This window comes from Muntiacus reevesi, chromosome 16 (genome assembly GCF_963930625.1).
Source record: "Muntiacus reevesi chromosome 16, mMunRee1.1, whole genome shotgun sequence".
Classification (NCBI taxonomy): domain Eukaryota; kingdom Metazoa; phylum Chordata; class Mammalia; order Artiodactyla; family Cervidae; genus Muntiacus; species Muntiacus reevesi.
The window spans coordinates 42,850,711-42,992,003 of NC_089264.1; the positions used below are offsets into that span (position 1 = coordinate 42,850,711).

General features: G+C 44.9%; 2 protein-coding genes and 3 non-coding genes across 7 annotated transcripts; 4 read left to right on the forward strand and 1 right to left on the reverse strand.

Moving 5' to 3' along the window:
* Window positions 1-10,100: 10,100 nt before the first annotated feature.
* Window positions 10,101-10,178, reverse strand: TRNAR-UCU (transfer RNA arginine (anticodon UCU)). Its single transcript has one exon. It is a non-coding gene; the product is annotated as a tRNA-Arg (tRNA).
* A 38,681-nt stretch (window positions 10,179-48,859) lies between these two features.
* Window positions 48,860-48,966, forward strand: LOC136148194 (U6 spliceosomal RNA). The gene has a single exon (XR_010659478.1). It is a non-coding gene; the product is annotated as a U6 spliceosomal RNA (small nuclear RNA).
* A 3,502-nt stretch (window positions 48,967-52,468) lies between these two features.
* Window positions 52,469-81,366, forward strand: LOC136147844 (sodium-dependent phosphate transport protein 2B-like). Of its 3 annotated transcripts, none has more exons than XM_065907181.1 (14): window positions 52,469-52,499; window positions 52,591-52,652; window positions 67,099-67,213; window positions 67,316-67,450; window positions 68,368-68,496; window positions 69,917-70,060; window positions 70,912-71,023; window positions 72,779-72,974; window positions 73,876-73,971; window positions 74,382-74,502; window positions 75,694-75,861; window positions 77,226-77,342; window positions 77,438-77,562; window positions 79,175-81,366. In XM_065907181.1, exons 3-14 carry the CDS (start codon window positions 67,102-67,104, stop codon window positions 79,799-79,801), a joined length of 2,082 nt encoding a protein of 693 aa, XP_065763253.1. In that variant the 5' UTR covers window positions 52,469-52,499; window positions 52,591-52,652; window positions 67,099-67,101; the 3' UTR covers window positions 79,802-81,366. The 3 variants fall into 3 exon arrangements, with proteins under 3 accessions (XP_065763253.1, XP_065763255.1, XP_065763254.1); XM_065907182.1 differs by having other exon boundaries at window positions 52,492-52,499; window positions 52,591-52,663; XM_065907183.1 differs by lacking the exon at window positions 52,591-52,652 and having other exon boundaries at window positions 52,475-52,499.
* A 2,283-nt stretch (window positions 81,367-83,649) lies between these two features.
* LOC136148196 (U6 spliceosomal RNA) lies at window positions 83,650-83,756 on the forward strand. Its single transcript, XR_010659480.1, has one exon. It is a non-coding gene; the product is annotated as a U6 spliceosomal RNA (small nuclear RNA).
* Window positions 83,757-97,720: 13,964 nt separating this feature from the next.
* Window positions 97,721-111,251, forward strand: LOC136147917 (sodium-dependent phosphate transport protein 2B). The gene is made up of 12 exons (XM_065907266.1): window positions 97,721-97,832; window positions 97,935-98,069; window positions 98,951-99,079; window positions 100,532-100,675; window positions 101,859-101,970; window positions 104,015-104,210; window positions 105,097-105,192; window positions 105,603-105,723; window positions 106,913-107,080; window positions 108,443-108,559; window positions 108,655-108,779; window positions 110,388-111,251. Exons 1-12 carry the CDS (start codon window positions 97,721-97,723, stop codon window positions 111,012-111,014), a joined length of 2,082 nt encoding a protein of 693 aa, XP_065763338.1. The 3' UTR covers window positions 111,015-111,251.
* The last annotated feature ends 30,042 nt before the right edge of the window (window positions 111,252-141,293 follow it).

Genomic DNA, 141,293 nt, shown 5'->3' on the forward strand with positions numbered 1-141,293 from the left:
TTCCCTTTTCTTTTCACAGAACATCCCAAAGGACTTGTGTTCCATGGAACACACTTTGGGAAATACTGATCTAGGTGTGAATGGTGAAATAGGCTACTGGAGAGCTGGAAAGACTGAAGAGAAACAAGAAATTAAAGCCTATAGTTTGCAGGGAAGGCCAGTTTGAGTACCAGTTCATAGAGAATGGGACCTCTAAATTAGAGGTCACATACAAGGGCAAACTGAAACAAGGATTGTGTTTGGCCTTCACTATTAAAAAAAAAAGTGGGGGAAATTTTATATAAAGATCCAGTATCAGAGCACTTGATACCATCGGGCTCACATTCCTACATGACAATAATCGTTTGCCCTGTTTTAATTAGGCAAGTATTCTCCCATTTGCCACAGTCCTCACCACTCCCTATTTTTCTAATTGGCCCACTTCCATTATTTATGTTACGTAAAAGTTTTTGAGTTTGTGATCCCTGACCCCACTGCATCTTGTAAACCTCAAGGAAGCTGAAATAAGGGTTTATGCTCGATAAATATCACTCAGGCATTCATTTTTATAACTAGCTCTTTTTTCTCATTATGAAGATACTCATGCCCATTGCAGAAAACTTGGAAATAAAGGAAAGTATGAAAATGAAACAATGGTGTGTATAATAACCACAATTCAGAGATAGCTACGGCTAACTTTCTGTTATATTCCTTCATTTTTGCTTGTGCCTACATATCTAGTCCAACTTTTCATCATATTTTGCTTGGATCATATCATACATGTGATTTTGTATCTTCCTTTATTCAGAGAATATTCTATTACTTACTAAGCATGGTTTATTCTGCTAAATTGTCATAGTTGAGTTTCTAAGAAAACTCACTTAAAAAAAAATCGCTTACAGTAGGAACAGAGAGGTTAGGGGCTGAAAAATGTTAGACTTGCAATTAAAAAGGTATTTTTTTTCTGCCAGAATGCTTATCTTAGAGTTGTTTTTTATAGTCATAAAGGCACAGCTCTAAAAGTTAAACATTATTGAACAAATCCAACATTATATGGTTGAAAAGTGACTCTAATAAAAAAGAAAGTAATGCCAAAGTACATGTGAAGGGCTTGAATGTTATTTCACTAAATGTGAGAATGGATAAAGTGACTTTTCTAAATTCACATGTGATAATTTTATATAATATATCAATGCAAAGCTTTATGTAGCTGATATCATAAATTAAAGATAGGAATGCATATTTAACTATTCCTCTGCCTCGTATAAGTTTGTATCCTCAAATTACTCAAAATTCCTTTTTAATGGAAAAATCAGAGATACTCTTATATTGAAGGCAGAAATAATAGTTATATTTGGCACTTTATTTAGAATCCTAAGTGAGGGTGCTTAGTGGTCAGCCTGTAACTGTGCCCTTGAAGTAGAAATCTGCACTACTGGAGTAAGAGGCTGTCCATTCTCAACATGAGTATCTCCTGTGATGAAAGCCCTCACCCTCAGAGATGCAATCCAGAGCTTGTTACTAGACAGTATGTCCTCACGTGGAAGCCATGCATCCTCTGACTTTCGCCCAGTCACCCAATTCTGCTCTTCAGGTTGACATCTATTTCTTTTTCCTGTGACAGCCTCAAGTATGTTAAGAAAGCTATTATTTTACCAAACAATCTTTTCTAAGCCAAAGCGCCTTCTGCACTGTAATTTTTGTTTTTTTGGAGGTGCAGTTGATTTACAATATTATGTTAGTTTCAGGCCTATAGCAAAGTGATTTGGTCATAAATATATCTATAGTACATGGATAATAATCTGATATACACGTCTATATATAATATAAATGGGCTTCCAAGGTGGCACTAGTGGTAAAGAACCTGCCTGCCAATGCAAGAGACATAAAAGAAGCAGGTTCGATCCCTGGGTCAGGAAGATTCCCTGGAGGAGGGCATGGCAACCCACTCCAGTATTCTTGCTTGGAGAATCCCATGGACAGAGCAGCCTGGAGGGCTAAAGTTCATAGGTCTGTATGAGTCACAAAGAGTCAAACACAACTGAAGCAATTTAGTACACGCACATAAAATATAATAATACTTATTATATAAACACATATATACTTCAGATTATTTTCCATTAAAAGCTATTATTTGATATTGAATGTAGTTCCCTGTGCTGTACAGTATATCCTTGTTGCTTGTCTATTTTAAGCATAGCAGTTTTATCTGCTAGTCCATAATCCTAATTTATCCCTCACCCCTGACTTTCCCCTTTGGTATCCATAGGCTTCTTTTCTATGACTGTGAATCTGTTTCTGTTTTGTATATAGTGTCATCTGCATAATCTTCTGATTCCACAATGAGTGATATCATACAATATTTATCTTTCTCTACCTGACTTACCTCACTTAGTATGATATTCTCTAGGTCTACCCACATTGCTGCAAATAGCAGTATTTCAGTCTTTTTCACAGCTGAATAGTAAATGTATTTACATACTACATCTTAAACCACTCATCTGTTGATGGGCATTTGAGTTGTTTACACATCTTAGCTATTGTAAATAGTGCTTCTGTGAACACTGGGATGTATGTATTTTTTCAGAGAAGGGTTTTCATCTTTTCTGGATATTTGCCCAGGAGTAAAATTGCTAGATCATATGGTTAAGGTAAGCTTTTTAATTTTTTCAAGCTTCTAATATATCATAGTTTTGAGACATTTACAGAAACCCAGAATGATTTTGGAACTATGTAAAATTTTTAAAGGGGTTAAATGAAGGAAATTCCCTGGTGTCTCATTGGTTAGGGTTCTTTGTTCTCACTGCCAAGAGCCCGGGTTCAACGTTTGGTCAGGGAACTAAGACCCCCTTCAAGCAATGTAGTGCAGCCAAAAAAAGAAAAACGAGTTAAATTAAGATCGATTTGGCTTCCCTGGTGGCTCAGATGGTAAAGAATCTGCCTGCAATGTGGGAGACCTGGGTTTGATCCCTGTCTCGGGAAGATCCCCTGGAGAAGGGAACGGCTCCAGTGTTCTGTCTGGTCTGGAGAATTCCACGGACAGAAGAGCCTGGCAGGCTACAGTCCATGGGATGGCAAAGAGTCGGACACGACTGAGCGACTTTCACTTTCAAGAACAAGGCAGGGAAAGGAAATCTGATCCTTAGTAGGTTCATGTAGTTCCATCTTGATTAATCCTCACAACTTCCTAATGAGACAATACGGGTCAAGGCTTACTATCCTACAAGTGACAGAAAACCCAACTCAAACTGGCTCAAGCAAAACCAACAGATTAAACTATAAATCCCAAGAGTTGGGGTTTTGGCTTTCAGTATAACTTGATCTAAGCACTCAGAGAATGCTACTAGGAATTTTTTTTCCCCCCGCCTCTAAGCAATATAAGCTGCTTTACTGCCTTCATTCTTGTCAAAAACTTGGTGACTCCCTGCGATTCCTAGAAAAGGAACTGGCAACCCACTCCAGTATTCTTGCCTGGGAAGTCCTATGGACAGAGGAGCCTGGCAGGCTACAGTCCATGGGGTCCCAAAGAGCTGGACACAACTGAGGGACTAACACTCCACTCTCAGCTCACTTTTAGAGACAAGGCGACTAAAAGTCAGAGGCAGAAAGCTGTCTGTCCAGGTTCACACACACAGAAAGTGACAGGAAGGGGGGTTTGTGCGCGCTCCACTACAAAGGCCTGCTCTTTCCCCTTTTCCCCACAACAGGGTCCAGTTCTGCTGACTGGAGCTGAATCATAGCAAATGTATGCCTACTTTTTATGATTCAGTAACTTTGGGTGGCAGAATAATTAACTAATTATAAGCCCTGGGGATAAAAGCTCCTGAATCCTTTCATCCAGAATTTCTGGCAAAGGTGCTAGAATTTCTTCATGATTGGTCTGTGAACTCATCAGTATCTTCCCAAAACCTGGGGGACACGGCTTTGGGGACTGCACAAGCCAGTTACTCACTTTGATCCCGATTTTCATTTCCTGGTAGCAAGTCTGGTTCTGTCTGCCATGGGGCTTTGATGGTCATGGATAGCCTCTGTGGCATGTCTTGGGGACACAGGAGTAGAACCCCATGACGATCCTGCTCCCCGGCCAGATTAGCTCAGCCAGGGCACTGCTTTAAGATGTAAATGCAAACATCTCAGTCTTCATGGACACTAGTCTGCCTATTATCCCTAGAGCGTTTCGTGTGTTTCTCTAACGCATTTGCTCTGAAGACATTTGAAATTCCACCCCCATAGACCTTAGAAAGTTAAACTACATTCCTTATCAATAGCAGAGTAAACTGTGCTGAAATCACACATGAAATACTTTCATGTATGAATTATCATCTAGCCATTAAAATAATAAAATAAGGCAATTGAGTATCAGTACTGGCAAATCTCATAAACTTAATGTTGAAAAACAAAAACAAAAATGTTGTGGAAGGATACATGCAAAATCATGCTATATTTGGCACAGAGCTACTTAAGGAGTAAAAAGGTAAAGACATGTATAGGCATTTCATGCTGTTAAGTCCTTGGGGTAGGAGAAGGGGCTCCAAATGATAAAGGGGAAAGAGGGTGTCATCAGTTTTATCTGTAATTTTTTTCTTAATCTGGGTAGTGGATACAGATGTTTGTCATATTTTTTCCTATACTTTTTTTTTAAATACAATATTTGATAATGAGACATGTCACCCATCAGTCATGGTCAATTTTCCACTTCTCAGATGCTGTATCGGGCAGAATTCAATGGCAGAGACATAATCCACTCTAGCTCCCTAGTGAGTTTAGGCTGAAGGAGATTTAATACTGTTCTGGAGAAGGAAATGGCAACCCACTCCAGTATTCTTGCCTAGAGAATCCCATGGACAGAGGAGCCTGGCAGTCTACAGCCCATGGGGTCGCAAAAGTTGGACACGACTTAATGACTGAACCACCACCACCGCAGAATTTCTCAAGAGGCTGGAGGGACCACGCTGAGCTTTCAGGAATAGTTCTGAGGACCGTGCTGCAGCTCGAGGGGACACGAAGGGCACTGCTGTCTTTTACAATTGGACACTACCAGCTGGATGGGGAAGAACATCGTGGAAATTCCAGACTCCGAATCTATGGTACTTGCCAGCAGAAGCATTGCAAGCAGCCCAAGTGTGGTCTCTCCCTCCCTGCTTCCTTCTGGTTGCCGGAACCCCAAGTGCATCTGGGAATTACAGACCTTGACTTTCAGCCTCTGCAGTGGAGGAAGCCCCATGAGAAGGCTGGAAGTATTGATCCACCACATTTCTCCCAGGAGCTGTACTATTCCCTCACATCATCTCTTACTGCCCCTACACCACCAGGCCCAGCCCTTTACTCCCACCTTCGTCCCATTCTGAGCTCCTTCCCCAGCCTCCATATCACATTGGGGATTGGTGGTCAGAGGACTCGGTGAAAAACAAAGGTAATTCTCTAGGCCCTGTTATCAGCTGGCAGGTTTATGCATATAGGATCCAGGCATAGGATTGCAAAGAAGGCATTAGACCTGGAGAAATTGCAAAGAATGCATTAGACCTGGAGAAATATCTGGGGTCACAGTGGTCTACAGTCAGCTAGGTGTCCCCCTGGGGGAGGTAGTGGTTTTTAGTGGTGAGAGAGCTTGGCTCCAGACTGAGACCATCTCAGGTCATTTTTGATGGCCTCACCACTTACTCAAGGGTCACTCTGGGCAAGTTGCTTGATTTCTCTGCCCTTCAGTTTTCTTATCTACAATATGGGAATGATAATGATACTAAGAAAACCTCCCTCATTGGGCTGCTGCGGGGGTTCAATGATGCAGGATTAACAATATAGCAAGCAGTGCTCACCAGGCACTGGGCTAAGTGTAGCATATACTTCGGCTCATTTAACTTCACACTGGTGCTGGAGATGGGTACTTTTTGTTGTTTATATCTCACATATATGGTTCTAATCCAACAGCCTGGAGTCAGACTCTGAGCTCACAATTGCTCCATGATACTCTCAGGATACACAGAGGGTTCAGGGCCGACTGAGTACCTGGTCAGACTAAATAATCCTTAGATGTTATTACTCAGAAGAGCAGAGGGAGGAAGAGAGGTGAATGTGAAACCAACAATACCGAATTCCATCAAATGGCAAAGTGCCCCACCTGTGGGCCTGGGGATAGGGCCGAGGATCTGGAAAGAGGTGTGCTGTCTGTCATCAAACGTTCCTATGTCTGATGTTGGGAGTGTGAGTGGGTGAAAAGAAAAAGAGGCTCTAGCAAAAGTGGTTGAATGTTTATGGTTCTTTAGGAAGAAGTCTCCCCGTTTGAACTAGTAGCAACCCAACCTCACTGCCTCAATAAAAAGAGAATCTATTGGAGTCGGTAGGGACTCTCACAATTAGTGAGTGCCTGAAGGTGCAGGCTGGGAAAACAGGTAGGAGCTGAAGGGGAGGCTGGGAGGGATGTGCTGTATCCTTTATTTCTTTTACTGAAATCGACCATCATGGCCATCCCACAAGAGAATCTCATCACCTCTTCATCTCCTGGTGGGAGCTGAGGTGTTCCTGGGCTCCTGGCTCCCAGGGGTGGGAAGTACCAAGGTGTTCAAATCTAAGCATAAACCTCTATTAATACTTGAGGAAGAGTCTGAGCCTGCAGGCACTTTTCTATCCTAGACAAAGGAACATGGTGAGTGTTATAAAAGTAAAGATATGCTGGAACCCAACTGTGACCTTCTCCTATACAAACTACATCTAATGCTAAAATGCCATTTTAAATTAAGGAACTCTTTCAAGTAAACCTGTATTTTATTAAACTCATTCATGACTACATGACTTTAAAAAATAGAGGTAGATAGATATGCAGAAAGACTAGAAAATGATAATGAATGCTTGGTGAGTCTGTACATCAGACGACAGGGACTTGGTCTTTGTTTACCAGGGGATGAAGAGTAGGAGGATCTGAGCCCCCAGCCCCTTCTCCCCGACTTCCATACTCACCAGGCAGGACCAACTATATAATTTGCAAAGCCCAGTGCAAAAGGAAAACGTAGGGATCATTGTTAAAAATGTATTAAGAATTTCAGCATGGTGACAATAGACCATCAAAGCAATTTCAGGGACCCTCTCAGTATGGAGTGCTGGACAACTGCCCAGGTCATGTCCACAAAAAGTTGACCATGCTGCCCAGGGGTTCTCCCCAAATGGAAGCGGAGTGTTGATGCCAGACAATGGCCTCTCCTCTGGCATGTCCTTGTTTATTCTAAGCAATTAGCTGAGCAGGGTGACAAGCCATTTCTTGGGGTATCACAACACACACAGCTCAAAGTTTCCCATTGCCCCCCTTCCCTTCCTTTTCTTACACGCATCTATGGAGCATTTTCTGTGTGGGGCCCTGGGAAAAATCACAGTTCCAACTTTGGACTGCTCACAATCTAGTGAGGGAGATCGTTTTACAGGCAAAATTAATTTCCAGTGTGATCCCTTACAAGGGAGGAGTGCTAGTTTCTCAGTTGTGTCAACTCTTTGCAAGCCCATGGGCTTCATAGCTCGCCAGGCTCCTCTGTCCATGGGATTCTCCAGGCAAGAATACTGGAACGGGTTGCCAAATCCTCTAGGGGATCTTCCCCATCCAGGGATCAAACCCGTGTCTCCTGCATTACAGGTGGATTCTTTACCTTGATGGTCTGAACCACCAAGAAAGTCTTTACAAGGGGGGAGGGTGAGGTGCATTTTGAAGAAGGGCCCTTAGTTGGCCTGGGAGAGGCAAGAAGGGTCATGGATGGCTTCTTCTGAGGAGGGGCTTTGTAGTTGTGGGAAGTTGGGCTCTTAGGGCATCACATTGGCACAGTTGGAGGCTGGGTGTGTGGAAGGCCCGACTAGTACTAGGGAGCCTGGTTATGGGACTGCACGCTGCCCTGGGAGACAATACTGGGTCCTGAATGAGAGCAGGGTACCTGGCTCTTCTCCTGGAGAGTTCAGAAGTGGAATCACCTAGCTTTGGTAATTGGTTGGAGGTTCGTGGGTACTAAAATTGAAAGAAAATCCTAAAATGACTAATTGGCTTCTGACTTTGGGCAGATACACAGACACACACACACACACAAAAAAAAAGCCAGTTTTGGGGGAAAGATTACACATATTATTAGTAATTTTGCAAATCAGTAAAGCTATAGGGAGAGCTCTGTATCACTAATGCTATTCCAATTTTTACACCACACTTTTCCTTCCTCCCCATCAGGATCTCATCCCCCAAATCACCACATAAACAAAAACACAAAAGAATTGCCAACATCTTTCACAGAAATACACAGAATTGAAAAGCAAGGTTGCACAATGAAGTAAATTAGCTATTCCACTCCAGAAGCAATGAAAACAACACAATTTGAGAAAAGGAAGTTTCAGGTCTATAATTGCTTCTAGTTGTGTAATCAAGGGCAGTGATCCTAATACAAATATGTTTTTTAAAAATAGAAGTAATTTCCCTGGCTTTTATCACCAGGTTATTTAGTAACTTGTTTATTTACACCTTTAACAAACTATACTGCAGCGGTCACTGAAACTTTTTGACACGCGGGACTGTTATGCCCGATGTCCGAATCCCCGAGCGGGAAGAGAGAAGGCTTCCAAGACAATGCAACTTGCAAAAAGGGAAGTTTATTGCTGACTGGAGTCAGGGCTCCTGCCGCATCCAACGCAGTGGTGCGGGGTCAGAGAGCCCCAAGCCCAAGCTCTTACACAAATTTATAGGGTGAGCACACGCCATTCGTAGTTGGTTTAAGTGGATTGGTTACAAGTTTGCAAAGCAATTTCATTGGTCAAAACTTTCACACGTGCAGGACTTTCCCGGGGGTTTCCACCCCGTTCCTAATTTCCTAATTGGCAAAAGCGGTCAGTGTTTAAGCGAAAGCTGATTGGTTGTATCCAGGTGGCCTGATAATCTTACCACCCAGAAGTAGGAAGGCCTGCTCCTAATCTAAGCTGCCTGTCATGGCATTACTTCTGCTTGCCTCACCGGGACCAGTTTCATGTAAGATAATTTTTCCATGGGTTCCTTGGGGAGGGGTGGTTTGGGGATGATTCAAGTACATTACACATATTGTGCACTTTATCTCTATTATTGCATCAGCTCCACCTCAGATCATCAGGCATTAGATCCCTGAGGTTGGGGACCCCTGCTGTAATAGATGAATTCAGATCCTTAGTTAAAAGGAATAGAGATGGGGAGGGGAAAGGAAGATCATCCTCAAGTTCAGCTAAATCTTGAAATTAAAAAAAAAAAATACCCTAAAGGGTTAATTGCTTCATAGTCATCTTGTGTGCACAATGTGCATCCTTGAAATGATTAACAGGAGGGAAAGATTGATGGCAGCCCGTAACACTGCCTTTATTTAGAAAGCATTTGGGGCAGACTGTATATTCAGTCTTAAAAGAGTTACTAATCAGATTCTGGTTCTGGGAGCTGTAAGGACGTGGAAGCCCAGCCCCATCACCTGAGTGGTCATTAGCATTAAGTTGCACCACGTCCCTTTCTCATTTCACAGTTTATAGACCCTTTAGTTCCAGCTCAGCAGTCTTGGAGGGAAACTATTCAGGTATTCATATATGCCAAATCACACCAGGTACTCTCAGAGGAAAAACAGTTCTTTGATAGAACTTGGCAAGTGAATTCTTGCCTGTTGAAATACACACCAGTGTTCACGTTAACCCAGATGTGGTCTTAAAGCAGGTCCTCTGCTTTCCTTCCACGTTGTGATGAGGACTCTGACCCTTGGGTGGCTACCTTGAAGCCATGCGCTTTCCTTGGGTTGTTTGGGAAATGGCATGGGCTCTGCAATGGTTGAGACCACTCACCTTGGTAGCTTCTCCGCTTTCTTCATAACTTCTGTAGATGGGTGCTGCTGTTGCACTTGGAGGGAGAGATCAAGAGGGAGACTTTCCTACTGACTTGATCCATGATGTGAGAGCATACTTTTCATATAAGTAATTGTTCAGTGCATTTGCTTCTCTTTTTTATTTATCATTAGAATTATTTTTTAAAATATTTATTTACTTATTCGGCTGCCCTGGGTCTTAGTTGTGGCACTTGAGTTCTTCAATTTTTATTACAGCATGTGGGATCTTTAGTTGCAGCATGCAGACTCTTAGTTTCAGCGTATGGGGTCCAGAGGCCTGACCAGGGATCGAACCTGGGCCCCCTGCATTAGAAGTGCAGAGTCCTAGCCACTGGACCACCAGGAAAGTCCCATATTTGATTATTAAATTCTTCCACCTGCACGGCTGGGCAGCTGGGGAGGATGCATTGCAAAATGAGGTCTGATGATACAGCTCCTACTCTCTGGATTCTGTCAGAGGCCAAGTCTGTCTAGCAGTACATGCGCCCTCTTTGGTTGAAGGATCTGAGTTGGCTTAGAAGAATTCATATGTGGGAACGGCTGCTCTTTCTGACAGGAACTCATCTCTCTATGCTTCGAACCAGACAAAGCAGACTTCTCTCCAGGACAATGTTTGATTAGGAATGTTTCCATCTCATGACAGGCTGTGCTCTTGGGACTGAAAAGTCCCCAACTTGATTTGGGTTCTAAAGACTTAATCAAGCATCTTAAATGGGATTACACACATTCCTGAGGCATGTGAAGTGAAACAGGAATCTGCTCCAACATTCTCACTGGAAGCAGGTGAAAGCTTTTTGCTGCTGCTGCTGCTGCTAAGGTGCATCAATTGTGTCCGACTATGTGCGACCCCATAGATGGCAGTCCACCAGGCTCCTCCGTCCATGGGCTTCTCCAGGCAAGAGTACTGGAGTGGGTTGCCATTGCCTTCTCCAGAAAGCTTTTAAACAGCCTTTAAAAGAAGATGCCAGGTGCCCAAGGGCTTCCGAGGTGGCTCAGTGGGTAAAGAACCAGCTTGCAATGCAGGAAATGCCAGAGATATGGATTCGATTCCTGGGTCAGGAAGATCCCCTGGAGGAGGGCACAGCAACCCACTCCAGTATTCCTGCCTGGATAATCCCATGGACAGAGGAGCCTGGCGGGGTATAGTCCCCGGGGTCACGAAGAGGAGGACATGAATGAAACAGCTGAGGACAGCACAACCAGGTGCCCAGACGCAGATGAAGTGACCTTCCTGGGGGGGTTGGCAGGCAGAGGGCATGAACGGAATCACAGATTATACGTCGGAGCCAGACTGAGATGGTTGCTGGCCCTGGAGGAATTGTTGAGGGATCGCTTGTCAGTGTTAGGCTGTGTGTCCAAGTGTCAGGCCATGAAAAGCCTTGGTCCTAGGTAATTTCTGGATGAGTGAGTGCAGAACCTATCCTTCTGCTGAGTTAGTGGCAGTCACTGTTTGGTTATCAACTCCTGGGTTGAGGTGGGGAGGAGCAGAGCCTTGGCTGCTAAACAAAGGGAAATAAAACAACCCACTCCACTGAGAGCAGATGACCTGTCTCTGATGTGTACTCTGGGTCATAGTGGGACAGCCTTCAGATTAACTGCAAGATGTGTTATTTCAGGTACTGCAAAAACTTCCTTCTAGAAAGCAGGGCTTGAGTTTGCGCAAACCCCTCAAAGAATGTGGTTGGTTTGTTTTCTTCTCCCCACCTCAGGGAAGTCTGTCAGTGGCTCTGTGACACAAAGATGCTTCCAGCTGGGGAAGGGCATGTCTGGGAGCCAAGAGGGTGGGATGGGGGATGGGAATGGCTCCCAACGTCCCTCCTCGGTGAGGCCTTTCATGGTTGCCCCACCCTAGGCACGGTCTACCCCATGATCCTGACACAGTATTCTGATCTAGTTTCATATGTATTACAGCACTTAACTTCTTATCTAAACTTACCTTCTTCACTGAAGTATTTCCTAACTTAAGGTCATTTCCCCACCCAGAATGTAAACTCCAATGGAACGAGGACCCCATCTGTCTTCTCACTCCTCTGTGCTCCCTCACTGGACAGTTCCTGGTCTATGGCAGGGGCTCATAACTATTTTTTGAATGAATGTACATACACACTGAGTGTGAATATTCTACAGAGACTCATACTTAAAAAAGTTTTTAGACATCTGGATTACAAAGTTGACAAACATGAATCATTTGGTTTCGAGCTTTCCAAATATAGAAGATAACCACAAAATTCAACTTACTCTGAATGACCTGGAACATCACCATGAAGGGTAGGGGGCGGGGAGGGTGGCTGGACTGCTCCCTGAAGGTGGAGAAAGGGGTCATGGTAGACAGTTTCACTCCTCCCCAGGGCCTGGCACTTAATAGAATTCAATTAATTGCTTTGCAGATGCTGATCAAGTTCTCTTCAGAGACAGATATAGGTTTCTTGTTTTTTTCAGAGGTTCTTCATTGGATGGATGGATAATAGATGGTGGATTATGCATAGATGGGAAGAGAGGCCCATTTCAGGTTATAGGGCAGCTCACCTAATGGCTTGAGAAAGCACCATAGTCTCACAACAATAATTCTCTCAAAAGAGCTTGTAGACCGAGGGAGTAGAGAAAATCAGAAACTGGCCCTTCATTCCAACTAATTCTTAGTGGCAGGCACTTAGGGTTTGAATATTCATCCTTTAGTAGGTTGAATCTTGACTCAAAAATGCACATGTATCATTCCAAGGAAACGTTTTTAGTGCTTCTTCACTGCACTGGGTGCTGGATGTGCATCAGTGAAAAGGACAGATGTGGTTTCCGTCTTCTCTGATATTTCTGCAGTTAAATAAGATATTTTATGAGAAAGTGCTTAGTACAATGCCTGGAAGCTAGTATGTGCTCAATCAGTGTTGTTATTATTGTTCACTCTCTCAGTTGTGTCTGACTCTTGGAGAGCCCATGGACTGCAGCACGACAGGCTTCCCTGTCTTTCACCATCTCCCAGAGCTTGCTCAAACCTGGAGCTTGTCCACTGAGTCAGTGATGCCATCCAACCATCTCACCCTCTGTCGTCTCCTTCTCCTCCTGCCTTCAGTCCTTCCTAGTATCAGGGTCTTTTCTGATGAGTCATCTCTTTGCATCACGTGGCCAAAGTATCGGAGCTTCATCCTCAGCATCAGTCCCTTCCATGAATATTCAGCATTGATTTCCTTTAATATTGACTAGTTTGGTTTTCTTGCAGTCCAAATGACTCTCAAGAGTCTTCTCCAAGACCGCAGTTCAAAAGCATCAATTCTTTGGTGCTCAGCTTTATGGTCCAATTCTCACACGCATACATGACTACTGGAAAAACCATAGATTTGACTATATGGACCTTTGTCTGCAAAGTTATGTCTCTGCTTTTTAATACACTGTCTAGTGTATTAAATAGCTTTTCTTCCAAGGAGCAAGTGTCTTTTAATTTCATGGCTACAGTCACTATATGCAGTGATTTTGGTGCCCAAGAAAATAAAGTCTCTCACTGTTTCCACTGTTTCCCCATCTATTTGCCATGAAGTGATAAGTATTGATGCCATGAAAAAGTGAGAGAATGAATGATAATAACAAAGCTATCTATTTCTATGAAATCACCTCATTCAGTGTTTACCACTCTTTTGTCATTTTCATACCATATCATGAGTTTTAGATCTTCCCAAGTGGTTTAGTCAGAGGTAAAGAATCTGCCTGCCAATTCAGGAGATGCAAGAGATGAGATGCGGGTTAGATCCCTGGATCAGGAAGATCCCCTGAAGAAGGAAATGGCAACTTGCTCCAGTATTCTTGCTTGGGAAATCCAATGTATGGAGGAACCTGGGAGGCTACAGTCCATGGGACCGAAAAAAGTTGGACATGACTGAATGATTGAGCACACACATATCATGACTTTTGCCTTATATATAAGTAACATTACCATTATTTGTTGAATATTCATTCTTAAAGTATAATCACTTGATTTTTGCTGTAGAACTGTATCTGAAATGAAAACATCCTATAACTACTACAAATGGAAAGCCATTAAAACTTGCTATTAAATACATGTACCTGTGCAAATACATAGAATAGTAAAAATAAAACAGTGATGCCATTCAGTTATAGCCAGATATTCCTGCTTGGGGACAGTTCTGAGCCTGAGGGTTTTTGTATACAAGAGAGCTTAGCCAGTGTTAGGCAGGTGTTAAAGACATGCTAGTACCCAACTGAGAATTTATCTAGTACAAAATATATATAATGACAAAATGCCACTTAGAATCAAGGAACTCTTTCAATGAATGTGGATTTTATTAAATGTAACTATTGGCCATAAGGCCTTGAAAAATAGCAATAGAAAAATACCCCTAAAGTATGCATATAGCCCTTTGACAAATGAATGCTTGGTGGATATATGCATTGGAAAACAGGGACTTGGTCTCTTTTGCAGCTACAGTATTAGTCTTCTAGGGCTGCAAAAAAAGTACCACAGATTGGATGGCTTAAATAATAGACCTTTGTTTTCTTACAGGGCCTTCCCAGGTGGATCAGTGGTAAAGAATCTGCCTGCCAAGGCAGGAGACACCAGAGACGCAGTTCCATCCCTGGGTCAAGAAGATCCCCTAGAGAAGGAAATGGCAACCCATTCCAGCATTCTTTCCTGGAGAATTCCAGTGATTGAGCAGCCTGGAGGGCTACGGTCCATGAGGTTGCAAAGAGTTGACACAACAGCATGCACACACATACACATTTTCTCACAATTCTAGAGGCTGGAGGTCTGAGACCAAGGTGTCAGCATATTGGTCTCTTCTAAGACCTTTCTCCTTTGCTTACAGATGGCCATTTTCTACTTGTGTCTTTATATGGTTTCCCTCTATGTCTGTGTCCAAATTTCCTCTTCATATAAGGGCACCAGTTATATTGGATTAAGATAAGCCTAATGACTTCATTTTTATTCAGTTACCTCTTAAGAAATCCTATGTCCAAATACAGCCACACTGTAAGATGCTGAGGGTTAGGACTTCAGTATGTGAATCTGGGGTGGGAACAGTTCAGCCCCAAACAAGTTGTATCCTTCCTAGCATCTAGAACTGTGCTTAGCACACAGTATATGCTCAGTAGATGTTTGTTGAATGGGTGAATAGAGATTGAGTGGATGGTCCTGCAGCCCCTGGGGATCTATGATATCAGAAGAGTCTATCAGCTTAATACTGTTTAATCTGTTTAGGAATTTTTTTTCCTAATTGCCTGTGAATAGTTAGCAGCTTCACGTCCATAAAGAAAGCTACTCCCAGTGAGTTCACAGCAATTTGAAGGACCTAGTCTTGCCCACTCATTTCTTTCATTTCCTCGTTCACTCATTCATCAATAAGTGTGTATCTAGAAGGGATGACTAATAATTGGTCCTGAACTCTTTCTCGTGTTTTCATTCCCTTGGTTTCACCTCTGATTATGTCATAAGTCTTGGCCCACATGCAACCCCAGGAATCCCTGACAGATTATCTGTTTATCTGCAGACTAAGATCCAGCCAAATTAGATTCCAGGGGGCCCCACACTTGTCCATCCAAACTATATATTAGAATCACTTGGGAAACTTAAAAGAAATTTTTTTTCCATTGCTTAGCTTCAGCCCAGACTCATTGAATTGGAATCTCTGCAGGAGGGGCCCAGGCATCAGTATTTTGTCAACCTTCCCATGTGAACCCACCGTACAGCAAGCCCTGAGAAGCAAAGAAATCCACGTCCCTTTGGAGAACAATCAGATCATGTGATTGTAAATAAGAGGTCCCCATACTCTTCATTTACCTAAAGATGTTGCCTTCCTGCTTTTTTTTTTTTTTGCCTTCCTGCTTTGACCATCCTTTTTAACTCTCATTTTCCTGCATGAAGATACTCTTGTTCATACATTCAACCAAGACTCCTTGAGCACTAATGTAGAAGCCATCGGGAGAGAAATATAAACATGAGATGATCTGTCCTATTAGAAAAAAAAAAGCTTACAATCTTGTAGGAAAATCAGACTTATGAGTATTTGCTGAGTATAATAATGCTATTCACTCATGTATTCACTCATTCATCAACTATTTTTGAGTCTGTTGTGTACCAGGCTTGGGGATACAGAGCTGAGCAAGAGAGCCAGTTCCCATCCCTGTGGGGTTGACAGTATGGCAGGAAAGAGAGAGGTTAAACAATAGTAAGGTGTGGTGTATGTTAAACAGAGAATAAGGTAACCAGGGATACACATTAAGGGACTTGCCCTAGTTTAGGGGAGAGGGAGCATTTCCTTGAAGAACTCATATAAAAACTGATTTCAGGGAATTACCTGGGGGTCCAACGGTTAGGACGTCAAGCTTTCACTGCTTAGGGTTTAATCCCTGGGCAGGAAAGTAAGATCCCACAGGCCATGTGGCACCACCAGGGGAAGTGTGGGGAAAGCTGAGATCTCAGTGATGGAAAGAAACCAACCAGACTAGCACAAGACTCCTGGGGACAAAAATCATGTTTATCTTACTGACCTCCCAGTGCCTGGCTCATGCAAAGTTTCAGTAAATCTGTTGAATTAATAGCAAGTGAGTGAATGGTGAAAACCCTCGGGGAAAGTTTAGCATGTCTGAAGCAGGAAGTGTTGGAGGGAAAATCTCAAAGTTTACAATGGAGAGGTAGACAGGGGTTTGATCAGGAAGTCCTGTAGACCATAAAAAAAGGTTTGGACTTTATCTCGGGGTCAAGGGGAAGCCACTAAAAATTAGGCAGAGCAACAACCGACCAGATTTGTGCTTTATTTATGCTTTGTTGTTATTTTTAAGTTCTACTTATTTTTTATTCATGGCTGCCCTGGCTCTTTTTTACTGCAAGCGGGCTTTCTCTGGCTGTGGTGAACAGGGGCTACTCTCTAGTTGAGGTGTGCAGGCTCAATAGCTGTAGCACAGAGGCTCCAGTGCCCCTTGGCGTGTAGAATCTTCCTGGACCAGGGATCGAATCTGTGTCCCCTGCTTCGGCAGGCAAATTCTTAACCACTGGACCACCAGGGAGGTCCCAGATTTGTGTTCTAAAAGCATCCCTTTGGCTGTGATGTAGGATGGGTCTGGAGGGGGAGAAGGTGGTTGGCGACCAACCGTCGTGTGATGGGGCAGGAGTGAAGGTGGGCTGCTGTAGGGAGTGGAGAGATGAGGATTATCCAGGCAGGATGCACTGGGTTTCGAGGAGGATTTGGGATGTGGGAGGAAGAGAAGTGAGCCCTGGGCAGGTGGTTTAGGAAGCTTACAGATGGTGACACCATTCAGTGAAGCAGGAAGTTCTGCGGCCAGAGAAGGCTTGGGGTTCAAATGCAATGTTTGTCATTGGCTGTGCTGAGTTTGAGCCACCCATGGGCCACTGAGGCAGAAGTGTCTGACAGACAGCTGGGGGGAGGGTGGGGACGGATAGAGAGTCCAGCTGAAGCCATGGGAGAGGTGAGGTCACTGGGAGGATTGTGTGAATGGAGAGAGAGACAGACTGTTATTTCAAATTTTGCACCTGCCTTGGGTGGAGACCTGCACAACCCTCCCTCACATGTGGGGTGCTACCTAAATTATACACTGACTTTGTGGGACTTGTTAAAATCCTTTGATTAACACACAGAACTGCTACCACACAGCAACACAAGAATGATGCCATCTGGCACTTGTAAGCTGTGCAGCTTTGGGGAAATTCCTTAGCCTCTCCGATTCACAGTTTCCTAACCTTTAAAATGAGTGAAAGGGTTTACTTCATGGGGTTGTTGTGAATGAGTTACTCTATGTAGGCTCTTTGGACAGGTGATGGAACATGCTAAGCACTAGCTAAAAGTTATCCTCAATGACTTCATTATTGTTGCTATTTTATCCTTCCAGTTTGTCTGCGCAGCGGGAATCAGTGACACCATTTTCAGGAAGAAGAAACCAGCTTAGAGAGGGTAACCAACTTGTCTAGGAGCCACCCCAACGTGGAAGAACTCTTGGTCATAAGAAATGGCAATCTACACCATCTCACTGCAGGCTGATGGATGGTCTCATGGAACCCTAGCATATGCTGTAACTGTGAATGTCAACCAGGACTTCTTACTTGTGAACAAGAGAGAATGCAGCTCCTGTTTTAAAAGAAATAAAGTGTAAAGGAAGAGTGATGGGGTGCATGCATGGCTGACTGCAGATGGGGTGAGGCCCCAGGCTGCCTGGAAAGACAAAAGGAGGAGGGCTGAGCTCCAAGAGCCCGGTCAGGCAGCCACTGTTCCGTCGACCGGGGTGAGCGGTCCCTGGCCAGCCACTTGCCATTGTGTTTGTTCAGCTCCGGACTTAAAGCCTGCACGTGGAGGTCCCTGGGGTGTGCAGAAGCATCTTGTTCCCCCACTAACACGGTGAGCCTGGAATGACTTACCCCTGCAGTGACTCACAGAGGAGACAGGTCACTCCTCCAAAGGAAACAAAGACGTAATTAGGAAGGCGATGGGCGCTGGTTTGTGAAAACGTGCAACCCTACTCTTCGCCAACTCTTCAACTACCTGCAATAGTGGTTCAATTCTTTGACGTCTCCATACCCAGCTCGGGGGGAGCTGGCCTAGTCTGGGGTCACTCCCAGTACCAGTGGTCTTCACAGACCCTCGCAGCTCAGCAGGACAGATATGACAGGACACTCGTCCTGTGAGACCAGAGGCAGGAGGGAGCCCGCCTTGGCTGAGGCAGCCCTGGAGATATGGGGGGAGGAGGAGGCTGGGGGAGGGGTGTGCGCAGGATGTGGGACCTGTGAGAAGATGTACAAAGTGAATGAAGGCCCAGCTCTGCCCCAACATGCAGGCAGGTAGCTGCGACTCTGGTTCCTAGGGTCTGAGGCGGTGAATCCAGGGACGGAGGAGAGAGCTGGAGCCCAGAATGAGGGGTTAGAACTCAGGAGGGGCCCGAGGGACATCAGCCCAGCTCCCTCACCATGGACTCAGAGCCCCCGGGATGCGGAGCCTTCCTCGCTGGGTTGTGACAGAGCCTGGACCTGCTCATTGGTCTCTGTGTTCTTTGCCTGGGACACTCCTCACCTCATATACCATCTCCCGTGTTTTATTTTAGAATAATGCTTTATTCTGAGCTTCTCACCCAAGTAGAGGGAAGGGTGTGATCTTCCCTGGGAAGGCTGTGGGTTTGGTGTCACCTTGAATTCTACATGTGTGCTGGGCTTGTAACTCAGTTGCCAGGCCCCTCTGTCCATGGGATTCTCCAGGCAAGAGTGCTGGAGTGGGTTGCTATGCCCTCCTCCAGGGGATCTTCCCGACCCGGGGATCAAAGCCGCGTCTCTTATATCTATCTCCTGCATTGGTAGGTGGGTTCCTTACCCCTAACGCCACCTGGGAAGCCCCTTGGATTCCATAGTTATTTGCAAATGTGAGTCATTGACTGTGATGTTTCTTTTTCCTCTCCAGTGAACAGAGAGAGTGGTCCAGGCCCGTTACAACTCCTCTACATGCTTCAGGAGCTATCCTGTGAAGCCTATTCTTGTGTCTGGATCATTTGAGGCTCTGAGGAAAACCTTGCAGGCCCAATGTGACTCCAGGTCTATCTGAGAGAAACAGAAATTTGGACATCTGGAGAATCTAGAATGTGACCCCAAGGGTGAATTCACCCAGGAGAGACTGGCTCCCCTCCCCAGCCAGGGAAGACCATACTAGGGGATCCCCTGAGGTTTTGCTGAAACTGAACATATTTAGGGGCTAATTCACTCCAGGATTCTCCTGAAGGTAATTTGTAAGTCTCTCTTTTCTTTTTTTCTTTTTGAACTTTAATATTAGCATTTATTTTTTTTTTCATTTATTTTTATTAGTTGGAGGCTCATTACTTTATAATATTGTCGTGGTTTTTGCCATACATTGACATGAATCAGCCATGGATTTACATGTATTCCCCATCCCGATCCCCCCTCCCACCTCCCTCCCCATCCCATCCCTCTGGGTTTTCCCAGTGCACCAGCCCTGAGCACTTATCTCATGCATCCAACCTGGGGTGGTGGTCTGTTTCACCCTTGATAGTAGCCAGAAAGATAAAGACCAATACAATATACTAACACATATATATGGAATTTCAAAAGATGGTAACGATAACTCAATAGCATTTATTTTAAAATAGGCAATAATTATATTCAGATGGCTCAAAGTTCAAAAGTGCAGAGTACACAGCACAATGTTTTGGTTCCCCCCACCCCTCCCCAGGCAGCCAGCTTCATCATGTAAAAGCAGTCAGTAGTAATGGGTAATTTGCTTTCTCGAGGGGAGAAGCTGCCTGATGAGCACGGGTTACCGTTGGTGTCAGGAATTTTTTGTAAGACAGTGTTAGCTGGCATTCATTCCTCCTGAGCCCTAGCTGCTCCAGACACCTCCCAGGGCTGCCAGGAGGCAGTGGGCGGAAGATCAGCTCTGAGGGCAGGTGTGGAATCCCTGGTCTGTCTCTCGCTCCTTGTGGGATCTCAGCCAAGTCCTGTTCTCGCACTGACTGGCCCGGCCTTCAAGATCTGGGAGCAGTGAGAGAACCTCCTTTACAAGCAGGTGGAGAGGGTTGCACAACATCCCATGCATCCTCAGTACATTCTCAGGTGTGTGTATTACACAAATAATTCTTGCTTTAATATGTGTATATAGAGAGAGAGAGTTGAAGTATAATTGCCTTACAGTGCTATGTTAGTTTCTCTGCACAATGAAGTGAATCAGCCATCCATATGTATACACTTATCCCCTCCGTCTTGGACCCTCCTCCCACCCCCAACCCCTATCCCACTCATCTAGGTCATCAGAGAACCCTCGCTGAGTTCCCTGCGCTACATAGCAGGTTCCCACTAGCTGTTTACTTTACACATAGACTATATATATGTCAGTCCTAATCTTCCCGTGCATTCTGCCCTCTCCTTTCCCCTCTGTGTCCATGCATCTGCTTTCTACATCTGCGTCTCTATTCCTTCCCTGCAAGTAGTTCATCTGTACCATTTTTCTAGATTCCACATATACGTGTTAATATACGATATCTGTTTTCCCCCTTTTTGCTTACCTCACCCTGTACAAAACTACCATATGAACCAGAAACCCCACTCTTGGGACATACCCTGAGAAAACCATAATTCAAAAATGTACCCCACATGTACCCCAACATTCACTGCAGCACTATTTACAATAACCAGGACATGGAAGCAACCTAAGTGTCCATCAACAGAGGAAGAGATGAAGAATATGTGGCACATACATAAAATGGAAAATTATTCAGCCATAAAAGGGAACGAAATTGGGTCATTTGTAGAGTTGTAAGTGGAACTAGTGTCTGTCATACACAAATAACCCTTGATATCACCTGTGAACAGTCTGACCCTCTCACTAGAGCATGGACCCCTGGAGGGCAACGATGTGTCTGTCACCAGCACCACGGGATGCCCTGTCCCTGGCACAGAGATTGGCAGGTGGCAGACACTCAATAAATGACCATCACTGCTAATGTTCTGAAGCACTTGCTCTGGGCCAGGCACTGTACCAAGCTCACTGCAGACAAACTCACAATAGCCGCTCTCTGAGGTGGTTGCTGTTGCATTCCCGCTGTGTAGATGAGGACATGCGGGCGCAGAGAGGTTGTCCCAAACCACAGAGCAGCCACACCAGGATTTGATATCTGGCAGTCCAGGGGTGACCAACTCTAACTGATTTGCCCGGGACGACCCTAGTTTTAAAATGGAAAGATCCACCTCCCAGAAAAGGGCAAAGGAGAAGGTCCAGATCAGGATGAAATGAATAAGGTAATTGCCTAGGGCCCAAAATTTAAGTGGATGCCCAAATACTCAGTAATCAAGAGAAATTACATTTTAATGCGATATTTTAAAAATAGTCAAAATTCATGTAAAAAATTCATGATGAACAACATAACAAAGTTTAAAGAGTCAATTCCTGTGTGGGTCACCACTCCTCTCCCCCTGCCATGAGAACGTGTCACAATGAGAGAAAACCATGAAGTGCCTCAGGCTGGTCAGTGGAGACAGGGTCCCTCCTCCCACCAGTTGGGACCCAGGGATCTATCCTTCTGGTTTGCCTTAGCTTTAAGCAAGCGGGCGGGGAATCTCTGGGAGAAGTAGGAATAGCTGCTGCAAAACAGAAGGAATGGCTGAGCTTAGAGGAATTCCAAGAAGTGGTATTCTCTCCCAGAAACCTGCATGGCTAGCAAGGGGAAGACTTTGGGAGGAAGGCCAGAAGAGGAGACAAGAGAGCGTTTTCTCTTAACATCAGTGGGAGAGAGGACATCTCTGTTGAGAAATGCTTCAAAAACTCCATTTGCCGCACAGGCTGTAGTCAGGGTTTCACTGGCAGCTGAAAGCAGAGGAAAAGGAAAGCTATTGTGTAACAGAGGAAAGAGCACTGAATTGGAGCTGGCTGGAGGATTTTGGATGCAAGAGAGGAGGCAGAGAAGGATGCTACTGCAGTAACTCCTCTTTGTGACCTTCCATCTTCATCTTAAATTACATTTCCAACCATCACAAATTGCTGGGAGTGAGGCCTGTCACAAGACTGCAGAGGCCAGGGTCTGTGTGGTCCCTGGTCCACTTCTGGATTTCATTAACATCACATCTGCAGGAAATGGATTCATCCACTCTTTCTGGGAAGGTTGGCTCCTCTGTGGCTGTTAGCAATTAAGAGGTTCCAGAGTGATTTTGCTATTGACCGAATGCCTATTTTTATATCCACTTTAGTTCTCTCTACTTTTGGGATAATGGTCATGCTCTCCCAGGTTATTATAGTGGCTTTGCCACTTGGTAGAGATTTATGGAGCTCATTTTGGGGTGCTCAGAAATTTGAACTCTTGGTTTTATTCCTGAACTTGCTTTTCTCCCTGTTGGCTCAGATGGTAAAGAATCCACTTGCAGAGCAGGAGCCCTGGGCTCCATCCCCAGGTTGGGAAGATCCCTTGGAGAAGGGAATGGCTACCCACTCCAGTATTCTTGCCTGGAGAACCCCATGGCCAGAGGAGCCTGGTGGGCCACAGGCCATGGGGTCACAAAGAGTCATACACAACTGAGTGACTAACCCTTTAGTCCTCTGTCCTTGTAGGATAGCAGTAACACCCTCCCAAGTTATACCAAGTTATATTGTGGCTTCGCCACTTGGTAGAGATTTATGGAGCTCATTTTGGGGCACTCAGAAAGTCAAACTCTTGATTTGATCCATGAACTTGTTTCTCTCTCATCCACCAGTAAATGGCACCCACCACCTACCCAGCTGTTCAAGCTAACCCGTCATTCTCTGTAGATTGCCTTTTCTTCCTTCCCTCCCATCCATCAGCAAGTCAGATGGCCTTGCCTCCAAGCGTGGTGGCCTATGATAACCAACCACCCAGGTCAGGGGTTTTTCCATTTTAACACCAAAGGTCCCATGTCCCAGGAAACCCCTTAGTCCCAGGCCAACAGGGGCAGTCGGTCACCCTAATCTGCTACGGCCTCACTTGTCTAATACGCACCACTGCGTTTTCTCCAACTGGTCTCCCTCCTTCCCTCTGCACCCACAGCCATGCTCCACACTGCAGCCGGGTGAGCCTTCAGACAACTGACCCGAATGGCGCCCTCTACTTGAGACCCTCTGATGCACCTAAACCCACAGACCCCTCAGCACGTCCTCCGGAGGCCCCATGTGATGGGCTGTGGCCTCACTTGGCCTCTCTGGTATAGCACTTCCTCGGTCACCACACCGGGACCACCGTTTCATTAGGACAAGTCCCCTCATCCCACACACATCTGCCCTCACTAGCCCCCTCTTCCCAGGACGCTGTCCCTGGATCTCCACATGGGGCTTGCTTCTCGCCATTCGGGTCTTGGTACAAATGTCACCATCTCAGAAAGGGCTCTCCTACCACCCAGACCTCAAGTGCCCCACCCCCCACCCCCAAACTGTCACACTTTATCCCATAACTCTGTTTCATTCTCCTCATGTACGAGTCACCACTGAAACAATTGTGTGTGTGTATGTGTTTGATTGCCTTTCACCTCCTGTCTACCCCGCTAAGACATAAACTCCTTGAGAGTAGGAACTTTCTTTCCCTCATTCTCCCCAACACCTAGAACGGTGCCTGGCAAAGAGTTGGTGCTTAAGAAATGAGTGAAAACGAGGCTTCCCTTCACAGATTTCACATTGGCACAAGGCATTGTTTCCATCTTCCAGAGGCTTTGAGTACTTAGGGGCTGGAGAACACAGCAACAGAAGACGGACGTGTGATTGCTATTTGAATCATTTAAAGGAAAAGAAGGCCCCTGAGGAGGTTAAGTCCTGAAGGAAAATGGGATTTCCAGAGGCAAAATTAAGGACACTCCAAGGGCATTCCCTGCATTTGGAGGATGGAGGCAGGAACAGCTGCACTCGGATCTGTCCTTGGCGTGACTTTCAGAGTTTGCATAAAGTCACCATTGCCTGGGTGATGAGACCTGCACAGGGGTAGCCAGGAAGCGTGGAAGGCTCTAGAGCAACACACCTGAGGGCTTTTGGGGGGAACGTCATTCAAGGTGGTGGGGAGAACCATCAGTTGCTGCAGCACTGATGCTTCTGTGAGTACTGGGAGAAAGGAAAACATGGGGAATACTCAGAGGGAAGAATTACTAGGGCTTGTGGGAAACTTGGATCTTTGCGGCAAAGGGAAAGGAAACAGCCAACCAGTTGTCTAATTCTATTGATCTCCAATAGAATCAATTAGAATTGATCAATAGGTTAGGCAATTGCAGAAATCAATAGAAGAGGGAAAGCCAATAGAGAGAACAATAGAATTAGGACATTGGTTAGATTTTTTGGTAAAGAAGGGCTTTGGAAGCTGAGAGCATCTGGGTTGCAGTTTGGAGAGGCATCTCTGTGGGAGGGACTGGTTTGGGAGGGTCCTTCTCATAAAATAATGAGCTTCCCAGGTGGTGCTAGGGGTAAAGAACCTGCCTGACAATGCAGGAGACATAACAGATGTGGGTTTGATCCCTGGGTCAGGAAGATCCCCTGGAGAAGGGAATGGCAACCCACTCTGCCAGTATTCTTGCCTGGAGAATCCCATTGACAGAGGAGTCTGGTGGGCTACTGTCCATGAGGTCACACAGAGTTGGACATGACTGAAGTGACTTAGCATGCATGCACACTCATAAAGTGGTTTTGCAGACTGTTGCATGTGGGGCGCTGGTGGGAGGTCCAAGTGAAGCTCCAGGGTACCCTTAGGACCCATGGGGCTGCAGAGAGAGATGTATAAGTCAGCCCATCCACAGAAAAAGATTTTTAAACTTTTGGGATAAAGGACACTTGTGAATGTGAAAAAAGATTGGACCTACTCTCTTGAAAAATGTACAAATCCACTTACTCTGAAAAACTTCATTCAAGTTCAACCCAGCTGTCAACTGGATATTTTTTTGTTTGTTTATCTTTTGTGTGCCCTGGAGACTGGCATTTGGAAAGGATTCTTTTACAGAAAGGATTATTCTGAAAAGATAATCCTTTATGGAAAGGATTATTCTATAAAGATTTACGTTTCAATTTTTAAAACCTCTACTTCTCCCTTCATCTTTTTTTCTTAGCCATACCCTCAGCAGTGAAAGCATAGAATCCTAACCACAGGCCCATCAGGGAATTTCCCTTCTCACTTCATCTTCATTCAGTTTTAAAATATCTTTTTACTATGTATAAACCTACCAAAGTTTGAACAACTAATTTTAAAATCACTTTATTTACATTTTAAACTTCATTTGCATTTTCAATATATTTGGTCTCTTTAAGTCACTGTGATAATCTAATATAACAACTAGATACTTATCTCATTTTTATAAAACAAATTAAACCTTAAAATAATGGATTTTAAGTACTCTTAAGTGTTCTGATATGGTTTACAAACTGAATAAAATTTCAATTTAAGTTCACAAATCTGCATCAATTATGCAATCACTATTTAAAATTAAAATTTCTGGGTTCAATTCAGTCATTCAGTCATGTCCGACTCTTTGAGACCCCATGGACTGCAGCACAACAGGCCTCCCTGTCCATCACCAACTCCTGGAGTTTACTCAAACTCATGTCCATTGAGTCAGTGATGCCATCCAACCATCTCATCCTCTGTCTTCCCCTTTTCCTCCTGCCTTCGATCATTCCCAGTTTCAGGGTTTTTTCAATTGAGTCAGTTCTTCATATTACGTGGCTAAAGGATTGGAGTTTCAGCTTCAGCATCAGTCCTTCCAATGAATATTCAGGACTGATTTCCTTTAGGATGGATTTGTTGGATCTCCTTGCAGTCCAAAGGACTCTCAAGAGTTTTCTCCAACATCACAGTTCAAAAGCATCAATTCTTCAGCACTCAGCTTTCTTTATAGTCCAACTCTCACATCCATACATGACTACTGGGAAAACCATAGCCTTGGCTAGATGGACCTTTGTTGGCAAAGTAATGTCTCTGCTTTTTAATATGCTGTCTAGGTTGGTCATAATAACTTTCCTTCCAAGGAGCAAGTGTCTTTTAATTTCATGACTTCAGCCACCATCTGCAGTGATTTTGGAGCCCAAGAAAATAAAGTCTATCACTGTTTCCACTGTTTCCCCATCTATTTTCCATGAAATGATGGGACCAGATGCCATGATCTTAATTTTCTGGACATTGAGCTTTAAACCAAATTTTTCACTCTCCTCTTTCACTTTCATCAGGAGGCTCTTTAGTTCTTCTTCACTTTCTGCTTTAAGGGCGGTGTCATCTGCATATCTCAGGTTATTGATATTTCTCCCAACAATCTTGATTCCAGCTTGTGCATCATCCAGCCCAACATTTTCCATGATGTACTCTGCATATAAGTTAAATAAGCAGGGTGACAATATACAGCCTTGACGTACTCCTTTTCCTATCTGGAACCAGTCTGTTGTTCCATGTCAGTTCCAACTGTTGCTTCCTGACCTGCATACAGGTTTCTCAAGAGGCAGGTCAGGTGGTCTGGTATTCCCATCTCTTGAAGAATCTTCCACAGTTTGTGGTGATCCACACAGTCAAAGGCTTTGGCATAGTCAATAAAGCAGAAATAGATGTTTTTCTGGAACTGTCTTGCTTTTTGGATGATCCAGTGGATGTTGGCAGTTTGATCTCTGATTCCTCGTCTTTTCTAAAACCAGCTTAAACATCTGGAAGTTCACAATTCACGAATTGTTGAAGCCTGGCTTAGAGAATTTTGAGCATTACTTTACTGGTGTGTGAGATGAGTGCAATTGTGTGGTAGTTTGAGCTTTCTTTGGGATTGCCTTTCTTTGGGATTTGAATGAAAACTGACCTTTTCCAGTCCTGTGGCCACTGCTGAGTTTTCCAAATTTGCTGGCATATTGAGTGCAACACTTTCCCAGAATCAGTTTTCAGGTTTGGAAATAGCTCAACTGGAATTCCATCACCTCCACTAACTTTTTCATAGAGGTGCTTCCTAAGGCCCACCTGACTTCACATTCATTCCAGGATGTCTTCCCCTAGGTAAGTGATCACACCATCATGATTATCTGGGTCATGAAGATCTTTTTTATATAGTTCTTCTGTGTATTCTTGCTATCTCCTCTTAATATCTTCTGCTTCTGTTAGGTCCATACCATTTCTATCCTTTATTGAGACCATCTTTGCATGAAATATTCCCTTGGTATCTCTAATTTTCTTTAAGAGATCTCTAGTCTTTCCCATTCTATTGTTTTCATCTATTTCTTTGCATTAATCACTGAGGAAGGCTTTCTTATCTCTCCTTGCTATTCTTGGGAATTCTGCATTCAAATGGGTATATTTTTCCTTTTTTTCCTTTTCCTTTTCTCCTTTGCTTTTTGCTTATTTTCTTTTAACAACTATTTGTAAGGCCTCCTCACACAGCCATTTTTATTTTTTGCATTTCTTTTTCTTGGGGATGGTCTTGATCCCTGTCTCCTGTACAGTGTCACGAACCTCCATCCGTAGTTCATCAGGCACTCTGTTTATCAGATCTAATCCCTTGAATCCATTTCTCACTTCCACTGTATAATTGTAAGGGACTTGATTTAGGTCATACCTGAATGGTCTAATGGTTTTCTCTACTTTCTTCAATTTAAGTCTGAATTTTGCAATAAGGAGTTTATGATCTGAGTCACAGTCAGTTCCTGGTCTTGCTTTTGCTGACTGTATAGAACTTCTCCATCTTTGACTGCAAAGAATGTAATCAATCTGATTTCAGCATTAACCATCTGGTGATGCACATGTGTAGAGTCTTCTCTTGTGTTGTTGGAAGAGGGTGTTTGCTATGACCAGTGCGTTCTCTTGGCAAAATTCTGTTATCCTTTGCCCTGCTTCATTCTGTACTCCAAGGCCAAATTTACCTGTTACTTTAGGTGTTTCTTGACTTCCTATTTTTGCATTCCAGTCCCCTAAAATGAAAAGGATGTCTTTTTTGGTTGTTAATTCTAGAAGGTCTTGTAGGTCTTCATAGAACCGTTCAGCTTCAGCTTCTTCAGCATTACTGGTTGGGGCATAGACTTGGATTATTGTGATATTGAATGGTTTGCCTTGGAAATGAACAGTGATCATTCTGTCATTTTTGAGATTGCATCCAAGTACTGAATTTCAGACTCTTTTGTTGACTATGAGGGCTACTCCATTTCTTCTAAGGGATTCTTGCCCACAGTAGTAGATATAATGGTCATCTGAGTTAAATTCACCCATTCCAGTGCATTTTAGTTCGCTGATTCCTAAAATGTCAATGTTCTCTCTTGCCATCTCCTGTTTGACCTCTTCCAATTTGCCTTGATTCATGGACCTAACATTCCAGGTTCTTATGCAATATTATTCTTTACAGCATCAGACTTGGCTTCTATCTCCAGTCACATCCACAACTGGGTGTTGTTTTTGGTTTGGCTTCATCTCTTCATTCCTTCTGGAGTTATTTCTCCTCTGATCTCCAGTAGCATATTGGGCACCTACCAACCTGGGGAGTTCATCTTTCAGTGTCCTATCTTTTTGCCTATTCATACTGTTCATGGGCTTCTCAAGGAGGAATACTGAAGTGGTTTGCCATTCCCTTCTCCAGTGTACCACATTCTGTCAGAACTCTCCACCGTGACTCGTCCATCTTGGGTGGCCCTACATGACAAGGCTCATAGTTTCCTTGAGTTAGACAAGGCTGTGGTCCATGTGATCAGATTGGTTAGTTTTCTGTGATTGTGGTTTTCAGTCTGTCTGCCCTCTGATGAAGAAGAATAAGAGGCTTCTGGAAGCTTCCTGATGGGCGAGACTGACTGAGAGGGAAACTGGGTCTTGTTCTGATGGGCAGGACCATGCTCAGTAAATCTTTAATCCAATTTTCTGTTGATGGGTGGAACTGTGTTCCCTCCCTGCTATTTATCTGGGGCCAAACTATGGTGGAGGTGATGAAGATAATGGGGACCTCCTTCAAAAGGCCCCATGTATGCGCTGCTATAAGAGTGCCCCCAGTCCTGCAGCAGGTCGCCACCGACCCACGCCTCCGCTGGAGACTCCTGGACACTCCCGGGCAAGTCTGGGTCAGTCTCTTGTGGGGTCACTGCTCCTTTCTCCTGGGTCTTGGTGCACACAGGTTCTGTTTGTGCCCTCCAAGATTCTATTTCTCAGTCCTATGTAAGTTCTGGTAGCTCTATGGCGGGGTTAATGGTGACCTCCTCCAAGAGGGCTTATGCCGTACCCAGGTCTGCTGCACCCAGAGCTCCTGTCCCTGCAGCAGACCACGGCTGACCCGAACCTCCGCAGGAGACACGCAGACACAGGTCTGTCTGTCTCCGTGGGGTCCCTGGGTCCTGGTCCACACAAGGTTTGTTTGAGCCCTCTGAGCGTCTCTGGCAGAAATGGGGTTTGATTCTAAATGCAAATTCAGCCCTCCTACCGTCTTGCTGGGCCTTCTCCTTTGCCCTTGGGCGTGGGCTGTCCCCTTACAGCTGCTCCAGGGCCACACAGCAGTGGCTCCAGAGCCTACGGGTCTTGCTGTAGACCTTTTTGTTTGATATAGTCCAATTTGTTTATTTTTACTTTATTGCCTTTGCCTAAGGAGAAAGATCCAAAAAGATACAGCTAAGACCAATGTCAAAGAGTTTACCTACTCCTTATGTTGTCTTCTAAAGGTATTATGTTTCAAGTCTTGCATTTAAGTCTTTAGTCCATTTGAATTTATTTTTGTGTATGGTGTAACAAGGTGGTCTAATTTCATTCTTTGTATGTGGCTGTCTAGTTTTCCCAGCATCATTTATTAAAGACGCTGTTTTTCCTCATTGTATATTCTTGTCTCCTTTGTCATAGATTGACCACGAGTGGAAGTGTTAGTTGCTATGTCTGACTCTTTGCGACCCTCACGGACTGTAGCCCAGCAGTCTCCTCTGTCCTTGCAATTCTCCAGGCAAGATACTGGAGTGGGTTTCCATTCCCTGCTCCAGGGGGCCTTCCCAATCCTGGGAGCAAAGCTGGGTCTCCTGCATTGCACGCAGATTCTGGCACAAAAATAAACCAGTAGATGAATGGAACAGAATAGAGAGCCCATATAGATTGACCATATGAGTGTAGGTTTATTTCCGGGCGCTCTATTCTGCTCCATTCTGTGTGTCTGTTTTGTGCCGGCACTATACTATTTTGATTACTATAGCTCTGTAGTATAATTTGGAATCAAGAAATGTAATGGTTCCAGCTTTATTATTCTTTTTCAAGATTGCTTTGACTATTTTGGGTCTTTTGCAGTTCTATTTTAGAATTATTTTATCTAGTTTTCTAGAAAAGGTCATGGGTATTTTTTATAGGGAGTGCTTTGAATCTGTAGATAGTTTGGAGTTATTATAAGCACTTTAACATGAGTATGGAATATCTTTCCATTTAATTTTATTGTCTTCAATTTATTTCATCATTATCTTATAGTTTTCAGAGTACAGATCTTTTACCTCCTTGGTTAAATTTATTCCTAAGTATTTTATTCTTTTTTTTTTGGATGTAATTATAACTGGTGGTGTTGTTTCATTTCTCTTTCTGATTGTTTATTATCTGTGTATAGAGATGTATTGTATTTCTGTATATTAACTTTTATTTTATTCTGTATCAGTATATAATTAATGAACAAGATTGTGTTAGTTTTGGGTGTACAGCAAGCTGTATATATTAATTTTGTATCCTGCAATTTTGCTGAATTTTACTGAGCTTTTTGGTAGAGTCTTTCGAGTTTTCTATATATAGTATCATCTACCAGTAGTGATAGTTTTACTCCTTCCCTTCCAATTTGAATGTCTTTTACTTATTTTTCTCCTATGATTGCTGTAGCTAGGACTTATAATGTTATGTTGCATGAAAGTGGTGAGATGGGCATCTTTGTCTTATTCCTGTTCTTAGAGGAAAAGCTCCCAAATTTTTACCATGGAGTGTGATGTTAGCTGTGAGTTTGTCATAAGTGGCCTTTAGTATGCTGAGGTGTGTTTCCTCTGCACTCACTTTGTTGTGAGTTTTTATTGTCAGTGGATGTTGAACTTTGTCAGATGTTTTTTCTGCATATATTGAGATGGTCATATGATTTTTATCTTTCATTTTGTTAATGTGATGAATCATGTTGATTTATGAATATTTAATCATCTTACACTCTTGGCATAAATTCCATGTGATCATGGTGTATACTCCTTTTAAAGTATTATTGAATTCAGTTTGGTAATATTTTATTGAGGATTTTTTGTTCCATCTATTTTTTACCCAGGATATTGGCATTCAATTTTCTTTCTTTCTTTTTTTTTTTTTTTGGTGGTGTCTTTGTCTGATTTTGCTATCAGGGTAATGCTGGCCTCATAGAACGAGTTTGTAAGCTTTCCTTCCTCTTCAATTTTTAAAAATAATTTGGTAAGGATAGGTATTATGTCTTTCTAATGTTATGCTCTAAAGTTTTTAATGTGGACAACTGAGTAACTTATTACCAAAATCAAGAAGGCTGGGGGAGTCAGGAGTGGAATTTAGGTCATGTCAAGTTTGAAAGGCTGGTGGGATATGCCTATGACAGGAAATGTTGAGAAGCAGTTGGAATTTCATGTCTGAAACTCAGATAATTCCAGGCTGGAAATAAATATTTGGGAGTTGCCAGCAGAGAGAGGGCATTTAAAGGCATTTAATGACCTACGCCCCAGTGGTAATCCTAATCAGCATTTTTTAAAAAGTGAATAAAACAGAAATTTCAGAGTGTGTTATGCATAGTACGTGGTCACTGTTTTTTGAAATATTTTATTTCAGTTGTGTTTGTGTATACGCACAAACTGGGTCAGGAATAAAAATGTATTTCTTACTGTGAAAGTGTTAGTCGCTCAGTTGTGTCTGACTCTTTGCGACCTCATGGACTGTGTCCTACCAGGCTCCTCTGTCCATGGGATTCTCCAGGCAAGAATATTGGAGTGGGTAGCCATTTGCTTCTCTGGGGGATCTTACCAACACACAGATTGAACCTGGGTCTCCCGCGTTGCAGACAGATTCTTTACTGTCTGAGAGTCATGGTCAAAAGTTTGAAAGTCATTTAGCTAAGGATTGAGTAAAAGAGAACTGAGGACTGATCCCGGGGGCACTTTGAGGTGTAAAGTCTGGGAAAGAATTCCAACAAGCAACTCATGAGAAGGAGTGATGTAGGAGGAACATTAAGAAGCTGAGCAGTGAAAGCATTTGAATCAGCGAGAGAGATGGTGTGCCTCAAAAATGGTATCACAAGATTGAGTAAGGTGACCAAGCACAGAGAATGAGATTAGCAACATGGAAAGCAACAGGCACCTTGAGAAAGTGCTTTTGGTGGCATATGGGAGCCAAAACCTGGTTAGAATGGGTTCCAGAAAGACTGGGATGGAGGAAAGAAGTAAAGACAGGGTCTGGATGACCGAAGGAATTTTACTAACAGGTGGGAAAGAGAAATGGGACAGTAGAGGAAGATGTGAGGTCAATGAGGAGGATGACTGGGAGAGTTGTCTGGAGCAGGACAGAGGGAGGAGGGGAGAGGATCTAGTAAAGGGTTGTTTGGTGTAGGAGCCAGGAGAGCTCAGCCATGGACGAAGCGGGAATGCAGAGGACGTGGGTACGAACTCGGGAGGATGAGTCAGCTTGGTGGAGGCATGGGAAGGTGTCTGCAGCTTCCATTTTCTCAGCAAGATTAGAGATGGTATTGTTAGCTGAGGAGAAGGTAGGGGGAGTTAGAGATCCTTGCTCACTCACTCAAACCAAAATTGATGAAGCCCTCCAGTGGTCCGCAGTCTGCCGCTGGAGTGTACCTACCTGCTCTCCCTTGACTGTGGCTGAACGCTTGGACGTCCAGGTGGTGGCTTTAGCTCTGGGCTTACTTGGGGCTAAGTGTAGTACCTGCTTTCCCATCAAAATCTCTCCCAAGGCCCTGAGTCTGCAGCTTATGCTCATCCATAGTAAACAGTGAGGTCACCAAAAAGGATGATTGTGATTCCAAACGGAATGGAGCCAGGTCTGTGGAATCAGCCCAGCATGGATGGAAGTCTGTGCATCTCTAACACAGTCCCAGTCCTGCCTCCCCCTTCCATATGCATGGGGAAGAGGTGTCTTCACTGGTGGCACACAGACCCAGGCAAAAATTAAAAACCAACAAAACACCTCTGGGTGTGAGAAAATAAAACAGCTAGAGTGAAATGCATCCAAACTCGTCATAGTGACTATTCACTGACAGTAACTTCCCTCCTTTTTTGGAAATGTCACAATTTCCACAATAGCCATAGATTCCTTTTATAATAGAAATCTTCAATAAATGTATTTTTCTTCTTTTTTTCTGAATATGAGGACTGATTCAGTTTTGCAGGCCGAAACTCAGAAATCCTCCCTCCCAATCTGCACCCCTATCCCCACCCCCAGAGCCCCCACCCAGGTTATAAAGGCTGGAAGGGAGATTAGGAGGTGGAAAGAGCATGGGAAGCTGGGGGATCAGATCATTCAATTCTGCTTTTATCTGTTTTATGTTTGCACAGAAAGAAAAAATCACTGGAATGGATGATTTCTAAGGTTTGTTCCAACTTAAACATTCTGTGTTCTGTGTTACCTGTAAATTGTTGAGATGATTGCAGTACTGTAATTTTATCTGAGCAAAGGTTTCCACAGAGTTATACACAGGATGACGTCTTAGATTCCTGGCAGAGTGGAAAGTGCTTTGACAGGTTCCCTGTGTGAGGGCTCAGCGGGTACCACAGTGTCTAGATCAGAAGGGTTACTTCGGAGGTTTCTGGAAAGAATTGAAATTTGGTCAAACTTACCATTCAGGGCAAGGACTGTGTAACTTGTGCAGTGACCCCAAATCAGAAGAGGTTCTTTTCCTGAAACAAGATGAGACTAGGTTGTGTTTGCTCCACTGTGTCTACCCACTGCTTTTTTCTGAGTCACATTCAAGGGTTCCCCCCCACCACCTCCTAACCCCTACAGATCAGAAAGAATGAAATAACAGCGAACAGTAGCAGTTAAAAATGGCAAACCTCTTGCCCTTTCTCAGGAGTTACAAAACTTCTAGCAAGGGAGGGAAAGGATTTTCATTTTGTTGAGTTTCTATAAGGACAAAGAGGCTTCATTGTTCCTGGTACCTAGCAGCTGCTCCCAGGATGAAATCCTCTGGACAGTTGCCCAGTGCAAACATGGACACCTCCCAGGGACAAGGAGGCCCTCTTCACCTTCTTCATTCTGTGATGGGAGAGAGCCAAAGGGCAACCACATCACCGTTAGTGATGGCAAGGCACTGGCGTTTTAAAGAGTTGGGACAGGAATGCGATGCCTGCAATCAGGTGGTTTCTCAGGAGCCTTCTTTCCTGAGACGAGGCTGATTCTGACGAAGGGAAAACTGGCAGAGAGGCAGGCCACGATGCTGATGACATAGGCCTGTTCTCTGTGACATTCATTCACTCCACAAACGTCAGTTGAGTTCTACTCTGAGCCAGGTGCCCCTCCAAGTTTGGGGGCCAGAATCTGGAAGAGATGAGGAATGAGAAAAATGAGGAAGAGAAAAAGAGGAAGAGAAGGAATGAGGAAGAGAAATGAGGAAGAGAAAAATCCCTGCCTCCATGCAGTGTATATTCTATTGTCATCTAGAACTTAGTTCTAGAAAGAACTAAACACTGATGCCATTCAGAGGTAGTGAGCTAGCCAGCAGCTAGCATGCTGCTGAGATATATTTTGTTCGGCTCCCCAAGATGGGTTTTTGGAGGTTTTTATGATTTAAAATTTTTCAGCCAACCTCAAAAATTCTGAAATTTTATTTTTTTCGCTTATTTTTTTTGAAATCTTATTTATTTATTTGGCTGGGCTGGGTCTTAGTTGTGGCATGTGGGATCTAGTTCCCTGAACGGGGATGGAACCTAGGCCCCCTGCATTGGGTACATGGAGTCTTAGTCACTAGACCTCAGGGAAGCCCCCAAATTCTGAAAATTTCGCTAAAGGCCTTAAGTTTTTGAGCTGTGAGAGATGTTGCAACACAGGTCCTCATGCCAAATAGCAACAACCAACTGAAACTGAGGAGTGGCCTCTGCTGCTTTTTTTTTTTTTTTTTTTTTTTGGTTACTGAGCTGGCGGGATCTCAGATTCCTCACCAGGAGTGGGACCTGTGCCCCCTGCAATAGAAGCACAGAGTCCTAACCACTGGACTGTCAGGGAATTCTGGGGCCTTCTGTTACACTGGGCTTTTTCACTGAAGACTCGCCTGACTGCGGCACTGGCCCCTGGCCAGAGTTCCAGCTCAGGGAGGTGTTGCATTTCTGTGGACACTACCCTGAGCCCCGCTTTCTCATGTCTGCTTTGATTTTATTACTATTCAACAAATATTCACTGAGAACCAGATTCTGTGCTGGACGCCAGGGACACAAAGATTAAGAAGGTACAGGGTTGGCTCTTCCTTGAGAGGGCTTCCTGGGAGAGGTGGCACAGGGGAAGAAAAGAAATGAAGTTGGATGTATAGGCAGAGCCATGGAGAGACTGCCAAAGCAGACTTTGGGTTCTATCTTATCAGCTAGTGGTTCTTAAAATTAGGTGCATACCAGAATCACCTCTGTGACTGCTGGGTCACATCTCCAGGCTTCCTCATCAGAAAATCTGAGGTGGGGATAAGAAACTGCATTGCCAAAAAGGTCCCAGTGCTGCTGGTCTGGGAACCACATTTGAGGAACCAGTGTTTAGAGGATGAGGAGCAGTTGTGAGTTCTCTGGCCTCTCCTGCCAGCTGGCTGACTCTTGCTTTAATGCCTTGGAGACTATAAAGCATCCTTGGCCTTTGGAATTCTGTCGGTTCCTGCTGTTAGACTGCCACTCCGTAATTCAGATTTAAGTGAGCCCAGTGTATGGAGCAGACTTTTTCTTTAGAAACTGCTGGTTCTGAGATTTGTGCTTCTGGAAAACCAGGGATGGAGAGACCTGCTTGCTATGGTTTTAGAGCAGAAGAGAGGCCAACTCTGAGTTGGGTCAGACAAAAGAAAGGGGTGGGGGGATGGAGGGAAGAAAGAAGGAGGAAAGGAAGAAAGGAAAGAATGAAGGAAGGAGAAGGAAAAAGGAGGGGAGGAAGAGAAAGGGAGAGAAGAAGTCGACAGCCAGAGAAAGAACATGTTAATTTCACTTTGATTCAAATCACAGAGATTTGAATCTCACCAGGTGTGAGGTGATGCAAACATTAGTAAACTTTTGGGATCTTGGAGGGAATGGAAATGCCTGCACTTGAACCTGAGCGTGAGTCCGTCCTTGAGTTCTATGCTTTAAGTGCCTCTTGCCTCTCGTGATCCAGGCCCTGGGCAGACCTATAAGCTTTGGAGTTAGGCAGATGTGAGTGAATCTCAACAGGTGGGAAAGTAATGAACCTCTTGGTCTGGATTTCTCATCTTTAGCATGTAAATAATTAATAATTCAGTCACTCAATGGGCTTCCCTGGTGGCTCAGTGACCAAGAATCTGCCTCCAGTGTGAGAGACCTAGGTTTGATCCCTAGGTCAGGAAGATCCCCTGGAGAAGGGAATGACAACCCATTCCAGTATTCTTGCCTGGAGAATCCCATGGACAGAGGAGCCTGATGGGCTATAGTCCAGGGGGTTGCAAAGAGTTGGACATGTTTGAGCAACTAACACACAACAGCTGAGAATGAAATGAGATGATGCATGAGGAGCTAGATTTGGGGTTTGGAACATAGAGGCTTCCCACATAGAATTAAGACAAGAATCACAGTGGAGTCTGCTGTGTGCCAAGCTGTATATTTGGTATTGTACATGCCTCTGTTAAATCAGTCTTGATGACAACCTGCTGCTGTAAGCACTGTAAGTGCAGGAACCAGGCCTCCACATAGAGCCTGACACATAGTAGGTGCTCCATAAAGGCTTCCTGCCTAACTGCTGTGGAAGGGTCCCAGTTTCTCAGCTGGCCAGAGAGAAAGGACAGGGGAGACCTCAGATTCCAGAGGAAAATAAATGCAAGAATGATTTATCCCCATAGGAGAGATGGAGAAGAAACTGGTTATGATAAATTAAGTAGCAGTGAAACAAAAGAGGGTAACAGGGGACTTTAAGGAACCATTTACAATTAATAATAATAAGAAGATTCAAGGTAAAAAAGAAAAAAGCTCAAGGTACTGAAGCTTTCTCATTAAATTGATAATTATACATCATACCTTCTATCTGTTCAAAATGTGTGATAGGAAGGTTTTGAGAACCAGGGAGGCCAAGGTTTGCGAGCCTAACTTTGCTTCTAGTTGTTACAGACCTTTAGCAAGAAATAAATGGAATAATAGCTTTTTCCTGAGTCCCTACTGTGTACTAGGCACTATAATAATACTTGATATTCATTAATTTGCTAAACAACTTATGAAATATGCAAAGTTCAGTTCTATAAACTTTATTATTAGGACCTATTAGTTATGACTGAAACAGAACATTCATATCTCTTAGAAGTACCAACAGTCATTACTGTGGTTGTTCGCCTGTGTGTCAGACATCATGCAAGGCACTTTACCCATAAACATTTACATTCATCAGTTTCATAGGTGTGAGTTTGTTACACCTGTGATTATAACTCTCTAGGACTTGTTACTAGACACCAGCACAGTACCTGACTATAGCAAGCACTTAATAAATGGCACCATTACTGTTCTCTGCAAGGCTTGTAGATGAATTTTACATCTTATTGAACATCATCTTATCTGAATACTCAAAACCACCTTTGGAGTGAGTTGAGTAGATACTATCTTATTGAGAAATGGAGTGACACTCCTTCAAATCTGAGAACTCAGAGATGGAGGGCTCATGTCCAGCACTAATTTCTTTAAAGAGTATTTACCTTAAGAATTTCTGGTTACAAAAGGAAAATATGGTCTTGAAAAATATTTTAATAGAAGGAAAGTCTTGAGCATCTAGTTGTTTTTTTTTAATCTAATGGACACCATAGGTTTTTAACTAGTGTTATTTCCCCCTTCCAGTTGGTGACTAGAAAACAGAGCCAAAGTTGCCTGAGCTCCAGTGAGTATAGATCTGCATTTTATATTAAGTTGGGCCACATGAGATTGGGGAAGATTTTTGATCTACAAAAAATGGCAATTTCATTTGGTTCCACTTAATATATAGCACCTGCCTCTTTCCTACCTCAATCTTACTTCCCCATCTTTCTCTGTGCCTCTTGTTTCTCACTTATTTTTGAATCAGTTTCTTTTGTGTCTTTGTAGATTTCCTAAAATCCTCTTTGATGGTTTAGTTGCTAAGTCGTGTCTGACTCTTGCGACCACATGGACTATAGCCTGCCAGGCTCCTCTGTCCATGGGATTCTCTAGGCAAGAATACTGGAGTGGGTTTCCATTTCCTTCTCCAAGGGATCTTCCTGACCCAGGAATCGAACCCGAGTCTCCTGCACTGCAGGCAGATTTTTTACCGACTGAGCTACATTTCCACTACCAGACACAGCCACTGTGAACCTTCCTGTGCATTGCTTTCCAGAATTTTTCTCTGCATATGTATACACATATTTAAGCAAAGTTGAAAACAACCTATAGTTATGTCAGTCTGTCTTCCATTTCTTTAACCTTTTCCCATTTAAGCCTGATTCTTTGAAGTCTAGTGCTGTCTCACAATTATGCAGCATATTCTTTGACATTTCCTGAATTCTGGCTGCATTGAAGAGGGGGCCTGGCTGAACAGTCTAAAATTATCAACGCTGCCACAGGCCCTGAAGAAGCTCCTAATGGATGCAAAAGGCTCTAAGTGGTTTTGTTCAGGTGTTATTTTTGGAGCCACTTTTTCAGGCTTTTATGGCACAATCCACTTTATGCCTTTTTATTGCAGGGGCTGTGATCAGGACAGAACATGCTGTTTGCCCACTGCCCTCCGGAGTGGGTGCCTGAGCAGACAAGTTCTCCGGGCCCAGTTCTCACAGCTGAGACCCAAACGGGCATATTTGCCATCCCCTTCTTTTCTTGTTTCAGTCACTGGCAGCTTCCCACTGCTGAGGAATTGGGGATGAACTGGGCAAGGCCAGAGGTGGGTTCTCTTATCTGTCAGAGTGCCTCGGTTTTCTCAGGCCTGGTAACCCGGAGGGCAGGGCACTGAGCTGAGAAAGAGAAAAGAAAGAGTCTGGCTCCCAGTGCCCATCTCTCAGGGCACAGCCATCTCCCAGCAAGAGAGCCATCGTCTCCTCTTGAGAGCTTCACTCTACCACTTTAAAGAACATCAGCCCCTCCGAGGGGATTAGGAGACCAGCAGGAAGAAGCACCCAGGGGCCCAGAGGACAAGCCATGTATTAATACATAGCTGGTGCAAAGGGCCAGGGTCTGAACATCTGAGGACAGATTCTGGCATCAGGATGAACACTGAATTGGCGGTCCACAGACCTGCTTTGGGGCTTTCTCAGTGTTCCAGTGGTAAAGAATCCACCTGCAATGCAGGAGACACAGTTGACACAGGTTTGATCCCTGGGTTGGGAAGATCCCCTGGAGGAGGAAATGGCTACCCAATCCAGTATTCTTGCCTGGAGAGTCCCATGGACAGAGGAGCCTGGTGGGCTACAGGGGTCTCAGAGAGTCAGACACAACTGAGCACGCATACAGGCCTGTATTGTTTGGCCTGCCAATTTTTTTTTCTAGTGGTAAGTTTCACATGAAAAACTGACTTCTTCAGAAAAGTCCAAGTATCTGGCAGTATCCCGTCCCTGTCTGTCCTGCAACATCTGGAGCTAAGCCCTGGCCTGGGCTTAGCTCCTTGGCAAGAAAACACTGGTGAACAGGCTGACAGTACAAAGTGAACCCTGCTCCCAGATGGTTCTCTCAGTTCCTATGGGGCAGTGCTAGGCTCTCTCTGGCCTCTCCTGTTCAGATTAGCACAGAACATACCTGTCTTCTCCTGCCTAGGGCCTGCCCGTGAGGGGGTAACTCCTGCCTCGATCTGTGCTCAGGCACTTTATCTGTGTCTTTAACAGCTAAGACTGATGAGTTTAAAAATAAGATATCTGACTCTTGCCTTCTCCAAAGTCTTCCTTCTCCAAAGGCAGGAACTTTGGGGTGGGAGGAGTTTGCTCATTTGGGGAATCTCAGCCTGCTGGATTTCCCCAGATGCACTAGTGGTAAAGAACCCGCCTGCCAATTCAGGAGACAAAAGAGACATGGGTTCAATCCCCGGGTTAGGAAGATCCCCTGGAGGAGGAAATGGCAGCCCATTCCAATATTCTTGACCATGGACAGAGAAGCCTGATGGGCTTTGGTCCATAGGATCACAAAGAGTCAGACAGAAGCAACTTAGCAGCAGTAGTAGCAAAGCTTTCAAGAAGGAAACAGTGGGAAAGGACACTATTTATGAACAAAAAGTCCGAAAGCCTTCCTCTGTTGACTGGTAAAGTGTAAAGCAGATAACAGGGTGGGTGAAAGCAGGATGTGTTTCAAGAGGAAGAGATAGGACAGGAGTGTCCTGACACAGGCTGGGGTCTCCCCATCACCTAATCCTGGGTTGGGTTGTTACATGCATGAGAGTAGGTATCCCAAAGAGCTAGAGTTTGTGTTATAATTTATTATGCATTTCAGCAGCTTTTCAGGTAAAACCAAGGACAAATAAGTGATATAAATATTCTAAATGGAATTCCAATCCTTGTCAATGCACAAGTACACATTTGGTAGAGGTTATTGGGGATGCAGAAGGACCACCCTGTTTCTACCTACTGAACACAAAGCAATATTTGTGTATGTGTATATAGAGTGTGGAAACAATCCAACTGTCAGACATCTGTGTAACTCTTTAGAGTTACTCTTTCCCTGTGCTATCTTACTAAATTTCCATCATCTGTGAGATTGCTGTTCTTCAGTCACTAAATCATTTCTGACTGTTTGTGATCCCAGGGCCTGCAGTGCATCAGGCTTCCAAGTTTTTTACCATCTCCCAGAGTTTGGTCAAACTCATGTCCATGGCGTTAGTTGGTGATGCCATCCAAACATCTCATCCTCCCTGTTGCCCGCTTTTTCTGCTCTCAATCTTGCCCAGCATCAAGGTCTTTTACAATGAGTTGGCTCTTCCTGCTTGACCACCTCCAATTTGCCTCGATTCATGGACCTAACATTCCAGGTTCCTATGCAGTATTGTTCTTTACAGGACTTTACTTTCTCTACCAGATACATCCACAACTGAGCATCATTTCTGCTCGGGCCCAGACTCTTCATAATCTTTGGAACTATTTCTCTACTCTTCTCCACTAGCATATTGGACACCTTCTGACCTGGGGGGTTCATCTTCCAAATCTTTTTGCCTTTTCATACTGTTTATGGGGTTCTCAAGGAAACAGTACCGGAGTCGTTTGCCATTCCTTGCTCCAGGGCACCATGTTTTGCCAGAACTCTTCACTATGACCTGTCCATCTAGGGTGATCTTGCATAACATGGCTCATAGCTTCATTGAGTTATGCAAACCCCTTCCCCACACCAAAGCTGTGATCCATGAAGGGGATGAGTTAGGTAAAGCAGATCAAAACATTGCCTCCATATAACAAGTAAGAAAACTGAGGTTCAATTAGATGACTTGTCCATGTCAGTCAGTGACAGAATAAATCATTATTCTATTCAGATCCACTGTCCATCCTTCTTTCCAAGCTCTCTGCTCCATGAGAGCTGTATGAACTTTATCAAAGGGCTCGCATTCTGCTGGCCTCTGGGTTGGGAATTCAGGAATACTTGGTCAGTCGTATCTGACTCTTAATGACTCCGTGGACCATAACCAGCATGGACTGTAGCCCAACAGGTTCCTCTGTCCATGAAATTTTCCAGGCAAGAATACTGGAATGGGTTGCCATTGCCTCCTCCAGAGGATCTTCCCAACCCAGGGATGGAAATCGTGCCTCTTGCATCCCTTGCATTGGCAGGCAGATTCTTTACCTCTGTGCCACCTGGGCTTTTAGCAATAAATGGATGGATAATGGATAAAAATTAAATTTTTATTTCTTGGGAATTTCTTGGCAGTCCAGTAGTTAGAACTTGGTGCTTTCACTGCCAAGGACCTGAGTTTGATCGCTGGTCAGGGAACTAAGATCCCACAAGCTGTGTGACATGACCAATAAATAAATAAATAAGTTTCTGTTTCTAATTTCAAAATAAGTATATATAGATACACACACACATATACAAGAATAAATTGTTAAATCCTCAGATTATCCCTGTTAAGACTACTATATACCTTCTAATGTTTTTCTCTCTGTATCTAGTCTGTGCTTTTTCAATGATACCCCATTGGCTCAATGGTAGTCTGGATGTAAGGATTTTGTTATGTATATATGAAACAGTAAACATTGTATCTAGCCTATACTATAGCATTACCTACAATAGATGTCAATGTGGGGAAGATTGTGAGGTTTGAAGTTGTTATACACTGGTTTAAGTGATTTCCAATTGTTTGGCACCAAAGTTTTACCTTTGTTGCTGCTGCTGCTGCTGCTGCTAAGTCGCTTCAGTCGTGTCCGACTCTGTGCGACCCCATAGACGGCAGCCCACCAGGCTCCACAGTCCCTGGGATTCTCCAGGCAAGAACACTGGAGTGGGTTGCCATTTCCTTCTCCAATGCATGAAAGTGAAAAGTGAAAGTGAAGTCGCTCAGTGGTGTCCGACCCTCCACGACCCCATGGACTGCAGCCTACCAGGCTTCTCCATCCATGGGATTCTCCAGGCAAGAGTACTGAAGTGGGTTGCCATTGCCTTCTCTGAAGTCCTACCTTTAGGAACATCTAAATACATAATCCTTTGGGGGAGACAGTAGAAGCTAAAGCTGAAGCAGAATAGGTGCTAAAGCAAAGTAGACTTTTTATTTGGGGGTCGGGGTGATGGGCTGTGGGATTTTAGTTTCCTGACCAGGGATTGAACCTAGGCCCTTGGCAGTGAGAGCACTGAGTCCTAACCTCTGGATTGCCAGGGAGGTCCCAAGATCATAGGTAAGCACTGCTGTCAGCTGTCAGCCTTGCTCCTGAGATAACACACACACCCTCTTTCCCCTCCACCCCCCATAACTCCACCCACACTGGGTTCTAAAATTTCCATTGGGGGGGGTGTGATTGCACATGATAGGAATATGAGGTGCCCTACAGGGCTATTAGGAGATCTTTCTGTGTGGGCGTGGTGCTTGGGAATCACTCACTTCTCTTTCTTTGGTGTCTTCAACCAGGCCTGTTGGACCCAGAGACATCAGAGAGTAGAAGGGTGATGCAGGCCTCCTGGATGGCGTTCAGACTGAAGTTCAGAGCTGTGAGTTCCTCTTGAACTTCAAATTATTATTAAAATCTTTAGATTTTAATTAATTAAGAATTAATTTAAAATAATGTGATAAGAAATTGTATGTTCTAAACTTTAAATCCCCTTGGTTATGAAATGCTAAGTTCGTTAGAAAGCAAACTTACGGTCGCCAGGGTTAAGTCTGGGAGGGTCATGTACCCACTGCTATATTTTAAATGGATAATCAACAAGGACCCACTTAATAGCACGGGAAGCTATGCTCCCTGTGGTATGGCAACCTGGGTGAGGGGGGTGGTGTAGGGGAGAATGGCTACATGCATATGTATGGCTCAGTCCCTTCACTGTTCGCCTGAAAGTGTCATAGCATTGTTAATTAGCTATAGTAGTGTAGTAGAAGTAAAGCTGCTCAGTCGTGTCCAATATCTTTGCGACCCCATGAATTGTAGCCTACCAGGTTCCTCTGTCCATGGGATTTTCCAGGCAAGAGTACTGGAGCGGGTTGCCATTTCCTTCTCCAGGGGATCTTCCCGACTCAGGGATCGAACCTGGGTCTCCAGCATTGCAGACAGACACGTTACCGTCTGAGCCACCAGCGAAGCCCCAGTGGGGGCTACACCCTAATACAAAAAATTAGTTATACCCTAATACAAAATAAAAAGTTCAAAAAATAATCTTAAGTTGAAAGTGAAATATTTATGGAGCAATCAGAGCCTCAAACCCCAATCCCTCAGTCCAGAAATAAGTCATCTCTTTGGAGGTCTACTGTTGAAAAACACAAAACAAAAAAAAAGCCTTACAACAACCTGTGAAGGAGATAAAAATAGGGTAACCATGGTGGGCCAAGAAAATGCACAGCAAAGGTCTCTGAGATCTCAATGATAAGGAGGCATGTCCTTGTGAACACCCAAGTGAATGTTTCCCTCAGAGAATGGTAAGAGCTAAGGCCCTGGGGTGGGAATGAGTGACAGAAGGAGAAAGCAGACCAGATGGCAGGGAAGCCACCTTTTATCCACACTGGATCCCTGGCTACCACCCAGACTGTGTATCTGAGGCTCAGATACACACATATACACATATATACACATACACACATACATACCGGTCCACATTGAAGTCAGCTTGCTAGGCTTATTCCTGTTATGGTATGTCCTTTTAAAATAGGAGTTTAGTGGCAATGGCCTCAAATATTTAGAATCTAGCCCAGTAAGTAAGTAAGGAAATGTTTCCTGATTATCCTAAGTAAATGTGATTAAGTCTAGGTAGCACAAGATGCATATAAACAAATTCAGGCTGACTTACTCTTGCTTGACACACAGTTTCAATGACTGTTAATTGAACAGATAAATAAATGAAATGGGCAATTTTCTTAATCCACAACTGGTTAGAAATAGCAATATAATAATAATAATGAATGATGATGATAAAGCATATACACATGGGGGAAATTTAAAGGTGTGTTAGTAATCTGGACCTATTTAGGTTATAAAAACAGCTCTGAAGTGCTTAAGGAACTTTGGGATTGTCCTTGGATTTTGTAAAATGATCATAAGTCAATAAGCCATCAGGAGGTGGTTATATTCAGTTTACTCCCCCTAGGAAAGTCTGTGTGTTCTATTTTGGAAGTTTATCACATAATTGCTGTTGGGGGAGGTAATAGAGAGGATGTGACCACTGGCTGACCCTGGAGCTAGACCCAAGCACTTGGTTCCTCACTCCCTCCCCTGCTCTTGGAGTGTACATTCTCCCAGCGGTTTCAAGGACACAGGCTTGGGAGAGTACAGTGTTGTTGAGACCATCTGGGTGATATGTGTGACTGAGCCCAGTTAAGGCTTCCATAGACACTTTTAAAATTCTGGCAGCAGGTGCACAAATCTACTTGTTTTGCAGCTGCCCAAGACAAGCCTCACATGAGAGTTTCCCGGCTTACTAAACCTGCCACTTTCCAATCTATAGTGGTTGCCTCTTTCTATGGTCTCTGCCTGCCTTCTGTGTGTGGGGCCAATCAATGAACCAACAATTGATTAAGCATCCTAGACAGAGCAAGAAATATAGAAGGACTAGCTCTGCTACTGATGAAACATTCATGTGCCATAGCTAGTAAGTGGCTCAAACTTACTGGCTTTAAAAGAATTCCAACTCAGTGAAATAAACCCAGAACCTATCTTCTTCCCTGAATTCCTGCCTAATGCTAATGAAGTTTTAAAAAAATCTTTTAATTGTGAGACATTCCTAGAAAAAAAATACATAGGATTAGTGTAACTCAAAGATTTATCACAAATCAAACAGTCACAACCAAGAAGAAGACTACCACCACCTCAGAAATCTCCTCATGTTCCCTCAGTCTTACTCCCTCCTTCCCACCAAAGTGACCTGAACCTGACTTTTCCTTCTTTTTTGGCCACACTTCATGGCTTGTGGGACCAGAAATGGAACCCAGGCCCTCTGCAGTGGAAGCACGGAGTCCTAACACCGAACCGCCAGGAAGTCAGACTTCACTTATTTTCTTCAGTTACCACTTAACCACACATTCCTGATCACTAAAATCTCATTTTGGCTGGCTTGGGACTTTTCTACAAGTATTAGAATCAAACAGTATGAAAGTTTCAGTCTGGCTTCTTTAACTTAACATCATGCTTGTGAGATGAGACTTATCCATTTTGTTCCATGGGATAATAAATAAATTGTTCATTATCACTGATGCATACTATTTAACAAATGTTTACTACAAAAATGGCAATTGCATAACAGTATTTCATTATGGGAGTGTTTCACAGTTAATATTCCATTCTATGAATGGAAATGTACATCCAGGCCATTTTGTGGGCATTTTTGCGTGTGCTTTTTGGTGAACACATGGGTGCATTTCTCTTGGGCAGTGGCGTGGGCGTGGACAGACATACACTGGGTTTAAATCTCACTGTGGTTTAAATTGCATTCCCCTCAACTGTGATAAATAAACCTTTTAATGTGCTTATTAACTACCTCCATTTGTGAAGTCCCTTTTCTAGTCTCAACCATTTTTTCCTTTTTTTTTAACTGTGCCCCATGACATGTGGAATCCTCGTTCTCCAAGGAGGGATTGAACCATGCCACCTGCAGTGGAAGCTTAGAGTCCTAACCATCAGCCTGAAAGGGAATTACCAAACATTTTTCAATTGGATTCTTTTTTCTTTATGTACAAACATTCTTTACAAATTCTGCAATAAGCTCTTAGTCAATTATATGTGTTCCAGATCTTTCCCTTGATTCTGGTTGTCCTTTGCTCCTTGTCAAAAGCATCTTTTTCTTTATGATTAATGTATCTTGTATCCTATTGAAGAAGTCTTTCCTACCGTTCATTCATGAATATTTGTCTATTTTGTCTTCTAGAAGTCCTATTGTTTTGCCTTTTGCCTCTAGATAAATTCTTGGGGCGGGGAAGGGGGGCAGCAAGAGAATAGGTGGAGAGTGACGTTTCCTTTGGTTCCATCTGGATACCATTTACTGCAGATTTTCTGTACCTACTGCCTGCAGTGATACTGTTGTAAAGCAAGTATCCATATGTGTTTCTGGGTTGTCCATTTTATTTCATCCTCCTCATCACACAAGTCCTCTGGGCAACAAATATCCCTATAAGGAAAAGGAGGTAAGAAAGTAGCAGAAAACTTTGCTGATTATGTGACTGAAATTGGTAACTGGGTTAAGATCTTAATTCTGCCACTTACTAGTCTTTTTTTTTTTAATTTTTTTTTATTAGTTGGAGGCTAATTACTTCACAGATTTACTAGTCTTGTAACATTGGGGACATTGACTTCTCTGGGGCCCCATTTCTCCATCTTTATATTTAGCTCATTGTGTTACAAGGAGTAATGACTCTCTCTCTCTCTATATATATATATATATATAAAATGTTTACAACAGTACTTGTACACAGTAAGCACTCAATAAAGGACCTTAAAAGTCTTCATTACAAGAAAAACATTTTTGTAACTATGTATAGGGACAGTGTTAACTAGACATACTGTAGTGATCCTTTTTACTGTATATGAAAATAGTGAACATTTATGTTGTACATCTGAAACTAATATAATGTTATATGTCAATGATATCTCAATTAAAAAAGTAGAAATCACATCTGTCACAAGAGAGCACATACTATACATTTCCCTTTATATGGAGTTTGAGAACAGGAAAAGCTAAACTCTTGTGGAAAACAATTGTGTAAAAGTCATGCCCTTACACACTGAGGAATCCAGATCTGAAAGAGACACGTGCACCCCAATGTTCATCGCAGCACTGTTTATAATAGCCAGGACATGGAAGCAACCCAGATGCCCATCAACAGATGAATGGATAAGGAAGCTGTGGTACATATACACCATGGAATATTACTCAGCCGTTAAAAAGAATTCATTTGAATCAGTTCTAATGAGATGGATGAAACTGGAGCCCATTATACAGAGTGAAGTAAGCCAGAAAGATAAAGAACATTACAGTATACTAACACATATATACGGAATTTAGATAGATGGTGGCGATAACCCTATATGCAAAACAGAAGAGGAGACACAGAAGTACAGAACAGACTTTTGAACTCTGGGGGAGAACGTGAGGGTGGGATGTTTTGAAAGAACAGCATGTATACTATCTATGGTGAAACGGACCACCAGCCCAGGTGGGATGCATGAGTCAGGTGCTCTTGCCTGGTGCACTGGGAGGACCCTGAGGAGTCGGGTGGGGAGGGAGGTGGGAGGGGGGATCGGGATGGGGAATACGTGTAACTATATGGCTGATTCATGTCAATGTATGACAAAACCCACTGAAATGTTATAAAGTGATTGGCCTCCAACTAATAAAATAATATTTAAAAAAAAAAAAAAAAAAGAATTGCTTAAATTAGTACTGATTAAGCTCCCATAATAAAAAAGGCAGTATCTTTAAAACTGAAAAAAAAAAAAAAAAGTCATGCCTTTGAGGGAAGGTGAGTTTAGAGTTATTGGGAAGAGGTATGAAGGAATTTCTTAGGGTGATAGAAATATTCTGTACCTTGATAAAGAGTTTTAGTTCCACAAGCTTACGCATTTGTCAAAATGTGTCAAAAGATACATTTACAATTTGCATTCACTTTTGTAAATATTACTTCGAAAATAAACCAGAAAGAAATATTGAACTCTGGTTACTAATATGCATGCTGAAGAATTTATAGCTGATGCGAACTGATGTAAAAATTAAGCAAAATAGTGGATTAACAGGAAAATTGATAAAAGGATAGATACATAATAAAAGCAAGTAGTATAGTAAAATGTTTATTAGGAAATCTAGGTAGAATGTATACACATATGCAGTGTAAAAATATTTCCACTTTTCTGCATGTTTAAAAATGTTTATGGGGTGCTTGTTTAGGCAGCACACATACTAAAACTGGAACGATACAGAGAAGATGAACATGGTCCCTGTGCAAGAATGACATGCAAATTCATGAAGCATTTAAACAATGTTCATAGGGAATTCTGTGGTGGTTCAGTGGTTAGGACTCCGAGCTGCAGGGGGCATGGGTTTGACCCCTGGTCTCCTGACCATGCCCGGGCACACACGCCTACAAGCACGAAGAACTAAGATCTTGCACAGCCAAAAACAAACAAAAAATTAATAAAAATAAAAATGTTTATAGTAAAAGTATAGATAAATGGAAAACATGTATATATAATGAAGAATAACCTACACATGTAAAATGTTATAAATAAATATAAAATACTTGGCCGTGGCAAAAGAAAAAAGCAGTTATGATCTCTAATCTGCCATTTAAAAACTCAGTCCATGCCCTAGCCTGATGTATAAAATCAAGCTTATTCCACTTAATACCAATATGTATACATTTTTACAGTAAAAATATCAATGAGTTTGATCACAGGGTACTGCCCAAGTCCCACTGGAGTATCTGCATCTTGTTTTCTAAAAATATAAATTTTTATATTCTGAACTACATCTGGCCCCAGGGACTCAGTAAGGAATGTGGACATGTTCAGCACAGAGATTGTAACTTTGGACAAGATACTGTGTGGCCTCTAGGTAGGATCATCTAAATCAGCCAGTTCTACCTTGTAGGACAGCAGTATGCAGACAAGTTTGCTGAAGGAAAGCAGTTTAGAAGTTTATGGCTAGGGAAGCAACCATGCTGCTGCTGCTAAGTCACTTCAGTCGTGTCCGACTCTGTGTGACCCCATAGACGGCAGCCCACCAGGCTCCCCCATCCCTGGGACTCTCCAGGCAAGAACACTGGAGTGGGTTGCCATTTCCTTCTCCAGCACATGAAAGTGAAAAGTGAAAGTGAAGTCGCTCAGTCGCTCCTCCGTCCATGGGATTTTCCAGGCAAGAGAACTGGAGTGGGGTGCCATTGCCTTCTCCGAGGGAAGTAACCAGAGGCTGTGCTTTATAGTGGTGAGTGATGATAGCCTTTTGTATTAGGATTGGAATGAAGATAGGAAAGCATGTTACCCTAAGGGGACAGATTATAGACTTTATATGCACACACCCTATCCACCCTTTTGCTAGTGGTAAAAGCTTACCTGCCAATGCAAGAGACATAAGTGATTCAGGTTCATCCCTGGATCAGGAAGATCCTCTGGAGGAGGGCATGACAACACACTCCAGTATTCTTGCCTGGAGAATCCCCAAGGACAGAGGAGCCTGGTGGGCTACCATTCATGGGGTTGCAAAGAGTTGGACACAACTAAAGTGACTTAGCACACACAAAGTAATATAAAACCCTACAGTCCAAAACCAGAATCAAACAGATAGCATCTCTGACCTCTAAATGAAATCCATTTTCATTTTAAAAAAAAAGGGCCTCCTGACTGAACCAGTATTTTGCCTTTTTCATTGGACCATAAAAGGAAGACCTGAGACCTTCTCCAGGTTTTCTGAAATTTCCATTTGTCAGATCCTTGTTGGGAGTGATAGGAAGGCATTGTGAATTGAGTTAGATCCGTATCCCACACAGAGTCCATACCTCCTTGGGGAGACTCAGCAGGACCAGTGTGCAATTAAGGCCTGCCCTGGGAGTCCCCGAGATGAATCTGCCACCTGCCCAGGGCTAGAGGCAGAGCTGAGCTCAATGAACGCATGCCAGCAGATCCCTATCACTGGTGGACTCTGCTGTGGAAGTCGCTCCCTGGAGAGGTGCTGCCTGCTCACTGTCTCCAAGGGCTGCATTTGAAGACCAGCACCCACAGGCAAAATCGTTCTAATAATAAGAACAGGCCCACTGGATTTGATTTCTAGTGCCCACTCTCAAGCAATAAGTGTCAGCCCTTGGACTAAAATGACCAGCATTTGAGACTGTGGAGTGATGACCTCAGACTCCCAAGGTTCCAGGTGAGTCTAATCACATCTTCCCACCATCTCCCGACACCAGAGGCTTCCAGTGAAGGTCTAAGAGTTAACATTACTCCTCATGTGCCAGGTACTGCTCTATGTGTTATATATTCACTTTACTCTAACAGACAGAGACCATTATTCCCATTTTACACACAGCAGGCAAAGGCAGGGAAAAAGCAAGGGGCAAGACAGGACACTGGTCTCAGGCAGTTGGGCCCAGGAGTTATTGTGAGTGACCAACTAACTTTTCAGCCCCAGAGAGCCCGGCTCTGGTTTCCTGGAAACAGCACTCCTGAATTTCTCCCCCTTATGGCCAGAAAAGGAAACCACCCTAGTTCCAGTGGGATACTTCCACTATTAGTTGCTGGAAGCTGAGCAACAAATAAATTTGCTAAGTCTTTTCCTCAGCTGTAAAACCAGGACTATTGGACAGAGGGAAAGGGCCTCAGTAGTGGTATGAAACCCAAGCTTGATCCCAGCTCAGCAACTCTAAGGGATCCTATGTCTGCTAACCTCTCAACCTCCACTGGAAAGGGGGCTTGCTCTTTCCCCAAGGAAGTGAAAGTGTTACTCACTCAGTTGTGTCCAGCTGTTTGCAGCCCCAATGGACTGGAGCCTGCCAGGCTCCTCTGGCCATGGGATTTTCCAGGGAAGAATACTGGGATGGAAACTAATTAGCCTCCAACAAATAAAAATAAATGAAAAAAAAAAAAAAAGGATACTGGAATGGGTTGCCATTTCCTCCTCCAGGGGATTTTCCCCACTCAGGGATCGAACCCAGGTCTCCTGCATTGCGGTCAGACCACTTGCTCTATGGTCTGAGGCACCAGGGAAGCCCTTCTGGGGGAAATGCTTGCTCCACACTAATTGGGCTGTTACTGCGATCAGCGTCATGATGGGGTCTCCCTGGGACAGGTCTTCTCAAAGCCAGGATGGAGAAACACGTGGCCACACCGGGAATACAGGGCAGAGCAGAAGGGTCTAGTTTTGCCCAAGCCGGGACAGGCAGGTGGGAGGATCTGGTGGTGAGCAGCCCTGCGATTTTCTCAGCCTGTCGCAGAGCCAGGGCTCCAGCTGGCCAAGTGTCTGACTGTCCAAGCTACCAGGACAGAAAGCATCGCCGAGCCTGATAAGACCAAACAATCCTGGCTTTGTTTTGGAAGGATTTGTCCCTGAGTTTCCAGTTGCCTTCTAAAGTCTCAACGTCACTGACCTTTTCGGGCTCAGAGCAGCTAAACTAGAGGATTCAGGTTCTTGGGGAGGAGAAAGCTGAGGAAGACGAGGAGCCCCGCTAGGTCGCCCTGGCTGGGATCTTGGGGCCGGTGACAAGGCGGGGCTCAGGGCGCAAGGGCCGCCTGCCTACCGGGCGCGGGGGCATTTGCCGCGGAGCCGGCGCGGGGGGCGCCGTCTGAGATCTCGCCCCCAAGCCCGGCCGCCTCTTTCCTCGGCGTAGCCGGCTAGGTCACGATGGGCTCATTAAACCGGCAGGTAGGCAGTGCCCCGGCGGCGGCAGCAGGCGGTCCTGGAATGTGCGCGGGGCGTGATGACTGCAGCTGCCGCCGGCCTTTTTGCGCAACACCTTCCCTATATATACCAGGGCGCCGAGCTCCACCTGGGTGCCTGCTCCGGTCCATTACCTGCAGAGAGAGCGCCAGTGAGTACCGCCGCTGGGGTCTGGGCGCTTCTTCCTCCCTCCTGCCTCTTGAAAGAAATTAATTCGCTTTTAATTTACCTAATTCTTTTAGGTCTGCCTCGATCCTGATCTCAAGGAACTTGGCTGACTTTGGGCTACAGAGGAGAGGAAAAAGTAACTTTCAGGTTTTTCTTTTTCTTCTTAATATCATTACTGTTGCTGTTATTTCAACTCCAGTGGCATACTTGGGGATTCTAAAATTAAAGATGTGGGCGGATTCCTACCACATAAGAATCAGGACAGCTAGGCTATCTTTTTGGTCACTAACTAGCTTGTGTGATCTGAGGCAGGTCCCTGTGAGCCCCAAGGCCTCAGTTTCCCCCCCTCTTTCCCAGAAGGGAAACAGAAGGGTCTGTCCTTTCTGCTGTCTTCGCTGCGAAAATGCCAGGTTTGGGTGGCTGTCCAATGACGCAGGGCCTCCTGCACTGTGACCCCCACATGCTGCTATTCTAGTTGCAGGGTTATTTACTCAAAGTGACTGTGAGGCCCAGTCCTGGTCTGCTAGTCCCATCAGCGCAGGCGGCATCAGCAAAGGGCCCAACCTTCGGCTTGTCTTGGGAGAACGGAGCCCCCAGTTTTCCAGTGTTTTTGGAGATAGACGCAGCAGGGTCTGGGTTTAGGGAGATGTGGGCAAGGTGCAGTTGCGTTGGGGAGATCAAACATCTCCAGATCAGGAAGAGGGAGGCATGTGGAATGGAGTGAGTTCAGTCTTCAGATTCTCTGGGTAGCTGGCACTGAGGTTGAGTGTCTCTCCTATTCCTTTAGTGAAGAGGCAACTTTCTCAAACTTGGTTTCATGGAGGCAGCTTGTGGATTTCATCACTTAGAGATTTCATCTCTTCCTCCCTGTTTGGGTTCATCATGAGATCTGGATTAACTCTGCTTGCTGCAGCCCTGTTGGACTTTTTCTTCTCCACACCACTTTCCTCCTGGGTTGGATCCCTCTAATCTGTTCTGTGTTGGGTATTCTTTAAAAAAAGCTGTGCCTCGTGGCAGTGACCATCATTTCAGACTGTAGAGCATGTGTGAATCTCTAGCCCCTGCCATCCAGTTAGCTGATGATTTCTAGTTTTGTAACTTTGGGAACTGGTACCTAGAACGGCATGCTTTGTAAAGGCTCGGTGTTAAACTGCCCCCACCAAAATCTACCCTAAGTCAACTCAACTATTTCATTGAAACAAGTTCCCGGTTTTGGGAGGATAGATGTCTGGTTTATTGCTGTTAGACACTAAGTGGGCAAAAGTACTCTTAAATTCACTTTAATGAAGATAATAGCGTCTCAGGATCACTGATTTGGAATAAACTTAATTCTTAGCTCTACACAGTAGCAAAAACAAGAGTGGGATCTGACTGTCACTCAGATCATGAACTCCTTATTGCAAAATTCAGACTTAAATTGAAGAAAATAGGGAAAACCACTAGACCATTCAGGTATGACCTAAATCAAATCCCTTATGATTATGCAGTGTAAGTGAGAAATAGATTTACGGGACTAGATCTTATAGACAGAGTGCCTGATGAACTATGGACGGAGGTTCCTGACATTGTACAGGAGACAGGTATCAAGACCATCCCCAAGAAAAAGAAATGCAAAAAAGCAAAATGGCTATCTGAGGAGGCCTTACAAATAGCTGTGAAAGAAGAGAAGTGAAAAGCAATGGAGAAAAGGGAAGATATAAGCATCTGAATGCAGAGTTCCAAAGAATAGCAAGGAAAGGTAAGAAAGTCTTCCTCAGCAATCAATGTGAAGCAATAGAGGAAAACACAGAATGGGAAAGACTAGAGATTTCTTCAAGAAAATTAGAGATACCAAGGGAACATTTCATGCAAAGATGGGCTCGATAAAGGACAGAAATGGTATGGACCTAGTAGAACCAGAAGATATTAAGAAGAGGTGGCAAGAATGCACAGAATAACTGTACAAAAAAGATCTTCATGACCCAGATAATCACGATGGTATGATCACTCACCTAGAGTCAGACATCCTGGAATGTGAAGTCAAGTGGGCCTTAGGAAGCATCACTATGAACAAAGCTAGTGGAGGTGATGGAATTCCAGTTGAGCTATTTCAAATCCTGAAAGATGATGCTGTGAAAGTGCTGCACTCAATATGCCAGCAAATTTGGAAAACTCAGCAGTGGCCACAGGACTGGAAAAGGTCAGTTTCATTTCAATCCCAAAGAAAGGCAGTCCCAAAGAATGCTCAAACTACTGCACAATTGCACTCATATCACATGCTAGTAAAGTAATGCTCAAGACTCTCCAAGCCAGGCTTCCACAACACGTGAACCGTGAACTTCCAGATGTTTAAGCTGGTTTTAGAAAAGGCAGAGGAACCAGAGATGAAATTGCCAACATCCGCTGGATAGCAAGAGAGTTCCAGAAAAACTTCTATTTCTGCTTTATTGACTATGCCAAAGCCTTGACTGTGTGGATCCCAATAAACTGTGGAAAATTCTGAAAGAGATGGGCATACCAGACCACCTGACCTGCCTCTTGAGAAATCTATGTGCAGGTCAGGAAACAACAGTTAGAACTGGACATGGAACAACAGACTGGTTCCAAATAGGAAAAGGAGTATGTCAAGGCTGTATATTGTCACCCTGCTTATTTAACTTATATGCAGAGTACATCCTGAGAGACACTGGGCTGGAGGAAGCACAAGCTGGAATCAAGATTGCCGGGAGAAATATCAATAACCTCAGATACGCAGATAACACCAGCCTTACGTCAGAAAGTAAAGAGGTAAAGAGCCTGTTGATGAAAATTAAAGAGGAGAGTGAAAAAGTTGGCTTAAAGCTCAACATTCAGAAAACTAATATCATGGCATGTGGTCCCATCACTTCATGGGAAATAGATGGGGAAACAGTGTCAGACCTTACTTTTTTGGGCTCCATTTTCACTGCAGATAGTGATTGCAGCCATAAAATTAGAAGGTGCTTACTCTTTGGAAGGAAAGTTATGACCAACCTAGATAGCATATTAAAAAGCAGAGACATTACTTTGCCAACAAAAGTCCGTCTAGTCAAGGCTTTGGTTTTTCCAGTGGTCATGTATGGATCTGAGAGTTGAACTGTGAAGAAAGCTGAGTGCCAAAGAGTTGATGCTTTTGAAGTGCGGTGTTGGAGAAGACTCTTGAGAGTCCCTTGAACTGCAAGGAGATCCAACCAGTCCATCCTAAAGGAGAACAGTCCTGGGTGTTCATTGGAAGGACTGATGCTGAAGCTGAAACTCCAGTAGTTTGGCCACCTGATGCAAAGAGTTGACTCATTTGAAAAGACCCTGATGCTGGAAAAGATTGAGGGCAGCAGGAGAAGGGGACGACAGAGGATGAGATGGCTGGATGGCATCACACTTGATGGACATGAGTTTGAGTAAACTCCGGGAGTTGGTGATGGACAGGGCGGCCTGGTGTGCTGCGATTCATGGGGTCGCAAAGAGACTGGACTGAGAGACTGAACTCACTGAACTGAATTGAGCTAATTCTTAGCCACCTTCCACCCCGCCCTTGTCCTGCTCTCCCCCCAGCTACACCCTGCGAACAGAAAGGCAGTATCAGCAGGAAGTAATCAGGACATCCCAGTGGAATTAATTCTTGTGAATTTAAAGATGCATAAGTGTGCAGAAAGAAGGCGGCAAAAAGATAACAATGCATTTTAAGATGTTTATCTTTTGTAAATTAGCTCTTTTAACCCCCCAAATACAATGCAAAAATTATAGTTAATTATAGGATTTATTTTAAAGTAAATGCAAATTGAAGTGCAGATGAGGGCAGGTGTGCTTTGGTTAAAAGGGTCTTAGTTTAAAGTGGTAGTGTATATGGCTGATTCATATCAATGTATGACAAAACCCACTGAAAAATAAATAAAAATAAATAAATAAATAAAAATAAAGTGGTAGTGTAAATGTCTTTTTAAAATCCTGTTAGACCATACCTTCAAAAGTCTAAAAGCCATTCATCAGGTAAAAGAGAGCTACTTTTGTCTCTCACACCTTCACCATTTTGTCCTCCAGGGCTTATTTTTGCGATGTTTAGAGGAAGTTGAAGGAAAGTAACCGCCATTCTCTTGGGAATTTTTGAAATCTTGGTCATTCTTTCAAAGTAGAAGAAAACGTATCTCAAGTATATTGAGACCACTGGAGTTAAAATACTGAAGTTTGAATTGTCTCTACAGGCTTGGTGTGACTTAAAGTGATTTATTTCTTTGTGGCTCAGTTCCCTTTCCTGTAGAATGGGGGATCGCATTGATACTAAGGTAACAAGTGTTAGTCGCTCAGTTGTGTCCGACTCTTTGAGACCCCAAGGACTATAGTCCACCAGGCTCCTCTGTCCATGAAATTCTCCAGGCAAGAATACTGGAGTGGGTTGCCATTTCCTTTCCAGGGGATCTTCCCGACCCAGGGATCGAGCCCGGGTCTGCTACATTGCAGGCAGAGTCTTTACTGTCTGAGCCACCTCAAGCAAATTGACAGGAATACATCAAGTGCTTGTGAGACTAAACAGATTAATCTGTTAACAGGGCTTACTGCAGTGCCTGGCACAAAACCCCCTGGAAGAATTTGGCTGGCAGACACTGTCCGGCATGCTGGGGAATGGGGTCATCCCCCCTACGCTTGTGGAGGTCACAGCCCAGTGGGAAAACGCCCGTGTGCCTCGGTCTCTCAGCAGGACGATGCCCCTTGCCTCCTTCCTCCTCTCCCCACTTCTTCAGATGGCCTTGAGCTACTGCTGTTCTGAGCGGAGGTGGCCCAGAACAGGTCCTGGTTGGAGAGGCTCAGACAATGCAAGCATAGGGGTTGGGTGACTGCCAGCTGCCTTACATTTCCCCACTGCCCAGGTCTGAGAAGGGCTGAGCAGGTTATTTTTTTTTTTTCCCCTTGGCTCTCAAGAGTTCCTCTTGGCATCCTATGCACATGTGGATGCAGGAAGTTGAGCCAAAAGAGTTATCAATACATCCAGCTCAATTGTAGGGAGGAGCCTGAGGTGGGGGCAAGGGAGCAGATGTGTGGTCAGAGTCACTAATCTTGTGCCTGAGCAATAAAAACATTTTTCTGTGTATTAGCACCAAATCGCCCAAAAGGATGACTTAATCCTTCTCTGCTTGTGGCAGGTAGTAGGAGACCACAGCCTTGGGGGAAGGCGGGGAGAGGGAACAGCTGAGTCAGAGGGAGTGGGTGGGAGAAAGCCTCTGGAGGGACCACAAGCTCCAGGGACCCCTCTGCGTGCCAAAGCGCCTCCCAAGGGAATGGGGCACTGGTGTCTGCCACACCCCTGGGAGCAGTGGCCTCAGGTTCAGTCTACATCTTCTGTCAGGCTCATTCACTGCCTACTGTCCTGCTCAGCGGAGCCTCCTGAAATTTGGACATAAGCTGAATCCAGGCCCTTAGAGTATCTTGACTGGCATTTCCAGCTGTCTGAATGGGTAGGTAAGACCGACCCTACAGAGGTGTCAGTCAGCTAGCTATCCCAGATACCTCCAGAGCCCCACTGAGCCTGGACCCGAGGTAGGTGCCTCACTGTTCTGATGGGGCCTGGATGATACCTCACTCCTTCCTCCTTCTCGACACTTGGTGGGGTTCTATGGAAAGGCCATCTAGCTTTGGAACCAGCAGTCCTGGCTTCAAATTTGACTCTATCCTTGGACTTCCCAGGTGGCGCTAGTGGTAAAGTATCTGCCTGCCAATGCAGGAGACATAATGCAGGTTTGATCCCTGGGTCAGGAAGATCCCCTGGAGGAGGGCAGGGCAACCCGCTCCAGTATTCGTGCCTGGAGACTCGGAAGGACAGAAGATCCTGGCGTACTACAGTCCACAGGGTTGCAAAGAGCTGGACACGACTGAAGCAACTTCTTGGGTAGCTGTGAGACTCTTAATTTCTCTGGGCCTCAGTTTCTTTGTAAACTGGATAGAAGACCTCTTTATCCTTAGATTTAATGAAGTCACAAATCATATAGAACACATTTACTGCGATTCACTCAGCTGTGCACCTAGATGAAGAACTTATGGGTTGGGGCAAAGTGGAGTTGAGTCTATTTGTTGTTTGTGATGCAGTTCATTTCACAAAGTGCTGAGTGTTTACTTGGGGTCTCAACTACACTCATTAATCAGTTAGTCTAATAACAGCTCTTTAGGGAGGGAGACACACTGTCCATAATTTTGGAAAAGATGAAACTGAGGCTCAGAGTCTCACACAGTAAGTGGCAGGGCTCTGCAGAGGCAGCCCTCCCCTGCCGAAGGTTCTCTTTCCAGGCGGTGTGCCAGGCACTATGATGGCAGCAGACTGAACAGCTCCCTGGTCTCAGGGCTAATCGTGCTGCGTTTGCTCCAAGTCCCCCTTTACTCGGAATCTGCAGGGTCCGCCTGCTCAGAGCGCTGAGGCTTTGGTGACTGGGACGGCAGTGGGAGTAGGGATTCTGCAGCCACCCTGCCAAGGGCAGTGGTTGGGAACCCAGTGGCCTGCATTTCCCCACTTTCCATGTGCTGAGAAGAACATCTTGAGCTGCGGGCTGGGGAGGACGGGGAGGGGCTGTCCGTCACTTCAGAATGCTCTGGGCTGGGTCAGATGCCTGCTGGCTGCCTGCCCCTCCGGGGGCAGTGGACCCCTTCAGTATGTGGACCTGCACATTCTCTCCTTTCCTGCAAGGGACTAGAGCCGTGACCACCCCAGGAGTGATGGTGGAGTAGGTGAATGTACCAGACAGTGAAGTACAGTGGTCCACAGGGGTCTGCTGGGTTTGGTTCCAGGACTTAGCACAGATCCTGAGATCTGCAGGGTCTCATGTTTAAAATAGTGTAATTGTATATAGCCAATGCGATCCTCCCATATACTTTAAATCATCTCTAGGTAGATTGTTTATAATACCTAACAGTGTAAATGCTATGTAAATAGTTGTAAAGACAATGTAAATGCTAGGGAAATAGTTGCCTGTGTGCTTCAAATTCAGCTTTTGCTTTTTGGAACTTCCTGGAATAATCTTTTCCCCTGAATGTTTTCCATCCGTGGTTGGTTGAAAATGCAGATGCAGAAGCCAAGGACAAGGAGGACTCCTGAACTGGATGTAGGAAAATGCTTCATCAGGAATGTGTCTGGAAAGAGGATTTGGGCGAGGGACAGATGGCTGATCTTAGAGTAGGGGAAGCAAGATTTCTAGGAAGGAAGAGTAGAGACTTCCATTAGAAAGTTAGTTGCCTTTGCTTCTCGGTGATGCTGATTAATAGGAAATGAGGATGTAGAGAGGGATGAAGCCAGCACAGGCCTCACACAGAGGAAGGATTCAAGGCACCCTATTTTGTTGAATCCCTTGGGGTCATATGCTACTCTCCCTTCTGTCCAGTTCAGTGGAAATATGTTTCTGCCTATTCTATTGCTTGTATTATTGTGAATTACTTGTGTTTCAGACCATGGAAGTGTCTGGTTCTGATTTCACTAGATACTTTGTACACCCCTTAAAAGAAAATGATTCTGATCAGTCAGAAATCCAGTCACTGGGAATAGTTTAAATAATAACACCTTACTGCTGATGAGAATTTCCCAAGCCAGGCTGCTGTGACATCCAGATTGTAGCTTCTTGAGACAGCTGCTCCATCCAACAGATCTTGGCCCTACGGGCTGCATATGGTGATGAGGAGCAAGCACTCATCATAAGATTCAGGGATGACTTGTTTCCTAGTCATGACCAATGTGGATCTAGGGTGTTCCTACAGTAAACCCTGGATGTTGACTTCTCCATTCAAAGATGTCCAGCACCTACTATGTGTGGTCTGCTGAGTTCTGGGAGAAAATATGTAACAGGGTTCCAGCTCTCCAAATTAAATTTTAGTTGAGAAGTCAGTGTAAATGTGCATAAGAGTAGGACAGCTCTAGGGTGAATTCAGATTATAAGAGAAAGAGAGGTGATAGAATTACCAAATTTTCCCTTCAAAATGCCCCCCAAATCAGAGAGCCAGGTGTTTGAATCCTTGGAGGTTGGTGAGGAAGCTCAGAACATCTGGTTGCAGCTCAAACCAGATTTTTGTGTCCTTTTTTTAAATTAAGACAATTTATATACATTTTGCATTCTATACTATAATATGTCCATGCTTGTTTTAGTATGATCATTGATAATCACACAAGTTTACAATATGTGGCACCATTTTGAGGGCTTTTTAACCATCAAACACTTGATCATCACAATAATCTTCATAGGGTTAATCAAGTGTACATCATTTAACAGTAATAATGTAAGTAATTTAACATTTCCTTACCCCTTTATGTGTATAAAAGTAGTGCTCCATGAAATTATGTCTGTGTCCCAGCCAAGGACATGTTTGATCAGGGCCCCAACCTCCCTGACAAGTAGAGCTGTGTTTAAAATCTGGCTCCGTCACTCACCTACTGGGTGACTTTGAACAAGTTGCTTGGATGTCTTGGATTCACATGGTTTTCCGATTTGCAAATGACAGTGTTCCTGATGAAATGTGTACCTTGGCTCAGTGGTAAAGAATCCGCCTGCAAAGCAGGTGACCCAGTTGATCCCTGGATCAGGAAGATCCCCTGGAGGAGGGCATGGCAACCCACTCTGGTATTCTTGCCTGGAGAATCCCATGAACCGGAGGCTGGGGGCTACAGTCCATAGGATCGCAGCTTTGGACATGCCTGAAGCCCCTAGCACAGCGCAGTGTTCATGATTTTCTGCCTAAAGATTTGAGTGGCGTGTGTGTCAAGCACTGGCAGAGCTCCTGGCACCTGTCACTCTTTAAAATGGGAGTTGTTATTATCAGAAATCAAGTAAAGATACCACAGTGGTGTGTGGTGGAGTGCCAGATGAGTCACATGGGTAGGACACATGCTTAGAGAAGGGCAAGACTAGAGGCCTGGGGAACCCAGGCAGAGGAGGGAGAGAGAGGGCTGGGGTTGAGCGTAAAGAGGTAGAGAGACAGGTGGGGGGAGGGTCTTCTATTTGGGAGGAATACCTGGGCAGAAGCAGGGGAAAGGATTCAGGGTCCCAATTTTAGGCTCGTGTGACCAAGGCTGGTTTTAGAAAAGGCAGAGAAACCAGAGATAAAATTGCCAACATCTGTTGGATCATCAAAAAAGCAAGAGAGTTCCAGAAAAACTTCTATTTCTGCTTTATTGATTATGACAAAGCCTTGACTGTGTGGATCACAGTAAACTATGGAAAATGCTGAAAGAGATGGGAATACCAGACCACCTGACCTGCCTCTTGAGAAACCTGTATGCAGGTCAGGAAGCAACAGTTAGAACTGGACATGGAACAACAGACCGGTTCCAAATCGGAAAAGGAGTACGTCAAGGCTGTATATTGTCACCCTACTTATTCAACTTTTATGCAGAGTACATCCTGAGAAACACTGGGCTGGAAGAAGCACAAGCTGGAATCAAGATTGCCGGGAGAAATATCAATAACCTCAGATATGCAGATGACACCATCCTTATGGCAGAAAGTGAAGAGGAACTAAAAACTCTCTTGATGAAAGTGAAAGAGGAGAGTGAAAAACTTGGCTTAAAGCTCAACATTCAGAAAACTAAGATCATGGCATCTGGTCCCATCACTTCATGGGAAATAGATGGGGAAACAGTGGAAACAGTGTCAGACCTTATTTTGGAGGGCTCCAAAATCACTGCAGATGGTGATTGCAACCATGAAATTAAAAGACGCTTACTCCTTGGAAGGAAAGTTATGACCAATCTAGATAGCATATTAAAAAACAGAGACATTACTTTGCCAACAAAGGTCCGTCTAGTCAAGGCTGTGGTTTTTCCACTGGTCATGTATGGATGTGAGAGTTGGACTGTGAAAAAAGCTGAGCACCTAAAAATTGATGCTTTTGAACTGTGGTGTTGGAGAAGACTCTTGAGAGTCCCTTGGACTGGAAGGAGATCCAATCAGTCCATCCTAAAGGAGATCAGTCCTGAGTTCATTGGAAGGACTGATGCTGAAGCTGAAACTCCAGTACTTTGGCCACCTCATGCGAAGAGTTGACTCATTTGAAAACACCCTGATGCTGGGAGGGATTGGGGGCAGGAGGAGAAGGGGACGACAGAGGATGAGATGGCTGGATGGCATCACCGACTCAACGGACATGAGTTTGAGTAAACTTCGGGGGTTGGTGATGGACAGGGCGGCCTGGCATGCTGCGATTCATGGGGTCGCAAAGAGTCGGACATGACTGAGCGACTGAACTGACCAAGGCCAGGGATCATTTGGGGAGCAGTAAGCCATAAAGAGATGAGTACACACATTCACAGCTGTGTGTTGGGAAAGTTAAGCTGCAGAGAGAGGCTGGGCCCAAACCAGTTCAACAGGCTGCTGTGTCCCTCTAGGCAGGAGGTACAGAGGCTCAGCACGGGGAGGTGGCCCCAAGGAACCAGACGCCAGGAACCAAGTCGCCCCCAGGTGAAATGCACAGTCCTGGTGCTGGCTGGGTTTGGGAGCTGTCAGGGATGACTTGGAGATTCTTGGCTGATGATGGCAGGAATCACATGAACAGCAAAGTTCCACCAAGGGGAACTTTGGGAATGATGGGGAAATGAGTTGGATTTAAGTTAAGGTGACGTCTAAGTGCTGACAGATGTAAATGGTCCGTGAACAGTGTAGATAGGTAGTTTGGATGCAAGCTAAGTGCTTTTGTACAAATATCTGGGGGGGGGGGGGGGGGGGAGATGCTTGGAGACTGTGGGAGACTCCCTGGAATCTTTTTTTTTAAATTTATTTATTTTTGGCCGTGTTGGGTCTCTGTTGCTGCATGGGCTTCTCTCTGGCTGTGGCGAGCTGGCGTTACTCTCTAGGTGCGGTGTGTAGGCTTCATTGCAGTGGCTTCTCTTGTTGCAGAGCATGGGTTCTAGGTGCCCAGACTTCAGTAGTTGTGGCTCCCAGGCTTCGTAGCTCTAAGGCACGTGGGATCTTCCTGGACCAGGGATTGAACTCACAGTCTCTCGCTCTGGCAGGTGGAGAAGGCGCCCTGCCTGGATTCTGTGTGCAGAAAGTGGGATGCTGACTTCCACTGGAGCGTGGAAGCATCTTTTCCATTTGTCTAGATTTGGGCTTTTAATCAGATAGATATGACTTTTGATGCTATTAATGCATGACTCACTCCTTCTAGGAGAGTTCCAGGCCATCTAGTCATTGTGAGGCAAGCATGTGGACTCTGGAATCAGAGGAACTCTCAAATCATGTCTGTGACCTTGGGCCAAGTGACTTCATCTGTCTGGGTGCTCTGGTTTTCTCATCTATAAAATGGGAACAACACCCTTTGCAGAGTTGATGAGAGGAATTAAGAGGGTTAATTTATTGAACAGATTACTGTACAGAAATTAAGTCATTGAAGCTGCCTAGTAACCCAGTGGTTTATAAACATAAACCACATTCCTATGTATGGGAAACGGAGGCACAGAGCAATGACATGCCCAAAGTCGCAGTGTATCTGGGGGCAGAGCCGGGGTTTGGTTCTAAACCTCTGTGCTATATAATACCTAGCCTAGAGCCAGCCCTGTGTTTTCTTTGTAACCTCAGAGCCATTTCAAACCCACATTTCAGATGTGGCAGCCTTGAGCTGAGGCTGAAGTTCTCCTAGGTCAACCTTGGTCTCTCCTCCCCAGCCACCCAGCTTCACCCCACATCCCCTGCCCAGGCCCAGCCTTGTAGCTGCCTCTCAGCACACCCCGGATGGCGCCCTGTCAGCAGGCCTGGAGAGCAGTGGGCTTTGCCCCACCCAGGGCGGTCAGCTGTACTGCAGGGACCTGGACGGAACCTCACCGGGGTTCAAGGCTCTGCCATGGGGGGCCGTAGGCAAGTCACAGGTCTCCCTGTAGCTGAGTTTTTCTTTTTCTTTTTTTAATTGGGTATAGTTGCTTTGGGGGCTTCCCTGATGGCTTAATAGTAAAGAATCTGCCTGCCAATGCAGGAGATTCAGGAGATGTGAGTTCGATCCCTGGGTTGAGAAGATCCCCTGGAGGAGGAAATGGCAACTGACTCCAGTGTTCTTGCCTGGAAAACTCCATCGACAGAGGAGCCTGGCAGGCTACAATCCATGGGGTCACAAAGAGTCAGACACAACTGAGCACAAATGCACATGCACATGTTTTTCCATGTTGTGTTCGCCTCTGCTGCACCACAAGTGAATCTGCTATTTGTACACACACGTCGCCTCCGTCTTGGACCTCCTTCCCCACCCCATCCCCCCCCCCCAGGTCACCACAGAGGCTGCGCTGAGCTCCCTGTGCCATTAGGCAGGCTCTTCATCTTGGATGCCATATAATGGCAGAGTAACAACACTTCTCCGAATGGGCGGTGGTGAGGCTGAGGACAGCTATTGGCTCTTGCTGGCTAGGCAGGTCCCAGCATCCTGTTCGGAAAGCACTCGAGGCCTAGGTGCCAGGCCCGGCGCTGGGTGCTCGAGAAGCTGAAGTGAAAGAGCTGGTCTCTGCCTTCCTGGAAGCCAGTGACGGCAGGATGTTGGCTTTGATCACAGGAGTATGTGCCACGCTCTGCAGTCACACAGGGAAAGTTCCTTGGGCCAAACAAATGCATGAAATCCTCTCATGATGGGAACTCACAGAATCAGCTTCTTTTACCTCCTGGCTTTATCAGTATGAGTGACAGGAACCACACGAGTGCTCCCGAATCACCTAACTTCTGCGAGTTTGGGGATGGGGCTGCATCTCTGAAGAAAATAAAAATCGCAGACAATCCTACCACCCCTTGTGTCCCTCATGGGACATTTCTGGATCCTTCTCATGATCATGCTGTGAATGGGACATAAATATGCCTTCTATTCACAATTTATCTCAAGTATTTTCCTGAGGCTGTATTTAGTTTGTTTTGCTGGTTCTTTATAATGGCATGCTCTTTGCTGCGTGGATCAACCATAGTTAATACAATAATTTTCCTGTCTTTATTTTTGACCCTGGAAATAAGAGTGCATTTTGGTTTGCATCACATTCATCCATCAGTCAATGTTTACTGGGCCTCATCAACAACCCAGGTAGAGATGTAGACACTGAGGATGCAATTACGAGCAAGACAAAGGCCCCCTTTTTGGTAGAGCTTACATTCTGACAGGCAGAAATGATTTTGGTTGAAGAAAACTGGGATAGGAAACAGACCCAGGTTCTCGGAAACCCTCTCCAAAGAGGTGATCAGAGCAAGGCAGTACTTTTGATTTTCTAAGAAAAAAAACTGTCCCTAGATTTTTAATTCCTACAGGTAAAATTACTGGGTCGGAGATGTATGAAATATGTGTGGAGTTTAGATATTTGCCAACGTCTTTCCAGAATTTTGGCAGTGCTCATTTGACTGGATCGTCTCCAGAATGGTACATTATACTTAAATTTTTATTTTTTGCTAATGTGATAGTTGACGCTTACCGCACTGTTTTGCATATCTTGGGTCATTAATGAGGCCAAACTCTTACACTGTAATATGTGTTTGAACCACTTGTACTTCCTCTTCTGTGAATTGTTCATTCCAGTCCTTTGGGTTGCGTTGTCTGACGAGTGTGTTAGGACAAGAAGTGCAAGTAGTGGATGTCCCGGATGTAGGGAGCCAGGTTTCAGCTCCACGGAGCTGAGAAAGGCTTTGTTGAGAAAATGGGTTGTGAGGAAGTCTCTATCAGAGGCTGGGAAGAATGTGGTTCTGACAAAGGGTTGTTAATCCAGGCAGCATAGCCTAGTAATCATTGCTACTATTTACCAGGCACTTTCTAGACATAGGACTTCCCTGCTGGCTCAGATGGTAAAGTGTCTGTCTACAATGTGGGAGACCCAGGTTCAATTCCTGGGTCGGGAAGATCCCCTGGAGAAGGAAGTGGCAGCCCACTCCAGTACTATTGCCTGGAAAATCCCATGGACAAAGGAGCCCGGTAGGCTGCAGTCCATGGGGTAGCAAAGAGTTGGACACGACTGAGCAATTCCACTTTCTGGACATAACCATTAATCTCATAACCCTACAAAGCAGGAAGCACTGCCCCCATTTAATAGATGGCTCAGAGGCCTAAAGGGACTCCCCTGAACCCACACCCACTGGTAAGGGGCTCCTGTGGGCCTTGAACCAGGTCTACTATATCCTGCTTCTCATAGAGGACCCAGCGGCAGGTAAAGCAGGTAGAGTGTATACGAGCATGAACACAGACCGCAAGTCCAGTAGGTGAGGTCTGTAGCAGATCTGCAGGTGAGCTTGTCCTGTCATGAGAAGCAGATGGGGCGCCCATTGGATGATGGTCAGCGCTTAGTGGGACCACGAGTTGATGAAGATGAATGGCTTCGTGTTCCCTTTCTGACTAAAGGAGAGAGTCACGACAGACCAAGACAGACAGAGCAACCAGAGGAGGCTCAGCTGGTGTACGGATTTGAGGTTAGGATGGAAACATAGAAAACAGTGGTTTGGTTTAGTGGCCTCCTGGCTGAGTGAAGGAGGGAGGCCCCCAGAGGCATGAAATACGGTGCTTGAGAGTCCACACTTAGGACGTACAAGAATGAATCTTTGCAACCACTGTCTCTTCTTGTGGAAACTGAATGGGCTTCCTTTCAGCAGCTGCTTCTTTAAGCTGTTTTCCTATCACAGACCATGGCTCCTTGGCCTGAGTTGGAAAATGCCCAGCCTTCCTCGGAGAAATACACTGTAAAGGCCGATGGTGAGCAGTCTGCCAAGCCTGAGAAAGGCAAGGAGACTGAAAAAGGTAAGGGCCCCCCTCCAGCCCTGGGCTGGCCTCCTTGGGAAGGCCCCAGGAGACCCAGGCCTGGTTCCTCATTCTCATGGCCTTCTCTGCTTGTCCGGGCAGATGACACCGGTGCCCCTATCACCAAGACAGAACTTGTGCCGTCTCACTCCACTGCGGCACTGATCGAGGAGCCCACCGAGGTGGAAGACCCCTGGGACCTGCCCGAGCTTAAGGACACGGGGATCAAGTGGTCAGGTAAATGAGGGCAGCTGAGGCAGGGGGAGGGGACTGTCCATTGGCAAGAGACTGAGATCACGACTTTACGGTGTCACCTTGGGTCATCTTTTCCCTTCGATTGTTCAAGCGAAGGTCCTGACTTTAAGAGTGAAGCCTCCAGTGATGACTGGGGGATCTTTTATCCTTTCATTCATTCATTCAACAGATGAACCAGGTTATAACCAGACCAGACCCTGTGCAATAGGAAATGGACGAACCCCACCTCTTAGACACCTGGGGGTTGGGGAAGAGGGGTCCCCAGACCTCAGTGTGGGCATCAGGAAGAGATTATAGAAGGCAGTCTACGTAGACAAAACAGCAGAGATGCAAGCAGATGCCACACTTCTGTTCCAAGCAGTAAGATCAGTCTGCAGGTCAGGTAGAAGGGGAGGAGAGCTGGGAGGGAGGACGTGAGAACCACTTTAAAAGAGAGTGGAGAAAAAGACAGCCAAGGATGTAGGCTTCCAGGACCTACGAGGGCCCAGACCCTCCCCAGATGGATGCTGTGATTGCTACCTTGCAGCCACTTTGTTGAAAATATTCTGTGTGGTTCTGAAGGTGCTTAGAAAAGCCTTTATCTCTGACCTTGCATTTAGCAGGGGGCAAGTGCTCTTAAGTGGCTCATCAGTGACACTGCTCTTGCCCCTGTGAGCCCCAGACTTCACTGACCCCCTCCTCCCAAGAGCCGAATCCTTTAGACATTTCACCACAGGTTTCAACTGAATGGACTCCAGTGGTAATTACCTTGAAAACTACAGCCAGCCATGAATGCATCCCATTGCTAGGTCTTGCTAGATTTAAGACTATAGCTGCCTGTCTAGGAGGGGAGTTGGGAGAGTTCTGAGCTCGTCGTCAAATTTCTCAGTGTTTCAGCCATGCCTTTTCCCCTCCTCCAGAGAGAGACACCAAAGGGAAGATTCTCTGCGTCTTCCAAGGGATTGGGAAATTTATTTTACTTCTGGTGTTTCTCTACTTCTTCGTGTGCTCCTTGGATGTCCTGAGCAGCGCATTCCAGCTGGTTGGAGGTATGGATGGAAGAGGTCAAAGGTCCAGGGTGGGGGTTTTGGTTTCTGTGAATTTATTTCAGAAAGTCACAACTCAGCAAGCCCCATGCAGTTGCAGTCTACCCGAGTGTTCTAGAATGGAAGTCACCTGAGATCATCTGAGGTCATGCCCCATTTCACAGAAGAGAAAACCAATGCCCATGAGAGGGTTATGATAGGCTGGCTGAAACGACTTAGGCCAGGCCAGAGCCAGTGCCAAGGGCAAGCGGTCAGCTCCTTTTGTTTGTCTGCCATCCCCGGACAGGAAGCTGTTTGACCTAAAGGCTTACGTGAGGGTTTCTGGCTGTCTTGGGGCCGCCCCACCTGAGGGGACCATTGCCTAAGAGGGCTCTCAGTCTAAAGCAACTACTCAAACTCAAAGTTGGTCCTTTGCTGGAGAAGGACAGGGGTCCCTTGTTGGGGGATCTGCTTCACTGCAGTTGCCCAAACACCTCCCAGGCCTGAGCATGGAAATGAGGGGTGAGGGGACCCAGAAGTGAAATGACTGTATGCTTGCTCACCTGCCCACCCCCGATGGGCAACAGTAGTAAGAGCCAGCCCTTGAAGTGCCTACTGACGTGGGGGCATTGTCTTAACCATTCCTTCCCAAAGTCCTTCCCACTTACAGAGGAGTGGGCCAAGGCTCTAGAAGGTTGTCACCCAGCACCGAGTTTCACAGCCCGTAATTGGCCTAGTGGGATTCAAACTGAGATCTGGTGGCATAGAAGACCGTAGGTTTCTGCATCCCTTGGTTCTGCTCTTGAGAACTCATCTTTGTGGTCTAGGAGAGCTGGGGGAGTGTGAGGGGCAGACTGACTTGCCAAATGCCACTCTGGTCCGCCCTCCCACGCAGCATCAGCAAGGGCCTTGCTGTCTCTCAGACAAGGCATTCCACTCCCCACTCTCAGCCTTCTTTTGAACATTAATGTGGGGATGGATTGATGGTCTCAGAGCACACTGTCAAGTGATGCTCCTAGTGTTCAGTTATGGACTGGGGCTAGGGGCTTGAATCGAAGGGGTTGGATAGAGAAGCATGAGGAGATCTACATGGATAAATCTCATGAGTTGGGAATACATCCCTGACCAGAACAAGGCCATCAGGAGATGCACTGGCATTCATCAAATGAAGTGCAGAGCTGAGGCCAGATTCGTGATCAAAGATGACTAGAGGGCTTGCTGATGAACGTGGTTGAAGTAGATAGGAAGGTGCGGGTGAAGGGAGAAGAGGAACAGGGGTGGGTGGGATTCGAGCAGCACTGGGGAGAAGCCTGAAGAAGCAAGACACCTGAGATACCACCAGCAAGTCTGCAGGCTGGTACCTACAGCCACCAGCCAGTAACTTGAGGCTGGTCACTCAGCGCCCATCTAACGCCCATCGGATGGCTGTGGGTTTGTTTTTCAGGAAAGGTAGCTGGGAAATTCTTCAACAACAACTCCATCATGTCCAACCCCTTGGCGGGGGTGGTGATTGGGGTTCTGGTGACAGTCCTGGTGCAGAGTTCCAGCACCTCCACGTCCATCGTCGTCAGCATGGTGGCCTCCTCATGTGAGTCCAGGAACCCGAGGGCCCAGACGCATTTCAGGCATTTCCCTGTTCTGCTGGGGAGGCTGGCATTTACTCTGAATATGTCCAAGCTTGTTGCCATCACTTTCCTAACTTGTGCAATTATGATGTGCTCCGCTTAGACAGGGGGCATCCTCCTGTTTCCCTTCCCAGGGCTGAGCCTTAAATTGGCCCCAACACTTGAAGACTCAGTTCTGAATTCTCTAGAACTGTGTTGTCTAGTCTAGTAGCCACTAGCTACATGTGGCTGTTTCATTTAACCTTGAATTCAGCTGATGAGCTGCAAGAGCTGTATTTCAAGGGATCACATGTGGCTAATGGCTGCCATATTGAACCACATAAATTTAGAGCATGTCCATCATTGCTCTCAGGGCTAAGCATAAAACCTCATGTAATCACATCACATGTTGGTCTTGAGGCATCTGAATTTGGGGATCTGACGTTACAAACTTGAACCCACTCAATGTTTGCCCTGGCTATGTTGAGATAGACCCTCTGAGGGGAGCCAGTTTGAACTGGTTAATTTTCAGCCCAAGCCAGTATTAACTGAAACTTTTAAACAGGAGGATTTTGTAGAGTCTCTGAATTCACTGCAATTAACTGCTGAAATTTTTTATTTTAATCTTTGGCATACGTGCCTATTTCTATCGTGAGATGCCCAAGTTTTTTTCAGATTCACAGTGAGGTGCAGACCCTAAAGAGATTAAGACTTGGTGCTTTAGGGGATTACCTGCCTGAATGAGGTCAGTTTGCCTTGGGCCACATCAGGAACACAGCCAAGATGCCTTCCTCAACTTTGCTAACTTGCTAACTTACTCTTTCCCAACCTCCAGTGGTGCCCGTGCGTGCTGCCATCCCCATTATCATGGGGGCCAACATTGGGACGTCAATTACCAACACCATCGTGGCGCTCATGCAGGCAGGAGATCGGAAAGAGTTCAGAAGGTAGGAGGCTTGGAGTCAGCCTTGGCCACCACCAGGCCCATATAGGGGTTGGTCGAGTTTTCCCAACTGTCATTGACAAGAGAGCATGTTTGTTATCCCTGGACCTTTTAGAAGTAGCTACAGTGGAGTAGGGCTGGAGGCTGGGATCACATACTTATCGGGTGGTAACTCAGCTCCCTGAATGCAGAGCTTGGATAACAGTATCTATCAACCTCCATGTTGCCTAAAGAAATTAACACAATCGTATAGATAAATACTTAGCAAGGTGCCTGGCACCTAGTCAGGGCTGCCTGAATACAACTTTTAGCGAGAAGCTTGACCTGTGGCAAAGTTAAAACAAGACCAGTTAGAATAGCATTTACTATCTCACTTGGAAATAATGATAACTTCTTAAAGCTTCCATTAAACACAATTCCCAGCCTCTTTTCTGACTGGTTATGGGGTTTTGTTGTTAACATAGTGAAACAGTCCCATCCAACAAAGCCAAAAACACCAATGCAAAGGTACAATGCACCACCAATGATCATAGCAGCATTATTTAGAATTGCCAGGATATGGAAGCAACCTAATTGTCCATCAACCAATAACAAAAGACATGATCCATCTACACATACACACACACAAACAAAATGGAATACTACTCAGCCACAAAAAGAGCAGATTACAGATTTTTGTCATTTGAAGCAATATGGATGAACTTGGAGGGCATTATGCTCAATGAAATAAGTCATTCAGGGAAAGACAAATTGTATGCTATCACTGATATCTAGAATCTAAAAAATACAACAAACTAGTAAATAAAACAAGAAAGAAGCAGACTTGCAGATTGGAGAACAAACTAATGGTTACCATCCAGGAAACAAAAGGGGGATGAGCAAGATAGAAGTAGGGAAGTAAGAGGTACAAACTATTAGGTATAAAATACACTATAGGACATAGAGCCAATATTTTCTAATAAATGGAATGAAACCTTTTAAAATTGTGAGTCACCGTATTGAACACATGTAGCTTATATAATATTGTGCACCATCTATACTGCAACTGTCACATCAGACAGATGACATTAAACAGGCTGCTGGGGGTGGTCAGCAAACACCATGCCTCATCCATGGGTGAGCTGGCAGGCACCGGATGTTCTCAGAGTCGTTCATATTCTATCAACGATAACTGAACTCCTGGTCCGTGATAAGATGTTCTGAGATCTAAATTATAATACCTGTCACCCAGGGTGTTTGCTAATTTGATCTTAAGAAACTGAGTAGACTTTTCTATGCACCAGTTTATTAATATAGAAGCACAAAGAGGTTAAGTAACTTTGCTGAGGAGCATACCTGGGACTCAATCCAGGTTTTCTTATTGGAAATTCTGGGTTCTTTTCACTGGTACACTGATTTTTACCTCTGGATGTATAAAGTGCTTACACATAGAATATAATTGATCTAGCTCACCCCCTTTTAAGATATTTAAATGGATTGCTTTCAATAACATCTTTGGAGATGTGTATTATTCTTTTCTGGTAATATTTTCTTGGACGATTCCTGAAACAACAACAACTATATCAAACACCTGTAAGGCTTTGGGGGGGTTAGTATTAATACCACTAACTTTGGGGATTGCTGTAAGAAGAAAAGTGAGATTACATACCTATATGCATATAGGTAGGTGACACCTGGCAGATAATACAAGTGATGACCTGCCTAGGTGGTACCCTGCCACTCGATGACTGATCTGTCTCGGGGTGGGGTTCTCCTGCAGGGCCTTTGCGGGGGCCACCGTCCACGACTTCTTCAACTGGCTCTCCGTGCTGGTGCTCTTGCCTCTGGAGGCCGCCACCGGCTACCTGGAGCGCCTGACCAACTTAATAATGGAGAGCTTCCAGTTCAAGAATGGAGAGGAAGCCCCAGAACTTCTGAAAGTTATCACAGATCCCCTCACAAAGCTCATTATCCAGGTAACCTGGCTTCCTGCATAGAGGGAAAGGGGATGGAAGAGATGGATGAGGGTCTGTAATCACTGCCCTTTAGCTGCCGCTGAAAAAAACCAAGGGAGGCAGAACTTCAGAAACACCAGATGGGCTGGAGTTCTTGTTGTTCAGTTGCTCAGTCATGTCAGACGTTTTGTGACCCCATGGACTCCAGCACACCAGGCTCCCCTGTCCTTCACTATCTCCTGGAGTTTGCTCAAATTCATGTTTGTTGAGTTGGTGATGCTATCTAACCATCTCATCCTCTGCTATCCCCTTCTCCTGGAGTAAGTGGCATTTATTATCTCCAGGACCTCAGCACACGTGTTATCATCTTTATTAGCATGGGAGTGGTGGGTGGTAGTGAGTGCTTCTCAAGAATCAAGGACTCTCCATGGGACAATTCGTTCCCACCTCTGACCTCCGCACCCCTGGGCTCACTGATTAAAGTCACATCCTACTCACAACCAGAGAGGAAGAGTTTACTGCCTTTCCTCAAATCTTATCCCTCTGCTCACCAGGGTCTGTCCATATTGTTGAAATAAATGGAAGAAGGCTTTGTAGATGTTGCCTTGGGGAGAAGGGGCCAGCTTGGACCTTCCTTGTTCACTCATACCTTCATTTTTTTTTTTTATCCTATTTGATTATCCAATGAATATTCTACTGCATGCTTCCTAGATACAGGTCCATTGTTCATACCAGTCCTTATTTACTGAGCACCCACTGACATAAAGGTGCTATGCTCCACCCTGAGAGTGCAGATAGGGTGAGTCCCAGCTCACCGCTGCAATCTGGTTCACATCCTCAGAGCCCCTCTTAACAGTTTAACATCTGTCCCACAGCGGTTTTGACAATGGGCTAACTCTCTTCTGTCCATTGTTTTCCTCAGCTGGATAAAGATATTCTCAACCAAATTGCAATGAATGATGAGTCGGTCCAAAACAAAAGTTTGATCAAGATTTGGTGCAAAACTTTTACCAACGTGGTAAGTTTCTCAGAATATTGCTGGCTGAGTTAGCCCTTTTTTCTGTACTGGATAAAGTAAGATCTTGCCTTCAGTTTGGACATATAAAAGGTCGGGAGAAAGAAAAATCAAGGATTCCTGAAAAGTCAAATCTAGCCAGTGAGAATCCTTAAGTCCTTGAATTCTAGATGGACAAACATGCTGTAGGACAGACAGGACCAGCCCACATCATGGACATGTTATTCCTGGCTAATTATGTTCATGTCTCCTGGCCTACCTCTGGCTGCCACCTTGCTTCCATTTATGGAGGGATTTGTGAAAGCAGTGCACCACACTTATGGAGCCTCCCTGATGCCCTGAATTTCCCTCCATTCCCCACCAGAAGTGAGGGTTGTAGACGATGCATAGTATTTCTCATGTTTGCCACCCAGACTGAGAGAAATGTCACCGTCCCCTCGCCTGAGAACTGCACCTCCCCTTCCCTCTGTTGGACGGATGGTTTGTACACCTGGACCATCAAGAACGTGACCTACAAGGAGAACATGGCCAAGTGTGAGTGGAACTCACAGAGCGTCACCCATTGGGACAGGCTGTCTGGGGTGATGGTGGTGATTTCCTGTCTATGTGGAGCCCCAGTGAGTAAGGCAAAGAAGGGCAGTGAGAGTCAGTGAACACCAATCCTACATGGGACAGTGAGCTGTGAGCTTTCACAGCAGAAGAAACTGAGGCGTGGGGACCAGGGGGCAGGCTAAAGGTCCCCCTGTAAGGGGAAGAGCTAGGACCTGGAACTCAGTTCTTCTGGCCATTCCAGGCCAATTCAGAACTCATCAACAGATTCCAGAGCACTCTCTCCATGGGCTTTGGTATCTCTTTGGCAGTAACTGTAGGGAGATGACAGCCTGATTTGAAGGTGGTGTGGGGCATATACACAGCAGATGCCATCACCCTTGAGTCAGGAGTCCCTGTTGTACAGTAGGCCCCATTTGAGGCACTGGGGCTATAGCACTGAAGAAAGCAGCGAGCTGACTGCTCCAATTGGAGCAGTGATGCTCCATTTCTTTAAGAAGCTATACTGCTGCCTCTGGACTCTTTTATGGCCCTGATGCTATTTCTTCTAATTATTTATTCCTTATGTGTCCATTTGCGTATCTCTGCCTCTCCTCCTCTCCATCCATCCCCACATTAATTCTGAGCCATATACCTTACTACTCCAGTTGTGGTTTCTCTCACAGAATCATGTGAATGTATCACCTCTTGTATTGTAGCTGCTGTACATCCATTAAAATAACCATGGTTTTTCTGGAATCAACATGGGGACACACAGGGATTTAAAAAAGAAAAAAAAAAACACAAGCAGTTTTATAATTAAGAGTTGCTCCCACTCTGACTTGCCCTTCCTGTCCCAACTTGCTCCTTGAATACTTGTAGGTATCCTCATTATCATGAATAAAACATGGAATGGGTTTTAGAGACAGAAGAATGGAGTTGGAGGTCTGAGTCTGCTCCTGGATTTTACTACATCTTCACCCTCATGAGATCCCATTGGCCTAAACATAACCTCAGGGTTATACTTAGCTGCAAGGAAGGCTTGAAAGAGTGGTCTTCATTCTGGGCTGCCCTGTGTCAAGCTGACAACCAAGATTCTGTTCCTTTGAGAGAGAAGAATGTTGGGGAATCAATAACAATCTGTCGCCGCCAGAGGCTCCATGCCCTCCTAACAAGGGCTGTCTGTGGTCTCTCCAGGCCGGCACATCTTCGTGAATTTGAACCTCTCAGATGCTGTTGTTGGCACCATACTGCTGGTAGCCTCCCTGCTGATCCTCTGTGCCTGCCTGATCCTAATCGTCAAGCTCTTAGGCTCTGTGCTCAGGGGGCAGGTGGCTACTGTCATCAAGAAGACACTCAACACTGGTAAGCTTGCCACCTCTCATTCTGGACCTTCTAGGGGTGGTGTCACTGTGCCCCTCCCCAGGGAGGAGCTCCTGTTGATTCTCTTCTAGCAACAGCCTCCACATGGAGTTTCTGTCTTGGCTCTGAGAAGCTGTGAAAGTTACAATGCAACTTGCCCTCGAAAACCTCCTTAGTGTTTTGAGTGGAGCCTGGGAAGCATTTGTTTGCAAGGTCTGGAGAAAGAGCCTGCTTAAATTCAAATTGCTGTGAGTTAGGCCTTCCTTCCTACCAGGTACCCTGTTTGCCCAGGACTTACTGAGTCCATCAGGATCCCTTAGGTAATAAAGGGTAGCAGAAGTCTACCGTGACCCTTACTTCCCTTCAGCTCTTGGGAAGAACATGTGGTTCTGGATAAATACATCAGCATTTTGAAATAGCCAGTGAGACTCTATTGCTGAGAATGGCATCCTGGCCAATGAAAACATACCCCATGAACTCTGCCTGTGAAATGGGGCTGAGGATGTCTACCTCCCAAGGGTGTCATGAGCGTGAGCTGAGTGACTCTTCTCTGGGTGCTTTTTGCTATGCGGGGCATGGTCCTAGACTGGTGGTGCCAAGAACAGGGTCTCTGGGGTTTCCAAGCTGCTTCACATCCTCAGTGCCCCTTTAAGTGGAAACAAAAGTGGAGGGTATGCAGGACTGGGAGACCAAGACAGGAGGAAAGCTAGAGTCTCAATGCTCAGAGTGCTTTGCTGTTATTTGGGTGACATCTTAGTGCAACCACTGTAACAAATTCTCATAGACTGGATGGTTTAAACAACAGAAATTTGTTTCACAGAGTCTTGGAGACTGGGAGGTCTAAGGTCAGGGTGCCGGCACATTTGGGTTCCGGTGAGGACCCACTTCCTGGTTTACAGATGGCTGTCTTTTCACCATGTCCTCAGGTGGACAAGCTCTCCCTTCTATAAGGGCACTAATCCACTCCTGAGGACTCCAGCCTCATGACCTATTCATCTCTCAAAGGCCTCACTTCCTAATACAATCACATTAGGCGTTAGGGTTTCAACACATGGATTCGGGGTGGGGCAAATGACACAGACATTCCATGCATAACAGATGTGTTCAGCATTCAGAAGTCTAGTGAATATGTGATTTTGTCTTGGCAACACATCCTTGCTTTCACCATTCGAATATGCAAGGTGAAAGAATGCTAAAAAATCCAGTTTGCAGCTTCTGACTTTTGTGTGGGCATGGAGAGGAGTTTACACAACCTAAACCTCTGGCCCAGTTGTGTTGCCTGGGTCCTAGGGAGATGCCAGCTGGGCCTCCCAACCCATGCCTCCTCCAGAAGGATTGTGATGCATCTCTTATCCTCTGTCTTTCAGATTTCCCTTACCCCTTTGGCTGGGTGACTGGCTACCTGGCCATCCTTGTGGGGGCAGGCATGACCTTCATCGTTCAGAGCAGCTCTGTGTTCACATCTGCTATGACCCCACTGATCGGTGAGTTTCTCCCCAGGTCTCCCTCTGTCTGCCATTAGCATCTCCTGCCATCCTCTGGGGCTGATGCCACGGGCTTTGTATTTTCATCCCCCCAGGTATCGGTGTGATATCCATTGAAAGAGCATATCCACTAACGCTAGGTTCCAACATCGGCACCACCACCACTGCCATCTTGGCTGCCTTAGCCAGCCCAGGCAATACTTTGAAGAGCTCACTCCAGGTAAGGAAATGCTTCACGGGACAGGGGCTCTGGGAGGGATCCAAACCCATCCATGGTCTTGTAAGCACATGGTTTCTAAACAAGAAACCATAGTCAAGCTTTTCTCTGTTCTGTCCAAAACTGTGAGGTGGAGATGCCTCAGGGAGACAGATTTGAGAACAACCAAAGGCACCAGCTCTCTAGAGTGGTAGTCAGGCTCCCGTCACTAGAGGTTGTTTAAACAAAGGTGTGGTGGCTGTTTTACTGGAGGAGGAAAGGGTATTCCAGAAACAATAGATATTACTTCCTGTCGCCTTGCCCTCCTCTTGGCAAACTCTGCCTGGACAATGAGAGGTCACTTGTGTCCTAAGCCTTGCATTGAGAAGAATCAGGAGGATCTGCCTTGCCTGGATCAGCTAGGTGACCTTGGGCAAGATGACCTTTGATGTCTGAATCACTGTCCCCCATTTACACACCCAGTGCCCTTAGACAGGTGACCTAACCTTTGAGCATCAATTCCCTCATCTGAAACACGGGAACCATAATCTCTAGCTCACTAGGATTGTTTTAAAGATCTGATGAGGCTCTGTCTAAAGCCATGCTGTATAGAAGTATAGAATGAATACAGAATATGTGAATTACTCATGAAATCTGAAACTTTTAGTACCGCAGTTTTAAAAGCCAGAAAGGAAAAGGGAGATTAATTTTAATGTGTTTGATTGAACCATTATCTTTGCAACATGTAATTGACATTAAAAAATGACATTTTATATTCTCTAATTAAAAATTAATTTATTAATCCATTTATTAATTTGCTTTTGGCTGCACTGGGTCTTTGTTGCTGCACTTGGGCTTTGTCTAGTTGCAGTGAGTGGGAGCTATCTTTGTTGCCTTGAGTGGGCTTCCCGTTGTGGTAGCTTCCCTTGTGGAAGCATGGGATCTAGAGCGCAGCCTCAGTAATTGTTGTGCAGAGGCTTGCTTAGTTGCTCCATAGCATGTAGAATCTTCCTGCACCAGGGATCAAACCCATGTCCGCTGCATTGGCCGGTGGATTCTTAACCACTGGACTACCAGGAAAGTCATTTACAACTTTTTTGGACTGTCTTGTAAAACCAGCGGGTATTTTACACTTATGCCACATCTCAGTAGATAGTGACTAATGTATCAGATAGGGCTGATCCAAAGCCCCTAACATCATGCTCGGTGCCTGGTGGGAACACATAGGAAAGTATAAAGCGTGTGGCCCCTGGAGCCAGGCTATCTGGGTTTGAATCCCATCTCCCATCTGTGTGACTTGAGGAAAATCACTTAACTTCATAGTGCTTCAATTTCTCAAAGTTCATTGTTAGATGTGGCCTAATGGACTTCAGGCCCTATAAATTAAACTGTGATTCAGGTGGTCACTTCCCTTGTCTTCCTCTGTCCCCACCTCGCCAGCCTCCCGGCTCCCCGGCCTCTCCGCGCCACACACGAAAACACTTATTAGGCCCCCAGCTAATGTAATCTCTCCAGCACTGGTCTGAGCTACGAAAAGGTGAGGAAGACCGATAACTTCACTTCTAGATGACGCTCTCTTCTCTCCGACGCCTCCGTGCGGCAGACCCGTTCACCTCTCCAACCCCTTGTTTTTCAGATTGCCCTGTGCCACTTTTTCTTCAACATCTCAGGCATCATTCTGTGGTACCCAATCCCGTTCACTCGCCTGCCCATCCGCCTGGCCAAAGGGCTGGGCAACATCTCAGCTAAGTACCGATGGTTCGCCATCGTCTACTTGATCATCATCTTCTTGGTGATCCCTCTGGGGGTCTTTGGCCTCTCCCTGCTGGGCTGGCCAGTGCTGGTGGGCGTGGCTTCGCCCATCGTCCTTGTGATCTTACTGGTGCTGGTCCTCAAGATCCTGCAGTCCTTCTGCCCTGGCGCCTTGCCCCAGAAGCTCCGAAGCTGGGCCTTCCTGCCCGTGTGGCTGCGCTCCCTGGAGCCCTGGGACAAGCTCATCACCTCCCTCACCAGCTGCTTCCAGAGGCGCTGCTGCTGCTGCTGCCGGGTCTGCTGCCGCGTCTGCTGTGAGCTGTGTGGCTGCTCCACGTGCTGCCGTTGCTCCAAGTGCTGCGAAGACCTGGAGGAGGTGGGAGATGAGCCCGTCAAGGCCCCTGAGGCGTTCGATAACTTGGCCATGGACAAAGAGGCCTGGGATGGGGTCACCAAGTCTGCGGTGGATGCCTCAGGCACCAAAACCATTTCCAGCGTCACAGCCTTGTAGGTAGGGGCTGCCCGGAGGCGGGAGGAGGGCCCCATAGTCCACACGCTCTCCCTCCCTCCTGGTTCTTCCTCCATTTCAGGGGAATTCCTTCCCCACTGAGAAATGACATCCATCCCAGTTTCCATTCCCTTGGCCCAGTGTATCAAGCCCACACAGCAGTTCCATCCCAGCCCCAGGCTCCCTGGGCCTTCGAGGCTCGGGAAGGGGCAAAACAACACTGAGAGAGAATTAGTGAAACCTGGCCAGAGAGATGATCACAATTGCCCCAGCACACAGCTGGGTTGGTCAATAGGTCTTTTTTACCCCCTGACCATCCTCTTCCAAAGGAAAAGCCCCAAGGGAGGAATTTAAAGAAGGTTCTCAGAGGTGCCTATTCAGTACACCTTTCTTTATTATGATCCAGCTCAGGCTTCTCTCTTTTACCAAAGACTGGGTTCAACCAAAAACAGCTGCTCCCTTACAGTCCAAGGGCAGCCCAATCCAGGGGAAATGGTGTAATTTCTGGGATTTGGAGAATACATCGATGTGACCTTTTCCCCTTCTCAGGGCTCCTCATATCCCCTGGCAGGGTTTTCGTAAGAGAGCAGTCCTGGCCCTGAGCTGGCAGGTGGAGGATGAGAGCTGGGAATTTGAGGGGTTTTGAGGAACATTTGAGGGAGATGGTTCATCTCTGCCACAAGAGCCTTGGGTGCTTCTTAACCCAGCTAATTTAAAAACCAAATCAGCATATGTTCTGGCTAAAGTCTAGCGCTGATAAAAATCACCTCTGCTGAGTCTTCTGGAGTAAGATATGCCGGTTCCGAGTCCCCTCCACTCTGCCCCCTGAAGCATAAAGCACCTGAGCGTAGGTGTTGTCTGCCCTCTCTCCACGTCTGCAAAGCTCCAAATTTTTCATTGAGGGTAGAAACCAGGGCATGACTGGACTGCCCACAGAACCGTGATCATCAAGTGGCAGTGGGGTGTGTGCATGTCTGTGGATCCAAGAAGTGTGCTCCTTCTTGGCCCAGATGCCTTCTCTGTGCCTTCGAGAGCCCCCGTTGTATTATTATTTACACCTCCTCTTGCCATTGCTTCTTACCCTCAACAAACCTAGTTCTCCCTGAAGAGTGAGTGAGCTTCAGCCAAGCCTGGGAAATGGGATCAGTGCAGCCGTGCTCCCAGACCCTGTCCGTCCCTATCCTAGCTTCTCAATCACTTTAGCAGGTTGGGAAACCGAACTGAGCCTCCCTGACCTTCCCTGTGTAGATACAGATTCCAAAACAGAGCCATTTATACTCTATATTTATACTCTTGCAACTGTACAGCATTTTTCGCAAGTTACATAGTAAGTAGTACTGTGATTTGTGTTATGTAGCGCTCTCATTTGGAAACCAGGCCAGGTTCTACTAAGAAAGGCCACTTTTGTATATTTTGTAATACTGCCTTTTATACGTGCTTCCGCAGCCTCACCGACACCACACACCTCTCCATAAATGTAAATATGTAAGTTAAACCTGGGCAGGGCTGTGGTGCTCTTTGTACTCTGATTTTTAAAAATTGGATCCTTGTACCTGCATTGACTTTTTTTTTTTTTAACTGGTTGTTGGAAATGAGAGAAATAAAAAGGATATTCAAAATCCCAAAGGAGTGTGTTATTTTCAATCATAGGGAAATAAGGACCTCCTATGAGAGGTACTAAAAATATCAAGTTTTCCTTTCTACCATGGTCCCTCTTTTTGATTTTTTAAAAAATTACTATTTTATGCTAAGTTGAAATTTTAAAATTATTAGTGTGAATTTCATGGTTCCTCTTTATATTGTGATGCCAGCTTTAAACACAAGCAGGGCTTCCCTGGTGGCTCAGATGGTAAAGAATCCGTCTGCAGTGCAGGAGACCCAGGTTCGAAAAGATCCCCTGGAGAAGGGAATGGCAACCCACTCCAGGATTCTTGCCTGGAGAATTCCATGAACAGACCATGGAGTCGCAAAGAGTCGGACACGACTGAGCGACTTTCACTTCACTTCACTTTATACAAGCAAGAACTTTTAAACTCAAATGCGGTTTTCCTAGAAGTACACAATTCGTGTCTGTTAATTCGGACACCTAGTTTGTGTCCACCAGAACAGCAGGGACACCGCACAGAATTCACTCAATTGTTTTAATTTCTTTTCTTATTTGTGCACATTCTGCTGACGTTCCCTACCTTACTGATGAGTAAGGAGGCAATGAAAGGGAGAACTCGAGGTTACCCTTTCCTTCTGTGTCAGCATTTTCAGCCTTAAGTGGATCGCTAACACAGGAAAGTAACAGTGGTGAGGAAAGATGTGATATGGCTTCTTAGTTATTTCTTGTGTTGTATTTGGACTAAACTCTGGTTTGAATGGGAAGCATGGCCTCTTGGGGGCCCTTGCTTGATCAGTTATAGATGTAGCGCACCTATACTTTGCGTCTTGCTGTACTCCCACTTGTGATCTGCTGGAGTTTTGTGCTCATGCATGTGTGCTAAGTTGATTTAGTCGTGACTGATTCTTTGTGGGACCCTATGGACTGAGGCCACCAGGCTTCTCTGTCTGTGGGATTTTCCATTGCATTGCAGGTGGATTCTTTACTATCTGACCCACCAGGACATTGCACATGCTCTGTGTGAATATCTTGTATCCTGTTGAAGAAGGCTTTCCTACCTTTCGTTCGTGAATGCTTGTCTATTTTGTCTTCTAGAAGTCCTATTGTTTTGCCTTTTGCCTCTAGATAAATTCTTGGGGGGACAGGGGAGCGGTGAGGGAATAGGTTGAGAGTGAAATTTCATTTGTTTCCATCTGGATACCATTTATTGCAGATTTTCTGTACCTACTGCCTGCAGTGATACTGTTGTAAAGCAGGTATCCATATGTGTTTCTGGGTTGTCCATTTTATTTCATCCTCCTCATCACACAAGTCCTCTGGGCAACAAATATCCCTATAAGGAAAAGGAGGTAAGAAAGTAGCAGAAAACTTTGCTGATTATGTGACTGAAATTGGTAACTGGGTTAAGATCTTAATTCTGCCAATTACTAGTTTTGTAACATTGGGGACATTGTTTGACTTCTCTGGGGCCCCATTTCTCCATCTTTATATTTAGCTCATTGTGTTACAAGGAGTAATGACTATATATATATATAATGTTTACAACAGTACTTGTACACAGTAAGCATTCAATAAAGGACCTTAAAAGTCTTCATTACAAGAAAAACATTTTTGTAATGATGCATGGGGACAGGTGTTAACTAGACATACTGTAGTGATCCTTTTAACTATATATGCAAATAGTGAACATTTATGTTGTACACCTGAAACTAATATATTATTATATGTCAATGATACCTCAATTAAAAAAGTAGAAATACTACTGATACAGGCCACATTAGTTTAAGTGAATCACATCTGTCACAAGAAAGCACATACTATACATTTCCTTTTATATGGAGTTTGAGAACAGGAAAAGCTAAACTCTTGTGGAAAACAATTGTGTAAAAGTCATGCTTTTGAGGGAAGCTGAGTTTAGAGTTATTGGGAAGAGGTATGAAGGAATTTCTAAGGGTGATAGAAATATTCTGTACCTTGATAAAGAGTTTGAGTTTCACAAGCTTACACATTTATCAAAATGTGTCAAAAGATACATTTACAATTTGCATTCACTTTTGTAAATATTACTTTAAAAATAAACCAGAAAGAAATATTGAACTCTGGTTACTAATATGCATGCTGAAGAATTTATAGCTGATGTGAACTGATGTAAAAATTAAGCAAAATAGTGGATTAACAGGAAAGTTGACACACATGCAGTGTAAAAATATTTCCACTTTTCTGCATGTTTAAAAATGTTTATGGGGTGCTTATTTAGGCAGCACACATACTAAAACTGGAATGATACAGAGAAGATGAACATGTTCCCTGTGCAAGAATGACATGCAAATTCATGAAGCGTTTAAACAATGTTCATAGGGAATTCTGTGGTGGTTCAGTGGTTAGGACTCCGAGCTGCAGGGGCATGGGTTTGACCCCTGGTCTCCTGACCATGTGCAGGCACACACCCCTACACGCAGGAAGAACTAAGATCTTGCACAGCCAAAAACGAAAAAAGAAAAAATTAATAAAAATAAAACTGTTTATAGTAAAAGTATAGTAAAATGTATATATAATGTAAAATACCCTACAAATGTAAAATATTATAAATAAGTATAAAATACTTGGCCATGGCCAAAAAAAAAAAAAGCAGTTATGATCTCTAATCTGCCATTTAAAAACTCATTCCATGCCCTAGCCTGATGTATAAAATCAAGTTTATTCCACTTAATACCAATATGTATACATTTTTACAGTAAAAATATCAATGAGTTTGATCACAGGATACTGCCCAAGTCCCACTGGAATATCTTCATCTTGCTTTCTAAAAATATAAATTTTTATATTCTGAACTACATCTGGCCCCAGGGACTCAATAAGGAATGTGGACATGTATTAGCACAGAGATGGTAACTTCGGACAAGATACTGTGTGGCCTCTAGGTGGGCCCATCTATCAGTCAGTTCTGCCTTGTAGGAAAACAGTATGCAGATCAAGTTTGCGGAGGAAAGCAGTTTAGAAGTTTATGCATAAGCATAGGCTGTGCTTTATAGTGGTGAGGGATGATAGCCTTTTGTGTTAGGATTGGAATGAAGATAGGAAAGCATGTTCCCCTAAGGGGACAGATTATGGACTTTATATGCACACACCCTATCCACCCTTTTGCTAGTGGTAAAGAGCTTACCTGCAAATGCAGGAGACATAAGCGATTCAGGTTCATCCCTGGATCAGGAAGATCCCCTGGAGGAGGGCATGGCAACACACGCCAGTATTCTTGCCTGGAGAATCCCCAAGGACAGAGGAGCCTGGTGGGCTACCATTCATGGGGTTGCAAAGAGTTGGACACAACTGAAGTGACTTAGCACACACAAAGTAATATAAAACCCTACAATCCAAAACCAGAATCAAACAGATAGCATCTCTGACCTCTAAATGAAATCCAGTTCCATTTAAAAAAAAAAAAAAAAGTGACTCCTGACTTAACCAGTATTTTGCCTTTTTCATTGGACCATAAAAGGGAGACCTGAGACCTTCTCCAGGTTTTCTGAAATTTCCATTTGTCAGATCCTTGTTGGGAGTGATAGGAAGGCATTGTGAATTGAGTTAGATCCGTATCCCACACAGAGTCCACACCTCCTTGGGGAGACTCAGCAGGACCAGTGTGCAATTAAGGCCTGCCCTGGGAGTCCCCGAGATGAATCTGCCACCTGCCCAGGGCTAGAGGCAGAGCTGAGCTCAATGAACGCATGCCAGCAGATCCCTATCACTGGTGGACTCTGCTGTGGAAGTCGCTCCCTGGAGAGGTGCTGCCTGCTCACTGTCTCCAAGGGCTGCATTTGAAGACCAGCACCCACAGGCAAAATCATTCTAATAAGAACAGGCCCACTGGATTTGATTTCTAGTGCCCACTCTCAAGCAGTAAGTGTCAGCCCTTGGACTAAAATGACCAGCATTTGAGACTGTGGAGTGATGACCTCAGACTCCCAAGGTTCCAGGTGAGTCTAATCACATCTTCCCACCATCTCCCAACACCAGAGGCTTCCAGTGAAGGTCTAACAGTTGACATGTACTCCTCATGTGCCAGGTACTGTTCTATGTGTTATATATTCACTTTACTCTAACAGACAGAGACCATTATTCCCATTTTACACACAGCAGGCAAAGGCAGGGAAAAAGCAAGGGGCAAGACAGGACACTGGTCTCAGGCAGTTGGGCCCAGGAGTTATTGTGAGTGATCAACTAACTTTTCAGCCCCAGAGAGCCTGGCTCTGGTTTCCTGGAAACAGCACACCTAAACTTCTCCCCCTTATGGCCAGAAAAGGAAACCACCCTAGTTCCAGTGGGATACTTCCACTATTAGTTGCTGGAAGCTGAGCAACAAATAAATTTGCTAAGTCTTTTTCTCAGCTGTAAAACCAGGACTATTGGACAGAGGGAAAGGGCCTCAGTATTGGAATAAAACCCAAGCTTGATCCCAGCTCAGCAACTCTAAGGGATCCTATGTCTGCTAACCTCTCCAACCTCCACTGGAAAGGGAGCTTGCTCTTTCCCCAAGGAAGTGAAAGTGTTACTCACTCAGTTGTGTCCAGCTGTTTGCAGCCCCAATGGACTGGAGCCTGCCAGGCTCCTATGGCCATGGGATTTTCCAGGGAAGAATACTGGAATGGAAACTAATTAGCCTCCAACAAATAAAAATAAATGAAAAAAAAAAAAAAAAGGATACTGCAATGGGTTGCCATTTCCTCCTCCAGGGGATCTTCCCCACTCAGGGATCGAACCCAGGTCTCCTGCATTGCGGTCAGACCACTTGCTCTATGGTCTGAGGCACCAGGGAAGCCCTTCTGGGGGAAATGCTTGCTCCACACTAATTGGGCTGTTACTGCGATCAGCGTCATGATGCGGTCTCCCTGGGACAGGTCTTCTCAAAGCCAGGATGGAGAAACACGTGGCCACACCGGGAATACAGGGCAGAGCAGAAGGGTCTAGTTTTGCCCAAGCCGGGACAGGCAGGTGGGAGGATCTGGTGGTGAGCAGCCCTGCGATTTTCTCAGCCTGTCGCAGACCCAGGGCTCCAGCTGGCCAAGTGTCTGACTGTCCAAGCTACCAGGACAGAAAGCATCTCCGAGCCTAAGACCAAACAATCCTGGCTTTGTTTTGGAAGGATTTGTCCCTGAGTTTCCAGTTGCCTTCTAAAGTCTCAACGTCACTGACCTTTTCGGGCTCAGAGCAGCTAAACTAGAGGATTCAGGTTCTTGGGGAGGAGAAAGCTGGGGAAGACGAGGAGCCCCGCTAGGTCGCCCTGGCTGGGATCTTGGGGCCGGTGACAAGGCGGGGCTCAGGGCGCAAGGGCCGCCTGCCTACCGGGCGCGGGGGCATTTGCCGCGGAGCCGGCGCGGGGGGCGCCGTCTGAGATCTCGCCCCCAAGCCCGGCCGCCTCTTTCCTCGGCGTAGCCGGCTAGGTCACGATGGGCTCATTAAACCGGCAGGTAGGCAGTGCTCCGGCGGCGGCGGCGGCAGCAGGTGGTCGTGGAATGTGCGAGGGGCGTGATGACTGCAGCTGCCGCCGGCCTTTTTGCGCAACACCTTCCCTATATATACCAGGGCGCCGAGCTCCACCTGGGTGCCTGCTCCGGTCCATTACCTGCAGAGAGAGCGCCAGTGAGTACCGCCGCTGGGGTCTGGGCGCTTCTTCCTCCCTCCTGCCTCTTGAAAGAAACTTAATTCGCTTTTAATTTACCTAATTCTTTTAGGTCTGCCTCCATCCTGATCTCAAGGAACTTGGCTGACTTTGGGCTACAGAAGAGGGGGAAAGAACTTTCTTCACATTTTCAGATTTTTCTTTTTCTTCTTTATGTCGTTACTGTTGCAGTTATTTCAACTCCAGTGACTACCCTATTAGTAATGGCATACTTGGGGATTCTAAAATTAAAGATGTGGGCGGATTCCTACCACATAAGAATCAGGACAGCTAGGCTATCTTTTTGGTCACTAACTAGCTTGTGTGATCTGAGGCAGGTCCCTGTGAGCCCCAAGGCCTCAGTTTTCCCCCCTCTTTCCCAGAAGGGAAACAGAAGGGTCTGTCCTTTCTGCTGTCTTCACTGCGAAAATGCCAGGTTTGGGTGGCTGTCCAATGACGCAGGGCCTCCTGCACTGTGACCCCCACATGCTGCTATTCTAGTTGCAGGGTTATTTACTCAAAGTGACTGCGGGCACAGTGCTGGTCTGCTAGTCCCATCAGCGCAGGCGGCATCAGCAAATGGCCCAACCTTCGGCTTGTCTTGGGAGAACGGAGCCCCCAGTTTTCCAGTGTTTTTGGAGATAGACGCAGCAGGGTCTGGGTCTAGGGAGATGTGGGCAAGGTGCAGTTGCGTTGGGGAGATCAAACATCTCCAGATCAGGAAGAGGGAGGCATGTGGAATGGAGTGAGTTCAGTCTTCAGATTCTCTGGGTAGCTGGCACTGAGGTTGAGTGTCTCTCCTATTCTCTTAGTGAAGAGGCAGCTTTCTCAAACTTGGTCTCATGGAGGCAGCTTGTGGATTTCATCACTTAGAATCCTCTCTTCCTCCCTGTTTGGGTTCATCATGAAATCTGGGTTAACTCTGCTTGCTGCAGCCCTGTTGGACTTCTTCTCCACACCACTCTCCTCCTGGGCTGGATCCCTCTAATCTGTTCTGTGTTGGGTATTCTTTAAAAAAAAGCAGTGCCTCGTGGTAGTGACCATCATTGCAGACTGTTGAGCATGTTTGAATCTCTAGCCCCTGCCAGCCAGTTAGCTGATAATGATCTCTATTTTTGTAACTTTGGGGACTGGTGACTAGAAGGGCATGCTTTGTAAAGGTTCAGTGTTAAACTAACCCCACCAAAATCCACCCTATGTCAACCCAACTATTTCATTGATGAAGATTAAAGAAGACAATAGCTTCTCAGGATCAGTGATTTGGAATAAACTTAATTCTTAGCCACCTTCCACCCCGCCTTTGTCCTGCCCTCCCCCCAGCTCCACCCTGGGAACAGAAAGGCAGTATCAGCAGGGAGTAATCAGGATCTCCCAGTGGAATTAACTCTTGTGAATTTAAGATGCAAAAATGTGCAGAAAGAAGGCGGCAAAAAGATGACAATCATGTTAAGATGTTTATCTTTTATAAATTAGCTCTTTTAACCCCCTAAATACAATGCAAAAATAATATGGCTATAAGTTAATTATAGGATTTATTTTAAAGTAAATGCAAATTTAAGTGCAGATGAGGGCAGGTGTGGTTTGATTAAACGGGTCATAGTTTAAAGTGATAGTGTAAATGTCTTTTTAAAATCCTATTAGTTCATACCTTCAAAAGTCTAAAAGCCATTCATCAGGTAAAAGTGAGCTGCTTTTGTCTCTCACACCTTCACCATTCTGTCCTCTAGGGCTTATTTTTGAGATGTTTAGAGGAAGTTGAAGGAAAGTAACCACCTTTCTCTTGGGAATTTTTGAATTCTTGGTCATTCTTTCAAAGTAGAAGACAACGTATCAAGTATATTGAGACTACTGGAGTTAAAATGCTGAAGTTTGAATTGTCTCTACAGGCTTGGTGTGACTTAAAGTGATTTATTTCTTTGTGGCTCAGTTCCCTTTCCTGTAGAATGGGGGATTGCATTGATACTAAGGTAATAAGTGTTAGTCGCTCAGTTGTGTCCGACTCTTTGTGACCCCATGGACTATAGCCCACCAGGCTCCTCTGTCCATGAAATTCTCCAGGCAAGAATACTGGAGTGGGTTGCCATTTCCTTTCCAGGGGATCTTCCCGACCCAGGGATCGAGCCCGGGTCTGCTACATTGCAGGCAGATTCTTTACTGTCTGAGCCACCTCAAGCAAATTGACAGGAATACATCAAGTGCTTGTGAGACTAAACAGATTAATCTGTTAACAGGGCTTACTGCAGTGCCTGGCACAAACCCCTGGAAGAATTTGGCTGGCAGACACTGTCCGGCATGCTGGGGAATGGGGTCATCCCCCCTACGCTTGTGGAGGTCACAGCCCAGTGGGAAAACGCCCGTGTGCCTCGGTCTCTCAGCAGGACGATGCCCCTTGCCTCCTTCCTCCTCTCCCCACTTCTTCAGAAGGCCTTGAGCTACTGCTGTTCTGAGCGGAGGTGGCCCAGAACAGGTCCTGGTTGGAGAGGCTCAGACACTGCAAGCATAGGGGTTGGGTGACTGCCAGCTGCCTTACATTTCCCCACTGCCCAGGTCTGAGAAGGGCTGAGCAGGTTTGTTTTTATTTTTCCCCTTGGCCCTCAAGAGTTCCTCTTGGCATCCTATGCACATGTGGATGCAGGAAGTTGAGCCAAAAGAGTTATCAATACATCCAGCTCAATTGTAGGGAGGAGCCTGGGGTGGGTGCAAGGGAGCAGATGTGTGGTCAGAGTCACTAATCTTGTGCCTGAGCAATAAAAAACATTTTTCTGTGTATTAGCACCAAATCGCCCAAAGGGATGACTTAATCCTTCTCTGCTTCTGGCAGGTAGTAGGGGAGCACAGCCCTGGGGGAAGGCGGGGAGAGGGAACAGCTGAGTCAGAGGGAGGGGGTGGGAGAAAGCCTCTGGAGGGACCACAAGCTCCAGGGACCCCTCTGCGTGCCAAAGCAACGCAAGGGAATCAGGCACTGGTGTCTGCCACACCCCTGGGAGCAGTGGCCTCAGGTTCAGTCCACATCTTCTGTCAGGCTCATTCACTGCCTACTGTCCTGCTCAGCGGAGCCTCCTGAAATTTGGACATAAGCTGAATCCAGGCCCTTAGAGTATCTTGACTGGCATTTCCAGCTGTCTGAATGGGTAGGTAAGACTGACCCTGCAGAGGTGTCAGTCAGCGGGCTATCCCAGACCCAAAGTAGATGCCTCACAGCTCTGATGGGACCTGGACGATATCTAAGTCCTTCCTCCGCCTTACACTTGGTGGGGTTCTGTGGAAAGGCCATCTAGCTTTGGAACCAGCAGTCCTGCTTCATATTTAACCCTATCCTTGGGTTTCCCAGGGGGCACTAGTGGTAAAGTACCTGCCTGCCAATGCAGGAGACATAATGCAGGTTTGATTCCTGGGTCAGGAAGATCCCCTGGAGGAGGGCGCGGCAACCCGCTCCAGTATTCATGCCTGGAGACTCGCAAGGACAGAAGAGCCTGGCGTGCTACAGCCCACGGGGTCGCAAAGAGCTGCATACGACTGAAGCACCTTAGCATGATCCTTGGGTACCTGTGAGACTCTTAATTTCTCTGGGCCTCAGTTTCTTTGTAAACTGAATAGAAGACCTCTTTATCCTAAGATTTAATGAGGTCACAAATCATATAGAACACTCCCGCATCACAAAACCAACATTAGATCCTCTTTCTTACGTCCTTTGAATTCAGTGGCCACACAAATATTTACCGGGATTCCCTCAGCTGTGCACCTAGATGAGGAACTTATGGGCTGGGGCAAAGTGGAGTTGAGTCTATTTGTTGTTTGTGATGCAGTTCATTTCACAAAGTGCTGAGTGTTTACTCGGGGCCTCAACTACACTCATTAATCAGTTAGTCTAATAACAGCTCTTTAGGGAGGGAGACACACCGTCCATAATTTTGGAAAAGATGAAACTGAGGCTCAGAGTCTCACACAGTAAGTGGCAGGGCTCTGCAGAGGCAGCCCTCCCCTGCCGAAGGTTCTCTTTCCAGGCGGTGTGCCAGGCACTATGATGGCAGCAGACTGAACAGCTCCCTGGTCTCAGGGCTAATCGTGCTGCGTTTGCTCCAAGTCCCCCTTTACTCGGAATCTGCAGGGTCCGCCTGCTCAGAGCGCTGAGGCTTTGGTGACTGGGACAGCAGTGGAGTAGGGACTCTGCAGCCACCCTGCCAAGGGCAGTGGTTGGGAACCTGCTGGCCTGCATTTCCCCACTTTCCAGGTGCTGAGAAGAACACCTTGAGCTGCGGGCTGGGGAGGACGGGGAGGGGCTGTCCGTCACTTCAGAATGCTCTGGGCTGGGTCAGATGCCTGCTGGCTGCCTGCCCCTCCGGGGGCAGTGGACCCCTTCGGTATGTGGACCTGCACCTTCTCTCCTTTCCTGCAAGTGACTAACGCCGTGTCCACCCCGGGAGTGATGGTGGAGTAAATGAATGTACCAGACAGTGAAGTACAGTGGTCCACAGGGGTCTGTCGGGTTTGGTTCCAGGACTTAGCACAGATCCTGAGATCTGCAGGGTCTCATGTAAAAAATAGTGTAATTGCATATAGCTAATGTGATCCTCCCATATACTTTAAATCATCTCTAGATGATTGTTTATAATACCTAACAGTGTAAATGCTATGTAAATAGTTGTAAAGACAATGTAAATGCTAGGGAAATAGTTGCCTGTGTACTTTAAATTCAGCTTTTGCTTTTTGGAACTTCCTGGAATAATCTTTTCCCCTGAATGTTTTCCATCCGTGGTTGGTTGAAAATGCAGATGCAGAAGCCAAGGACAAGGAGGACTCCTGAACTGGATGTAGTAAAATGCTTCATCAGGAATGTGTCTGGAAAGGGGATTTGGGCGAGGGACAGATTGCTGATCTTAGAGTAGGGGAAGCAAGATTTCTAGGAAGGAAGAGTAGAGACTTCCATTAGAAAGTTGCCTTTGCTTCTCGGTGATGCTGATTAATAGGAAATGAGGATGTAGAGAGGGATGAAGCCAGCACAGGCCTCACACAGAGGAAGGAGTCAAGGCACCCTAGTTTGTTGATTCCCTAGGGCCATATGCTACTCTCTCTTCTGTCCAGTTCAGTGGAAATGAGTGTCTGCCCATTCCATTGCTTGTGTTATTGTGAATTTCTTGTATTTCGGACCATGGAAGTGTCTGGTTCTGAATTCACTAGATACTTTGTACACCCCTTAAAAGAAAATGATTCTGATCAGTCAGAAATCCAGTCACTGGGAATAGTTTAAATAATAACACCTTACTGCTGATGAGAATTTCCCAAGCCAGGCTGCTGTGACATCCAGATTGTAGCTTCTTGGGACAGCTGCTCCATCCAACAGATCTTGGCCCTACGAGCTGCATATGGTGATGAGGAGCAAGTGCTCATCGTAAGATTCAGGGATGACTTGTTTCCTAGTCATGATCAGTGTGGATCTAAGGTGTTCCTACAGTAAACCCTGGATGTTGACTTCTCCATTCACAGATGTCTAGCACCTACCACCCCACACTTGATCATCAAAATAATCCTTCATAGGGTTAATCAAGTGTACATCATTTAACAGTAATAATGTAAGTCATTTAACATTCCCTTGCCCCGTATGTGTGTTAAAGTAGTGCTCCATGAAATTATGTCTGTGTCCCAGCCAAGGATATGTTTGACTAGGGCCCCAACCTCCCTGACAGGTAGAGCTGTGTTTAAAAACTGGCTCCGTCACTCACCTACTGGGTGACTTTGAACAAGTTGCTGTGATGTCTTGGATTCAGAGGCTTTTCCCATTTGCAAATGACAGTGTTCCTGATGAAATGTGTACCTTGGCTCAGTGGTAATGAATCCGCCTGCAAAGCAGGTAACCCAGTTGATCCCTGGATCAGGAATATCCCCTGGAGGAGGGCATGGCAACCCACTCTGGTATTCTTGCCTGGAGAATCCCATGGACAGGAGACTGGGGGCTACAGTCCATAGGATCGCAGCTTCGGACACACCTGAAGCCCCTAGCACAGCGCGGTGTTCACGATTTTCTGCCTAAAAATTTGAGTGGCGTGTGTATCAAGCACCGGCAGAGCTCCTGGCACCTGTCACTCTTTAAAATGGGAGTTGTTATTATCAGAAATCAAGTAAAGATACCACAGTGGTGTGTGGTGGAGTGCCAGATGAGTCACATGGGTAGGACACATGCTTAGAGAAGGGCACGACTAGAGGCCTGGGGAACCCAGGCAGAGGAGGGAGAGAGAGGGCTGGGGTTGAGCGTAAAGAGGTAGAGAGACAGGTGGGGGGAGGGTCTTCTATTTGGGGGGAATGCCTGGGCAGAAGCAGAGGAGAGGTTTCAGGGTCCCAGTTTTAGGCTCGTGTGACCAAGGCCAGGGATCGTTTGGGGAGCAGTAAGCCATAAAGACAGGAGTGCACATGATCACAGCTGTGTGTTGGGAAAGTTAACCTGTAGAGAGAGGCTGGGCCCAAACCAGTTCAGCAGGCTGCTGTGTCCCTCTAGGCAGGAGGTACAGAGGCTCAGCACGGGGAGGTGGACCCAAGGAACCAGACGCCAGGAACCAAGTTGCTCCCAGGTAAAATGCACAGTCCCGGCGCTGGCTGGGTTTGGGAGCTGTCAGGGATGACTTGGAGATTCTTGGCTGATGATGGCAGGAATCACATGAACAGCAAAGTTCCACCAAGGGGAACTTTGGGAATGATGGGGAAATGAGTTGGATTTAAGTTAAGGTGATGTCTAAGTGCTGACAGATGTAAATGGTCCATGAACAGTGTAGATAGGTAGACCTCCCTGGAATCTTTTTTTTTAATTTATTTATTTTTGGCCGTGTTGGGTCTCTGTTGCTGCATGAGCTTTTCTCTGGCTGTGGCGAGCTGGCGTTACTCTCTAGGTGCGGTGCGCAGGCTTCATTGCAGTGGCTTCTCTTGTTGCAGAGCATGGGTTCTAGGTGCCCAGACTTCAGTAGTTGTGGCTCCCAGGCTTCGTAGCTCTAAGGCACGTAGGATCTTCCTGGACCAGGGATTGAACTCACAGTCTCTCACTCTGGCAGGTGGAGAAGGCACCCTGCCTGGATTCTGTGTGCAGAAAGTGGGATGCAGACTTCCACTGGAGCATGGAAGCATCTTTTCCATTTGTCTAGATTTGGGCTTTTAATCAGATAGATATGACTTTTGATGCTATTAATGCATGACTCACTCCTTCTAAGAGAGTTCCAGGCCATCTAGTCATTGAGAGGCAAGCATGTGGACTCTGGAGTCAAAGAAACTCTCAAATCATGTCTGTGACCTTGGGCCAAGTGACTTCATCTGTCTGGGTGCTCTGGTTTTCTCATCTATAAAATGGGAACCACACTAACCCCTTGCAGAGTTGATAAGAGGAATTAAGAGGATTAATTTATTGAACAGATTACTGTACAGAAATTAAGTCATTGAAGCTGCCTAGTAACCCAGTGGTTTATAAACATAAACCACATTCCTATGTATGGGAAACGGAGGCACAGAGCAATGACTTGCCCAAAGTCGCAGTGTATCTGGGGGTAGAGCCGGGGTTTGGTTCTAAACCTCTGTGCTATATAATACCTAGCCTAGAGCCAGCCCTGTGTTTTCTTTGTAACCTCAGAGCCATTTCAAACCCACATTTCAGATGTGGCAGCCTTGAGCTGAGGTTGAAGTTCTCCTAGGTCAACCTTGGTCTCTCCTCCCCAGCCACCCAGCTTCACCCCACATCCCCTGTCCAGGCCCAGCCTTGTAGCTGCCTCTCAGCACACCCCGGATGGCGCCCCGTCAGCAGGCCTGGAGAGCAGTGGGCTTTGCCCCACCCAGGGCGGTCAGCTGTACTGCAGGGGCCTGGAGGGAATCTCACCGGGGTTCAAGGCTCTGCCATGGGGGGCCGTAGGCAAGTCACAGGTCTCCCTGTAGCTGAGTTTTTCTTTTTCTTTTTTTATTTGGGTATAATTGCTTTGGGGGCTTCCCTGATAACTTAGTAGTAAAGAATCTGCCTGCCAATGCAGGAGATTCAGGAGATGTGAGTTCGATCCCTGGGTTGAGAAGATCCCCTGGAGGAGGAAATGGCAACTGACTCCAGTGTTCTTGCCTGGAAAACTCCATCGACAGAGGAGCCTGGCAGGCTACAATCCATGGGGTCCCAAAGAGTCAGACACGACTGAGCACAAATGCACATGCACATGTTTTTCCATGTTGTGTTCGCCTCTGCTGCACCACAAGTGAATCTGCTATTTGTACACACACGTCGCCTCCGTCTTGGACCTCCTTCCCCAACCCCATCCCCCCCCAGGTCACCACAGAGGCTGCGCTGAGCTCCCTGTGCCATTAGGCAGGCTCTTCATCTTGGATGCCATATAATGGCAGAGTAACAACACTTGTCCGAGTGGGCGGTGGTGAGGCTGAGCACAGCTATTGGCTCTTGCTGCCTAGGCAGGTCCCAGCATCCTGTTCGGAAAGCACTCGAGGCCTAGGTGCCAGGCCCAGCGCTGGGTGCTCGAGAAGCTGAAGTGAAAGAGCCGGTCTCTGCCTTCCTGGAAGCCAGTGACGGCAGGATGTTGGCTTTGATCACAGGAGTTGTGCCACGCTCTGCAGTCACACAGGGAAAGTTCCTTGGGCCAAACAAATGCATGAAGTCCTCTCATGATGGGAACTCACAGAATCAGCTTCTTTTACCTCCTGGCTTTATCAGAATGAGTGACAGGAACCACACGAGTGCTCCTGAATCACCTAACTTCTGCGAGTTTGGGGATGGGGCTGCATCTCTGAAGAAAATAAAAATCGCAGTCAATCCTACCACCCCTTGTGTCCCTCATGGGACATTTCTGGATCCTTCTCATGATCATGCTGTGAATGGGACATAAATATGCCTTCTATTCACAATTTATCTCAAGTATTTTCCTGAGGTTGTATTTAGTTTGTTTTGCTGGTTCTTTATAATGGCATGCTCTTTGCTGCGTGGATGTACCATAGTTAATACAATAGTTTCCTGGTTTTTATTTTTCAGCCTGTAAATAAGAGTGCATTTTGGTTTGTATCACATTCTTCCATCAATGTTTACTGGGCCTCATCAACCTGCTAGGCAGAGCTGTAGACCTTGAGGATGTAGTCATGAGCAAGACAAAGGCCCCCTTTTTGGTAGAGCTTACATTCTGACAGGCAGAAATGATTTCCATTGAAGAAAACTGGGATAGGAAACAGACCCAGGTTCTGGGAAACTCTCTCCAAAGAGGTGATCAGAGCAAGGCAGTACTTTTGATTTTCTGAGAGAAACAAACAAAAAAAACTGTCCCTAGATTTTTAATTCCTATGGGTGAAATTACTGGGTCAGAGATGTATGAAACATGTGTGGAGTTTAGACATTTACCAACGTCTTTCCAGAACTTTGGCAGTGCTCATTTCACTGGATTGCCTCCAGAATTATACATTATACTTAAATTTTTATTTTTTGCTAATTTGATATTTGAAACTTACCTCACTGTTTTGCATATCTTGGGTTGTTAGTGGAGCTGAACTCTTATTTTGTAATAAGTGTTTGAACCACTTGTACTTCCTCTTCTGTGAATTGTTCATTCCAGTCCTTCGGGTTGCATTGTCTGACGCGTGTGTTAGGACAAGAAGTGCAAGTAGTGAATGTCCTGGTGTGTAGAGAGCCAGGTTTCCTCTCCATGGAGCTGAGAAAGGCCTTGTTGAGAAAATAGCTTGTGAGGAAGTCTCTATCAGAGGAGGGAAGAATGTGATTCCAACAAAGGGTTGTTAATCCAGGCAGCATAGCCTAGTAATCATTGCTACTATTTACCAGGCACTTTCTAGACATAGGCCTTCCCTGCTGGCTCAGATGGTAAAGTGTCTGTCTACAATGTGGGAGACCCAGGTTCAATCCCTGGGTCGGGAAGATCCCCTGGAGAAGGAAGTGGCAGCCCACTCCAGTACTATTGCCTGGAAAATCCCATGGACAAGGTAGCCCGGTAGGCTGCAGTCCATGGGGTAGCAAAGAGTTGGACACGACTGAGCAATTCCACTTTCTGGACATAACCATTAATCTCATAACCCTACAAAGCAGGAAGCACTGCCCCCATTTAATAGATGGCTCAGAGGCCTAAAGGGACTCCCCTGAACCCACACCCACTGGTAAGGGGCTCCTGTGGGCCTTGAACCAGGTCTACTATATCCTGCTTCTCATAGAGGACCCAGCGGCAGGTAAAGCAGGTAGAGTGTATACGAGCATGAACACAGACCGCAAGTCCAGTAGGTGAGGTCTGTAGCTGATCTGCAGGAGAACTTGTCTTGTCATGAGAAGCAGATGGGGTGCCCATTGGATGATGGTTAGCGCTTATTGGGACCACGAGTTGATGAAGATGAATGGCTTCGTGTTCCCTTTCTGACTAAAGGAGAGAGTCACGACAGACCAAGACAGACAGAGCAACCAGAGGAGGCTCAACTGGTGTACGGATTTGAGGCTAGGATGGAAACATAGAAAACAGTGATTTGGTTTAGTGACAGCCTGGGTGAGTGAGGGAGGGAGGCCCCCAGAGGCATGAAACACGGTGCTTGAGGGTCCACACTTAGGACGTACAAGCATGAATCTTTGCAACCACTGTCTCTTCCTGTGGAAACTGAATGGGCTTCCTTTCATCGGCTGCTTCTTTAAGCTGTTTTCCTCTCACAGACCATGGCTCCTTGGCCTGAGTTGGAAAATGCCCAGCCTTCCTCGGAGAAATACACTGTAAAGGCCGATGGTGAGCAGTCTGCCAAGCCTGAGAAAGGCAAGGAGACTGAAAAAGGTAAGCGCCCCCCTCCAGCCCTGGGCTGGCCCCCTTGGGAAGGCCCCAGGAGACCCGGGCCTGGTTCCTCATTCTCATGGCCTTCTCTGCTTGTCCGGGCAGATGACACCGGTGCCCCTATCACCAAGATAGAACTTGTTCCGTCTCATTCCACTGCGGCACTGATCGAGGAGCCCACCGAGGTGGAAGACCCCTGGGACCTGCCCGAGCTTAAGGACACGGGGATCAAGTGGTCAGGTAAATGAGGGCAGCTGAGGCAGGCGGAGGGGACTGTCCGTTGGCAAGAGACTGAGATCACGACTTTACGGTGTCACCTTGGGTCATCTTTTCCCTTCGATTGTTCAAGCGAAGGTCCTGACTTTAAGAGTGAAGCCTCCAGTGATGACTGGGGGATCTTTTATCCTTTCATTCATTCATTCAACAAATGAACCAGGTTATAACCAGACCAGACCCTGTGCAGCAGGAAATGGACAGGCCCCATCTCTGAGACACCTGGGGGTTGGGGACCTCAATGTGGGCATCAGAGATTATAGAAGGCAGTCTACATAGACAAAACAGCAGAGATCCAAGCAGATACCGCACTTCTGTTCCAAGCAGTAAGATTAGTCTGCAGGTCAGGTAGAAGGAGGACGTGAGAACCACTTTAAAAGTGAGTGGAGAAAATGACAGCTGAGGATGTAGGTTTCCAGGACCTACGAGGGTCCAGACCCTCCCCAGATGGAGGCTGTGATTGCTACCTTGCAGCCAGTTTGTTGAAAATATTCTGTGTGGTTCTGAAGGTGCTTAGAAAAGCCTTTATCTCTGACCTTGCATTTAGCAGGGGGCAAGTGCTCTTAAGTGGCTCATCAGTGACACTGCTCTTGCCCCTGTGAGCCCACGACCTCACCAACCCCCTCCTCCCCAAGAGCCCAATCCTTTAGACATTTCACCACAGGTTTCAACTGAATGGACTCCAGTGGTAATTACTTTGAAAACTACAGCCAGCCATGAATGCATCCCATTGCTAGGTCTTGCTAGATTTAAGACTATAGCTGCCTGGCTAGGAGGGGAGTTGGGAGAGTTCTGAGCTGGTCATCAAACTTCTCAGTGTTTCAGCCATGCCTTTTCCCCTCCTCCAGAGAGAGACACCAAAGGGAAGATTCTCTGCGTCTTCCAAGGGATTGGGAAATTTATTTTACTTCTGGTGTTTCTCTACTTCTTCGTGTGCTCCTTGGATGTCCTCAGCAGTGCCTTCCAGCTGGTTGGAGGTATGGATGGAGAGGTCAAAGGTCCGGGGTGGGGGTTTGATTTCTGTGAATTTATTTCAGAAAGTCACAACTCAGCAAGCCCCATGGAGTTGCAGTCTACCCGAGTGTTCTAGAATGGAAGTCACCTGAGATCATCTGAGGTCATGCCCCATTTCACAGAAGAGAAAACCAATGCCCATGAGAGGGTTATGATAGGCTGGCTGAAATGGCTTAGGCCAGGCCAGAGCCAGTGCCAAGGGCAAGTGGTCAGCTCCTTGTGTTTGTCTGCGATCCCCAGACAGGAAGCTGTTTGACCTAAAGGCTTACGTGAGGGTTTCTGGCTGTCTTGGGGCCTCCCCACCAGAGGGGACCATTGCCTAAGAGGGCTCTTAGTCTAAAGCAACTACTCAAACTCAAAGTTGGTCCTTTGCTGGAGAAGGACAGGGGTCCCTTGTTGGGGGATCTGCTTCACTGCAGTTGCCCAAACACCTCCCAGGCCTGAGCATGGAAATGAGGGGTGAGGGGACCCAGAAGTGAAATGACTGTATGCTTGCTCACCTGCCCACCCCCGATGGGCAACAGTAGTAAGAGCCAGCCCTTGAAGTGCCTACTGACGTAGGGGCATTGTCTTAACCATTCCTTCCCAAAGTCCTTCCCACTTACAGAGGAGTGGGCCAAGGCTCTAGAAGGTTGTACCCAGCACCGAGTTTCACAGCCTGTAATTGGCCTAGTGGGATTCAAACTGAGATCTGTTGACATGGAAGACCGTAGATTTATGCATCCTTTGGTTCTGTTCTTGAGAACTCATCTTTGTGGTCTAGGAGAGCTGGGGGAGTGTGAGGGGCAGACTGACTTGCTGAATGCCACTCCGGTCCGCCCTCCCACACAGCATCAGCAAGGGCCTTGCTGTCTCTCAGACAAGGCATTCCACTCCCCACTCTCAGCCTTCTTTTAAACATTAATTGCGGGGATGGATTGATGGTCTCAGAACACACTCTCAAGTGATGCTCCTAGTGTTCAGTTATGGACTGGGGCTAGGGGCTTGAATCGAAGGGGTTATGGACTGGGGCTAGGGGCTTGAATCGAAGGGGTTGGATAGAGAAGAACGAGAAGATCTACGTGGATAAATCTTGTAAGTTTGGAATACATCCCTGACCAGAACAAGGCCATCAGGAGATGCACTGGCATTCATCAAATGAAGTACAGAGCTGAGGCCAGATTCGTGATCAAAGATGACTAGAGGAGGGCTTGCTGATGAACGTGGTTAAAGGATAGGAAGGTACTTGGTGAAGGGACAAGAGGAATAGGGGTGGGTGGGATTCGAGCAGCACTGGGGAGAAGGAAGAAGCAAGACGCCTGAGATACCACCAGCAAGTCTGGAGGCTGGTACCTAGAGCCACCGGCCAGTAACTTGAGGCTGGTCACTCAGCGCCCACCTAACGACCATCGCATGGCTATGGGTTTGTTTTTCAGGAAAGGTAGCTGGGAAATTCTTCAACAACAACTCCATCATGTCCAACCCCTTGGCGGGGATGGTGATTGGGGTTCTGGTGACAGTCCTGGTGCAGAGTTCCAGCACCTCCACGTCCATCGTCGTCAGCATGGTGGCCTCCTCATGTGAGTCCAGAAACCCGAGGGCCCAGACGCATTTCAGGCATTTCCCTGTTCTGCTGGGGAGGCTGGCATTTACTCTGAATATGTCCAGGCTTGTTGCCATCACTTTCCTAACTTGTGCAATTATGATGTGCTCTGCTTAGACAGCGGGCATCCTCCTGTTTCCCTTCCCAGGGCTGAGCCTTAAATTGGCCCCAACACTTGAAGGCTCAGTTGCGATTTCTCTAGAACTGTGTTGTCTAGTCTAGTAGCCACTAGCTACATGTGGCTGTTTCATTTAACCTTGAATTCAGCTGATGAGTTGCAAGAGCTGTATTTCAAGGGATCACATGTGGCTAATGGCTGCCATATTGAACCACATAAATTTAGAGCATGTCCATCATTGCTCTCAGGGCTAAGAATAAAACCTCATGTAATCACATCACATGTTGGCCTTGAGGTATCTGTGCTTGGGGACCTGACGTTACAAACCTGAACCCACTCAATGTTTGCCCTGGCTATGTTGAGATAGACCCTCTGAGGGGAGCCACTTTGAACTGGTTTAATTTTCAACTCAAACCAGTATTTTTATCTAAAATAAAGTAGAACAACTTTTTGAGGACCAAGTTAGAAAAATATTCATTGCTTCTGCAAAGTACTTTTCTACTTTTATAACTTATACTTTTTAATAATTCTTAATACCTTTATGACATTTACTTTTATATTTACTTTTATAAACGTACTTTTAAGCTTTTATACATTAGAACATATGGCGATGTATTAATTTTGTGGGAAAAAGATATTGCGATGAATTTTCCATAATAAATACACAAGTCCTTACACATTGTTTCCTGGTCTTCTTAAGCTACCCTGCCCTCTGGAATGGGGGGACAGAGGGACTTAAAGTGGAACTTTTAAACTGAAACTTTTAAACAGGAGGATTTTGTAGAGTCTCTGAATTCTCTCAATTAAGTCCTGAAATTTTTTATTTTAATCTTTTTTGGCATATGTGCCTATTTCTATAGTGAGATACCCAAGTTTTTTTCAGATTCACAGTGAGGTCAGACCCTAAAGAGATTAAGACCTAGTGCTTTAGGGAATTACCTGCCTGAATGAGGTCAGTTTGCCTTGGGCCACATCAGGAACACAGCCAAGACAGCTTCCTCAACTTTGCTAACTTGCTAGCTTACTCTTTCCCACCCTCCAGTGCTGCCCGTGCGTGCTGCCATCCCCATCGTCATGGGGGCCAACATCGGGACTTCAATTACCAACACCCTCGTGGCGCTCATGCAGGCAGGAGATCGGAAAGAGTTCAGAAGGTAGGAGGCTTGGCCACCTTGGTCAGCCTTGGCCGCCACCAGGCCCATATAGGGGTTGATCGAGTTTTCCTAACTGTCGGTTGTTAGGAGAGCATGTTTGTTATCCCTGGACCTGTTAGAAGTAGCTACAGTGGAGTAGGGCTGGAGGCTCGGATCACATACTTATCGGGTGGTAACTCAGCTCCCTGAATGCAGAGCTTGGATAACAGTATCTATCAACCTCCATGTTGCCTAAAGAAATTAACACAATCGTATAGATAAATACTTAGCAAGGTGCCTGGCACCTAGTCAGGGCTGCCTGAATGCAAGTTTTAGCTAGAAGCTTGACCTGTGGCATAGTTAAAACAAGGCCAGTTAAAATAGCATTTACTATCTCACTTGGAAATAATTCTGACTTCCTAAAGCGTCCATTAAACACAATGCCCAGCCTCTCTTCTGACTGGTTATGGGTTTTTCCAGAGTTTATTAAAATAGTGAAACAGTCCCCATCCAACACAGCCAAAAACACCAATTTGCAAAGGTACAATGCATCCCCAATGATCATAGCAGCATTATTTAGAATTGTCAGGATATGGAAGCAACCTAAGTGTCCGAAATAAGTCATACAGGGAAAGACAAAAATTGTATGCTATCACTGATATCTAGAATCTAAAAAATACAACAAACTAATGAATAAAACAAGAAAGAAGCAGACTCACAGATATGAGAACAAGCTAGTGGTTACCATTCCGGAAACATAAAGGGGGATGAGCAAGATAGGAATAGGGAAGTAAGAGGTACAAACTATTAGGTATAAAATACACTATAGGACATAGAGCCAATATTTTCTAATAAATGGAATGAAACCTTTTAAAATTGTGAGTCACCATATTGAACACCTGTAGCTTATACAGTATTATACACCAACTATACTGCAACTGTCACATCAGACAGATGACATTAAACAGGCTGCTGGGGTGGTCAGCAAACACCATGCCTCGTCCATGGGTGAGCTGGCAGGCACCGGATGTTCTCAGAACCATTCATTTTCTGTCAACGATAGCTGAACTCCTGGTCCGTGATAAAATGTTCTGAGGTCTAATACCTGTCACCCAGGGTGTTTGCTAATTTGATCTTAAGAAACTGAGTAGACTTTTCTATGCACCATTTTATTAATATAGAAGCATAAATAGGTTAAGTAACTTCGCTGAGGAGTATAGCTGGGACTCGATTCAGGTTTTCTTATTGGAAATTCTGGGTTCTTTTCACTGTTACACTGATTTTTACCTCTGGATGTATAAAGATGAAAGTGCTTACACATGGACTATAATTGATCTAGCTCACCCCTTTTGGAGATAATTTAAATGGATTGCTTTCAATAACATCTTTGGAGATGTATATTATTTTTTTCTGGTAATTTTTTCCTGGATAGATTCCTGAAACAACAACAACTATATCAAACACCTATAAGGCTTTTTAACAGTTTCCAAACTACAAAGAAATATTTGTAACACTTTGAGTCAGCAATGTATGAAAATGTCTTAAATCACCCTCTGCCATAAGCATAACTAAAAATTTGTACTTGCAAACAAATTGCAAATTTCTAAAGGAAGATTGTGTTCAGTATGCACGATTCAGAAGCAATCTTGATGAAGTTTTTTCAAACAGCCACTTGCTGCATTAATAACTGCAGCCAAAATAACCTCTATTGATAGTTCCCTTCCACCACGCAGAGCAAACTGTCCACTGTCTGATCTGGTAGGAAAGGCGCTGCCAGGCAGTAGGAGATGAGATTCCTGGGCCCAGTACTGTGCAGTGATCTTCAATTCCTGTGTTTGCTGGTCCTCAGTTTCTCCATCTGATGAATGGCTGGGGCAGGGGGTAGTATTAATACCTCTCACTTTGGGGATTGCTGTAAGAAGAAAAGTGAGATTGCATACCTATATGCATATAGGTAGGTGACACCTGGCAGGGACACCTGTAAGTCACCTGCAAGTGATGACCTGCCTAGGTGGTACCCTGTCACTCGATGACTGATCTGTCTCGGGGTGGGGTTCTCCTGCAGGGCCTTTGCGGGGGCCACCGTCCATGACTTCTTCAACTGGCTCTCCGTGCTGGTGCTCTTGCCTCTGGAGGCCGCCACCGGCTACCTGGAGCGCCTGACCAACTTCGTAGTGGAGAGCTTCCACTTCAAGAATGGAGAGGAAGCCCCAGAACTTCTGAAAGTTATCACAGATCCCTTCACAAAGCTCATTATCCAGGTAACCTGGCTTCCTGCATAGAGGGAAAGGGGATGGAAGAGATGGATGAGGGTCTGTAATCACTGCCCTTTAGCTGCTGCTGAAAAAAACCAAGGGAGGCAGAACTTCAGGAACACCAGATGGGCTGGAGTTTTGTTCAGTTGTTCAGTCGTGTCAGACGTTTTGTGACCCCATGGACTGCAGCACACCAGGCTCCCCTGTCCTTCACTATCCCCTGGAGTTTGCTCAAATTCAGGTTTGTTGAGTTGGTGATGCTATCTAACCATCTCATCCTCTGCCATCCACTTCTCCTGGAGAAATTGGTATTTATTATCTCTGTGACTTCAGCACACTTGGATCATCTGCGTGGGAGTGGTGGGTGGTAGTGAGCGCTTCTCGAGAATCAAGGACACTCCATGGGACAATTCGTTCCTGCCTCTGACCTCGGCACCCCTGGGCTCACTGATTAAAGTCACATCCTACTCACAACCAGAGAGGAAGAGTTTACTGCCTTTCCTCAAATCTTATCCCTCTGCGCACCAGGGTCTGTCCATATTGTTGAAATAAATGGAAGAAGGCTTTGTAGATGTTGCCTTGGAGAAGGGGCCAGCTTGGACCTTGCTCATTCACTCTTACCTTCATTTTTCTTTCTCTTATTTGATTATCCAATGAATATTCTACTACATGCTTCCTAGATACAGGTCCATTGTTCATACCAGTCCTTCATTTACTGAGCACTCACTGACATAAAGGTGCTATGCTCCACCCTGAGAGTGCAGATAGGGTGAGCCCCAGCTCACCGCTGCAATCTGGTTCACATCCTCAGAGCCCCTCTTAACAGTTTAACATCTGTCCCACAGTGGTTTTGACAATGGGCTAACTCTCTTTTGTCCATTGTTTTCCTCAGCTGGATAAAGATATTCTCAACCAAATTGCAATGAATGATGAGTCGGTCCAAAACAAAAGTTTGATCAAGATTTGGTGCAAAACTTTTACCAACGTGGTAAGTTTCTCAGAATATTGCTCGCTGAGTTAGCCCTTTTTTCTGTACTGGATAAAGTAAGATCTTGCCTTCAGTTCAGACATATAAAAGGTCGGGAGAAAGAAAAATCAAGGATTCCTGAAAAGTCAAATCTAGCCAGTGAGAATCCTTAAGTCCTTGAATTCCAGATGGACAAACATGCTGTAGGACAGACAGGACCAGCCCACATTATGGACATGTTATTCCTGGCTAATTATGTTCATGTCTCCTGGCCTACCTCTGGCTGCCACCTTGCTTCCATTTATGGAGGGATTTGTGAAAGCAGTGCACCACACTTATGGAGCCTCCCTGATGCCCTGAATTTCCCTCCATTCCCCACCAGAAGTGAGGGTTGTAGACGATGCATAGTATTTCTCATGTTTGCCACCCAGACTGAGAGAAATGTCACCGTCCCCTCGCCTGAGAACTGCACCTCCCCTTCCCTCTGTTGGACGGATGGTTTGTACACCTGGACCATCAAGAACGTGACCTACAAGGAGAACATGGCCAAGTGTGAGTGGAACTCAAAGAGCGTCAGCCATTGGGACAGGCTGTCTGGGGTGATGGTGGTGATTTCCTGTCTGTGTGGAGCCCCAGTGAGTGAGGCAAAGAAGGGCAGTGAGAGTCAGTGAACACCAATCCTACATGGGACAGTGAGCTGTGAGCTTTCACAGCAGAAGAAACTGAGGCATGGGGACCAGGGGGCAGGCTAAAGGTCCCCCTGTAAGGGGAAGAGCTAGGACCTGGAACTCAGTTCTTCTGGCCATTTCAAACCAATTCAGAACTCATCAACAGATTCCAGAGCACTCCCTCCATGGGCTTTGGTATCTCTTTGGCAGTAACTGTAGGGAGATGACAGCCTGATTTGAAGGTGGTGTGGGGCATATACACAGCAGATACCATCACCCTTGAGTCAGGAGTCCCTGTTGTACAGTAGGCCCCATTTGAGGCACTGGGGCTATAGCACTGAAGAAAGCAGCGAGCTGACTGCTCCAATTGGAGCAGTGATGCTCCATTTCTTTAAGAAGCTATACTGCTGCCTCTGGACTCTTTTATGGCCCTGATGCTATTTCTTCTAATTATTTATTCCTTATGTGTCCATTTGCGTATCTCTGCCTCTCCTCCTCTCCATCCATCCCCACATTAATTCTGAGCCATATACCTTACTACTCCAGTTGTGGTTTCCCTCACAGAATCATGTGAATGTATCACCTCTTGTATTGTAGCTGCTGTACATCCATTAAAATAACCACGGTTTTTCTGGAATCAACATGGGGACACACAGGGATTTAAAAAAGAAAAGAAAACACAAGCAGTTTTATAATTAACAGTTGCTCCCACTCTGACTTGCCCTTCCTGTCCCAACTTGCTCCCTGAATACTTGTAGGTATCCTCATTATCATGAATAAAACACGGAATGGGATTTAGAGGCAGAAGAATGGAGCTGGAACCTTGAGTCTGCTCCTGGATTTTACTACATCTTCACCCTCATGAGATCCCATTGGCCTAAACATAACCTCAGGGTTATACTTAGCTACAAGGGAGGCTTGAAAGAGTGGTCTTTATTCTGGGCCGCCCTGTGTCAAGCTGACAACCAAGATTCTGTTCCTTTGAGAGAGAAGGATGTTGGGGAATCAATAACAATCTGTGGCCACCAGAGGCTCCATGCCCTCCTAACATGGGCTGTCTATGGTCTCTCCAGGCCGGCACATCTTCGTGAATTTGAACCTCTCAGATGCTATTGTCGGTACCATCCTGCTCGTAACCTCCCTGCTGATCCTCTGTGCCTGCCTGATCCTAATGGTCAAGCTCTTAGGCTCTGTGCTCAGGGGGCAGGTGGCTACTGTCATCAAGAAGACAATCAACACTGGTAAGCTTGCCGCCTCTCATTCTGGACCTTCTAGGGGTGGTGTCACTGTGCCCCTCCCCAGAGGGGAACTCCTGTTGATTCTCTTCTAGAAACAGCCTCCACATGGAGTTTCTGTCTTGGCTCTGAGAAGCTGTGAAAGTTACGATGCCACTTGCCCTCGAAATCCTCCTTAGTGTTTTGAGTGGAGCCTGGGAAGCATTTGTTTGCAAGGTCTGGAGAAAGAGCCTGCTTAAGTTCAAATGCTGTGAGTTAGGCCTTCCTTCCTACCAGGTTCCCTGTTGGCCCAGGACTTACTGAGTCCATCAGGATCCCTTAGGTAATAAAGGGTAGCAGAAGTCTACTGTGACCCTTACTTCCCTTCAGCTCTTGGGAAGAACATGTGGTTCTGGATAAATACATCAGCATTTTGAAATAGCCAGTGAGACTCTATTGCTGAGAATGGCATCCTGGCCAATGAAAACATACCCCATGAACTCTGCCTGTGAAATGGGGCTGAGGATGTCTACCTCCCAAGGGTGTCATGAGCGTGAGCTGAGTGACTCTTCTCTAGGTGCTTTTTGCTATGCGGGGCATGGTCCTGGACTGGTGGTGCCAAGAACAGGGTCTCTGGGGCGTCCATCTGCTTCACATCCTCAGTGCCCCTTTAAGTGGAAACAAAAGTGGAGGGTGTGCAGGACTGGGAGACCAAGACAGGAGGAAAGCTAGAGTCTCAATGCTCAGAGTGCTTTGCTGTTATTTGGGTGACATCTTAGTGCAACCACTGTAACAAATTCTCATAGACTGGATGGTTTAAACAACAGAAATTTGTTTCACAGAGTCTTGGAGACTGGGAGGTCTAAGGTCAGGGTGCCAGCACAATTGAGTTCTGGTGAGAATCCACTTCCTGGTTTACAGATGGCTGTCTTTTCACCATGTCCTCAGGTGGACAAGCTCTCCCTTCTATAAGGGCACTAGTCCACTCCTGAGGACTGCAACCTCATGACCTATTCATCTCTCAAAGGCCTCACTGCCTAATACAGTCACATTAGGGGTTAGGGTTTTAACACATGGATTCGGGGTGGGGGAAATGACACAGACATTTCATGCATAACAGATGTGTTCAGCATTCGGAACTCCAGTGAATATGTGATTTTGTCTTGGCAACACATCCTTGCTTCTACCATTCGAATATGCAAGGTGAAAGAATGCTAAAAAATCCAGTTTGCAGCTTCTGACTTCTGTGTGGGCATGGAGAGGAGTTTACACAACCTAAACCTCTGGCCCAGTTGTGCTGCCTGGGTCCAAGGGAGATGCCTGCTGGGCCTCCCAACCCATGCCTCCTCCAGAAGGATTGTGATGCATCTCTTATCCTCTGTCTTTCAGATTTCCCTTACCCCTTTGGCTGGGTGACTGGCTACCTGGCCATCCTTGTGGGGGCAGGCATGACCTTCATCGTTCAGAGCAGCTCTGTGTTCACATCTGCTATGACCCCACTGATCGGTGAGTTTCTCCCCAGGTCTCCCTCTGTCTGCCATTAGCATCTCCTGCCATCCTCTGGGGCTGATGCCACGGGCTTTGTATTTTCATCCCCCCAGGCATCGGTGTGATATCCGTTAAAAGAGCATATCCACTAACGCTAGGTGCCAACATCGGCACCACCACCACCGCCATCTTGGCCGCCTTAGCCAGCCCAGGCAATACTTTGAAGAGCTCACTCCAGGTAAGGAAATGCTTCACGGGACAGGGGCTCTGGGAGGGATCCAAACCCATCCATGGTCTTGTAAGCACGTGGTTTCTAAACAAGAAACCAAGTCAAGCTTTTCTCTGTTGTGTCCAAAACTGTGAGGTGGAGATGCCTCAGGGAGACAGATTTGAGAACAACCAAAGGCACCAGCTCCCTAGAGTGGTAGTCAGGCTCCCGTCACTAGAGGTTGTTTAAACAAAGGTGTGGTGGCTGTTTTGCTGGAGGAGGAAAGGGTATTCCAGAAACAATAGATACTACTTCCTGTCGCCTTGCCCTCCTCTTGGCAAACTCTGCCTGGACAATGAGAGGTCACTTGTGTCCTAAGCCTTGCGTTGAGAAGAATCAGGAGGATCTGCCTTGCCTGGATCAGCTAGGTGACCTTGGGCAAGATGACCTTTGATGTCTGAATCACTGTCCCCCATTTACACACCCAGTGCCCTTAGACAGGTGACCTGACCTTTGAGCATCAATTCCCTCATCTGAAACACAGGAACCATAATCTCTAGCTCACTAGGATTATTTTAAAGATCTGATGAGACTCTGTCTAAAGCCATGCTGTCAATAGAAGTATAGAATGAATACAGAATATGTGAATTACTCATGAAATCTGAAACTTTTAGTACCGCAGTTTTAGGAGTCAAAAAGGAACAGGGAGATTAATTTTAATGTGTTTGATTGAACCATTATCATTTCAACATATAACTGATATTAAAAATGATATTTTATATTCCTTTATTAAAAATTAATTTATTAATCCACTTATTAATTTGCTTTTGGCTGCACTGGGTCTTCGTTGCTGCACATGGGCTTTATCTAGTTGCAGTGAGTGGGAGCTATCTTTGTTGCCTTGAGTGGGCTTCCCGTTGTGGTAGCTTCCCGTGTGGAAGCATGGGCTCTAGAGCGCAGCCTCAGTAATTGTTGTGCACAAGCTTGCTTAGTTGCTCCTAGCATGTGAAATCTTCCTGCACCAGGGATCAAACCCATGTCCGCTGCATTGGCCGGTGGATTCTTAACCACTGGACTACCAGGAAAGTCATTTACAACTTTTTTGGACTATCTTGGAAATACAGTGGGTATTTTACACTTATGCCACATCTCAGTGGATAGTGACTAATGTATCAGATAGGGCTGGTCCAAAACCCCTAACATCATGCTCGGTGCCTGGTGGGAACATATAGGAAAGTACAAAGCGTGTGGCCCCTGGAGCCAGGCTATCTGGGTTTGAATCCCGTCTCCCATCTGTGTGACTTGAGGAAAATCGCTTAACCTCATAGTGCTTCAATTTCTCAAAGTTCATTGTTAGATGTGGCGTAATGGACTTCAGGCCCTATAAACTAAACTGTGATTCAGGTGGTCACTTCCCTTGCCTTCCCCTCTCCCAACCTTGCCCGTCCCCGTCCCCACGGCCTCCCCGCGACACACACGAAAAAACGTATTAGGCCCCCAGCTAATGTAATCTCTCCAACTCTGGGCTGAGCTACGAAGGTGAGGAAGACCCATGACTCCACTTCTAGATGACGCTCTCTTCTCTCCGATGCCGCCGTGCGGCAGACCCGTTCACCTCTCCAACCCCTTGCTTTTCAGATTGCCCTGTGCCACTTTTTCTTCAACATCTCAGGCATCATTCTGTGGTACCCAATCCCGTTCACTCGCCTGCCCATTTACCTGGCCAAACGGCTGGGCAGCATCTCAGCTAAGTACCGCTGGTTCGCCATCGTCTACTTGGTCTTCTTCTTCTTCCTGATCCCTCTGGCGGTCTTTGGCCTCTCCCTGATTGGCTGGCCAGTGCTGGTGGGCGTGGCTTCGCCCATCGTCCTTGTGATCTTACTGGTGCTGGTCCTCAAGATCCTGCAGTCCTTCTGCCCTGGCGCCTTGCCCCAGAAGCTCCGAAGCTGGGCCTTCCTGCCCGTGTGGCTGCGCTCCCTGGAGCCCTGGGACAAGCTCATCACCTCCCTCACCAGCTGCTTCCAGAGGCGCTGCTGCTGTTGCTGCCGGGTCTGCTGCCGTGTCTGCTGTGAGCTGTGTGGCTGCTCCACGTGCTGCCGTTGCTCCAGGTGCTGCGAAGACCTGGAGGAGGTGAAGGACGAGCCCATCAAGGCCCCTGAGGCATTCGATAACTTGGCCATGGACAAAGAGGCCTGGGATGGGGTCACCAAGTCTGCGGTGGATGCCTCAGGCACCAAAACCATTTCCAGCGTCACAGCCTTGTAGGTAGGGGCTGCCCGGAGGCGGGAGGAGGGCCCCATAGTCCACACGCTCTCCCTCCCTCCTGGTTCTTCCTCCATTTCAGGGGAATTCCTTCCCCACTGAGAAATGACATCCATCCCAGCTCTCATTCCCTTGGCCCAGTGTATCAAGCCCACACAGCAGTTCCATCCCAGCCCCAGGCTCCCTGTGCCTTCGAGGCTCGGGAAGGGGCAAAACAACACTGAGAGAGAATTAGTGAAACCTGGCCAGAGAGATGATCACAATTGCCCCAGCACACAGCTGGGTTGGTCAATAGGTCTTTTTTCCCCCCTTTTCCTCTTCCAAAGGAAAAGCCCCAAGGGAGGAGTTTAAGGCAGGTTCTCAGAGGTGCATATTCAGTACACCTTTCTTTATTATGATCCAGCTCAGGCTTCTCTCTTTTACCAAAGACTGGGTTCAACCAAGAGCAGCTGCTCCCTTACAGTCCAAGGGCAGACCAATCCAGGGGAAATGGTGCAATTGTCTGGGATTTGGAGAATACGTCGGTGTGGCCTTTTCCCCTTCTCAGGGCTCCTCACATCCCCTGGCAGGGTTTTCATAAGAGCAGTCCTGGCCCTGAGCTGGCAGGTGGAGGTTGAGAGCTGGGAATTGGGGAACATTTGAGGGAGATGGTTCATCTCTGCCACAAGAGCCTTGGGTGCTTCTTAACCCAGCTGATTTAAAAACCAAATCAGCATATGTTCTGGCCAAAGCCTAGCGCTGATAAAAATCACCTCTGCTGAGTCTTCTGGAGTAAGATATGCCGGTTCCGAGTCCCCTCCACTCTGCCCCCTGAAGCATAAAGCACCTGAGCTTAGGACAGCTCTACACCTCTCTCTGCCCCCTGCTCCTTGTACACAATGACTATCTGGGTCAGCTTTCAGTGGTCAGCTTCCGTCCAAACTTCTACCCACCCATCCATCCCTCAAAGCCAGAACCTCTTTCCAGACATTCTCCCATAGTCCCATCCATAAATGAACTCTGGTTCATCTGCCCTCTCTCCACGTCTGCAATGCTCAAATTTTTCACTGAGGGTAGAAACCAGGGCATGGCTGGACTGCCCACAGAACCGTGATCATCAAGTGGCAGTGGGGTGCATGCATGTCTGTGGATCCAAGAAGTGTGCTCCTTCTTGGCCCAGATGCCTTCTCTGTGCTTTCGAGAGCCCCCGTTGTATTATTCTTTACACCTCCTCTTGCCATTGCTTCTTACCCTCAACAAACCTAGTTCTCCCTGGAGAGTGAGTGAGCTTCAACCAAGCCTGGGATATGGGATCAGTGCAGCCGTGCTCCCAGACCCTGTCCGTCCCTATCCTAGCTTCTCAATCACTTTAGCAGGTTGGGAAACTGAACTGAGCCTCCCTGACCTTCCCTGTGTAGATACAGATTCCAAAACAGAGCCATTTATACTCTATATTTATACTCTTGCAACTGTACAGCATTTTTCGCAAGTTATATAGTAAGTAGTACTGTGATTTGTGTTATGTAGCGCTCTCATTTGGAAACCAGGCCAGGTTCTACTAAGAAAGGCCACTTTTGTATATTTTGTAATACTGCCTTTTATACGTGCTTCCGCAGCCTCACCGACACCACACACCTCTCCATAAATGTAAATATGTAAGTTAAACCTGGGCAGGGCTGTGGTCCTCTTTGTACTCTGATTTTTAAAAATTGGATCTTTGTACCTGCGTTGATTGTATCTTTATTTTTTTGTTTGTTTACTGGTTGTGGGAAGTGAGAGAAATAAAAAAGATATTCAAAACCCCAAAGGAGCCAGTTGTCTTCAGTCATAGGGAAATAAAGACCTCCTAGATCTATTTCCTAAAATTTTGAGGTCGTTCCTTTGTTTAATGTCACTACTCACCAACAGCACGAGCTACGCAATATGTGGAGTCCCTCATTCGAAAAGCAGGATAAAAATTCCATGAGAGGTACTAAAAATATCAAGTTTTCCTTTCTACCATGGTCCCTCTTTTTGACTTTTTAAAAAATTACTACTTAATTTTAAGTTGAAATTTTAAAATTATTAGTGTGAATTTTATGTTTCCTCTTTATATTGTGATGGCAGCTTCAAACGCAACAGGGCTTCCCTGATGGCTCAGATGGTAAAGAATCCTTCTGCAGTGCAGGAGACCCAGGTTCGAATCATGGGCTGAGAAGATCCCCTGGAGAAGGGAATAGTAACCCACTCCGGGATTCTTGCCTGGAAAATTCTTAGAGTCAGACACGACTGAGAGACTTTCACTTCACTTCAAATACAAGCAAGAACTTTTTAACTCAAATGCAGTATTCCTAGAAGTACACAATTCGTGTCTGTTAGCTCGGACACCTAGTTTGTCCGAGGGACAAACAGCAGGGACACCACACAGAATTCACTCAATTGTTTTAATTTCTTTTCTTATTTGTGCACATTCTGCTGACGTTCCCTACCTTACTGATGAGTAAGGAGGCAATGAAAAGGAGAACTCGAGGTTACCCTTTCCTTCTGTGTCAGCATTTTCGGCCTTGAGTGGATCGCTAACACAGGAAAGTAACAGTGGTGAGGAAAGATGTGATATGGCTTCTTAGTTATTTCTTGTGTTGTATTTGGACAAAACTCTGGTTTGAATGGGAAGCATGGCCTCTTGGGGGCCCTTGCTTGATCAGTTATAGAGGTAGCGCACCTATACTTTGCATCTTGCTGTACTCCCACTTGTGATCTGCTGGAGTTTTGTGCTCATGCATGTGTGCTAAGTTGATTTAGTCGTGACTGATTCTTTGAGGGACCCTGTGGACTGAGGCCATCAGGCTTCTCTGTCTGTGGGACTTTTCATTCCATTGCAGGTGGATTCTTTACTATCTGACCCACCAGGACATTGCACATGCTCTGTGTGAGTCGGGGTGGCAGAGAACTGCAGGCATGCACACTACCCATCTGCTTCTGCCCCATTGCCTCACTGCACTTAACTTACAAAGCTAAGTTAAAGGAAAAAGTTGTTAACAATTTCAGGACCCTGACAACAGAGCATTTCAGCTAAAGAGTGAGGCCCAAGAATGGGGGCTGGGATCATCTGAAGAGTCGGGTTCCATTCCTGATTCTGTTATTTACTAACAAGCCTAGTATCCTTTCTCGGTGTCAATTTTCTCATCTGGAATATGGGACAGAAACACTTGGCTTCCTATGGTTATTAAAACGAAGTAATGTATGTAAGTTTCCAAGGTGGCTCAGTGGTAAAGAATCTGCCTGCCAAGCAGGAAACATAAGAGATGCAGGTTTGATCCCTGGGTCAGGAAGATCCCTTGGAGAAGGAAATGGCAACTTACCCCAGTATTCTTGCCTGGAGAATCCCATGGACAGAGGAGCCTGGCAGGCCACAATCTATTGGGTCACAGAGTCAGACACGACTTAGCGACTAAACAACAATATATGTAAACATTTAGCCCCAGAACTGGTTTACTCCAAGTGCTCCAAGTGGCACACAGTTATGCCTCAACATATATGGGACTAACATATGTGGTACATGTACACTTCCCACACTTCTTTGCATTTTTGTTTCCTTGAGTATTTCTAAAGTGAAGCACCAAGAAAAGAAAGCTACTATCAAACCCAAGCCACAGAGGTCAGAACTAGCCTTGGATTCATTATTAGGATGAGCTGGACTAGGGTCTCATGGTGCATCTCCAAGTGGATCTGGGGTCAGTTGAGAGACAGGGTGAGAGCAAGTGGGGGATGATCCCAAAGCATCACTAGGAAACAGACTGGTGTTGTCCTCTAACAAGTGACTTACTTTCTAGCCACAGTCTAGGATGTGGTAGTGGGCATTGTTTTACAGGATTTTTACATTATTTGTGTCAAGGTTAAAAATCCAATAGTTGGATTTTTAATACAACTGTCAGCATTGTCATTTGCCTCATCCAGTGGTTAGGACCTGGTGCTCTCACTGCCAGGGCCCAAGTTGGATCCAGGTTGGACCCAGGTTCACTCCCTGGTGGGGAAACTAATATCCCGCAATTTTGGCAAAAGCATAAATAGAAGAGAATAGTGCTTCCTCACTTGGCCCAAGTTCATTACATAGGCTGCAGAGGGGTTCTAGAGTCTGCCCGTTAGTGCTGAGTATTTACATTTTCCACTGGAATCTTAGAAGTCCAAAAATACTGTCCCTTTTTTCCCTTATGGAATTTGGAATCAAGTGAAAAATAAGGCAGAATATAGACTTATGGAGGTGAAAATATCCGTTGTATTACTAAGGAAGCTGATTGTTAAGACATGGCTTTCTTTTAGCTCTGCGGAGAGGGGAAAAGCTTGCTAACATTCCAGCTTGGAATGAAACCAGTTTACTAACTCAGTTACAGGCAGAGGTGAACACCACAGGTGATGATTATGATGGTGATGATGATGATGATGATGATGATGATGATGATGATGATCCCCCATGGGGCATCATCAAACCCCCAAGGCCAGCTCCCTTGCCCTCACAGGCGTCCTGGTCCTTGAGTGAAGTGCGTGTTGGACATGTCTTGAGTCAAGGCAGCAAGTCACTTCCCAGACACCCATGGTTGAGGTGAGAAAGGGGGTGTTTTTCTTCCCCCTGGAGTTTTAGTCCCAAGTAAGACAACCGGCAAGCTTTGCTCAAGGAAGTGAACATCCCCTGACCTTATCTTACTCCTAGCTCTCCTCATTCTTTCTGAAAACAATAAAGGAGTCACATTCCTTCTTTGTTCCTCTTAACAGTCATTTTTGCTCCTCAAGAAAACTTCCTCAAGGAAGGAAGGCATTAAGAATGTAAGTGTGGTGGTGAAAAGATATTATCAGGAGACTTATTTTAGATATAGCAGGGAGTTAGTTATGGTAGAAACAGATCTGGTAGTTGGTAGCTGTGATCATTAACTCCTGCTCCCGACTCCCTCACATGTTTCTGTATGAATGCCAGTCCAGACAGGCATGCTGGCTTGCGCTCAGGTCTGGTGAGATGACCAGTGAAACCCTCAGAGAGTGAGGTAGGAGTGTCCCACAACTGGGGACCCATCTCATGTCAGAAAAAAGGGCTGTGTCTGAGAAATAGCAACAGTCCTATCTGACAGACAGTTGAATGATGTCCAGTATGGCTCACTCACATGAATACACATAAAAATTAGAGAATGTAATGAGACAAAAAATAATCTCTCTGCACATTGCCTACTTTCAGGGCTGTGGATATTCAAGGAATGAAGAAATGAATAAAGGCTGCCACATTTGGATAAATGCTACAGTGGAAATGTTTGCATAACCAGAAATAAGATATATAATAAATAAACAGTCTTAGGATCACTTAAGTCACAAATTCAAGCTGACTGGGAGCCTAACTGTGACTGTCAACCAGGGTGTCATGGTTCTCTTTCATGTGACCTCTCCTTGTGGCTTGGGCTTCACAAAGTGTGGGGACTAAACTAGCTCAAAATGGGATTGGACCAAGACTTGGGAAGAAGCAGCTCTGGACCTCTTATATATGGCCTTTCCTCAGAAGTTATATAGCATCACTCCTACCACATTTTATTGTTTAAAGCAACCACAATCCCAGTAAAAGGCGAAGAGACTCCACAATTCCATAGGAAGAATGGCAAAGAATTTGCAGCCATCTTTAACCCACCCCATTAGATTTGTGAGTTAAGTGATCCTAAGACAATGAACATCCAGAACTAAACTCCTTTAGGATGGACTGGTTGGATCTCCTTGCAGTCCAAGGGACTCTCAAGAGTCTTCTCCAATACCACAGTTCAAAAGCATCAATTCTTCTGCACCCAACTTCTTTTATAGTCCAACTCTCACATCCATACATGACCAATGGAAAAACCAAAGCCTTGACTAGACAGACCTTTGTTGGCAAAGTAATGTCTCTGCTTTTTAACATGCTATCTAGGTTAGTCATAACTTTCCTTCCAAAGAATAAGCGTCTTTTAATTACACGGCTGCACTCACCATCTGCAGTGATTTTGGAGCCCCTCAAAATAAAGTCTGACACTGTTTCCACTGTTTCCCCATCTATTTTCCATGAAGTGATGGGACCAGATGCCATGATCTTAGTTTTCTGGATGTTGAGCTTTAAGCCAACTTTTTCACTCTTCTCTTTCACTTTCACCAAGAGGCTTTTTAGTTCCTCTTCACTTTTTGCCATAAGGATGGTGTCATCTGCATATCTGCATATATCATCTGCATATATCATCTGCATATCTGACATTTCTCCCGGCAATCTTGGTTCCAGCTTGTGCTTCTTCCAGCCCAGCGTTTCTCATGACATACTCTGCATATAAGTTAAATAAGCAGGATGACAATATACAGCCTTGACGTACTCCTTTTCCTATCTGGAACCAGTCTGTTGTTCCATGTCCAGTTTGAACTGTTGATTCCTGACCTGCATACAGGTTTCTCAAGAGGCAGGTCAGGTGGTCTGGTATTCCCATGTCTTTCAGAATTTTCCAGTTTATTGTGATCCACACAGTTGAAGGCTTTGGCATAGTCAATAAAGCAGAAATAGAAGTTTTTCTGGAACTCTCTTGCTTTTCTGATGATCCAGCCGATGTTGGCAATTTGATCTCTGGTTCCTCTGCCTTTTCTAAAACCAGCTTAAACATCTGGAAGTTCATGGTTCATGTATTGCTGAAGCCTGGCTTGGAGAATTTTGAGCACTGTTTTACTAGCGTGTGAGATGAGTGGAATTGTGTGGTAGTTTGAGCATTCCTTGCGATTGCCTTTCTTTGGGATTTGGAATGAAAACTGACCTTTTCCAGTCCTGTGGCCATTGCTGAATATTCCAAATTTGCTGGCATATTGAGTGCAGCACTTTCACAGCATCATCTTTCAGGATTTTAAATAGCTCAACTAGAATTCCATCACCTCCACTAACTTTGTTCATAGTGATGCTTCCTAAGGCCCACTTGACTTCACATTCCAGGAAGTCTGGCTCTAGTTGAGTGATCACACCATCGTGGTTATCTGGGTCATGAAGATCTTTTTTGTACAGTTCTTCTGTGTATTCTTGCCACCTTTTCTTAATATCTTCTGCTTCTGTTATGTCCATACCATTTCTGTCCTTTATTGAACCCATCTTTGCATGAAATGTTCCCTTGGTATCTCTAATTTTCTTGAAGAGATTTCTAGTCTTTCCCATTCTGTTGTTTTCCTCTATTTCTTCGCATTGATCACTGAGGAAGGCTTTCTTACCTCTCCTTGCTATTTTTTGGAACTGCATTCAGATGCTTATATCTTCCCTTTTCTCCTTTGCTTTTCACTTCTCTTCTTTTCACAGCTATTTGTAAGGCCTCCTCAGACAGCCATTTTGCTTCTTTGCATTTCTTCTCCATGGGGATGTTCTTGATCCCTGTCTTCTGTACAATGTCATGAACCTACACCCATAGTTCATCAGGCAGTCTGTCAATCAGATCTAGTCCCTTAAATCTATTTCTCACTTCCACTGTATAATCATAGGGATTTGATTTAGGTCATACCTGAATGGTCTAGGAAGGACTGATGCTGAAGCTGAAACTCCAATGCTTTGGCCACCTCATGCGAAGAGTTGACTCATTGGAAAAGACCCTGATGCTGAGAGGGATTGGGAGCAGGAGGAGAGGGGGATGGCAGAGGAAGAGCTGGTTGGATGGCATCACTGACTCGACGGACGTGAGTTTGAGCAAACTCCGGGAGTTGGTGATGGACAGGGAGGCCTGGCATGCTGTGATTCATGGGGTCGCAAAGAGTTGGGCATGACTGAGCAACTGAACTGAACTGAAGACTATTTATTTAGTATTTTATTTCCAGTTATGCAGATATCTTCATTGTATCATTTATCCAAATCCGGAAGCCTTTATTCATTTCTTCACTCTTTGATCTACTGCACTAAAACTGGGCACTGTGTAGAGAGATTACTTTTAGTCCCACTACATTCTCTAATTTTTATGTGTATTTAGACTTTTCTCTTCATCTCTATGATAAACATCTAGAGACCTTCTGGGACTCACAGAAATGCTCCCTGGTGGATCAGTTACACATCGAAATTGCTCTGAAGGGGATCTTTGGTTTGGATTTTTTCTGTTTTCCTGCACTGTGTGGCATATAGAATCTGAATTTCCTCTGGCTTACTTCACTCTGTATAGTGGGCTCCAGTTTCATCCATCTCAATAGAACTGATTCAAATGAATTCTTTTTAATGGCTGAGTAATATTCCATGGTGTATATGTACCACAGCTTCCTTATCCATTCTTCTGCTGATGGACATCTAGGTTGCTTCCATGTCCTGGCTAATATAAACCAATACAGTATACTAATGCATATATATGGAATTTAGAAAGATGGTAACAATAACCCTATATGCAAAACAGAAAAAGAGACACAGATGTAAAGACCAGACTTTTGTACTCTGTGGGAGAAGGTGAGGGTGGGATGTTTCGAGAGAACAGCATCGAAACATGTATATTATCAAGGGTGAAACAGATCACCAGCCCAGGCTGGATGCATGAGACAAGTGCTCAGGGCTGGTGCACTGGGAAGACCCAGAGGGATCAGGTGTAGAGGGAGGTGGGAGGGGGGATCGGGACAGGGAATACATGTAAATCCATGGCTGATTCATGTCAGTGTATGACAAAAACCACTACAATACTGTAAAGTAATCCAACTAATAAAAATAAATGGAAAAAGGAAAAAAAAGAATCTGAGTTTCCTGACCAGGAATCAAACCCATGCCCTCTGGAAGTGTAGAGTCTTAACCATTGAGTCATTAAGGAAGTCCCTGATTTTTCTAGTCTCAATATTCAAACACTGCAAGCAATTTTTTGGATATAATTTAGGCAGCAGTGAAGTTCACCTTTGTTAGAAAGTCCCTCCTTCCTAATGCAGGTTAATCATTTCAATAATATCACAGGGGAGAACGTTCAGTACCTGAGAACAATGCAAGTTTGCTCAAGGATGCCCCAAGTCCTCCTTTGTTTCACGGCTGACAAGTCAGTACAGCGCACTTAATAGGGAGAAAAAAAAAAACAGTAGTTTTTTCCTTACAAAAAGTTTTGAAACACTTTGAGATCTTCCTCTTTTGCATGCTTTTGATAAGAAATATCTTACTGAATTTTCTACTTATCTAGAAAAACAGCATAGAGTCAGTACTCCCAAACAAATAACATAGAGACATTAAAGGAAAAACTGAAGAAAAGAACTCATGCTTGCCCCCTCCAAGATAACTGGTACCAATATTTTGAAGTATTCTTTCAGGTTTTTTTTCTTTTCTGATGCTCAAACCTATCAAAACGTGTTTATTCACATATAGTTTTGCTTTCTGCTTTATTTTCTTTTAACATACAGTGATTAATTCAAATGTTTTCTTCTTTTTTTAATTAATTTTTTTCTTTTACACTAAGTCCTTGTTGTTTATCTATTTTAAATACAGCAGTGTGTACGTCAATCCCAAATTCCCAACCTATCCCTCCCTCTCACGCTTCCCTCCTGATAACCATAAGTTCATTTTCAAAACTAACGCTTTTTTAAAAAATTGAAGTATTGTTGATTTACAATTCTGTGTTAGTTTCTGGTGTACAGCAAAGCAATTCAGTTATATGTATTCTTTTTCGTATTATTTTCCATTATCATTATATCATAGGATGTTGAATATAGTTGTCTGCGCTATACAGTAGGACCTTGTTGTTTATTCATTCTATATATAATAGTTTGCATCTCCTAGTCCCAGATTCTCAGTCTATCCCTGCCCCAGAACCCTCCCTCCTTGACAACCATAAGTCTGCTTTCTTTATCTGTGAGTCTGTTTCTGTTTCATAGATAAGTTCATTTGTGTCATATTTAATTTTATTACTTTTTGGTCACACCCCATGGCATGTGGGATCTTAGTTCCCCAACCAGGGATTGAACTCATGCCCCCTGCACCAAAAGTGCAGAGTTTCAGCCAGGGAAGTCCTTCATTTGTGTTATATTTTAGACTCCAAACTAAGTGATATCACACCGTTTGTCTTTTCTTTCTTACTTACTTCACTTAGTATGATAATCTCTAGATCCATCCATGTTGCTGCAAATGGCATTATTTCATCCTTTTTTATGGCTAATATTCATTGTGTGTATATATATATATGTGTGTGTGTGTGTGTGTTCAGTTCAGTTCAGTCACTCAGTTGTGTCTGACTCTTTGAGACCCCATGAATCGCAGCACGCCAGGCCTCCCTGTCCATCACCAACTCCTGGAGTTTACCCATTGAGTCAGTGATACCATCCAGCCAACTCATCCTCTGTCGTCCCCTTCTCCTCCTGCCCTGAATCCCTCCCAGAATCAGGGTCTTTTCCAATGAGTCAACTCTTCGCATGAGGTGGCCAAAGTATTGGAGTTTCAGCTTCAGCATCAGTCCTTCCAATGAACACCCAGGATTGATCTCCTTTATGTGTATGTGTGTGTGTGTGTGTGTGTGTGTGTGTGTGTGTATACACTACATCTTCTTTATCCATTCATCCATCGATGAGCATCAGGTTGTTTCCAAGTTAAGACTTTCTCTTAACCTAACAAGGACTAGAAAAATTATAGTGATTTATGAGGAAGCAAATAAAGAACTTTCCATTAAACAACTTTTAAAGATAAAAAGTACAGCACTGAAATACATAAAACAAAATGCAGGGAACATTTAATAGAAAAAGATTCATAAGGGAAAATGTTTGGTTTACTCCAAAGTGTTTTTTTGATGCTTTCTTTTTTCAGTCACATAAAACACTAAACAGAAAAGTATAATGAATTCCTACATGCCTTTCACTAAGCTTCAGTAATTATCACCTCAGAGCCAGTACTTTTTCATCTATACCCCAACCCACTTTCTCCCTTCCCAAGTTGTTTCAAAACCAAGTTCAAAGATCATATGATTTCATTCATAAACATTTCAACATGCATTTCTAAAAGATAAGAATGCTTTAAACAAAATTGTCACACAATGATGGGTGTTAACTAGACATTGTGGTGATTGTTTTATAATATATAAATACAATGAATCATTGTGTTGTGTACTTGAAACTAATAGAAGGTTATATGTCAGTTATAGCTCAATAAAAATCTTAACAAATACAATACCATTAGCATATCTTAAAAATTAACAATAATTTATTTAAAGTAGTTGGACATTTTAATATACATCTATTTAGTAGATCTTGCAGTAAAAAATAAGTAAAATAAAGGACATAGTTCTTCACTGCCCAGTGCAATATGTTGTAGTTACAAGTGTTGAGTACTTATGCTTACTGTAACTGGGAAATTAAATTTTTATTTTAATTAATTTTAATATAATTTTAAAAATGATACTTGATTCAGTATTGACAATTTTTAAAGAATGTTTAGAACAATTTGGGTATGTGAATCTACTTTTGAAACTGTAAATTTTATGCAATCTAAATACTGATCAATAACTGATGACAATTTCGCATCTGAATTGAGATACACTGTAAAGGTAAAACACATCTTGGATTTTATGAAAGAACTTTGAGGAATAAATAATTCCCATAATAAAGAAATTGTTGCAAAACAAAGGATAGAAGAAACTATGGGTTCTGTCACAACTCAGTTTTAAAGCTAACGCAGACACAAAGTTTAAAGAAAAAGATAAATGATATATATGTTGTTTACTTATATAGAGACAAGAATTTTAAACACAACTCCAGTAAATAAGCCAAGCAGTACATAAAATAACAAATTATGTTATGGCAGAAATTTAAGGAAGTTTCATTATAAAACTTCTATTCTTAAAAATCACATCAATTCTCTGCCAAATAGTTTTGAAAAAAATTAATAAACTCCAATATCCACTTCTGATTTATCTAAAAAGTGAACTTTGATTAAGAAAAATCATGCTTTCTCTTCATGATATAGAACATCCATCTCAACATCCAATCTCTAACATGTATAAATAAGAATTAATATCAGGGCTTCCCTAGTGGTCCAATGGGTAAGAATCTGCCTTGCAATGCAAGAGACACCATTCGATCCCTATCCTGGGGAGATCCTACATGCCAAGGAGCAGCTAAGCCCAGGCACCACAACTGCTGAAGCTGGGGCACCTAGGACCGTGTTCTGCAACAAAAGAAGCTACTGCAGTGAGAAGCCTGAGCACTACAACAGAGAGTAGCCCCTACTTGCCACAACTAGAGAAAGCCCTCGTGCAGCAACAGACCCACCATAGCCAAAAAGCAAAATAAACCTTAAAAAAAAAAATGGTATCATGCTTAAAAGTTAAAAAGGAGTCTCATTAAAATTAGGAGCAAGACAAAGATTCATATTACCATCACAACTAAATACCATGATTCCAAAAGTCTTAACCATTTCTAAAATAAAGTGCACAGAAATATCACTCACAATAGTAATAATGCCATTAGCTACCCAGAAATAAGCCTAGAAAGAAATGTGGAAAAAAGAGGAATCAAAATTACATATGCAATGTAATATTTATTAAAGAAAACAGTGTATAATTAATAGGCAATTTTTATTATACCTTCCTAAACGTTCCATTAACATAAGCATAAATTGTATGATTATTAAAAGATAAACAGCAGCAACAAAACAAAAAAAATCCAGAGAGAGAGAGTTGGAGTTGACAAAGGGATGAGTTTGCAGCATCAGGAGAGGAAAGGTGGGAAGGGATCACCTGGGAAGCCAGGCGCTTGCCCTTATTTCCCCAAGACACCTTAGGAGATACCACTTCCTGGAATATGTCTCTATTCTTCCAAAGCTGAGTGTGACATTCAGGGATGAACCACTGGGGTTCAAATTCCTCAGTGAGTCAAAGCTGAAACTTGCCAATAATTAGATGGCTATAAAAGTCACGAGAGGGCAAGCAGGCCATGTGATAAAATTTTTCCATCTGGCTAAAGTCCTCTAATCCCAGATAGTGTGCAGATTGGGCCCCTGGGGCAGTCAGCCTCCTAAGGGCCCACCTCTTCCCAGTGAGTGAAAGGCCCCAGCCTAGGGCAGGATAGAGTCTTTGGAAGCCAACTTTATTTTTCTCTTCCATGCTCCTAGGGCCCACCTAGAGAGAGGCAGAAGGGGTCTGTGTGTGTGGATGAGTGTGGATACACAGGAGTCACTGTCACCCTCAGTCCAGTCTCTACATTCTCGACATTTCCTTTAAAAATCACCCTCAGTCTAGGATAACAGGAATTCTGGTTCATTCCTGGTAACTCAAGGCTTGCCAGGAGTGCTCACACCTTTGGTTGTGACCTGCCACCTCTGGTTCCAAGCTGCACTGTCTCCTGCTCATAGCTGGACTCATTGGTTACTGCTTCCTCACTTGGAGTTACTTCTCCCTTTCCATGCCACTCCCAAAGCACCAAAACTGCGTTAAAGTCACAGGCTTTCCTGAAACCTTGAGAATGTCATGGGCAGACAAGGCAAGATGCAAAATTTCCATCTCATCTCCACCTGTCAGCTTCCTGTGCTCACCTGGCCGGTTTGTTCCCTGGCCGAGCTCCCTGTGCTGAGCAAGCTCCCTCCTCTGGGATCACAGCCTCCTTTCAATTCCCCTTGGCCCGCGCCCAGGGACCTCCAAACTCCCTGCCTGTATCCCGGGTATCCACAGAGGAATCCCCAAATCAGTGAGCATTCTGGTAAGCTGAGGCGGGCACCCTGATCCCGGGCTCTGTGGAATGGTGGGGCTCTTCCTTCTAAACTGCAGGTGTCCTGGTCAGGCCCTGGTATGAGCATGGAGTGGTTTTCCTCCACCTAAAGCAGCTCCTCCATTGCCTGTCTCCAGGATGACGTCTATGGGTCCCTTGTTACTGGAGTGTTGCAACTTCACAGAACCTGTTAAAATGCAGAACCCCAAGCCCCATCTCAGACTCAGTAGGTGGAGGGCCAGGAATGTTCATTTCTCAAGTAATCCTGATGCTGCTAATCTTCAAATCATACCTGGAGAGACTCTGTCCTCAGCAAAAGGCAAAAATGAAGATGCTTTTTCATATAGTTTGCCAAGCCTTTTCTTTTTCTCTTCTTTTCTCCCTCTGTCTCTCCATTCTTCCTTCCTTCCTCCTCCTCCATTTTTCTTATACATGCAAAAATGTTCGCAGTTATTCCTGGGTGGTAATAAACATTTTTAAAGAAAATTATATGTGTGTGTGTGTGTGTGTGTGTGTGTGTGTACATATCCTATCCATTGGACTTCTCTGGTGGCTCAGTGATGTAGAATCCACCTGTCAACACAAGAGACTCAGGTTAATTCCCTGGGTTAGGAAGATCCCCTGGAGAAGGAAATGACAACCCACTCTAGTATTCTTACCCAGAGAGTCCCATGGACAGAGGCGTCTGATGGGCTACAGTTGCTAGAGTAGCAAAACAGTCATACACGACTTAGTGACTAAACAACAGCAACAATTTAGTCATTATATTTGAATATATAAGAAGATAGAAATGCTTGTATTTATGTCTTTTGGCCCTCTTTCCAATTTTTTGAATTTATTTTGTTACTGGGAAAGAAATAAAATAAAGAAAATAAAAACTTGAATGACTTTAAGGAGTGTGTCAATTGGGAAACCAGATTTGACCCCTGAGTGTCTCCTTGCTCAAGAACAAGTCTTCGTCTCCTAGTATCAGTGAGAGACTATTTTTTTGGACTCCAAAATCACTGCAGATGGTGACTGCGGCCATAAAATTAAAAGACGCTTACTCCTTGGAAGAAAAGCTATGACCAACCTAGACAGCATATTAAAAAACAGAGACATTACTTCGCCAACAAAGGTCTATCTAGTCAAAAATATGATTTTCCAGTAGTCATGTATGTATGTGAGAGTTGGACTATAAAGAAAGCTGAGCACCGAAGAATTGATGCTTTTGAACTGTGGTGTTAGAGAAGACTCTTGAGAGTCCCTTGGACTGCAAGGAGATCCAACCAGTTCATCCTAAAAGAAATCAGTCCTTAATATTCATTGGAAGGACTGATGCTGAAGCCGAAACTCCAATACTTTGGCCATCTGAAGCGAAGAACTGACTTACTGGAAAAGAGCCTGATGCTGGGAAAGACTGAAGGCGGGAGGAAACGGGAACGACAGGATGAGATGGTTGGATGGCATCACTGACTTGATGGACATGAGTTTGAGTAAGCTCTGGGAGTTGGTGATGGACAGGGAAGTCTGGCATGCTGCAGTCCATGGGGGTCACAAAGAGTTGGACCCGACTGAGCAACTGAACTGAGGGAACCAGGGGGGTGTTCCTGTGACTGCAAAGAAGCCTCCCAAGTGACCCTGTGTGCTGTCCGGCCAGGAAGTTCCTTTGGCCTGAGCCTGCAGAGCCCCGCAGGGTGCCTCTCCTCTCCCCACCCACCCCCGCCTCCGCCTCACACCACAGAGGCTTGGGAGAATCAAATGCAGATGCTTGTGAAAGTGCTTTGCCAACTGTGCCCAGCCGTCACCCCTGCAGCCTTCAGGGCTTCCCACAAAACCTTAGGAAGTTCTACTGTGCTTCAGAATGCACTGGGCATGGGCTATACGCACAGTGAAGTCACCTTCCTGCTTTCAAGGCACTTCAGCTGTCCAGAGAAAGAAACACACTTAGACAAAGCCAGTGTTGAGTTTTGCTAGGGCAGGAGGAATCAAGCCAATCTGGAGCAAATTCTAGTCCTTCCTTAAAGCTGTGGCCTGAGGCAAGTTACGTTTAGGGGCTGTTATCTCAGAAATGTGAAGATAGCTATTTCACAGGTGACTGTAAGGACTGAAATGAGATTGTCCCAAACCTCAGGAATTATTATCATCTCTCCTTTAAAATGTTTTCTCCACCTCCCTGTAACCTCTACAATTATTTCATTAATACCGTCCCCCATTTTTGCTTCCTGAGTATGAAAGCTAAGCTGCTTCAGTTTGCAACCCCATGGTCTGTAGCCTGCCAGGCTTCTCTGTCTATGGAATTCTCTAGGCAAGAATACTGGAGTGGGTTGCCATTTACTTTTCCAGGAAGTCTCCCCAGGGGTCTTTGCTTCCTAAGCAGCAATATTCGTGAAATCCTGGTTTTGATGCATGAGTCCTATCTTTTCTTCTAACGAACATTAAAACAAATGCATAGCTGTAAAAATTCAAATTCCCATAGAAACACTTCATGTAACCCCACAGGGCATAAATACCATACTTAGGGCAGGGAAATATGGATTTTTTTTTTTTTTTTTGATATTCTTAACTATATTGTTTCAGATGAGACTTAAATACACACGATTTTATTAATTCTGAGAAATAAGCACAGAGGAAGTAAGAGGACTCGATGCCTTAGGGCTGGGGTTGGGGTGGGGGAGGTTACCCAGAGGGGGTGATATATGAACACAACACTGAATTTTGACCTATGGTGGGTCATCAGATAAGTGAGAAAAGACTTGGGGGGGGGGGCGTGGCTAAGGGAGGCACTTTCCAAGAAAAGGGGAACAAAGGCTAGGAGCAGAACAGGACATTCGAACATTTTCAAGGAATTGCCTACAGGGTAGCAGGTTGGGCTGTAAGTGGAAGCCTGTGAGAGATGAGCTTGGAAGGATCGATAAGCCGGCTCAGATCCAGATAAAGAAGGGAGTGCATGCTCTTTGAGGAATTTGGACTTGATCCTGATAGTCAGAGTGAATCTCTGAGGAGTCATGTGTTTCTATTAACAGCCTAAGAAGATGTCAGAATTATTTAGAGTAGCTCAAGATGGGAGGTGCGCAAGGCTGCCTGACAAATTTGTAAAAGCACCTCTCATACTTCCCGGTTCTCATCTCTTCGTTCACTAACTGGGACTTCCACATAAATCACATAGAACTATTTATTTCAGCAGAAATGAGCCTTTTTTTGTGAGGTCAGCTTCTACTGCCCCGAAAAGCCGTGACTGTTAGAATTGTCAGAGCTATCTTTGTTTCCTTCCTCCGCTTCTCCTGTCACAATCAGGCTGAGCAACTTGTCAATTTCCACTTTCTGATAACCGATCAAATCCTGGGCCCTGTCTGCTTCCCACTGCCCCTGCAGTTTATACCCTCTTTATCTCTCACTTCTGTGCTCTGTCATGGTCTCCAAACCATCTCAATGCTGGTTGTATCTGTATGCCTCCACAGAGGGAGTGATAAGATCCTAAGCAAATCCCTTCATCTTCAGGGTCCCAGTTTCTCCATCTATCAAATAGGGATGGTGTGTTTATATAGGATTGCTTTGGGGATTATGTGAGCTACTGAGTATCAAGGATTTCCTATACTGCTTGGTGCATAGTAGAAGTTCAGTGAGGATTTGGCATTAGTATTATATCCCCTTCCATTCTGTAGGGTTTCCCTAGTGGCTCAGATGGTAAAGTGAAACTGAGGTACCAAGGAATACCTCAGATGGTAAAGTATTTGCCTGCAACGTGGGGAGACCTGGGTTCAATCCCTGGGATGAGGGATCAACTGGGACGAGACTGGGATGAGTGAGAGAGGCAACAGGGGCACAAAATTGAAGGAGGCGCTGCCTCTCAGGGTCATGCAAGTGCTCCCTCAAGTCCTGTGTCCTAGTTCCAAATGTGGGTTTACACCCTACTTTTTTACCTCTAATTGAGTAATCCTCTATGCAGAGGACCAAACTCTCCAGCTGTGAGTAAAATGCAAGCAAGCTCCAGCGCAGCCTTCCAGGTACCCTGCAACGGAAGGGAGTAAAAGGAAGAGGGGGAGCCCGGGGGAGGTCTGGGGTTACCGTGACCCAGGGGAGGGGAGTGCCAAGGATGAGACGAGTGTCAGTGTCCCAGGCATCCAGACAGCCCATGGCAAGGGTCGGCCGCCACCAACCCTGAGTCATCACAGGCTGCCTAGTATGTTTCAACATCAAAATGTGGATCTGTAGTTTCTCCCACCCCCAGCTCAATCTTGCATCAAGGGAGCAATGCCCCTGCCTCCCTTTTGGTTGACACTGGGCCCAAGCAACTAAAGTGTGTGCTGATCAGCTGAGGTCATTCTTCCACGCCCTGACTGGCTTTATATTGCTGATTGATCACCTGGGCAACTCTGGATCCATTGGGATTTTGGGGGGTGGCTGAGGTCAGGGACCAGGTATCATCCTATGAAGAGGTGACCCGGACAGACACGTCTGTCTTGACCCCTCACACCCTGGGTGAGGTGATGGGCATGGGGCAGGGGTGAGGTGGAAGTGGAGGACAGGTCTCAAATTTTCTGTGCATCTGCCCTGCCCAATATTTGAGAACTCCTTTCAAATCAGCAAGTTAATGTAGTGAGGTAAGCCACATCAGGCTGGTCCCAGTCTGGCGCTTGTGATTAATGTATCATGAAAGAAATTGAGGATGTTGCTGAGGCCAATTAGAAAGTCAGTGGTGTTGGGAATACCGGTTGGCAGGGTGTGCACCCCGGACCCCAGGAAGGCTTTCCCTTTGCCCCAGGGTTCATTCTTCCTCATCTTCCTTCTCCTCTCATCCTGCTCCCCTCCAGTGGGCTTGACCCAGAAGACTGTACATTTAGGTCAATGCCAGGCTGACTTTGAACTCTGGATCTCCAACTGACCATCGTTGAGGTATTGGTCAAGTTTCCCAATCTCTTTGAGTCCCAGTTTCCCCAGCTCAGGGTGGAAACTGTATATCTACCCAGAAGATGGAAGAACAAATGTGGTAGTATTTGCCCAGCACCTGCCCATGGTTTCCACTGATGCTAGTTACCCAGGTTACTCAGGTTAGTTCTGCCCCACCTTTTTTTCAAATGCAGAACAGTTTATTTATTTTTACAATTTTAACATAAATGAAGGCAGAAATGGTTAAGCCTTTTGAGGAAGCTTTCTAGTGGGTTCCTTGGACAAGAATTATTAATAATAGTGGTAAAAAAAAAAAAATGTATGGAGTATTTTCCATGAACCCAGCTCTGTTCTCAGTACTTTACAAGGACTAGCTCATTTATTCCCCCACCAGATCTATGAAGCAGGAACTACTGTCATCCTTATTTTACAAATGAAGAGAAATACTCTCATCCCCTAGAGATCAGGTTCACCTATCTACTCCTGCTGGATTGTCTGTTAAAGAATGGTTTTGGACCTCTCATAATTTAAAATAATAATTTGTTGAGGACAAATTCCTATAACACAAAATTAAGCATTTTTAAAATGAACAATTCAGTTGCGTTTAGTACATTCCATAATATTTTCATTCTCCCCTAGCCCCTGGCTACAGCCTAGCTGTGTTCTCTATGGATTTATCTATTCTGAATATTTATATAAATGGATCTTATAATATGTGACTTTGTTGTTTCTGGCTTTTTTCATAAAGCATCATGTTTTCAAGGTTCATGGACATCATAGCATGTATCAATGCCTTTTTATGGCTTAACAATTCTTCATTTTGGGTACCATGATTTGCTTATTCACTCAATCCTTGATGGACATTTGGACTGGTTCCACCTCTTGGTCCTGTTGCTATGAACATGCTGTACATTTATTCATTTGAATCCTTGCTTTCAATTTTTTAGTTATATGCTAAGGGGTGGAATTGTGGAATCATGTGGTGATTCTACGTTTAAATTTGGAGGAACTATCAAGCTGTTCTCTATAGCACTGTGTTATCTTACATTCCAACCAACAAGTCTATGAGGGTTCCAATTCTTCCACATACTTGCTGTCTCTCTTTGTTGCTTCCCGTTTTTAAAAAAACTTCCAGTGAGTGAAAGTAAAGTGGTAACTCATTGTGGCTTTCACTCGCATTTCCCTTATGAAGAAGAATGTCGATGCCTTTCACGTGCTTTGTAAGCTCTTTGTATATCTTCTCTGGGGAAAAAAAGTCTGTTCAAGTACTTTGCATATCTTTTAAATTGAGTTGTTTGTCTTTTTACTGAGTTATTATTTATATAAAATGAATACCAAACACTTATTAGATGTATGAGTTGCAAATATTTTCTCCCATTCATAAGTTGTCTTTTCACTTTCCTGATGATGTTAGACACACAAAATTTTTAATTTTGATGAAGTCCAATTTATCTACTTTCGTTGTCATTGTTCTTGGCTTGTCATCACACCTAAAAATCTATTGCCAAATCTATATTTGTGAAGATTTACTCCAGATTTCTACTCAGAGTTTTATAGTTTTAGCTGTTACATTTAGACCATTATCCATTTTGAGTTAGTTTTTCCATGTAATGTGAGGTAGGTGTTGAAATTAATTCTTTTGCGTGTGGAAATTCAGTTGTCCCAGTACCAATTGTTGAAGAGAGGCTTCTTTCCCCATTGAATTATTTTCTTCCCCTTGTGATCTGAATCTCTGTGGAACAGGCATGAAGACAGTTGAGAAGAGCAGGCATCTCAAGCCCTGGTGTGGGAATGAGACCAGGGGAGCTATCAGGACAGGTTGCTTAGCATGTCAAAAAAAGGACTGGGAAAAACTGTAAATACTGTTTTACAGTAAAATACTGCAAACTGTAAAATACTTCCAGAGCTGCAGCCCTGCGTGTCAGTAGAGTGGCTGCTCGACATTTATGAATTCATCAAGCATGAGTCGAGTTACCTTTCCAAATTGATTTGATTTCTCCAGTGCAATGGAAAGAACGAATGATGCAAACCACCTAAATGGTTATATCCAGATCCCCAATTTAGAACTCAGTGCAACTGACATATCGACAGGCCAGGCTCACCTTTGTACAAGGGAGGCTACGTGATTTCCTTCACTTGAGTCATTTATTTCCTCTACTTGCTTCTCTAATATTCCCAACAGTATTCAAACTGGTAATTATAATCCAATATTTTACAGTTTTCAAGAAGTATTCACATTCTATTGCAGTGAATTATTAACTGAAATAAAAGCTTATACTAATCTGAGAGAGTCAATGAACTTGAAATTGTAAATAAAGCACTTAAGAAGGACTCCACATTTACAGTATAGAAACTACAACTGACTTGTTTTGAACGAAGAGAACAGGAAAAGAGGATTACTGTTTTCTAAGTATTTACCATATACTAGACACACAGACGAATGCACAACGTTTATTTCTCATTTAGTGCTTGTCATAGCCTGAGAAGCAGATATTCTGAGTCTCATTTTACAGATGTGAAAACTGAGGCACAAAGAAGTTAAGTCTCTTGACCCAGGCAGATCTCTAAGAAGTGTTAAAGCCAGGATTTTAGCTCAGAGCACATGATCTCAAAGGCCACACGCTCTCTTTTTTTTTTTTTTTTTTTTTTCGTGTCTGACTCTTTGTGACCCTATGCATTGTAGCCAGCCAGGCTCCTCTGTCCATGGGATTCTCCAGGCAACAATACTAGGGTGGGTTGCCATGGCCTCCTCCAGGGGATCTTCCTGAGCTAGGGATCGAACCCCAGTCTCCTGCATTGGAGGTGGACTCTTTACCACTCTTTACCACTCTGAGCCACCTAGGAAGCCTACTAGTAATAACAATCACGTTAATTTCACATTTTGTGTACTTTCCATGTGTCAGTAACCGACAAGGCTGAGTGCTAGGGGTGCAAGAGCTCATTCAGTCTTGGGATGTCCTCGTTTTACACACAAGAGGCTGGGCCAGGCATCCCTCTTCTAGAACCGCGATCTAAACTCAGCCTTGCCCCGTCTCTCTGGGGAGGTAGCATGTAAACATGAGAACTTGCTTTATGAGGCTGTCAGATGGTGAGCCAAACTTGTGCCTCTTTTAGAGTCAGAGTCCAATCCCTAAAGGCCAAACAAATCCTAAGGAAGGAGACTCTGGCAAAGGCTGTATTCACTGGTGGGGGGGAGTTGGGGGAAAGGAATACGGGGAGTTTGGGGACCTGAGCCGAGAGTAGACCCTGGGTGATGGGTGGAGTTTTGAGAAGTGGAGGCATCTCAGGTGAGGAGGGGCAGAGGGAAAATGAGGTGGGAGAAAAAAGACAGAGAGAGAGAGAGACCAGCACTGCCCCAGACAGGGGCTGGGGCCACAAGGTGGGGTGTGTCCCTGACTTGGTGGTGGCTGAGGGTGTCTGTGTTTTTTGCGCTTGAGCAGCTGGCTGTGGTTCTTAGTGTGACAAACGGTGGATGGATGACGGATGCAACCAATGGAGAGACAAAAATGGGTGAGGGAAGGAGAGACTTAAAGACAAAAAGAGAGAAGGCAGGGGACACTGAGAAGAATCTCATAGGAGAGAGAGGTAGATATCTCAAAAAGATAAAAGGCAATGGAGACAAGGAGACAGGGGGACACCAGAGACACCAGAAAGGAAGAAACAGAGGAGGAAAGACAGAAAACCAACTGACATAAGGACTTCTCTGGCGGTCCAGTGGCTAAGACGCCCAGCTCCGCAGTGCAGGCGGCCTGGGTTTGATCCCTGGTCAGGGAACTAGATCCCGCATGCTGCAACTAAGACCCGGTGCAGCCAAATAAATAAATATTAGTTATAAACAAATAAATACCTCTACAGCTTAAACAAACAAACAAACAACAAGCCAGCTGACATAGAGAATCAGACTGGAAGCAGAGAGAAAAGGAGATAAGAACCAACCTAGCCAGAGATGGGGGAAGGCAGGGAGATGCAGAGACGAGAGCCAGGGAGAGGGAGACACAGAGGGGAGAGACGCAGATGGAAGGAGAGACAGAGACACAGAGAAACGGGGAGAGGCAGAGATGAAGAGAGACAGGAGCGAGACAGAGAGAGGAGGCAGAGACAGCAAGAGGGCCAGGCGGGCCACACGCTCTCTTTTAAGGACTGAAATATTGAAAACAAAGGTCAATTGTAATTTTAAAAAGTGAAAAAATAAAAAGCCAACCCCCCCCCCCAAATCATCTAATCTAATCTAGTTTCTCTTATCTATGTAGATTTAAACTGCTCAAGGACTTCTCTGGTGGTGCAGTGGTAAAGAATCCCCCCTGTCAGTCAATATTGGCAACCCACTCCAGTATGTATGTGTTAGTCATTCAGTTGTGTCCAACTGTTAGTGACCCTTAAGACTGTAGCCTGCCAGGCTCCTCTGTCCATGGGATTCTCCAGGCAAGAATACTGGAGTGGTTAGCCATTCCCTTCTCCACAGGATCTTCCTGTGTTGACACAGGGACTGAACCTCAGTGTCCTGCGTTGCAGGCAGAATCTTTACCATCCGAGCCACCAAGGAAGCCTCCAGTATTCTCGCTTGCAAAATTCTATGGACAGAAGGGCCTGGTGGGCTACAGTCCATGGGGTCAGAAAGAGCTGGACATAACTGAGCACAATAAAACTGATCAAACAAAGCACCTGTTTGAGAATAATTTGATTCCTTTATCTAAAGTTGACAACTTCAAGAGACAGTTTCATCTTCCTTTTTCCCTCACACAGCTCCCCAAGAGATCTTCATAGTTGTTGCTAACCTGAACCTATCAGTTCTTCCTGAAGGTTAGCCAGGTTCTAGATTCTAGCTAGTTCTAGGTTCTGAATCTCTAGAATTCACAGGGCAAGAGCAACATGAGCAGGAGTGTCTGGTTACCAAGTGTTGCAGAGCTGCAGGCCAGCTGGGCAAGCCAGCAGCTGAGCCCTCAAATGTACTCTCACCCCCAGAGGCCAACTCATTTTTTGACATAGGAAGCTGTTAAGTGAAAACAAGGGTTAAAATTTACGAGATTACAAACTATAAGTCAAAAAGATGACAAAGCAGTACTGTCTGTCCATCTATTATCTCTAGGTCCAAAAGCTGAAAATGTAAACCCTACTAGCAACAGGAGACCTTGGCTATAGGAATTATGGAGATGTGGGGGCTTTTCCATATTCTCCAGATTTTTCTATAATTTACTTGTAACTTTTGTAATTGGTAAAAAAAAATATTATTTAGACAAAAATTAAAATAGCACCAGAATCTCAGCTGTGTTTGGAGAAGAACATAAAACTTGAGTGATTCAATAGAATTTGCTTTCCAGAAAATGAGATTTGTAATTTTAAACATATATTTAGTCCCTCTCACTGACCAACCTGAGTAGTTGAGAGCAGAGTGTGTCGTGGTTGTGATCTTTTGGGGATCCTCTTTCCTCTTTATCTCAGACCCCTGGCTCCTCTGTGATCAGGCCCCTGTGATTGGCAGATCCCTGAGTAGCTACAGAGCAGGTACTGACCAGCCTAAGAAGGGTGGGAAGGACTTACTGCCTTGCACACAATTCCAGTTCATTACATATTTGTTAGTTAATTGACAGAGCTCCTTGACTCCTTCAGAGGTCTTCTCAAGAGTCAGGAGGGAGGTCTAACTATAACCTCCACACTTCTCATTCATTTATTCAAACAATACATTGCAATAGATTCAGGATAAGCATTTGACAAAATTCAACATCCATTTATGAAAAAAAATTGACAAAGTTGGTATGGTAGGAACATAGCTCAATGTAATAAAGGTGATATATGACAAGCCCAGAGCTAGCATTCATACTGAATGGTGAAAAGTTGAAACCTTTTCCTCTAAGGTCAGAAACAAGACAAGGATGCCCACTGTCACCAATTTTATTCAACATAGTATTAAAAGACCTAGCCACAACAGTCAGACAGGAATAAGGGGGGGAAAAAAAGTACGGACATTGGAAAGGAAGAAGTAAAACTGTCATTATTTCAAGTGACATGGTATTATATATAGAAAACTCTAATAACTTCATCAAAAAACACTTAGAACTAACAAATGTTCAGTAACATTATAGAAAAAAAATCCATTTTGTTTCTATACACCAATAATAAACTATTAGAAAGAAAAATTAAGGAAATGTGTTTTACAATTGTTTCAAAAAAGAATAAAATACCAAAGAATAAATTTAACCAAGGAGGTGAAAGATCTGTACTCCTCAAAAACTATAAGACATCAGTGAAAGGAATTGAAGACAGCCCAAATAAATGGAAAGATATTTCACACTCATATTAAAATGTTCATATTACCCAAAGCAATCTACAGATTAAGTGTAATCCCTATCAAAATACCCAGGACATTTACACAGAAATAAACAGTTTCTTCAATAAATGGTGCTAGGAAAACTAGACAGCCATATGTAAAAGAATGAAACTAGACCAATTTCTTATGCCATCTCTAATACAAAAAACAAGCTTAAAATGGACTAAAGACTTAAATTAAGGCCTGAAACCATAAAACGCTTGGTAGGAAACACAAGCAGTGAGATCTTTGACATCAGCGTTAGCAATGATTTTTGGATCTGTCTCCTCAGGTAAATGTTTCTTCTCTTGAAAACTATAACTCATCGATGAAAGAAATTGGGAGAAGACACAAGTAAATGGAAAGATATTCCATGCTCAGTAATTGGAAGAATTAATATTATTAAAATGTCCATACTATTCAAAGCAATCTGCTGAGTCGATGCAATTACTATCAAGATTCCCATGGCATTTTTCACAGGGCTAGAGCAAATAGTCCTAAAATGTGTATGGAACTACAATAGACCCTGAATAGTCAAAGCCATCTTGAGAATAAAGAACAAAGCTGGAGACATCACACGCCTTGATTTTAATGGATGAAGAGAAGAAATTGTGGTATACATATGAAATGTTATTCATCCATAAGAAAGAATGAAATCTGGTCATTTACAACAACATGGATTGACCTGAGGGCACTATGCTGGAACAAGTGAAATTAGCCAGACAGAGAAAGACAAAACACCATGTGATCTCACTTAATCTGTGGAACTTAAGAAACAAACAAAAACCAAATTCATAGATAAAGAGAACAGACTGAAGGTTTCAGAATCAGGACATGGGAGTACTGTGAAATGCATTAAGGAGGTCGAAAGGTACAAAGTTACAGTGATAAATAAGTCAAAGGAATGTACTGTATAGCAGTGATGATAGTAATATCGTATTGTATTTTTGAAAACTTCTGAGTAAATCTTAAAAGTCCTTGTCACAAGGAAAATGTTTTTGTAATTATGTATGGAGATGATTGTTAATTATGCTCATTATGGTGATCATTTTGCAGTACACACTAATACCAAATCATGAAAAAAAATTGGAAGACAAGTACAACAGCAATGAAAAAATAAAGTTGAGACATTTTCTCATTTATGCCATTTGTACTCATACTTGGCAGTATGAACTAGCATTGGTTGGGGGTTGGTAAGCCTGGTACTCCTGAAAAGTCTTGCAAGAGAGTGACTCTACTGGCTCTGGAATACAAGAGGAGAGCAACCACACAACGCGGGGTCTACAGATGGGCAGGCACACACTGACATCACAGGATGCATCCAGCCTGCATCTCGGGCAAATTACTCATCTATCTGAGTCTTGGATTCTGCATTTTGAAAACAAAAATAATAATTCCCGCTGTGCAGGCTTGCTGTGAGCCCTAAGTAAGATTGAAAACACGTGACCCAATCTGTGTCACAGAGCATGTGCTCTGTAGGTGGCTCCTTCCCTCCTGGCCTTAGAGGTTTCAGAGTATCTAAGATAAGCTACCATTGACTATCACGTGATTGGAAAATATTAAAAATTTTGACCATTTCAAGTGTTGGTAAGGATACAAGATATGCACAACTCTCAGATCTGCTGGTGGGAGTGTAAATGGATATTAACACATTAGCCAGTTACACAGCTATGAAGTAGAAAATATGCATATCTTTTGACACAGTAATTGAACTTTTTGTTATGTATTATCAAAAACTTCTAGCACATGTGCATGAAGAAATATGTTCAGAAAACAGCCATTGACATACTGTTAGTACTAAAAAAACAAAAAAACCAGGAAAATGGATAACTAATAGTACAGTTGCAAAATGAAATATTACATACCAGTAGACCTGCTTTAACGTTCCTGTATATATATCAACATATATAGCAAACACACAGGGTGGAATGAAAAGCAAATTTTAGTAGGATACTATTTAAATACAATTTTAAAACATTCAAAATGATTCTATACAATGTTTGTCTTTATTTACATACATAGAAAAAGTCCTAAAATTACACTGAAATGAGAAATTCTAAATTCAAATAGTGGATCCCCCTGGGCATAGAGGGCTTCCCAGGAGGCCCTAGTGGTAAAGAAATCGCCTGCCAATATAGAAGATGCAGATTCCATCCCTGGGTCAGGAAGATCCCCTGGAGGAGGGCATGGCAACCCACCCCAGTATTTTTGCCTGGAGAACCCATGGACAGATGAGCCTGGTGGGCTACAGTCTATGGGGCAGCAAAGAGTCGGACACGACTGAAGCACCTTAACACTAGGCATAGAGGGAGGGCCCAGGGGAAGGAGGGGTACCCGTGGGAAAGTTTCTGCGTCTGCATGTTGCTTCATTTATTCAAAAATTTTTATCCCTTCATGCAGGATCTTTGGCTGGACCTTAGCTCTCCAACCAGGGATGGAAACTGGGCCCTCTGCAGTAGGAGTACAGAGTCTTAACCAAGCATTTTATAAAACTGGTTGGTGAGTACCTGCCCATTATTTTTTTACACTGTTTGAAATAGTTCATTAAAATAAAATATAAAAAAGAACACAATAGAGATTTAGAGCACTAAAGAACACAGATTTTTCTTTGGTTAGGGTTGATGTCCCATTTCTCTCATTCCTAAACACGAGGACCCTGGCAAAGTCTCATAATCGCTTTAAATCTCATTTTTCCCAGCTGCAAAATGGGAATAATTTTAACAGTTATAAGATGGGGTAAGATAAATATTGAATAAGGCTATGAATACATAATCCTGCTTAGTAAATGTTAACCAGTATTACCATCATCTCTGATTGATTAGGGGAAGGGCATTCTTTAGTCACTCTGAATCTTCATTTCTTAAGTCTAGAAAGTGAGATTTTGTGCACTATATCTCCAGAGTTTACTCCTCCTCTAACTGCCAGTTTGCACCCTTTGACCCGTATCTCCCCAGTTCCCCCACCTGCATCCTGGGTAACCATCACTCTTCTTCCTATTTGTTTGGTTCTTTTAGATTCCACATAGAAGTGAGATCATACAGTATTGGTTTCTCTCTGTCTGACTTGTTTAGCATAATGCCCTCAAGTTCCATCCAAATTGGCACAGACAGATTTCCTTCTTTCTCGTGGCTGAATAATATTCCATTGTGTATCTATACTATGTCTTCTTTATTCATCCATCAATGGACACTTAGGTTGTTTTAATATCTTGACTATTGCGAATAATGCAACAATAAACATAAGAGTTGCAGACATCTTTTCAAGCGCCTATTTTCATTTCCTTTTGCTGTATAACCAGAAGTGAGTTTGCTGGATCACATGGTAGTTCTATTTTTAATTTTTAACAATATTGTATTTGAAAGTTAGTATGAAAGTAGAGCTTCGATGTTCTCACCAGAAAAAAAGAGATGAAAATTATGTGGTGTGATGGAAGTGTTAGCTAACGCTATGCTAGTAATAATATAGAAATACATAATTGTATCAAATCAACATACGGTACACCTTAAACTTCATAATGTTATATGTCAATTATAGCTCAACTTTAAAAAAGAAAGTGAGATTTTGGTGTCATGTCTGGATGAAATGTAACTGAAAATAAGGAGAAAAGCTTGGAATAATTTTTTTTAAGTCTGTTTTTAACAGGAAGCTAAGTTTTGACAAGAGCTGCTAATTAAGTCTGCAAGGAGGACACTGTGCTGATTAAATCAGCTGTACTTGCTGGTGGAAGATCCTCCGAAATAATGAAGAGCTGTCGAAGTCTTTCAGCACTGTGCATCCGCAGTCTATATGTTCAGTTGTTTGGGCTTGTCCTCATGTAATCTGGCAGGATACCCACAGTGGCATTTATTTCAGGCTTCCTGGTAGGAAAATAGGAAAAATATACCTGACTAGTCCTTCAACAATTCTTTACCATTCTCCTTCTCTGTGCCATCATTGTAGAGGTGCCAAGAGTGACCCTGAAGCCCCTGCTTTAATAACTAAATGATCCCACAGGGGAAACAGCAAATACCAAAGAACATTGGCCTGAACAATGTGACAGAAGTATGTAATTGAGTGATGAAAACAACAAGCTTCACTGAGTGGTAAAGACAACAAGCCTGGGGGAATTTATAGGAGGGAGCAATCAATGAAGGCTGCAAAAAAGAAGCTCCAGTTTTGGTATCAGACAAATAGAAGTTGAAAGCAAGCCCCCTCCCACATCTACAGGAGGCATAATCTTCCTGATTCATGTGGTTACCCACATGATTTGCTTTAGCCAACAGGACCTTAGTGGAGCTGATATGAATGAAGGCTTTGAGATGCTTGCCTGATTGGGTTTTGAACTTTTTGTCATGAAATTTTTGGTGAAGATAAATTTCACCTATACCTTCCTCAGTTCCTTCAATGGGGACCTGCAGATGAAAGCAATAAATGACAACAAGGGAAAAGACATACACTTTTTAAATTAATCTTTTACACATGTGAGAATTTACAGAAAAAGAGAAACACAAAGAAATGGCTAGACCCAGGAGCTTATATACCATTTTAACAAAGAAAAGGGGGTTTGGGATTTGAGGGATGATGTATCATGGGAAGTAACTAGGAAATATATGGGGAAACTAATGGAACAGAAGAGCTATTTTAGAAAGATTCTTTAATGCAGCCTCATCTCAGTGCTGACTCTCCATCTCTAGTGATAAGAGTTGCTCTCTTCTTCCTGGTATGGGAGAGGAGGGGACATCATTACAAAGGGAAATTTGTGCCCTGCTTTTGGGAAGAAAACAGAAGGGCTTTTCCAGCATCTGCAGATTCTCAATAACCTCTTATGCCAAAGCAACATATTTTGGGGTTGCATATTCTAATCCCATTCAACATGCCCCAGCTGTCTGCTGACCCCAGAAGACAAAAAGATACACAAGGCACGCTTGGATCCCCTACAGTTTGGAACGAAGCCCAGCCTAGATGAGCTGAACTACAGCCAACCCATAGGTGCCTGAGTGAGAAATAAATGCTTATGGCCATGTGCCACTGAGAAAATCTCCTAATGGATAGATGAGATATGTAATACAATCATATTATAATCTCAATATGATTGTAATAATAGTTTATTAATCAGTGAAATGGGGGAAATGTGTATGTTATTTGCAGTGGTGTATGCTAAGTAGCTTTAGCTGTGTCCAACTCTATGTGACCCTGTGTATAATATCCCACCAGGTTCCTCTGTCAATGGGATTCTCCAGGCAGGAATACTGGAGGGTTGCCATGCCCTCCTCCAACTGCAGTGGTCTCATGAGAATTAAGTGAAATATGAACTTAAGATCTCATGCTAAGGATACAACTGAGGTCATGTTAATATTGATATCTGACCCATTCATGAGGACATTTACTTCCTGAAAACAGGTCTGTAAGTAGTCCTGGTGTTCCTTAGTATTGGGGTGTGACCCTTCACTCACCAGCTTCTGACCCCCACAATTCTACAAGGGTACCACTCAAAACTCACATTACTCAGTACTTACTGGCTC

Coding starts and splice junctions, on each gene's coding strand:
- LOC136147844 (XM_065907181.1), top strand. CDS start 67,102: ATGGCTCCTTGGCCTGAGTTGGAAAATGCCCAGCCTTCCTCGGAGAAA. Junction 72,975..73,875: donor TCACAAAGCTCATTATCCAG/GTAACCTGGCTT, acceptor TGTTTTCCTCAG/CTGGATAAAGATATTCTCAA. Junction 75,862..77,225: donor CAAGAAGACACTCAACACTG/GTAAGCTTGCCA, acceptor TCTGTCTTTCAG/ATTTCCCTTACCCCTTTGGC.
- LOC136147917 (XM_065907266.1), top strand. CDS start 97,721: ATGGCTCCTTGGCCTGAGTTGGAAAATGCCCAGCCTTCCTCGGAGAAA. Junction 97,833..97,934: donor AGGCAAGGAGACTGAAAAAG/GTAAGCGCCCCC, acceptor TTGTCCGGGCAG/ATGACACCGGTGCCCCTATC. Junction 107,081..108,442: donor CAAGAAGACAATCAACACTG/GTAAGCTTGCCG, acceptor TCTGTCTTTCAG/ATTTCCCTTACCCCTTTGGC.